This window comes from Cupressus sempervirens, chromosome 4, assembly GCF_028749045.1.
Source record: "Cupressus sempervirens isolate cs-2001-9-10 chromosome 4, ASM2874904v1, whole genome shotgun sequence".
Lineage (NCBI taxonomy): Eukaryota > Viridiplantae > Streptophyta > Pinopsida > Cupressales > Cupressaceae > Cupressus > Cupressus sempervirens.
Window position 1 is genome coordinate 465,767,084 of NC_143121.1, and position 144,179 is coordinate 465,911,262.

Below are 144,179 nucleotides of genomic sequence, written 5' to 3' on the forward strand. Positions count from 1 at the left end.
GGTCCCATAAGATAGCTAATCCTAATGCCCATTCAACTAGCGAGTCGATTATTTCCTCGAGTCATGGTGACTTTCTATAACATCCTATTTCTAATTTATCTAATTTAGTTTCTTGGAGAAGAATGATATCTTCCTTAAATTTTGAAATGCAACATGTGAGGATATGCCACTTGTTAGGGGCATAAAGGACCCTAACATTCCATGTCAAGATATTCATGGCTCTTTGGGAAGGATCTTTCTCTTCCCTACATGAAATGAATTGATCAATTTTGATTGTCCAAGTGCTTCCCTTCTTTTCTTCTTAGCTCTAAGAGAGATTTATGACCCCTTTTCTTATTTGTTATAAGAATGATATGGGTATTCCTGACTGGGTAGAGATACCATTGTACCTAGGGATTCATGTTCTTTATGTTCTAGAGTGTCAAGTTCAGTTAATTAGTCTCTTGCATCTATCCCTTCCAAGGGATACTATCCTTGCTTTAGGTTTTCAACTACAAGTTCTTTGTGTTGAATAATTCTTCCTTGTCATAGATTTCATCCATGAACTCTTCCATAATCTCATTAGTAACCATATTGCTAAGATACTCAATAATGGTGTTGACTTCTTCCTCTATTCATCTAGAATGGACTATCTCCACTTTATTAGTGGTTCTTTTAGAGGACCCTCTACCTTATCCAACATACTCTTTATGATTAAATCCTGGGAGGGGAAAATAGATCCAGCATTTATAGTCTCAATGCCCTCTTTCATTACCAACACATTAATCCCTAACTCCACCACAGGTTCTAAGACAATTTATCTATTAGTGGTAGACCTATGTTCTATAGGCGCAAGATCAACATCTGTATCAACTAGTGTGGGAGAAAAATGCTTGTCTCCCCTAATATCTCCATCTTCCAACTCCTCACTAGCCATATACTTAGTTAAGGTAAAGCCCCCTCTATCTTTATTAAATATTACTTGGATATTAGGATCCATGGCTAGGGTTTTTGTACATGGTATTTGGAAAGATTTGTCCATCTTTTCTTCTTCCTTAATGACTCCATTCAAGAACCTAGGCTCTATAACTAAGGGCCGACTATCCACATTTATCTATAAGGTTTTAATACTCCTAATTTTGATGTCCATGCTTACTATGATTACTGGCCTTGCGTATATGAATTTTTTCTCTTAAAAAGCTACAAATTTACTTATTTTATTTTTATTGATTTAAGGATTTTGTTATCCAGTTATTCGACTAGAATAATGGGAAAGAGGATAGTTATTTCTACACAAAAGGACTCGAGATTATTCGAATTAAAAAAGGGTTGCCATTCAAAAACCTTAAAGGGGTTTCCTTTATAAATTAAGAAATCCTCAAATAAAAATTCACATTCTAATTTATCATTACAACAATTTATGTAAAGGAAATCCTGATATAGAATAGAAAGACCAATTTTCTTACCACAAGACACTTTTAACTAGCTCGTGATGGCTTCAACTTCTATTCCCATAGCTGTCCATCTAGCACAGAGCTTGAATTTATGGCATTTGCATTTAATATATACCACTGAGCATCCTTTAATGATAAGGGTTAGCCTTTCTAAATCACTATTGATAAGCACCCCTTGACATTTAAAAAATTATGGAATCAATGATGCTCCCCTCTTAATGGCACTAACCTTGTGATTAGCTAATTCACCCAGAATGGAGTGTTTAAAGGCTTGTTGATCAATAGTTTTGTCAAGGATTCACAAAGAAGATGGTTGAGGTTTGTCATTCTACAATAGGAGGAAGAGATTCGATCTTGATTGTGACTTCTTTGAATTCGATCTCATCGAGCTTGATTTTCCCAGAGAGGCAAGATTGGGTCCTTGAACCCAATGAGAGGTTTTCTAGTTAGGTCTTTTATACAAGGATATTTTTGGCCTAGTTGGATTTTTCCTATACAATTTTAATTTTAATTCAATCCATCCCTCTTTCTCGTGATCTCCATGATAGGAATCAAATGCATAAAAGGAGGCTTCCCTAGGTGTAGGGAAATAAGAGAAAGATAACGTATGTTTGTTCGCCAAAAATCAAAACACTACCTACAAAACTTTGCATATTCAAGAGAATCCATCATGCATTGATTGAATTTTTACAAATATAATTATTATATATTTTTATTTTTTCATATATATTTTTCAAAAAAATATCACCACCCATTTTTTCTAGTAATTTCTTAAACTCTTTAATTCTAATTACAAATTGATTATTTATTTCATCTGTAAATTTTTTTAACTCTTTATTTTTTATTATAATAGTAAATCAAATGAGTTACAAATGTCTTGGCCTAGTTAACGATACACCACCAATTACAGATTTGTGTTACATTGGCTTGATCTAGTAAATGGTAGACAACACAAGGTCATGTAAGGCCATTGACAAAACACTAACAACAAGTGTCTATATCAATTGATACTTGTATTGTATGTAACACTCAATGGGATCTTTCCAACTGCTATGTGTATAACAAAAATAACCAAACATGAGAGTTAGAACTATCCAAGCATTTTGTCCATCCACATATTATGGTAGTGCTTTCAATCATTACAACCATACATAAAATTAATCCCAAAAGTGCAAATATTTTAGGGATTTCTTTTGTCACTCAAATCATCTAAGTCTTTTCATCCAAGGGGTGATTCAAAATTTTATATGTCATCATTTGATCACACGACTTTAATTGTAAAGTCATATCCATTATTGATGTGAAGGCTTGTATATACCTAGAACCCTAGGACTTTTTAAAATATCTCATTTGAATATTTCTTATTGTATTTCTATTGGAATTCCAAGTATACTCTCATGAAGGGGGTGCTATCTAAATTTTTAAATAATCAATGTTGTCCATATTCAATTTCAATTTTAGTAACTATTGAAAATAGTTGGCTAATTGTGTATTATCTTTGATGTTACACAAAATGTCACATCTTTACTATTTAGTGTATGCCAAGCTCACTCGGGTAATGAAGATAGTTTCCTATGTCTGTTGAGCATTCTAGTGTTTGCCAAGTTTAGAAGGCAGTGACTACCAATTTTACTCCAGTGTTGAAGAGAAGTTCACAAAAGTTGAGTGTTAGCCAAGCTCACTCAGGTAATAAAGGAAATTTGGATGGAACTAGTGTTAATTGAGCTCACTCGGTTATCAAAGGAACTTTGTGAAAATGCAGTGTTAACCAAGTTCACTTGGTTAACACAGGAAAATCATTTCTGAGTTAGTGTCTACCGAGTAGGGTTAGCTAATGAACGATTTTTTTGTTTTGGCATATTGAGTTCAATGGATTTGTTTGTTGGTTCTAGCTAACTAAGGAGATGAATATTAATTATATTATAAGTTATATTCAAGTTGACATGACAATGGGTATGATATAAGTATAAGGTCAAGTTGAGAATTGAGTTTGTGGAAGTGTATGGAAGAATAGAAGATGCTAAGAGGAAGAAAATTAGAAGGATAAGAAAAATATCCTTGAGGAGCTGAAAAGATACATTTGATCATGAATGATAAAGTATTCAAGTCAGAATTGAGATTTGTAATCAACAATTTAGTTGCATCAAAAATTAGGTCATCTCATTGTTACTTTCTAACCACTGTAGTAGTGATCTAAATCTCTTAACAGAGTTGGCTTAATAGCTATTTGTAAATCCTCTAACAAGGTGGCATTTCTAGATTGAAGTGTTTAAAGACCTCTAATAAGACCACTCCTAATAGGGTGATTAAATCCTCTAACAGGTTCACACCTAACAATGTGTTTTGTAACCTTTAATAGGGATGACTCCTAATAGGGCTCACTTCAAAAGAGTGAAAAATAGTAACTAGTTGTAATTGGTGGTTTTTCCCAAATTGGGTTTCCACGTTAAATCTTGGTGTCACTTATATTCATTCTATTTCTTTCATGTGTATGCAACTAAGTTAATTAAGGTTAACCACATAAAATATCTTAAGATTTGCATGTAAAGCATTTGCCAAGTTACAGTTGTTATTTCAATAGTTACCCAGTTACAACATAATATCAATATTAACTGAGTGCCTGTGTGTTTATTGAGCAACAATATTTTTCAATGAAGTTTATGTTTTGTCCTGACATTTAAGGGATTTGAGATTTATTGTAGTGGTAATTGATTCACCCCTCCTCTCTCAGTTACTCATCTTATATTTCCAACAATAATGCCTACTAAGTCTTCCTTAAAAAATCTAACAAACTTGTCTTTCAATACCTCTATTGTCAATATGACCTACACAAGAAACACTATACACCATGATTGTTTTTGGTAGACTCAATAAGTTCCCTCCTCTTGCCTTAAAATTTTCACTCATTTGTAGATGAGCCATAAGATCTCAATTGATAAATGGAGCCAAAATAAAATATAAGATCTTTTAAAAATATTTATACAACCAATATAGATATATTTCCAATTAAACCTACTTTTATCATCCTAGCCCTCTAGATCAACACAAAAATATTCCTGAATTTCATTATCAAAACTACATTAAAACTATGTTTAACAATTTTTAGGTGTCTTACAAATATTATATACATTTTTACTTGAGGATGAGACACTACAACAAAATTCCTAAAATATAAAATAGCCATGTTTGAAGTGGGCCTTTTTTTAGGCATGAAAGTATTATCTCATTGGGAATTAAACATATTAGACCACTATTTTCAGGTAATTTAATATTTCATCTATTGTTAATATATGAAGTCATACAATTAGTTTCGTTGAAATTTATATTTATTTTTGGATTTTGCATTTTGAAGATCTCAACCATCATCTCACTAAGTAAATAAAAAGTATTAGTTTCAGGAGCACATAAAATAGAAAATTGAAGGGTTTCACCTAACTCCTTAAGAATATAATATGTCCTCTAGCTAGATGGAGATAAATCAAAATTAGTAGTTAGTGATGTTCATTAGATATGACACCCTCAAAATATTGATATATTTTACATACTTAGGATATTGTAAAACATCCTTGTAATAAAGTAAGGGGTTTCTCATTATGCTCCAGGCTCTACCAAATTAGCCTAAATAAGTAGATTTTATTATTTCTACAATATAGAAAACCACAAATTTTTATTTTATTTCTAACTACTTCCCATGTTTTCCACAAGCTTTTGAAAATATTAGATCTTCTAGGTGTTATAGAGAATTCATTAGCTAAAAAGTCTCATAAGGGAAATTGCTTCCAAACTCAATCTTTCTTGGGAAAAAATAATTGAACATCATTTATAATAAGAATCTTCCATGGTTATAGGCCCATTAATGGGTCATTTAGGGTAAAACCTCGTGACAAGCCAAATAAGTGGTTCATTGGCATCCAACAAAAATTGGTTGGATTAAAATCAATTTTGATGGAGCGTTAAAAGGCAACAAAAGTCCTTCGAGTATAGCAACAGTTGCTAGCATTTTGACAATGATAGAAAAAAGAGTTGACGACAACACAAACAATTAGCCATAATGCTTAGTTGTTAGGCATAAAGCTCGAGGCACATAAAATTCATCTAAGGGGGATTCCCAACTAGTCACAAGGGGAATTGTGAAAGGTGAAATGAAGACCTGATACTTGAATTTGCATATTAAGTAGATTTAGTATCTATTGGAAGAATTTGAGGATTTTAGAGTGACACATGTCTTGAGGGAGACCAATTAGGTAGTAGACAAACTATCAAAAATTAGAGTGAGTGAGGCCAATTTGGTACTCTTTAAAGATTATAGGGATATTCCCCCATGTGATCTAGACCCACTACAATTCTAAATACCTCTTGATTTTCACCCCATAATCAAATGGAGGTGAGAGTGACAACTAATAATTTGAATTCGTGCCTTTGGCATGTGTGAGTCATTTGTGAAATCTCTTGCCATTATGAAGTGATCATTGGAATGCATTCCTTCTTGAGGCTTCAATGGAAGTTTTAAATCTTTACCACTCTTCTAAATGACTAGTCATAATGTGAGTTTGGGTGTTTGGGCATGACAAACCAAGTTCCATCATTTGAAGGATCAATCCCATAAAAATAGTTGCAGAATGTCTTCAATCTCGACGATGAGATGTTTGGGGAAGCTTTGAGACCCTAGTTTTGGGAAGATTATTTGGTGTTGGACTGGAGACCAAGGTGTTGACAATTGGCTAATAGTGATATGTAATTGTTGTCATTTATGGCAACACATGATGTGCATGTTCATAGGAAACCTCAAAAATAAAGATACTTAGTGACTGGTAATCAAAAAATTGTCTAAGTATAGAATTTGGTTTACAATAGTGTATTGTTTTGTTTATAACATGTTGTTGATGTCATATTATGACTAGCAAAGTTACATGGATATTGTATACATGGTGATGACATGTATAACCTCGAAATTTTTTACGAACTATACGAAACATAGATAATCATGTTTTGATGAAGTAGGACAGTGGAATTGAAGGAAAGAATTGTTTTGTTTACAAAACAATTACTTGTCCAATTAGGGCCAACATCCTAGATGTTTACTCTAACTTGGAAAAGTGAATTATGGTCTTAGACGACCCAAAAATAATTTGTGTTAAGGCATATTATTTATGTAAAGGACATTTTGCGATAAGAAGTGTGCTATCTTGCAACATTATGTAATTGTGAAATGCGAATTGTGATGAGCGAACTTTTGTGAAAGTGACATATGAAAAGTTTTATATGAGCTATTTGGTGATCTGAGATCAAGCTAAAGATCAGAGATTAGTCAAGGAAGACAGATAATAGTAAATTACTTGTTTGAGCAGTGAGCTCTTCTTATAGTTGAAATGCATGTTTGGGCAGCGAGCTCTTCTTCCATACATTACACCACAACTCCTAACATGGTTGGCACAACTCCTAATAGGGTTGGAATCTCCTAATAGGGGTTTTTGATGTCATATTATGACTAGCAAAGTTACATGGATATTGTATACATGGTGATGACATGTATAACCTCGAAAGTTTGTACGAACTATACGAAACATAGATAATCATGTTTTGATGAAGTAGGACAGTGGAATCGAAGGAAAGAATTGTTTTGTTTACAAAACAATTACTTGTCCAATTAGGGACAACATCCTAGATGTTCACTCTAACTTGGAAAAGTGAATTATGGTCTTAGATGACCCAACAATAATTTGTGTTAAGGCATATTTTTATGTAAAGGACATTTTGCGATAAGAAGTGTGCTATCTTGCAACATTATGTAATTGTGAAATGCGAATTGTGATGAGCGAACTTTTGTGAAAGTGACATATGAAAAGTTTTATATGAGCTATTTGGTGATCTGAGATCAAGCTAAAGATCAGAGATTAGTCAAGGAAGAAAGATAATAGTAAATTACTTGTTTGAGCAGTGAGCTCTTCTTATAGTTGAAATGCATGTTTGGGCAGTGGGCTCTTCTTCCATACATTACACCACAACTCCTAACATGGTTGGCATAACTCCTAATAGGGTTGGAATCTCCTAATAGGGATTCAAAGTCTCCTAACAGGGACTCCTTATACTAAATTTTCTCATTGACTCCTAATAGGGTTCATCCTCTAACAAGGAACTTATATATCAATATATTATCTAGTGGGTATCATCCCCACCGGGGTTTTACCTTGGCCAAGGTTTTCCTAGTTAACAAAATATGGTGTTGTGAGTTATCTTTGTGCATGGTTACTATTACTATTCAACATTACTTTATTGCTTTGTTATGCATGGTTTAAACTAAGTAATAATATCTAGTTGATGACTTAAGTTTGTAGATTACTCATTCACCTCCCTTCTCAACAATCCCTATTTCAAACATTGGTATTAGAGCACATTTACTTTGAAAAGGCTTAACAGCTTAAGTAAGATCCCTATGGATATGGAACAATTGATGAAGAACCTTGAAGAAGCTCTTGATCAAATTGATCTCCTTACGGAAGAAAGAGATAAGCTAAAGGATAGATATGAAGACTCCAAAGTATACATTGGTCAATTGAAGGAAAATATTGAACATCTAGAATCCAAGCCCGAATCTACTCAATCTGGAACTAGTGATGATGACTATTCAAAGTTGAAGATAGAGTACAAGATCTTGAAGCATGAGTTGAAGATTACAAATCTAAAGTTGACTTTGAGAAATGATCCTAGCAAAGTTGAATCTGATTTGGAAACTGAAAATATAGATCTGAGAGTAAGTTTGGCAAAAAGAACATTTGAGTTTGAAACATTAAAATAAGATCATGAAGAACTTCATAAGTACAATACTATTGTGAAAGGTGAATTGACACAGTGCAAATAGCAACTTGAGAAGCTTTATTCTAGCAGAGAAAAGTTTGATGATTCAATGTCAATACATAGACCTACTTATGATAAGACTAGTCTTGGTAATCTAATTAACATGGCTGAAAATAAGCTTGAGATTAGATTAGATCCAAAAGAAAAAGATAAATTTGATGATAAGATTGAATCAAGTCAATCTTCTGAGAAACCTAAAGAATTTGAGCAAAACAAGGAAGTTGAAATCTTGGATGAACCAAAGCAAGTGGAGACTCCTAAGACAACTAGGTATTTGAATTTAGAGGTAAGTGCTTTTTATGTAATGAAATAGGTAATATGAAAATAGATTGTACTAATAAGTCATTTAATCATGTTAAAGACTTTTATTGTCATGGTATAGGTCATAACACAATTGATTGTAGAAAACCTAAGTATGATAATGATAGAAGAAATAGTAGAATATCTAGAAATACTAACCTTGTAGATAGAAGAAGATATAATAAAATTACATCAAGAGAAGGAAGATCTTATGAAGATAGAAGAAAAATTATGTGTTATAAGTGTAACAACTTAGGACACATTGCTCAGAATTGTCATGCACTTGATGATCAACAGAATCCTAGAAGCAGAGCACCTATATGTCAGTTATGCAATAACTTTAGACACATAGTGAAGTACCATAGAATAGATATAAACTTTAGAGTTAGAAGAAATAATGGAAGAAACTTCAGAAATGATAGAAGGAACTCCAGAACTAACAGAGACAATGAAGAACGAAGAAACATTGTGAGTGAACTTCAAGAAGAACTTAATGAAGCATTTCTAAAAGGAACATATATCTCAAAAGAAAAGTTAGATGATAATGAGATAGGAAGATCGAAGTCATTTGTTGAGTTTGATTCAATTAAGTTGAATTAAGCTTGTTCACAGCATCAAAATTTGAGAACTTCAGTCAAAGACCAAATTAGAGGTAGCAAAGTTGCGAAAAGGTGCATCTAGTCATGTTTAGATGGTACCTAAGCTCACCTATAATTTGGAGCTCATATAAACAAGTTATGATGGAATTTAGAGTTACTGATGTTGCAGTAAAGGTTGATTTTGTAAACAGAAGATGAAAAGTAAGTTTTTGCAGAGAATTTCATGATGCGTAGTCTTGAGGATGTTTGTCATGATGGAAGGAGGCCAAAGTAAACCTCAGGTGACATCTAAAGATCAGATAGATGATTGTGAATAGTTATTTGATTACAAAACATAATTGACAGCTTTTTCACATTTGTGAAATATGCAATTAATGCAAGAAAGTTGATGGATAAGTCGAGTATAGAATCAATTTTCACTTTATTACGAAAACATCCAAAGCAAAGAGCATTCAAAAGCGACGTATTAGAGCAATTTCAAAGAAAACCCTATTTTTGGAAAGAGGTATTTTATCATTTTCCCCATAAATTTGTTCAGCAAAAGATCATAATTGATAAGAATTATGGATATGTTAGTGTTGAGAATGAAGATAGACCTAATTTTGAGATCATTTATGTGAAACCTAATGAAGGAAACCCTAACTCGATGTTATCTATCACTCCAAACAATGTAGTTTATATTGAAGATATAGGAAGTTATTTGAATAGCAAGCTTGAATCGATTGGTAGTGAATGCATGAACAAAGACATGGAACTAGTTTTTAACTGGACAACATGACTGTGAAGCCCAAATTTGAACATCTAATGGAATTAGACTTGTTTAAGTATCATTTCTATGGTGAGTTAGATACAAATGAATGGACACAGATTATACTAAGCAGGATACATGATGGTAAGTTATGGATGTAAGATAATGTAGTTGACATTTCTGTTGACCTTATTCATGAGGTAATTGGTCTTAGCAAACAAGGTAGTATACCTATAGGAGAGAAAATGGTCAAGAAGAAAGTTGAAAGTTATACTAAGGAAGTATACAATGGAAAGACTGTTGTGATCAACACCATCAAGCAAGATGATGTGAGATTTTTAAGTAGAATTATTGCTTACTTAGTTTGTGCAAGTCCTAAGATAGATGATTTTTTAGTAGGATTCATTTATGCATCATATAAGATATGTGTAGAAAAATAGCAAGTGAATCTTAGTGAAATACCGAGAATGCAACTCTTGGAAAACCTTGAAAAGATTAAAAGGAAAAAGAATGGTGTGTTTAGATTCCAATCATTGATAAATCCCATATTCTTTTATGTACTGAAAAGATTTCCCTACTTATCAGTCACAGACATAATGAGTAGTGACAGATGCACAATGGAGAAGATTACAGAGGTATGCAAAAGGCACCTTGTAGACAAAATATTGGACAATGGCGACCTAATAATGAGAACATTTTAGAATGAAATGAACCAAAGATTTAGAATTGCATCTGCAATTGTAGACAGATTCAAGGAAGACATATGTATTTTAGTTGATACAAATCACACTTATATTCAAGCAGTGGAACCTCGAGAGACATTTCTAGATCCCTTGAGATATGAATTGAATGATGATGTTGCAGTTGGTTACATTGATTTATTATTAAATTTAGACAGAGACAAAGTAGAATACATATGATTAGATCACTCAGCATGCTCATTAAGCAACCTTAGAGAAGGCATCACACAAGAAGGTTGAATCTACAATGAAAAAGGCACTATCAGAGGCCGGAATGATAAAGAGTGAATCTAAGGATGTAAGACAAACAATGAAGCAATGTATACTGAACATACAACCTTTGTCAGTATCAGTTGCTAAGACATCTTCAAATCAGAGCATTCCATATGCGGTAGTGTCCAATGTCAACCCAGTGAATAGAAGAGAAAGTCTAAGAGATTATTGGAAGTAGTGTCTACAAAGACAAAGATAGTCAAACAGTTGTCCACAAGACTAGGAAAGAGATAGAAAACATTGTTGACAATTGAATCTAGTGATGAAGAGGACGAGGAACATGAAACCAAGCAAGCTGAAAGGGTGGCTCCACCCAAGCAAGTAGCAGGCAAAGCTTGACAACCTTGGAAGCCGAAGATTGAGAAGATCAACACAACAATTGCAAATGAAGGTAACTTTGTTTAGATGAACAAGTTCTATGATTTATACAATAATTTTGAGAAAGATCAGCTAGATATATCTACTGTGAGATATATTATATCAAATAATCTGAAATTGAAAGATCTTGAGAGCATTATAAACAAGAAAGTCTATGAAAGGCTTATTTAGAAGAAGGCTCCAACAAGGGAAGAAGACCTTGAACTTTAGAAGTCTATGCTAACAACCATTTGCAAGACTGATGATGAAGATGAAATCATAAGATTATTAAATAACCTCACTCCATACTTGAGGAATAAATTGAGGCCATTTTTATTTATGATTGGTGAAAATGATAAGTTAAGAAAAGAGACAGTAGCAACAATCAATCAAATGATGATAGAGTCACAAGAAACATCTCCTGCAACTCCTAAAACCTCAGAAGTGTCAGTAAGTGGTGACACCATGTAGATTGACCAAACCAATGTTACCATTAACATTGATGATACCAATCCATTTGGTGGTTCCAAACCAAATGTACCAGACATTAAATACATTGAGGATAAGTTGAAACAAATTGAAGAAGAGAAGAGGCTACTAGAAGTAGAAAAGAAGAAAATAGAAGAAGCCAAGCAACGATTGGTTGAGGAAGGTGAGAAATGAAAGGAAGATGAAGATAAGAGAAGGATTGTAGAAGAAGAGAGGAAAAAGAAAACTGAGGAAGAAGAGAAGATAATATTGGAAGAGAAGAGAGAAAGAGAGGAGAGAGAAAAGAAAAAAGAGGAAGAGAGAAGAATTAAAGAAGCAACAAAGAAAAAAAGTGAAGATGAGACTAAAACATCTAGTTCATCTACTCCGCTCTCTCTTACCTATTTATCTATTGATGACGATGATCAAATAGATTTGATATCATCTTTGACCAAGCTAATTGAGAAGAATAGGAAAGTAAAAAGTTTATAAAGAACATTAATGGAAGTGATAGACAGACTGCATTGTACATTGGCAGTTCAACATACAGAACCAAATCCTGAATAGAGGGCACAAGTAGTGCTAAAATCATTTGATGAAGAGTTTACAAATTTGTTGAATGTTGCAGAGGTGAAGGCTCAAATTTCCCATGATGCTGACTTGTTTAGCACCATTTGCCAAAATATCAAGACTGACTTAGTTAATCTTGATACTTGTATAAAAGAACTTTAGAAATGCCAACAGGAAGGGAAAACTTTGTATGTTAAGTGCACCTTATCATACAAACAGACTAAAGATATTGACAGTCAGATTAGAATTAAAGATGAGTGAGCTAGAGACTTTATCTAGCCAGATCCAACATCCATCTTGTAAAGTAGATGATTTTGAAGGTCAAGTTGCTAGTTTTCACAGTGACATCAAGAAACTAGAACTTCAGAAAGAGAAAATTTTGAAGAGAACATCTTATTTTAGAGAATCTATTGCTTTGAAATTATCTTTTGTTGAGAAACAACTAGAGGAATGTGTCAAGGCCAAGGACACACATTCAAACTTTTTGTATTTAGATATAAATGTAGTTGAGATTGCATCATATGCTTTATGTGCAATTCTTACATCAACCGAATCTACCAAAGAGACATGGACCAAAGGTATGGATAGCCTGAAGACTATTTTTGATGATTGTATGAAGATAATATCAACATGAGGAAGGACAACAATTTTTATAGTTTTTGGACAAAATCTTGACACTCTGACCTTTGTCATTGATAAGGGGGAGAGATACATGTGAAAATTGTATACATGTTAAAAAGGAAGATTGTTGGGAGAGATGCAATAAGAAGAAGATACAATTGGGAGAGATAAAAAAGGGAAAGATACAATGTGAATAAAAGTAGTCAAGTATATTGTAAGGGGGAGCATATGTAAAGTTGAACAAGTTGTAATAAATGTAATGTTTATATGTTGTTTAGTTTGTTTTTGTCACTTAGCCAATTTTCCCTATTTTGTTGCCATCAATGCCAAAGGGGGAGATTGTTAAAAATTGGCTAACAATGATATGTAATTGTTGTCATTTACGGCAACACGTGATGTACATGTTCACAAGAAACCTCAAAAATAAAGATACCTGATGATTGGTAATCAAAAAATTGTCTAAGTATAGAATTTGGTTTACAACAGTGTATTGTTTTGTTTATGACATGTTGCTGACATCATATTATGACTAGAGAAGTTACACAGAGATTGTATACATGTTGGTGATGACATGTATAACCTCATAAGTTTGTACGGATTGTATGGAATAGAGATAATCGTGTTTTGCTAAAGCAAGACAATGAAATTGAAGGAAATAATTGTTTTCTTTACAAAACAATTACTTGTCCAATTAGGGCCGACATCCTAGATGTTTACTCTAACTTGGAAATGTGAAATATGGTCTTGGCTGATCCAACAGTAATTTGTGTTAAGACATAGTATTTATGCAAAGGACATTTTGCGATAAGAAGTGTGCTATCTTGGAAGATTATGTAATTCTGAAATGCAAATTGTGATGTGTGAACTTTTGCGAGAGAGACATATGCAAAGTTTTATATGAGCTATTTGGTGATCTAAGATCAATATGAAGATGAGAGATCAGTCAAGGAAGAAAGATAATAGTAAATTACTTGTTTGAGTAGCGAACTCTTCTTGTAGTTGAAATTGTATGTTTGGGCAGTGGGCTCTTCTTGCATACATTGCACCACAACTCCTAACAAGGTTGGCACAACTCTGAACAGGGTTGGAATCTCCTAATAGGGACTCCTTATACTGAATTTGCTGATTGACTCCTAACAGGGTCCATCGTCTAACAAGGAACTTATATATCAGTATATTATCTAGTGAGTATCATCCCCATTGGGGTTTCCCTTGGCCAGGATTTTCCTAGTTAACAAAATATGGTGTTACGAGATATCTTTGTGCATTGTTACTATTACTGTTCAACATTCCTTTATTTCTTTGTTATGCATGGTTTAAAGTAAGTAATAATATCCAGTTAGTGACTAAAGTTTGTAGATTACTGATTCACCCCCTCTCTTAGTGATCCCTATTTCTAACAAAAGGTGGAACCTAGACATTTCCTCTTTGTTTCTGGTGCTTTTCTTGATGGTTGCTTACTCCAAGTCAGAGGTATTGAGTGTGGCATGAGCTTGTGTTGAGCCAAAGTGCAGTGTAGGATTGGAATCTATTATGAGTAGGGTTGTGTTGGGGGTTAGCATATAAATGGAGGAGCACCAATGAAGGTTTATTGGTGGAGGTCTAGATGAGTTGAAGCCTCTGCTGATTTGGTTTTCCAATGCACCCGTTGAGGTTCACCTGCTGATTGCTTGTTTGAGTTGGTTTAAATTGGGGTTTTTTCTATGATCCTTGTTGCAAGTGCAAGCTCTTACTGGGGAAAGAGTGGCGAGAGTGAAAATTAACGATAATCAAGTATTCTTCTATGTTGAATGAGGAATGACACCCTTTGATTTGTAGACAACTTCCATTGAAGCAAGGCAGGCAGGTTGGAAATAAGGGTGGCAAGGTTGTTTTAGGTAGGGGTGGTGTTTTGGGTGCGTGCAATGCTGTGTCAGTTGCACGAAGCTTTGGCGGTGGTTTGGAGAGTGGTACTTCTTCTTTGTCTATTGGGATGTGGTGATGGGGGTAGACCTCTCTTTTTTGTCAGAATGTGTTGCGGTGCCCAGTGCAATAACCAAACAAAAGAGTAATATTATTGTAGAAAGATACAATCTTTTAAATTTTTTGGATTATGCTTACCAAGGACATATATTGCTTATTCCAATTATCAAGTTTCTTAACTAAAATTTTCTTAAATCTACACCTTCATTTCAAGTATGAGTTTAAGGAGTCTTGCTACCTAAACATTATAGATTGAGAAGTGGGTACTTTTGTTCTAAAGACATTTCAAAAGATGTTTAACCTTTACATTTAATTGGCCACATTATTAAACCAAGCTCTAAAACTAGTGATGTTATCAATAATTTAGATTTCTAAAAGATCATTATTAAAAAGAAATATAATTTTATACTTCAATTTAGAATCCCTTAATAGATAAATGGAATATCATAAAGACATCCCTACCAATTTCTTAAATTTAATTCCTAAAAAATATATATATTTTTAATATAATCTACTATTTAATTAGTAATTTATCATTATACTGCAATTAAAATATTTGTAACTCATATATATATAACTTTTTAAAATAGATTATAATGCCCAAATATATTCATGTGGGATGCATTCATCTCCCACGGAATTGTGAGAGAGAATTTATGCACATTCAAATTCGTCATTGAATTTGAAGACCTAAAATGTGAAGGTAAAATAAATCAGTTCAACTATACAACTCTTCGTAGATTTAGATCAGAGTAGTTGACCTGCTGATAGGCCCATTTTCGAAACTTCGGACAGTCATAGAGGAACCCCATAACGTGAACAAACAAATCTTCTGGATTACAATGGTCTTTAAAATTGAATAAGAATTGGTCCAAGGCACCATACGAGTATCCAGAAGACGTGTCTGAGGGAAGCAAATTCAAACCAAGTGGGTCGCGGAAGAAAGTATAGATAGATCTATTGGGGAGGGGTAATTGATCTACCCAGTGCAGCAAGTAATCTGTTTTTGATATTTGGAGAAATGGTGTTAGGGGATTGAGAGAAGATTTGAGAATTGAGATCGAGAGTCGAGGGGATGGCGAAAGGAGTAAGAAGTGGGAAAGCAGGGAGGTCGACATGGACGTGCACGGTGGTGCTGACATTGTTGCTGATAGTATCAGTTCTTCTCTTAATGCTCTTGGCGCTGGGAATTGTTTCGCTGCCAATCAATACTACACCCCCAGAGGGCCTGACTACTGGTCTTACTCTATCCAATCGTTTGATCGAGAAGAGAGTTGTACAAACACAGGAGTATGCATTTCTCTATAATTACCGATTTAAAAAAAACGTAATTTTGGTTTAGGAAGACCTTCCCATTCATCGGTGGTTTCAGTTCCAGATCTGTGCGCCCACCTGCATTCTCATCATTTTTCAATTTAATCTTTTGTGGGTTTTGCTTTTTTTCATTTCGGATATTTTGTTGCCCGTGTTACTTGCAATTTTCATTTTCATGTAATCCTCAATTTCACTTTTTCCATTATTTCGAATAAACTTGGCAAGGTTCATCATGCCAAAAGCTTTAATCTTTGTTCAATTTGTGGAGTGTAGGAGTGATGGAATGGATGGGCCCAGGCAATGGGCCGAAGTTCTTTCGTGGGAGCCCAGGGCCTCTTTGTACCATAATTTTCTGGTATGCACACAATCTTTTGAGTCCAATAATTGTATTGCAATGTAGTTATATCTTTGGCTTAAGATATGAGGGTTATTTGTGCGTCTACTACAGTTTGGGTGTCCCGTTGTTCTTAATGTGAAGCTTTATAGCGATGCCAATACGCACAAATTCAAAGGGGAGGTTTAACACTGTAATTGGGTGAAAGGATGGGCAATTTAAAGTTTGCATAAACTATTGGGTTTTTAAGAAAATTGATTCAACTCAGTTGTAACGTGTGGACCACAATAGGAGTCTTGACAAGTTTGACACAAGCCCTGATTCATAAACCCCTAAATTGATAATCCCAGAGTTAAATCAACAAAGGATTCTAAAGATATTTCTTCATTGACCACTGCAAACAGTGTTGTCTTAATAGTTTGTTTACTTGCAGCAGTGTTAACCAATGAATAAACAGAAAGGAAATTGAGTAAATAGACAAGGCACACAGAATGCATCAACTACTCTTCCCACCAGCTGCAACTCACAAATCTCACCCAACAGAGACTCTTTGCTCTTACATTAAACTCTCTCACAAAATAAGATTGTAATTTAGATGAAATACAATCACAAATTCTTATTACAAATTAACTTTGATCATATTACAGTACTGGCTAACCGCTGGCCTCTTCATTCACTATCACTTTAAATTCGTGACACAGCCCTCTGTCCTCATTCTAGGGAGCCTTCAGTCACTATTTGGGCTGATACCTCATACTATGTAAGCCACACACCCTTTCTGGCTGATATACTCTATTAATGCCTTATTTACTTTCTGCCATATACTATTACAAAGTCCCCTCTATCTCTTGTTTTGCATGCTGCTGCTTCTTTATGCAGGGGTCTCTCTGTCCGACTTCTATCATACCCCACCCCACTATGTAATTGGAAGTGGACACATTTTTATTCACTCAGCTGTTTACCTTTTGAACCATTTCAATATCTGTTGGTTTTTGGTGGAGGATGTTTTGACCTCCCTTGATGCTTGGCTGATGGGACTGAATTGATGCCTTTTCCAAATTGTTTTTGGCCTACCATTCAATTGGCTTTGTCTTCAACTTCCTCTTGGCATTCCAACGCTTTTGTCTTCACAAATTCTTTCCCCAATTCTACCTCCACATTTGGCCAATTCCATCAACCTTTTTCCTTCTTGCTTGGTCACTTCAAATCAGTAGCTTGCCTTGCGATGGAACAATGTTGACAGTTTGTGTTCTTGCTTCATCCCTTTGCTGGTCAATGGGAGTTGAATCAACAAGTTTGAAGACATTTTTTAACAAAACAATGGCTTGTATTGTATGTAAACCGTCCAATTTGGCACAGGCTGCGAGCTAACTGGGGAAGGCTGCATAATTTGAAAGTGTCTAGTGCCTTCTCAACAAATTCACTTCGTGCATTTCCATTAACAATTGCAACATTTCTTTGAGTCATTGTGTCAAACAGTTCATTGTGTGCTGTCTGTGCTCCCACATTTAGCATATATGTGTACCAGGGCAGTGTGACTAAAATGAGCAACAACAACGTTTTATGATGGATGCATGCTTGGTTCCAAAGCCCACATTTTCACACAAGCAAGTAGATTGCTGGCAAAAACTATGGAATTTGCCTTTGTGTCTGCCAGTTGCATTTGCTTGTCATGGCATTCCATGAGATCACATTTACTTAAGGTAGTTCCTTCTAAACAATTCATAGGCCCTGTCTTTCTGTATTTCTAGATTTGTGTCAACATGAAATGCAACAATTTGTGTGACAAGATCCGTAGATCATCAGTAAAATCGGCAAAAGCTGGAAAGAGGAAGATGCCAACAAAAATCAAGACGTTCCAAAGCGAAACTGAGAAAACAAAAACTGATTTTTTCTGGTGATGCTGATCACTATTCAACTCAGGATGCTCTTGCATCAGCCACATTGGGTAGGAAATTTTTTTGAAAAGAACTCACAGAATGGAGTTAGGTAGTTGAACTTCCATTTTAGGCTGTAAAAACCTAAAACTCAAGTGTTGGTGTAGACAGAGATAGTTTCTTCCTCCATCTCTTCCAACACTTAGTTGAGACACTTGCCGTCCTTCTCCACCAAGTGTTCACCAATTTCCTTTTCATCCATGTGGGTTCACTTCCACTGCAGACTGTTCTCCTCTACCCAAGGGACTCTCCTCTCCTTGCTTCCTTTTTAGGATCTTGCCCACCGCAAACCAATCATCTCCACTGTTGTCCTGCAATATCCTTAATACGCTCTACATGCTAACATGCAACCTTTTGACACCAAATTCCAATATTCACATGCAATCTTTCTACTTGCACATCTGCAACTAATCATTTCTTGTCTTCTCTACACAAATACCAGTAATTACCTCTGCTACAATATCCTCTTTATCCTCCACTGTTGCAACATGTCATTCATCACCACTTATTGTATCTACAAGACTACAACTAAGGAGTTGTCATGGAATCCGGAGGGTAACCAATACTTTGGAAATCAACTTGGTTATCACAATTTCTACTAATCTTAGAACTTTCTGCAATACAAGGAATAATCTGTTTAAACAAGATGAGTATAAAGTTCTTTTCGCACTATATATTGGTGCAACGAAGGGTAAGTTGTGAGTCACATGTGGAACATCTCTTGACATATCCAAGTTTTTGTTTCCTTGTAAGTTGAACCTTGTATTAAACACTCCAACTTGCATGCTAGTGTATGTATGCTAATTGCAACACTTATCTGCCACATGGATATGAGTTTTAATTTTCAAGAAATAATATTATTATATAATCATCGCTGACCTGTGTATAAGATAAAATATCCTTGCAGTCATGATATACAAACAATTATATTCTTATCATTTTCAATGGGATTGAGCAATTTTCATTTGAAGGAGGATTTGGAAGTTTATGAATTGTCCGAGAAGAGTTGCTGCAAAAAAACTAAGTACTGTTCTCAACTTCTCATTAGGAATTATTAATAGTAGATGGATGCCGATAAAGAGAAAGATTGATGCAGTGATAGACACATTGGTCAGATGCTCCACATGATCCAAAATGATATGAATGCTTTTAAAAGGTGGGATAGAGGTAAAAACTTTAAAGCAGGAACACTAATCAGAACAATCTGTCATATAAATTTGTAGTTTGATATTAAACGATGAAGACGAAGCCTCTCTAAATAGAAAAATACAAGATGATATTTCTAAATAGAATGATTGTTGACTGAATATAAAAGTATAAACTCACTAATAAAGTTAATCTCACAAAAGATAACCATTAGAAACATTACATCATTATTTTAATACCCTCCCTTAATGGTCATCATACTCATTATAGAAAAAGCACAGAAGGCTCCCCCCTTTTCTTTAGAAGACTTTGTGACATGAACCTGTTGCTGAGATCTTCACTGGTTTTTCAAAACTTTCTGGATTTGACTAAAATAACCACAATCCTTCTAACTTGGTGTAGGGTAACAAAGCTTTCCTGTCATGTAGCCAGAGATACGGAGAACAACTTCTCAAACTGAAACCATGATTTTGAGGAAACATCAGCAAATTTTTGTGCTCACTGTTGCCCTAGCAACTCTAGGTGTGATTCAGAACAGCTGCAAGAAACCACCATTTGGTGGAAAATATTGCCAGCCCCTTCAATGATTTAATTTTTCCGGAAAAAATAAAAAACCCTGAGACTAGAAACACTAGTCATGATTTTTTTGGAAATAAATAAAACATCCCAGAAATGATTTTTCAGGATAAAACTGAAAAAAGTTAAAACCAAACATGATTTTTAAGGAAAAAATTAAATTTGATCAAAACTTGAACACTGCTACATCAGTGAGTAGCTGGCACAAAGTCCGAGACAGTACAGCATACAAAACTTTGTTTTTTGGGAAAAATGCTAAACCCCATGTACAAAACAATTTTGTGGGAAAAATTGTAGACAACCCAAAATCCTTTTTAAGGAGGAAAATCATAACTTCCAGATTTTGTTTTAGAAAAAGTTATAAATCCCAGAAAATGAAATCCCACGCGAACAAGCAATTTCGCGAATTACGGATGATTCTCCATGGGAAAACATGAAAACCCAGCCCATGGTAGAACAAAAAACTGGATTTTTCTTAAGGAGAAAAAATTAATTATAATAAAAAAAACTTTCATAGTAATTTTTAAGGGACAACACTAAAAAATCCAGAATAATTTCTTAAAGGACAAAATTACAAAAAGCCATCAGAAACTAAAGGGAAAAATTATCAAAATCCAAAACAATGAGCCTGAAAGACCCTCCGTAGGTGCAGATGCAATGATTTTTGAAAACCCTAGCAGGGTCTTTAAAATTGCGAGCAGCATAAATAAGCAGATCTGTTGTACAAAACACCAATGACTTTGGTGCTTGGAAACACAGACGCTGCGTGAAGAGGCTTGGAAACAGGCTGTAGAAACCAAGAATGCAGGCTCAGACAAAAACCATTGAAACACACTGTACACATGCCTCAAACATGGAAAAAGCTTGCGAGATCTGCAAATGAACAGACACAAACAGAACTAGCAGACACGCAGGCTGAGAAAAATTGGGGCCAAAGGTAAACTTTGCTGAGGGCTTGAGAGGAAGGGAGGAGGTAGAGCAACTGTCACAAGCAGAAAATGCTGCAAAAACTGCAAAACTCATAGCTGAAAACAAACAGGTGGTCTGTGAAAATGCAAGTAGGAAGGAATAAAAAGACTAGAAATCACGGATACAAACCGTGCATGAGCTGCACAGAAATGACGTGCAACAGAGCTTGGAATTTTTTTACTGTGAAACCCTCAAAGAAAGTTCTGATCTTTGCTCAAAAAATGTCCTCTTAAATACATGAAACAGAGACGGGCTTAAACATACAAACATAAACCCTTTGAATTTGAAATCTACAGTTGTTTCATTAGGAAAATGTCTCAAAACAATTCTGGAAAAAATTCCAGGAAAAGGGTTATGAACTTTTTAAATTAAAAAATTGCCAAACTCTGAAAAACCTCATTGCCCTGGTTTGATACCATGTTATAAAACTGGATAGTTTGATATTTAACAATGGAGACAGAGTCTCCTTAAATAGAAAAGTACAAGACGATGTTTCTAAATGAAACGATTGTTAATTGAATATGGAAATAGAAACTAACTAATAAAAATAAACTCATTAAAGATGACCATTGGAAACATTACATTATTTTTTTAATGCAATAACGCAGAGAATCATTGTGATTTGTCGTTAAACCTCCATGTCCCACTTTCATTTGTAAATGGTGGGATTTCAAAATTCTGTACAGGAATATATTAATGCTAGTTATGTAGGTTATATAAATTAAAATTTTTTCTACAAAGATCCAATAGGCAATGTATACACAAATTGAGCAAGACTTAAGCCTAAACCATACAAGGATATCCAAATCTTTAGTAATGATTAATGGAGCAGAAGAATAAAAACATTTAATACAAGAACATCAAGAAGGGTTACAACACTAGAGCAGTTAGTGCCTTGGATTTAAGCCTAAACCATACAAGGATTTCCAAATCTTTAGTAATGATTAATGGAGCAGAAGAATAAAAACATTTAGAATAAGAACATCAAGAAGTCTTCAGAAGGGTTACAACACTAGAGCAGTTAGTGCCTTGGATCCAATCCCTTTCTAATCAACAAAGCTTATTTCACCGATTGCAAGAAAGATTGATGATAGTAGAAACAAATTTAGAAGAGAAAATCTTTGCTTCTTATGCAAGGAATCCTTAGAGCCAAGCCACAAATGCTGGAGAAAGAAGTGATGAAATTAGAAATATAGTTGTGGAAATCTGATGAAAATGCAAAAATAAGGAGGTGGAGTATGAGTAATTAAACACATCAGAGCTACACGCTGAAGAAAATGTTTTAAGTGTTAAGTTTTTGCCCAGAATTAAAGATGAACAGCAATAGAAAAGAGAGAAAGAAGTTACAAAAGACACAAGAAATTATCCTGTGAAAACCCTTCCACTTGAAGGGGAAAAAGCCCAGCCACACCAGCAAAATATATCCTTAATTGATGATGAAAATGTTCGAGTACAAAGATTTCACTTTTTAAATTTACAATATACCAAGTAATCACATAAATAGATTGCATAAGACTCTTCATCTTTCACAGGAAGGTCTCTTTGAATCCCAAAAATAAGACCATTCATATTTCCACATATTCGACACTTCATGTTTCCATACGCATGCCTCTTCGCATGATGTATGACACGTCTTTTTACGTAATATTAACTTAAATACAATCACAAATATCTCTTTCAGCTGAAGATGACTGTAATGGCCATAACAAACAAATTTCTCTTTCATAAAATCAGAGATAGAGATCTCTATCATAGCTACAAACTTCAACACTCCCTCTTAGCAAGAGAGAGATCTTTAGTTAGGCATGCACACATAGCTCCATTTGAAGATGATAAATTCCCATAACATTTTGCATAACATAATCCACCATAGTTACTTCATAGGTACATAGAATGGAGTCACACACACATGACTTTCACTATGCCTGCTCGCAGCGGGTAGAACAAAGAATTTTATCTCAAAACTACTCTCAGAGAAGAATACATATCCACCATGCCTACTCGTAGAGGGTGGTCCACCATACGTACTTGCAAGTTTCGTCTCAAACTTCTTCTAGAGAAGAATGCAGTTCCACCATAGCTACTCGCAGAGAGTGGTCCACTGTACCTACTTGCAGGGGGTGGAACAAGGACTTTCACCTCAAACTTCTCCCAAAGAAGATTGCATTAATAACTGAGATTTCTCTTAGCAAAGACTCCCTCTCTTGCAGGGCAGCTTGAATAATTGAGAGTTTCTCTTAATAGGGAGGGACAACTTTAATCACCACAATAAGATGACTGACTATTATATAGACTTGCAAAGGGTTGGACATCTCCCTCTGTCACATAATCTCCCTCTAAAGTGGAATAGTCTCTCCCTAAATATGATCTTCCCCTTTTAATAAAGTGCTATTAGCTTAGTATCAAGACTGCAAACAACTTTGCATAATCTCTCACCATCCCATTGCACCCTATCAACAAGAGAAATTTATTACAACTCATAAGATCCTCTTATCATAGAGGTCAATCCAAATATATATTCTTCTTTCCAGTTAGATACAAAAATCACATAATACTTATCTCTTCGAAGTTTGATCTCAACACATATACATAAAAATGCAGCCCAGCATTCATGTGAACAAAATATGTTACTCAGTAAGAATGTTACCATAAAAAATGAGAACTGGGATCTTTCAGAATAACCTGCCAGTCTAACCACAGTCTTCGGCACAAAGTCAAGTTAGTATACACATGATATAGCCAATGACACAGAACATAGAAACCTCTTATGTATGGTTGATCATTCAATCTATCATCAACATCTTGCAATAGATACCATTGTAATAATATCTCACAAAACATGCCAAAAGCCCCTTATTATTGATACTATACTATATGTTGATGTCAGCCTATAGTCCATTATTTGAATAAATTTCTACACATAGTGTAATCTTGCATGCATACATGATACAACAATGAAGATGCACAAAATATACACAAGTAATGTTTGATACTAATCCATTGAAACCTACACAGTGATAGTCAATAGCCTATGCCCCTTGAACAGCACAACATGATTCTTATATGAATTCCTTTGAATCATAATCGCATACACAGAACATATTGACTGAAAACACGGAGCAGATCACAGAGAATAAAACTAGATTATTCTATGAATAGAATAGTCATATAACCAATCTTTACTTAGTATGTTAGCAGAATATCAATCACTTGACAGAAAATAATTTAGATCGAAGATATCATGACAAATCCTGTCAAGCATCACTCAGAGTCTGATTTAGTAAAAAAATAATCAATAGCAGATCCAAACTCTGATAACTTGACAGATACTCTCACTTTTACCTAAAAAGTTGAATCACTATTGGAAAAAAGATAGAATTTTTCTATCTTTATCAGAACTACACCAGAGATGGAAGCAGCAAACACTTCTTGACACCAAGTTTACCGATAAAAAAAATAAAAATAGTAAACTTCAACATCAATTCAGTCCATGACTGCGACAGTGTCCTCATGTAGTCTGCATTGCCCTGCATCCTGCATCTTGCATCGAATATGGAGATCAATGCTATACTCTATTCCCAGTAAGATAAAAAATTCGAGATCAATACTCAAAAATAGAATTCTTATCTTTTTTGACTCTGCCATATATATCGCAGGCTCCGGAATGTTGTGAAACTTGAAAATTCCTCATCAGTTACCATCACAACAATTGAGGCTGCAGCAAACAGAAACTGCCCTACATGGAGAAGCAGACCACCACATGTCCCAGCATCCAGAGTATATCAAATGTATTCAGAATAAACTTTTACTGACTGAACGATCATGATGAAGTGCATAATATTCCTTACTAACTGAAGACATCATGTGACAACAAATCAAACTTCCAATTCTATCTGCTTACATATTTAAAAGAACTCCTTTAAGTTTTCTGAGGATGATAAATCTTGGGCCTGGCGACTTTCTGAATGCTCTGGTTGACATGAATTAGCTGCCGCCTTTTTCCGGCGAATTGCAGGTTGGGTGTAACAGTCAGAATTAGAGTTGTCTGCCAGAAATTCATAATTTACTATCCTGTGTGCTAGTTCTTGCTCTTCAATCCTGCTTGCTACAGAAAGATTCAAGGAACTTTTAAGAATATTTGTTCCATCCAAACAATAAATTGAAGAGTGACTTATCTATTTGCAAAAACCCATGTTCAATTACCATCCCTTTATTTTCTGCAGCAGATAATGTCAAGGATTTTTAAGGACCTCAGAGTTTCTACTTGAGTAATTCCACAATACATCAAACCTCTGTTGATCTGCATATTCTTCATCCTGATGTTCAGCTGTTTGGCTGATCGTTTCCCTATAGTTGGACAAACTTTGATTGCCTTCTAAATTAGGTTTCTCAAGTTGCTTGCTGCTTCCAGACCCATCTCTATGAGGAAGTTGATCCCTTTAATACCCACAATTAGTTGTGGAAAGCTACTCTGTAGCACTTCCATCCAAATCAACAATGTTAATTTCTCTTTCCTGACTGTGAGCACTCTGTGTAGGAACACATTGAGTTTTCCTTCCATTAAGCTTACCCTGTTCTAATTCAGCAGCTAATGATTGTTGCGAGTATCCATAGGAGATCAAAACCTTTCGATCTTGATTCAGATGACTTTCTATGGCTTTCACTATTGCGTAAAGTTGTGTCCTTGGCGGGTGAGATTTAGGAACAACATCATCAAGTTTTGTGACATCTGCTCCATCTGTCTCCAAATTTGGGGTTCCAATTACTTGAACTCAAAGATTCAGGTTGAGTAGATTTATTGGATTTTGTGACTGCTAGTTTAAATGATACCAAAGCTCACAAAACCTCAACATCAATTATACACAGGAGGAGATTGTCATGCATTCTTGTCTAAAGATAAAAATTTAGCATAACATCAAACCACATAGCGAAGGAAGGTTTGATTCTTTGATCTCAAAGCACTAGAACGATTATCCCACCCACTGTAAACACCTTTATTTAAACTTATTACTAGCAATCGACAAAACCAAAAGGATTTGAACTTGCAGAATACCTTTCACCTCATGGCTGATGTATGCCCACCAATCACGCAGCTCAACAATTAAACAAGACTTTGATTATGAAGTTTCAAATCCCATGGTTCTGCCTGATCTTAAATTCTTCCTGAGCGAATAACTTGATTCAAAATCTAGACATGATTCATGCTAACAACAAACTGATCTTGCAGCGATCTTCACACATATTAATCAGATCCTCAGAATGGCAGTGTGACATGGAAAGACATTCCCCGGTGGTCATAGAAATCGTCACTCACTAAATTCTTTCCATCAGCCATCATGATTGATTGCAACTAGGAAACTTCCCATTCTCATGCCATTATGTCTAGCACGCTGCTTGAAAACTCCAATCCACCTTAAAAGTAATAATTATCTCTTTACAACAATCTGGAAAGATTGTGCTTTCCATAGAGCTTGACAGAAATCCAAAATCCAACACGTGAGGTGGAATTGGACAATCTTTCCATAGAGCTTGACAGAAATCCAACACGTGTGATGGAATTGGACAACTGTTATTGACATTCGAGGCTTGGGCTGAAAATATTTCTTCGACCTTCATCTTGGGATACAAAAACTTAGACGATTCTTTGCTAGTGATGCCTGAAACCAGTCCGACTATTCCATTACTGACGATCACAATCACCGACTCAGCCGTTACTTATCTGACGCGGGGAGAACATGATAAGACTTGCTAAGCCGTTACAGATGCGGTGTCCACGACAGGATTAACAAAGAAAATGACAATAAAATCCATGCACTTCTCAGATTCTTTACTCAGCACTCAGTACTGAAATACGATTCAAATCACACTTTCCATTGATCAACAATTGAATAGCCTGGATGTGTTACTCGTTCACACCGCAGAAATCTCAAACAATTGTGCAATAAGGCAGCATTTCCACAATTTATGAACTCACCCCAGAATAGATATAACATCTTTTCTGAGGAAGAGGCCCCGACTTTGTAAAGTCTTCACCCACTCCTGCAGCAAGTATGGTGAAATAAATCCAGTTGCACAGTAGTCATGGCGATGAGGTTCTTGCTATTAAGATGTTACAACTTTTGTGCGAAACTCCCATCTTTGGCATTTATACACATCAACTGGCAACTGCCCCAAATGATAATGATACATCTTTTGTGCGATTCCCGATATGTACAGAGAGTTGATCTGCTCCCGACATGACTGTTAAACTTTGATGGTATTGACCATGCCTTAGTTGCATGTCTCCAGAGTTTCGTTTTAAAAATGGACAGCAGAACTATATGTGTTGTGACTCCAACGACAGCACCACTATTCCGTTTCTCCCCTTGCTCAATGATGATAGCTGTTGTTGCAGATGAAGAGAAGAGTCTTTTGTTTAATACTCCCATTGATGACAGTCCGCTAAGAGCATAGATGTTCTGAAAATCGGCTCACGCTGAGGGGAGACGGCCTTAGGAAAAAAAGCTGAAAATATTATTAGTCCCCGCATATAAGAATTATTTGTTCCTACAGGCAATAAATATTGCAGATAAATGACGGACCCACGAATTTGATTCAGCAATGATAGCAATATTTAAAAAATCTCCATTAAATATTTTATCAAGAAGCCTAAAAGGAACCGAATCCTCCAACATGATACCAATAACTTATTATATCATCAAAAGCTAAAAAAATCATAATATTAACTTTCAGGCATACACCACTAATATTATGAATAAAACTTATCTGAACACCAGACTTCACCAAATTTGCACCAATGTGAATTTCAGTCACAAATTCACTTCCAGCAGAACCAAGATTCCGTTGAGTCCTCTATCAAATTCCTAGGCTGTTATCTAACCCGGCTCTGATACCATGTTAAGTTTTTGCCCAGAATTAAAGATAATCAGCAATAAGAAAAGATAGAAAGAAATTACGAAAGGCACAAGAAATTATCCACTTGAAGGAAAAAAAAACCTAGCCACACCAGCAAAATATCTCCCTTATTGATTATGAAAATGTTGAAGTACAAATATTTCACTTTTATTATTTATAATGTACCAAACAATCACATAAATAGATTGCATAAGACTCTTCGTCTTTCACACAAAGGTCTTTTTGAATCCCAAAAATAAGACCCTTTATATTTCCACATATTCAACACTTTAGATTTCCATACGCATGCCTCTTCGCGTGACGTATGCCATATTCCTTTTTACATAAAATTAACTTATATATAATCCCAAATATCTCTTTTAGCTGAGGATGACCATAACGGTCATAACAAACAAATTTCTCTCTCATAAAATCAGAGATAGAGATCTCTATCACAGCTACAAACTTCAGCATCAACAGTTACAGTCAATGGTTTTGAGTCGTTAGACTGATAACTAATGATAAGCAAGTTGGGAAGGTTGACACGAACTGGGAATCAGAGATAATGGATTTTGAAGAGAATAAGCCAGTATGAGTGGTTTGAATAGGAAACTGATTACCAATGTGGTAGCATGTATAATATTCCAATTTTCCTCTATGGTGCAAATAACCATCTTTTTGAGATGGATGCAGATATATTCGTACACTTGAATAACACACTTTAAAAATGGAGGTAGACAGTGTAGACATCTCCTATTTAAGCTCTGCAACTGGTACTAATATCAGAGCAGTGAATAGAAATTGAATGGTGAAATGGTTTTTCATAAAGCCTCGAGAAAGTTAGAAAGTGTGGGGGCAGAGCAATATGCATAGTTGGGTATGGCTCAGGAAATTTGTAGGCCAATACATATGGTCAAGCACAAATTGTATGATGACAATAAAGATACAGCTACTAAGAAACCACATTAGCAAGACTTAGCAACAGATAGATAGTAATGAAATACATTGCATCATTATGGAAGCGAGTATTTCCAAGATTGATTTGGCATTGGTATCTTTAGAAAGACTCAAAAAATTGGAGAAGAAATTTTGGAGCATCCTAGTTTGCAATTGCTTGACAAGCAATCTTAGGAAGGGTGGACTGTAACTGCCCCTTTTTGAAATGAAGCCAAGTTGATACCGAAGCGCCCATCATTCATTTATTTTGGGCCTTGGGAATCTTACACTACAAAATGAGAGTATAATAATTACTTGAGGATCTTAATGAAATAAAAAGGGCCATTTAAGTGTTATTAATTTATTTTAAAATAATAAAGAGGGTTTTAAGCACAGTTCCACGGGTAAGCGTAGCCAAACCCCTGAAACGTGTAGCAGGTATTGGGACACATTTGCTGTACCAGGTACTCCTTGGGGTATGTACCCTGTAGGGTAAAACACCATGTCAGCACTTGCTAATTTTTTGGAGGAAAAACAGTAACATTTTCTGCATGTTGGATTTTTGTTTGTGTAACAGCCTGCTATTTATGAAGCATAATTTAATATGTAATCGGTTTGAAATTTTGATACAATATTGTCAATTGATTAACACTGAACAGTAAACTGCTAAACTTTATCACTATTCAGGTTAGAAGTTTAATATTTATCATTTGCAATATGTCGTTAAATGATTTATGACCACCTTGTTCATACTTAAAGTCTTCCTTCTGTGTTATGCATTGGTATTCAAAACATATAGGTTTTCCGATTTTTTGATTTTCATATAGCATATATATTCTTTTAAACATATTGCAAATTTGAAACTAAATCAGTGAAAACTTGCACATCTGCAAACATATCCCCATTCTTGAAAACTCTAAACGTCGTGACTCATTTTCAAGTTTTATTTAAGATATTAAAATTATAATAAAAAAATTTGACATACCCGTACCCCTGTCCCCTGTTTTGGAAAATTGCTGTACCCATATTCGTGCCTGTACCCCTGTCCTCATACAACTATGATTTCAAGTAAAATGAAACAATAAAATAAGGTCTCTTATAATTCAAGTTTATTTGAAGTAATCAAAATGCTCTAGGTTTGGAATTCAAGGACAAAAACCTGCAATTTTTTTCTGTGTTTGCTTATAGAGATCATTATTGTGCAAATTTGTCTGAATTTAAATTGGTTATCAGGATTCATCTTTGTGGATTTTAAGGCCACCATCTAGGGTTTCAAGAGGACGAATTGGTTAAGGATCATGGCAATTTGTAATTAGGGATAACTTAAAAAAACCCCCTTTGGAAAAAAGTATCAAATTTTGGCGAATCGAACATTAGTTGAGGGGAAAAAATGAGTTTCTATTGGTGAATTTTTTCTTTAAAGTAGGAATTTTTTTAATTATATTTACAATTTTTTTTCCAATTGTATGAAAATTCTATAAAATCTTGGTGGATCTTTTATTATTGAAGAAAATTGCAGATAGAAGTACACATACCTAGAAATCATGATATTGATATAGAAATCATGATATTATTATTATTATTATTATATAGAGCCTAATTATCTATCAAACTTGAAGGTCAAATTTAGCCCACTTTTATCAGTACAGTTTCCCTCCAAATTATTGAATGGTGGTTTGTGAGCAGCACCCATATTATTTATAATTGTTGTGTGATCCTAAATCATTGGCCTAAATTCTATTTTGGACCAAACTTTTAAAAGGATACCAAGCATTAAAGAAAGTCCCCGAAATAAGACATGGTCCCCAATCAAATATATTTTGGGCCAAAGTGAGAAAGGATATTAAGTTTCATGGAAAGTCTCCAAAATAGATACACATGTCAAATCTACTACTTAACCTGTAACCTAACTTAAATTCTTATCAAATATTGGCGAATATGATCATCAATTAAGATAAGCCTTGGAAATTATAGGTGAAAATATTTAATTTACCTCATGGAAAAATTAGATTCCATAGGTGAAGTCATCACTAAAATACAAATACTTCTGTATTATTATTAGCGATTGACCTAAGCATGAGACCCAATTTTTGTAAAGTGTAGGCGACATGGCCACCCCAAAAGTGCAAAAAAAAAAGAGCCAAATTAGGGGTCCCTGATGAGTGAGATTAGCCAATTGGCGAATAGTAGCCACTAAAGTTATCCTTGTTCGTAATTGGTTTATAATGGATTTGAAGACAGATTTATATTAAAAATGAGTTCAGCCAGTTCAGGATTTTAACTGTTCCATTTCTGGTAACCACATGACAGTTTTAGATCTATGTAAGAGAGATTAGAGGGTATAGTCAGGTTGGTAAACAGTACCAGCACTTTGTGTTAAAGCACAGCAAATTATATTAGAGTTTGAAATGTACAATATTGAGAAATACATCTTCTATTCAAGGACAGTTTGCTTCTCAAGAACTAAGAGAATTGGATACATTACGAAGGAAGAATTAAGGATAGAATCAGTAGTAAGAATCACAGTCCATGAAGGTATTTTGAATTGCCATTCAGTGCTGGTTAGGATTTGGTGAATTTGTGCACAATAATAAGTTTTTAAAGAAAAGATATTACAATAATGAATAACTGCCAATGTAAACTATTTGTTCTTGCCAGTATCAACAAGTCTGGCCCTTCAATGTTCCATTGTTCCTCTACTTTTCCAAATTTCCAACTGCCACTGCATGCCCAAGTATGACTTTCAGCTAGCATGGGGGTAAACTTTTGATTCTACATACATATATTGATGTTCTAAACGTCATGCAATGTCCATAGAGTCAATTTCCACAGACAACTATTCATTGTCTATTCTTTCTGGCATTAGCAGCATTTTTGAAGGCAACTTGAATCACTCTCAATAACATTCCCCTCATAAGCAATACTCACAAATGATTTGGGACATGTTAACAATTACCTGCAATGGCCAGTATATCAACTGCAGTTTCTTCCAACACATGTACAGCTCTGGTGAAGAGATTCTCCTTTGCTTCAAATAAAACTACAGCAATACTTAATGCTCTTAAAGACCACTATAAGTGATCTTTTTTTTGCTGCAAATGTAGTTGCAGTATGTGCTTGGTTATATGACCTTTGCGTTCTATACATGCCAGCCATTTTCAGATTAGACCTCCCTATCCAAGGGGCTTGTGGTGCCCAAAAGCCTTAGGACTTTATTAAATTAAAGTGAAAAACTCATAGTTCACATGCCTTTTCAAATGTCTTTCTTGCCTTGGTTTGCATCACCCAAGCCCAATCATGGACACCAATCTGTCCTATGAGTGATCCACATACCGCATTGGCTAAAAATTAAAATGGAACTCAAGGAAAAAGTCTGCCCACCTTTGTGGTTTCCACTTGAGTCATACACTCTACTTTCTCTTTGAATTGAACATGCTTGCTTCCTTGAGTTTCCTTGAGTCAGTCTTGTACTTCTATGCACTCTCCACCCTTGAGCTCATTGTTCTATTTCAGTTGGAAGCTTCACAACAGCCCCACGAGCAGCTTTGTTATGCCTGTACTGGTCCTTATTCACTGGAGAATAAATGCATCCATTGGCATTGATTAGCCTTGTACTACTTGAGGTACTAGCAATGACAATTGGATCTACTAGCATATGATTTCACAATGAAATTCATGCCTTTCAACCTCTGTCTGTATTGATTCTGGCACCTGAAGAATATAGTATCCCACATGAACATAGGGACTAATTAAGATTACACCGTGGATCTCTAATGGCACAATGCCAAATGATACTTCAGCTATATGGTCTGGATGTAGACTGAATGCTAGCTTTTATTTCCTGGTTACGTTTGTGTCCATTTTGCATTACGGCCACCCTGATGAATATGGATGTGCATGATAAACAACATTGAATTCTAATTCAGTAGCAAGTTATGGGAAATTGGATTTGATTGAAATTATGTGCCATTTCTTTTATCTTCCTCATCAGAAGGGGCTAATTTTGGATTCAGCTTCCAAAACTCCTCATTTATATGGCCATGCTTATCTCAATGTGTGTAATGTGGTTTGCCCTTACCTTTTCTTTTTGAGCTGACAGTGGAACTAATGTCCATTCTGTTCTTTCCTTTATGTATCCTTATGCTTGGTACCTCCATGCTGTTGTTCATGACCATTGTTATTTTTGTGGAATAATTCCCCTTTCTGTGTAGCTCAAGGTAGTGGGCATGAATATATGCTTCATCTATATCTTGGGGCTTACACATGATAAACTTGCCTCTTTGTGTGACCAAACAGTCCTCTAACATCTTTCATGAGCACTTATTTATCCTTGATGCATTTGATCATCTGGACTCATCTCTTTTTAAATTTGCGTGTGTAGACTTGGATGCATTATCTTTGTCATTGCCTCAAGTAATGTCACTGTATTGTTAACTCTTGTTCATGAAAGATAGGATAAAATTATTTACAGGGTAGCCTCTTGAAGTCTCCCCATTTCTCAAGCAGCACTTATCCTTATTTCTAGTAAGTCATAAATTGATAGAAAAGTGTTTTAAGATAGAAGGGTCCTGGGGTTGTGGCAGATCAGTGTTCTCTGCAATTGATTTTTGGTTATTCAACAGACTAAGGAGGAATGTGAGTATCTAATCAGTCTTGCAAAGCCACACATGGTGAAGTCAACTGTGGTGGATAGTGCAACTGGAAAAAGCAAAGATAGCAGGTTTGTGAATATGTATCTCATTGTTGGTTTGAGCTTAATTTATTTATAACAGTTATTTGGTAACGCTGTTTGTTAGGCTCACATTTTTCCCATATGATAAACTGCAGAGTTCGTACAAGCTCAGGAACATTTTTAAGACGGGGACAAGATAAAATTATAAGAGGCATTGAGAAAAGAATTGCTGATTTTACCTTCATACCAGTAGGCATGTAGCCATTGCTTTATCTCATCCTTAATGCTCTATTTTAAAAATTGAATTTGATTATGTATCATGTGTTCTTGCTATTTTGATTTCGATGTTATAGCTAAAAGTTTTGGTTCTAACTTTTGCACTGTCATTGAGGAACCTTCTTTTAAGATTGAATTCACTTTCATCCACCGACAAAATTAAAAGTAGCTAATTGGTGGAAGGAACTTTTCTGAATAATCTGACAATATAATTCAGTCTCATTTTATTACTTTGGTAACACGTTTTGAAACACCCTATATAAGATAAGGAATTCAAAGAGGACTGTGGTTAGTTATTGGCCCACCTTTACAAATTGGAAGAATTGCCTCCCACAAGGATGGGCGTCTGCCTCTGATGGTCGTGGATACAATTCTATATTAAACATAATATATATATATATTCTATTAATAATAGAGTGATTAAAGAGCCATTGAAGATCATATGCCATCCTTATGTCCTTTCATGAAAATTTGTAATATCTCATAGCTCTAAGCACGATTGATTGCAGAAATCGTAGAATTTGTCTCCAGAAAAGGTGTTTGTTAGTGCCTGTTATACTGATAATTACTGTTTGATTGGTAAATTTACCTACTAGAGCACATTTCAATTTAGAAACCACAATGTGGGGGAGGGGTATCTATTCTATCACATTCATCTAGGACTTGCACTTGGCTTTGTTCAGAGGGGTATATAACACCCATAAATGGAAGTGGTAGTTTACTTAGATTAAACATTCAACATTTATACATCTGAGCATGGAAAATGTCTGTTGGGGACTTGACGATGGTCTCTCTATGAAAATCCTAATGGTTTATTGCCTGAACTTATTACATCTGATAAAAATATTGTTTACTATAATTGATTATGGAAGGCTAAAATCCCATGTAACATGTCTCTTGGGAATCTGAACTTGGGTCTTGAGTTATGAAAGCCGTGATGATATACTCCCATATTTCATCCCTTTGCAAAACAAAATCTTATTGACTGGGTAAGCCTTAGGTACACACATATAGTTTACGTATACACATAGTTCAAAATATTGCAGATATATCTGTGATAAATCTACTTATCGCTGTATTTTCTGCCTCCTGCCAAGTACTGACAACTTATCTCAGAGAAGCTTCAACTTATCACAGAGAAGTTGATGAAATATTGACGATATATCTCTTATTTATCACGATAGCTAGCAAACATATCGCCCGCAGGCCTGTTATAGGTAGGTATGGCCCGATAAAGGGCAAAGCACATTTTTTAAAGCGGAAAAACAGATTTGGAGAGGAGGGAAAGGGAAAAGAGGAGAAAGAAGGTCATTTGCAGCATAATTGGAGCTTATTCAAGGCCATTCGCACAGAGAAGAGGAACAACTTAGCACAAATACGCCTCAATGACCTTGTCTTTGTGCAATGTAACCTTAAGTTGCACATAATAAAGTTAAAGTTAGCACCAACTTGTCCACTTGATTTGGATGACATGGATCCTTATTGTTATTGGACATCACAGGAGTAGCCGTGATTGTTTACAAAGGATATCTACGATTTGTAGAGGCAGGCTATGGAGGAGGGTGGATTCACAATAGGATTGGATGACATTCAAGATGAGGATGGGGGAACTGAGAGTGAGGAGGATACAGATGATGAGTCATTACCAGTACCAACACCGTCCACATCTAGGATGGAGGTTGAGTCACAACCACAACTGCAATAGACTTCTAGGGCTAGGCCCCCTTCCACTATAGTAGATTTTACTAGAGCTGCCGGGAAGGGGAAGAGGAAGATATAGACTATTATTGCATTCTTGGTCTGCAATCTGCCATTTTTCTCCTCTCTTCATTTGCATGAACATCCTGATGATGGATTACGTAGTGTGATCCGAAACATTGATGATAAAAATCATTCACACAATCAAATCCAGAAACTGAATAGTAATACTAATGATTGTGGAAATCTAATAACTCTAAACGATATAGACTGTTTTGATATTGTACGTGACACTTGTGTTTGCTTATATTTTTTACAAAGACAATTTGCTACTTTTAGTTTGCGTTAGAGTTGACACTATGAGACTATGGCTATGGGCCATCAACATTCCACATTAGGATGCAATTTCGTATCCTATTTGCATTTACATATATCTAGACCAGCTTGTTTGGTTTGTTTACTCATTTAGTAACTCATTAGGTGCATCTCCTTATTGAATTTTGCAAAAAAATAATGCATTTTCTAATTAATTCAAGCAATTTTTGAAGTTCCTGTATTTTGCTGAGAAGTTCCTGACTTATCTTTGATATTTGCCGATATCTTTTTCTGCCCTCGATGATAAGTTGCCGATAATGATATTTATGAACTATGCATAAACATACACGTGTATACATATGTTTGTGTACACCATGCATATGTATGCATGTTTTGGTCATGTTATCTCTTTTGGAAGGAATTTTGTCAGTGTCATAATAAACATAATCATTCAAGAATATAAGTCAATGTGGCAAATGCACATTTGCAGCATGCTTAGCTGATGAAATTGTGCTGTCCCATCCTTTTTGTGAATACCCATCTCTTCTTTTTGATCTATATCTTGATTTAAGTTGTCCAAGTTTTAATATTTTTTTTGAAGAGGAGAGCAGAATGATCAATCTTTTTGTTAGCAATGTCCTTGAAATCTGTCCATTAGAATTATCTTCTAACTTTTAGAATTGTTCTAGACTATTTGGTAATATTTGTTGTTGTAGTTACCTTGGTGGTAATTGACACATTCTGAACATTGGAAAACTTTTTTGAAGCCTTTTAAATTGAACTTTGATGGGGCAACCTAGGGTAATCAAGGTTGGGCTGTAGTAGGGGTCGTGTTGCCTTCTCCTTCTTTGAGGTGTTTTTTATTTTGAGGCTCTAGGATGAATAATGAAGTAGAAGGACCAATGGTTTTGGAGGGCTTCAATTTGACCAATTCTTTTAAATGTAAAAACTTGGTTGTTTAGGAGGGACTCCGAGGCTGATATTACCAGATGGCTAAAAGCTCCTTGTGAGTTTGGATATTTTAATGGTATGTTTGCCAAAGCACGTCTTATGGGACAAAAATTTAAAGATTTTTATTTTATTTTAATAGCTTTAGGGAATGCAACATGAAAAGGTTAATTGTATAGGTGCTCCCACACTCCTTTGGATTTTGCCACTATAGAAAGATTCATCTGATACACATTTGTGGTGAGCTCATTGGGACCAACACAAGAACCTCTTAACAATTATTGAAATTCTACGAACATGAATTGATAAGTACCCTGTCAATACCAACATGATGACTTCAAACTATAGTTCTGACCATGGTGATTTCATCAATACTGTCATATACTGATATACGAGTCTACTGAATTTGAATCCCTATTTTTGGAAATCTTACTCTTTTTTGAGATTACCAAATCACAAACTACTGCCTAGGGCTTTTGGAAAATTAAAATCTAGAAGCTGAAATCCTAGTAACTCAAACCTTCAACAAAAGTATTGGGCAAAATCAGACAGCCATGAAGGCTGTCACAAAAGCTTGTACTCAAGAATGGTGGAAATGGCTGATTTTTCTTTGAAACCTCCAGGTTATTATTAAATTAATATCCCTAAGCTATTCTATTTCAATTTTAATGGTCACTTTTAGATATTGTAAATATCTTATATAATGAATTCTTTCTATTGTTTGTATGTTTCTTTGTCTTGATCATAAACTCTATAAGAACAATTCTTTCTTTGTTAATAGATTATCCAATATTTTACCAATTTACATTTGTAATATGGCTCAAAATTCTCTAAAATTTTGTCTGGGTTCCTCTTGTAGAAACCAAAGTCGCCCAAAAGTCATCTAATTTCTGCCTGAGTTCCTCTTAGAGAATTTCCTGCAAAATTTGGTCTTTGTGGCAGACTTTTGACAAAATTTGGCAAGGAACAGTCTTTTGAGAGAATTCAACCAGGAATTCCCAGGTCTAGGAGAAAATCTGGAAACTCAGATTCTCCATGATCAAGGCCTTTTTCTGGCGCATTTCTGTATGTGCGTTTTCTTGGCTTGCACAATCACATTTTATGATTGTTTTCTTTGTTTTGTTGCCCTCTCTCTTTTGCATGAGCTCGAATCTAATGTTTTTTTCAAGCTACGATTTGTACAAGCTGCGAGGCTTGCATTTTGTCCACACCATCTCCGTTTTGGCTAATTCTTTTCTCTACGACTTTTTGGGTTGATAAACTGCATAAAAATGGCGTTTTTGGTGCATTGTTTTTCAGTTTTAACCATTAACTGTGGTCGTTTTTAAATCTTTTAAAGGGTTTGATCTATTCAAGCTTCGTTTTTGAAGCCTTTTCAATCTTTTTTCTGCCGTTATTAACCTTCATCTTCAGCCAACTAGGTTTTCTTCCAAAATCTTTATTTTTTGGGTCTGTTCAAACTTTTGATTTTAGATTCGTAGTGGGTTTTTTGAGACCTCAACTAGGTTGTCTTCATACTTTTCGGGTGCCTCAATGCCCGTGCCTCGAATTTTGAATTTTGTGCCAACAGATTCCCATTGAAATAGGTGCCTGCATTGCCTCTGTAATCAACACATCCAAATTTATGCATTCAATCATCTAGTCATCTCATTATTTGTACCATTGAAAGCATGCAATGGCACCTTTGATCAATATTCTATTGGGACTATAATAAAATATAGTTCAATGACAAGAACTTAATACCTTGAAGCAACATACGATGACAATTTGAGTACGTTTCATGCCAAAATTGTGTTGGGTGTGACTAAACATTTCGAGGAAACATGCAAAGAGAAAAATAAGAAGCTATCATGCTCATCAAACTTTCTATCATTGATGATCAACTCCTGCAGGTTCCTTTTAGTCAAACAACTGCAAAAATTTGGAGCCATCTAAAAGGTTTGCATGAAACCTTGGATAAAAGGCGTGCATTCTTTCTCAAGAACATGCTATGATCAAGTATCCCTTCAGGATCATCTCAATAAAATCAAGAATATTCATAATCAGTTGGAAGCCATTGGATGCAAAATGGAAGAAGACATGGTGATAAGCTTTCTGAAGAGTCCCCCATATTCCTGTGATCAATTTGTTGAAACTCTTAATGTTGTGTTCATTTTGATATTTCGTTTTCCTCTCTCTGTATAATGCTTCCACAACAAGATCATTGGAAGCAACAATTTGGTAGCGATATGAGATGATCTTCTAAGTATCTAGACTTTTCAACTAAAGCCCCAAACCACTATTTGTTCTCTCTGTCTTCTCAGCAGGATCCTTGTACTTAGACATCGGAAGGCCCAAAGAAGAAAAATATTTTGTGCAACTACTGCCATAAGATTGGTCATATGGAGTGCAAAAATTGCTTAGTTGCTCAAGCTAAATTTGGTTCACAACCTCAAGCGCATGCTACAAAGCATACTAAGCCAAGTGAATTTGCCTTTTATGCCTTCATGGCTAAAAGATCTAGAGATCATGTAAGATGCTTTTCTTGGTATATTGTGTTTTTTGACTCAAGTGCCTCTTGCCACGTCACTAATTATTGGGATTAGTTTATGTACTTCCAACCAATGTTACCAACCTCAGACTTGGCTTGGACTTGGTCAGGCCCAAATTGGGTTCAGACTTGGTCTCAACGGTCGGACATGGCAAATTAAAAGACCCATGAAATTCAAAGATTTTGAGGATTTTAAATTTTTTTCATGCATCTTTTAGCCACTTAACTTCAAATACACAATAATTGAGATAAATAGAAGTGACTTTGTACACATATACAACTTTTCATAGATCACCTAAGTATAAATGCGATTTTTTGAAAGAAATTACATAAAGTTAAATTGAATAACACAATAGAAACCTGAAATAAAGTGTAATTGTGAAATATCTACAATATTCATGGAATATGCAATCCATTAAATCAAAAGTTCAAAACATATATCAAAAGAAAGGCTCATAGTAGCCTATGTCTTCCTACGAGTACGCCTAAGATAGGTTATGAAAGCTTTTAGAGCCATCCTCTCTCCCTGTCTAAGGTTGAACCTCAGCGACATGATTATCCTCCTCATCCTCATAATCCTCACCATCAGAGTCGGATCCATCACTCTCGGCCTTAGGGTCCTGCACTGGGTCTCCTTGTGCTCTAGCTTCCTCTACTGTCTCTACATTTCGATCCACTTGATCAACCCACTCCAAGTCTTCATCACTGAAGACATGATCATGAACCTCTGTGTTCCACTCTGCTTGTATATCAACCTTCTTTAATACAATGGGAGATGTGTCGGTGCCCAAAATCTATTTGTGACGGAAGCGAAGGTTGTAGTGGACAAAAACAGGACCATTCAACTTTTTTGCTGTCAACTTGTTGCGCCTCTTTGAGTTTATATGCTCAAACATACTCCAATTGCGTTCGCATCCTGAAGCACTAGATGGATTGCTCAAGATACGAATTGCAATCCTTTGTAGATTTGACACCTTACTGCCAAACATCTCCCACCACACATCTGAAACAAGAAAATTTTAAATCAGTTCTATAAATTTGACTTTATCACTCTAGATTCTAGATTCTAAAGTGGTAATAAAATAAAATTTAGAATTTGGAATAATATATTTCTACCAGGCATTAGTTTTGTCTGGTTTTTCTTGCATAAGTCTCGTGAAAATAGGCCTCCTACTGCTTTCTTATACATCTCTATCTCACGAACTATAATTGTTCCAATAGTTGCAATGGGTGACATTCTCTCTATAACATCATAGAAGCCACTCAACACCTCTTCATCAACCTTAAAATTTGGGCTGAATTGGTATGCTGGATTAAGAAAGTGGACAACTGCATGTATAGGCCTATGAAGTAGATTGTGCCATTGCTTATCAATAACATCCCATACAGGACCACATTTCTCATCATTCCCTGCATAAAAAGCTCGAATGGCCTCTTTTGCACTATTTATGCTCTCATCAATGTAACCCATCAATTTGTAGGATAACAATAAGAGGCTCTATGAACTGCAATTATTGTGAAAACAAAACATTAAGCTTTAAGTTTTCCATTTAAAAATGAAAAATGTGAATGTCAATGAACATAAACAAGTGTTTAAAACTTTAACAAAAATAGTGAAATGAAATAGAAATGAGCACAAAAAAGAAAATTACCTCCACAATCTCCTTGGCGGGTTTCCAAAAGGCACTCTCATTAAAAACCCGATCAACCACTTCAATTGCTGCATTGAGCTTTGCATATGATGAATTTGTCCACTCACATACAAACATACCTTTCAAACCAGCCTTTGTGTTAAGAAAAGATTTCAACGTGAGAAAATTTGTTGCAAATCTAGTGATCGCTGGATGAGACAACTCTTTATTCTTTGTGTCTCTTTATAAGGTTGAGGACCCAAGCATGATTATATATGAACTTGCAAATATTCCTTGCTTGCTCTACACATTTTTTTATCCAAGGAATTTTACCTAGATCCTCCAACATGAGTTCAAGGCAATGGGTAACACAAGGGGTCCAAAACAAGTGGTGGTGCCTCTCCATAAGAAGTTTACCAGCAGCAACATAATTTGCTACATTATCTGTCATAATTTGTACCTCATTCCTGTCACCCACCTCCTTCAACACTTCTTCCATTACCTCACTAAGATACTCAACATTTTTGGTCTTCCCCTAGGCATCAATTGATTTCAAGAACACTGTGGAACCTAAGAAAAAATAAAGAAATTCATTACAATCACAATGATCAATCAATTTACTACTAAATTACTAAATTCTAACTTTCTAAGTACAATATTGAATTACTTGATGAGGAGACAAGAAAATTCAGTAGTGTTCTATTTCTTCTATCAGTCCAACCATTGGTCATGATGGTGCAACTGTTCATGACCCATACTTTACGCTGCTCCTTAATTTCCAATTTTACATCAGCAACACGATGTTCCAAAATAGGACCTTTTAGCTCCTCATCGTTTGGGCTTTTGAACCCTGAACCACAAACAATAACATCTTTGACAATTTGCCAATAAGGAGACCTAAAAGTTAAAACAAATTAAATAAACAATATAAGTATACTTATTATGCAAGCAAGGGAAGACATACAAATTAAAAATTAAAATTATAAGTACCTTGCTGAATTAAATGGAAGGTTGTTGTGGAAGAAGAAATCTCCAAGTACCAACTTTGCTTTCTCATGCTTTTCCTTATTCCAAGCCATGCTATCAAGTGATGGTTGTGCACTAGAAGTTGTGCGTGGAACAAAGATGAAATCAAGTGAGGATCTTTGCTTACGCACCCGAGGCCCAATGCTCGCAGTCTGAGATGCAGTAGTAGAAGGTGGAACTAGAGGGTGACCATGTCCATGATAACTTGAAGAGCCCTCTACACTTCTAGTTTTAGCTAATTGTGCCATCTCTTCTTGTTGCTTTTTTTAAAATTCTTTTTTCTTTGCAAATTCCTCTAAGAGAGCTTGCGTATCACACATAACATCTTGAGGTACCTCCTTGCATTTTTGGATATCACACGTTGGTATATGTGCAACATGCAATTTCAATAATTTAATGCCTCCCCCATTATATGTTGTTATACAATGCCAACATGTCACAACTCCTTTCTTATGCCTAGGAATAACATGTTTCTTAGGCCTAGTTCCATTACCCTCAGGTTGAGACATGATGTTGCTGTTGCTGCAATATACCATTAAAAAAACAAAAGCATTTAGAATATAGAAAATCCAATTTACACACACTAGGGCTGCTTACTTTTCAAGTTTTTCATCACCATAAAAAAAGATTCATGAATGTAAAAAAATTGCAAAATAACAAGAAAAAAATATATCTTACCTCTTCAAATTTGCTCTAGAAATGGAAATGTAACCCAAGTTTGAAGAAGCCTCCTCTAAATGCTTCTTTTAACTCCTCTCAATGTTTATATGCAAGCTACAAAGTGACACAAACAATCAACAACTGATAGATGAGAGCCAACCGATTTGCTAATTTATCTCCCAAAACCCCAATACTCTTCCCCCGTCAACTCTTCTTTTTCTATTCTTTGTGTTTGCAAGTGATAGAATGACCTTTTCAAGTCTAACTTATGCTTTAGAATGTTTACATACCAAACAAAACAAAAAAAATTCATTAAAAACAATTTTTTTGGGTCCTTTTCTAACATTGACTGCCAACCGAGTCAGGCTGATGAGACTTAGTAGGTTAGCTGAGTCAGCTGACTTGATGAGTTAGCCTTGACTCGGTCAAGTCCAAGGCAAGAGGCCATTGACCTCGTTTTGCCTGGTTTGCCTTGGGACTCACCGAGTCTTGTAATGTTGCTTACAACCATTTGTAGATTTAGTTATTTTTGTGGAGGAGAAGAGTACACCATTGCCGGAAGAGGCAATATCCAGATTTAGCCTAAAGGAAGGAAATCGATTTTCCTTGATGTGTACCATGTTCTAGATATGGAACTCAATCTCCTCTTCATCAGTCGAGAGTTGGGACATTCTTCTCAGCTTGACATGAGCTTCAGTTCACATTAGTGTTGTTTGGACCTAAGGCTACTCCCTTTGTTACTAGGTCCAGGTATTTTTTACTTTTTGTTGATGATTTTAGTCTAAAATGTAGGTTTATTTTCTTCGACAAAAATCAGAGTTATTTGTTGTATTTCAAAAATTCAAATCATTTGTAGAAAAAGAGTTTGGCTAATTTATTATTATTCTTAGAACTGACAATGGGGTGAGTTCTGTTCCTCTTAACCAATTTATATGATCAACATTGCATAAGGCACCAATTAACAACACGCTACACCCCTTTGCAAAATGGTGTTGTTGAGCGTCGCAATTCATGATCATTGGAATTACTTGGTTTATGCTTCAACAAAAGTAAGTTCCAAAGAATTTTTCGGTTGAAGTTGTCCACATTGCTGAGACATCTTCTCAATCACTCTCTTATAGTGGTTGTCAAGAAGAAGATTTTGGAGGAGGTCTGGTCATGCCGTAAGCCTAGAATCAACCATCTCAAAGTTTTTAGCTCCACTGCATTTGTCTAGATCCTTGATGCTAAATGCACTAAGTTAGATGTCAAGAGCGAAAAACTCATGCTAATTAGCTACAACGATAATCACAAAGCCTTTCACTTAGCTGACATCAAGACTAATCATCTCACCTTAAGTCGTGATGTGGTCTTTGATGAGGTACGAGGGCCATTTCAGCTCTCTCCTCTAGTTATGAATTTAGAAGATCAATCTCTCCAAGCTCAAGTTGAATATCTGTCTTCCATTAGGTCCACCTGATGGGAGGGCTTCAATTGAGAAGGATCCAACTCTTGTTTTTGCCTCTTCTCTACTTCCTTCTCCAACAGGGTCACCTAGACATGCGACCACACTGCCTAATTTTGCTCAAGATTCATCCAACCTTATATTTGATGATGATACTCTCCTTGCACCTTTTGCTTCAGATATTAGCAGTTATACTCTTTGGCCTAAAAGGTGGGCTAAGATGATCAATCTTCATGATGATAAGTTCATTGAGGATAAAACCGCTTAGAAAAAGAGCAAACCTTCCAACTCAGTAAATTTTACTCTAATGGCCAACATTCACAATGTGTATGAACCTCAAACATACATATAGGGAAAAAGGATTACTTGAATGGGAAGAAGCAATGCAAACTAAGCATCATAGCCTGTTTAAAAATAACACTTTGGTTTTGTCAGATCTTCCTTTGGAAAGAATCCCATTGGTTGCAAATGGGATACAAAGTCAAATAAAGCCTGACAGTACTTTAGATAAGTACAAGGTTTGTCTTGTTGCCAAAGGCTTCTCTAAGTGAGAAGGAATTGACTATGAAGAAATCTTTGCTCCCAGAGAAAAGATGAGTACAATCAGATTAGATCTTGCAATGACGGCTTAGTGTGACTAGAAGGTCCATCAAACATACGTTAAGGGTGCGTTCCTGAATGATGAGTTAAAGGAAGAATTGTACATGATGCAAGCTCCTAGATTCAAAGTTGCCAATAAAGAACACTAGGTACTCAAACCAGTGAAAGTACTCTATGGCCTTTAACTAGCTCCTCGGGCATGGTACATTTAAATTGATAAAGTACTCAAATTTGTATGTCAAGACTACTTGTAGTGATATTATCATTCTAGCTATATATGTTGATAATTTGATTATCACTAGTAGCTCTAAAGCGTTGATTCAGGAAATCAAACAAAATCTGTCAGTCTTTTGATACGATCGACGTGGCCGTCTTCATTATTGCCTTGGTGTTGAGGTTTGGAAATATTCACATGGCATCTTCTTCTCTTAGTCTAAGTATGCTCAAGCTTTGCTGGACAAATTCAGAATAAAGGATTGTAAATCCGCATCTGCATCTGTAGACTTTGGTCTCTAGTTATTAACCAAATCTGGTTTTCTTGTTGAGAATGAATCCACATTTAGATAACCAGTGGACAATTTGATATATTTCACTGTCACTAGACCTGTTCTCAGCTTTGCTGTGAGTTGCATATCTCGCTTCATGATAAGTCCCACTTCAGATCTTTGGGCTGCTGCAAAGCGCATCCTGGGCTATGTTAAGGGCACTCCTGATTTTGATAACCTCTATGGATGAACCAAAGATGCTCGACTTATCGGTTACACAGACTCGGATTGGGAAGGCTCAGTTGATGATAAAAAGTGTACTTGGGGCATCAGTTTAGTTTGGGTACATGTGCTATTACTTCAACCAGTAAGAAGTAGGAGGCTGTATCTCTTTCCTCAACAAAAGCTGAATAGAGGGGAACAATCAAAGTAGGTTGTGAGTCAGTTTGGCTTCGTAGGGTGCTTTCCAACATACATATCCTCAGGCAGACCCTTCATCCCTTGTTGCCACAATAAAGGGGTCCTCAAACATGCTAAAAATCCATTCTTCCATGAGAGCACTAAAGATATTGACATTATTGCTATTTAATCTGTTATCTGGTTGAAGATGGATCCGCAGATTTGCAGTTTGTTCCTACAGCTGACTAGATTGCTGATATTCTCACCAAGTCCCTACTTCTAGAGAAGTTTGTCAAATTCAAGAGGCAACTTGGTGTCATTGATAAGTTGATCATTAAGGGAGGGTATTAAAATATTATCTCCAAGTTAGACCATTAAGGGAGGGTATAAAAATATTATCTCCAAGTTACTCTATTTCTATTTTAATGGTCACTTTTAGATATTATAAATATCCTGTATAATAGATTTTTTCTATTATTTGTATGTTTCCTTTTAGAAACATCTCGACTGTAAACTCTATAAATACAATTTGTTGTTTGTTAATAGATCATCCAATAGTTTACTAACAAATATCTGTAATAGTTTTGTCTATAAAACTTTTCAGGCTCAAATCAATACCCCTTTGGCTGCCATAATGAAGACATTGGAACTGCTCATGTCTTAAGCAACCTCTTGACTGAACGAGTACAGTTTGAGTGTTTTGAAACCACTGTAAAAGTGTTCTTGGAGGGGTTTTTAGTATAGCAAAGCCACCTTAAAATCATTTTTCTGTGATATCTCCTTTCTGAATTAGGAGTTAATTTTAATTAATAATAATAAAATTAAAATATCAAAATAATTAAATAATAATAAAATAGAAGGGCTTTTGGAAAAAGGAAAACTAGAAGTTGAAATCCTAGGATCTCATAATTTTCAACACGAGTATTGGGCAAAATCTTACAAGGCCATGAAGGCTGTCAGAAAAGTCTGCTCAATGATGCTGGAAAAGGCTGATTTTGCTTTGAAAACTCTAGTTTTTGTATATAAAACTTCACCTCAGGATCAAATCAATACCCCTTTTGCTGCCATAATAAAGCCACTGGAACTTGTTCATGTCTTAAGTAACCTTTTGACTGAACTAGTACAGTTTTAGTGTTGTGAAACCACTTGTAGAAGTGTTCTTGGAGGGGTTTAAGTATAGCAAAGCCATCCTAAAAGAATTATTCTGTAATGTCCCCTTTCTGAAATAGTAACTAATTTTAATTAATAATAATATAATTAAAATATAAAATTTAAAAAAAAAAAAAAATAAAAAAAAGAAATTAAAAAAAAAAAAAAAAAAAAAATATATATATATATATATATATATATAATTACAAGTTAATTAAGTCTATGGAAAGGTCAAGTATATGCAATGAAGAGTTGTGACGCCCTCAACATAAGAAATAAATGGAAGGAGAGTTCATTTTGGAAATTGATATGGTGGAACAAAGAAGAGGATAAAGTAGGAATTAAAGAAAGATTAATGGAAGAAGAAAAGAATGTAAAGGAAATAAGGAAGTGACTTTCAAAGGGCAACAATGATGAAGGATTATAGCTCTTTCAAAGGGTTGTAAGTATTAAAGGTTACAACTCTCAAAGGGGAGAAATGATGAAGTGTTGCCTCTTTCAAAGGGTTGTGATCATTGTGAAGGGGCAGACATGATGAAGAGTTATGACCCTCACCCACATTTGAAGATATAAAGGAGAAGGTTTCTTTTGAGGAGGACATCGGAAGGAGATCAACTTACGGAATAATATTTTATTCTCAAAGGCAACAACGAAAAGTGGTGACTTATTTCTTATGTGAAGGGGTGATCCTTCCACTAATGAAGTATAAAGGAGGATTCATCCCAAGCATTGAAAGGATACATTGTGCTGTGAATCAAGGAATAAATAATCAGTACTTGATCAGAAAATGGTATTCATTAAAGGGCAAATTCTAAGGCAAACTAGGAAGGGGACATCACAGATTGTATCAGAGCACTGATCCTGTCAGCATGCAGGGCAAAGATAAATTAGTGGATCAAACAATATGTCTATTATGTGTACTGTATGCTTCATGTATGCTCCGTGTCTTCATACATTCAGGTGTAATACTTCGTGTCTTCATACATTGATGTGTTTACTTTGTGTTTTTAAGTTTGCGCTTCGTGTTTAGCTCTATATTTCTGAATATGGGAATAACTAGAACAAATCAAACTCATGTTGTGCATAAGTTGGGTAAATCCAAATCAACTTGTTGCTGTCACAAGAGACCTTGTTCCTTCTCTTAAAGTGACGACAGAAAACTTGTCTTAAAAATTGCAAACCCTCCAAATTCTCAATGTCTTGGTTAATATTAGAGTTGTGCAACCGAAGCTACTCACATTGAGAGATTTGGATAAAATTTGGTATTGCTTGAGGACAAGCAATATTTGGAAGGGCAAACTGTAGACTTTTTGAAATAGGATTTAATAATAAAAATTGAATTATACAAATAAATAAATAATATTAAAATATAATTTCATGTTAATCAAGTTCAATAAAATGTCAAGAGATATGCAATGAAGAGTTATGATTTTCTCAACATAAGATATAAAAGGAAAGAGAGTTCATTTTAAAGGGGATATGGAGGAAGAAAGAAGAGAGGCTAGGAATTAAAGAAGGATTAATGGAAGAAGAAGGGATGTGAAGGAAACAAGGAAGTGACTTTTTTGAAGGGCAACAATGATGAAGGGTTGCAACTCTTTCAAGGGGTTGTAAATACGACCAGTTGTGACTCTCAAAGGGCAGTTATGATGATGGGTTATAAGTCTTTCAAAGGGTGGCATTGTGAAAGGTTATAGCGATTGCAAAGGTGCAGACATGCTAAAGATCTGTTCTCCCTCACATTGGAAGATATAAAGGAGAAGATTTCATTTGAGGACATTAAAGGGAGATCATCTTGGGGAATATTATATTATTCTTAAAGGCAAGACTAAAAAGTGGTGACTCAGTCCTTATGAAAGGCGGTGACCCTTCCACCGATAAAGGAGGATTCATTCCCAGCATTGAAAGGGATACATTGTGCTGTATATTAAGGGATAAATAATCAGTACTCAATCAGAAATTGGTACTTGTTAAAAGGATAATTGTAGGGCAAAGTAGCAAGGGGACATCGCATTTTCCCTTGCAAAGTGGGTGGATATTATCTTTGGCAACTCCACTGAAAAGTTGTGTTAAGACTTTTCATAATGCTTTTGGAGCTGTGCACACATTACTACAGCAATTGCTACCTTTTACCAATGGCTTGGCAGATATATGTGGTTCTAACCACAAAATCTTGTGCTCTGTTAAATTGTTATTTCTTTTCAATGTTGGCTGGTGCGGATCTCTTAAGACTTTGCCATATTTTTGCTAAATTTTGGTATAGTTTTTGCTGGTTTTTACCCCGCTTTTAGGTGCACTTTGCTAACATCTTTATCATCTTGGGGAATATCATTAATGAATCTGCTAGAAAACATATTCATATGGTGGTGTCACCTCAAAAATGCATCTAAAGTCACTGATTTTACACCTTTTAAGCTTAGTACGGTTAACTTACAGCCAGGATTTTGAGCAGAATTTTTGAAGGTTTTTGAATCAAAATGTGCATTCCTTATTTAAGTCCTTGCAAGTTGGGCTTGCTTAACCAGTGTTTTAGCCCTATTCTGGGCAGAGATTCTTGTGGTTAATGCCACAGAAAAGTGTGATCATTGCAATAGATTATGACCTTTTATTGGAATCTTCCACTGTGACTTTTAGTTATGCCATTGCCATTATTCCAACATGTGTGGCAGAATTTTTCGGTGGCACTGCCACTCCAGAAGTGTGCTCCATTTCAATTTAGTTCTTTGTAGGTGCAGATCACCAACTATTTTGCCACTTTTCACCAGCCCTGGTTTAGGCAGAACTTTCTCATGGCAATGCCAACCGGTAATCTGCCTTGTTTTCTTGCTGATTCTTGGCAGTGATTATGCCACATACCGCTCAAACGCATAGAATAAATCAGAGAATGCCATTGGCTTGTCATCAAAAGCATGCCCCAGCAATGGCTTTGCCAATGGAAAAGTGCACTGAGACTTATTCAATTCCTCTCAAGCTTCTATAATTATCATTTCATACTTCTTTGATTGCCACAATCGTCATCAATAGAAGCCTCATCATTTTCAACTGGAACAGTGAAGCCTTTGGTCAGCCTGAAAGATTAGTTAGCCAAAGTACCAGACCAGGTATGGACAAGCTATTGCAAACAGACTGGGAAGACAATGAGTTTGAATTGATTGGCAGACAAATTTGAGGACTAAATAATTGATGTTAGACGGACAAAAGGGGTATCCAAACTGAGTTTCATTGTGGTACCTAGAACCATGACACCCGAGTTCCTTCCTGAAGAGGGAAGTTGCATGGATAGGTGGTATTTGTAAATGGAATTGTTCCCCTAAATTTGTGTCTTTTTCAAATATCTTAATGTTTTTGTTGCTTTGGATGTTCTTGAGTGTTTTAACAGAAACTTGAATGCTTAAAAGAAAATTGTGCTAATCTGCAAGAACAGTAGTAATGTGATCAAAACTATCTTATTTGTATTTTTCCCAATGCCTCGTAATCTCCAAACTTCTTGTAAAAAAACCGTTTCCTAGATATAGCTTTCCATATGAAAATTTATTAACTCCATTAAAAAAAGTGAGCTTTTTTATTTTAACAACTTTTAAGGATGCGGGATTTTATTTCCTATTGTTTCTTAAATGCAATGCAAAAATGCAAAACACTTGGTGAAGGTTTTGCAAATAGGGTTGCAAGCTTTGGGTTTAACTATGGAGGAAACTCTGTAGTTAAGCGCGCTCAAGCTGGAGTAGTACTGGGATGGGTGACCTCCTGGGAAGTCCCGGTGCTTCACCCTTGTGAGCATCACCTAGATCCAATGAGTGCTAAGTGTTCCATTTATTCTCATGAGAGATGGATTCATGTTGAATCACTACTCATGAAACATGGGTCATTGAGTTTGACTTAAAATCACATAGTTAAATCTTGATATTCATATCACAATTTGACTAGCTGTGGAAATTATCTCCTACTTATCAATTGATGAGCTTAAGGGGCTTTCTAATGAATGGTTCAGAAGGCACAACACTTGGTGAAAGTTTTGCAAATAGGGTTGCAAGCTTTGGGTTTAACTATGGAGGAAACTCTGTAGTTAAGCGCGCTCGGGCTGGAGTAGTACTGGGATGGGCGACCTCTCGGGAAGTCCCGGTGCTTCACCCTTGTGAGCATCACCTAGATCCAATGAGTGCTAAGTGTTCCATTTATTCTCATGAGAGATGGATTCATGTTGAATCACAACTCATGAAACATGGGTCATCGAGTTTGACTCAAAATCACACAGTTAAATGCTGATATTCATATCACAATTTCACTAGCTGTGGAAATTATCTCCTACTTATCAATTGATGAGCTTAAGGGGCTTTCTAATGAATGGTTCATAAGGCACAACACTTGGTGAAGGTTTTGCAAATAGGGTTGCAAGCTTTGGGTTTAACTATGGAGGAAACTCTGTAGTTAAGCGCGGTCAGGCTGGAGTAGTACTGGGATGGGTGACCTCTCGGGAAGTCCCGGTGCTTCACCCTTGTGAGCATCACCTAGATCCAATGAGTGCTAGGTGTTCCATTTATTCTCATGAGAGATGGATTCATGTTGAATCACTACTCATGAAACATGGGTCATCGAGTTTGACTCAAAATCACACAGTTAAATCCTGATATTCATATCACAAACTAACTTACAAGCAATCCAGATTTTATTTACTATTCTTGTTCTTGCTAACATGCGATCCAGATTTTGCGTTCCTATAGTCTTACACAATTCAAGTTTCAGTGAGCCAGTAGGATACACAAACACTAATATGGCAATGGTAAGCTGAAATCTGAGGGTAAAAATTCGTGATATTTATAGGAGTCCCTTAATGCAGATCTTGAAATTACAGTTGTAGTTTTTGTAAAGTTTCTGCAAATTCTTAGGTGAATCAAACTTAGATTATACCTTCTAATACTTGCTGTAAGTAAACTTCAATGTTCTATCTTGAATGAATTTAGAAATATAAATCTGGAAATGTTTTTCACTTCTGCAAGTTGTATTCGGGTAGTATTGACTAAGGAGCAGACTTTATTGTTTCTTGTGTGTCCTTAGACTTCAACCATACACTACTTAAATACCCTACCAAAAGGGCATGTCCCTTTGAAAGGACATGACCCTATCTAGGTCGGCCTAGTATTCTCCCTCAAAATCGCCCCAAGTAAAGTACTGATCATGCTAATTAACTTAACTAAAACAAGTTAATGTTAACATAATTAGTTACTCCAAGGGGTGCCGATCATGTCTAGAGAGAATAGTATAAATACATTAGGCATTTCATAAGGTATTTAATCAATGCTAAGGTCAGTGCAATCTGCACATTCAAACTAGTATGAAATCAGAGTTATAGTTTTAACACTCCCTCTTAACTCGATATTCATATTGAGAGATAACATATCTAGCATCATCAATTACGATGAATAAGCATAGAATGATACTCTATATCTATTTGAATCTTGTTTTTAGAATGTGGTAATATTGAACACATGATCCTATGTCATAGTACTATTATTTGTAATATGACACATCACTTACACTAGTGATAACAGTATTGCAATGAATATAATATGTAGGATAATATCTGGAGAATAAGAAAATTTTTCATTTATCCAAGTTGTGACTCATAGGTACTAGTATTCTTATATCACAATATGATCCTGAATTAAGATCTACCAGAACACAGGATAAACTCTGGAGAATAATAAAATTCTTCCTTTATCTAAATTGTGATTTATAGACATAGCAATGTCTTTTTCACAATGTGATCTTGAACTCATCTAGATCTTACAGTAGAACTCTACTGTTTAGCACATTATTTAAGAGCTCGTCATCTCTCATAATGTCGTTCATACAAGTGTTCATTATCTCACTTACAGTAGAACTCTACTGTTTAGCACATTATTTAAGAGCTCGTCATCTCTCATAATGTCGTTCATACAAGTGTTATTTAAGAGCTCGTCATCTCTCATTGTCACCTCTAAAATAATGAATACAAATGGTGGAGCCCATAATAGTCAATAGCCTGACAAGAAAATTATTTTATTAATAATTTAAAGAATACAAATAAATTACAATCCAACCATACCAAGTCTTTTCCTGAAGTGATCTATCTTCACTCTAGAGAGAGGTTTGGTGAGAATATTTGCTGTCTGATATGTAGTGCAAATGTATTTTAATTTTATAGTATTCCTGTTCACCATATCTCTTACATAATGTTAAGGAATTTCGATATGCTTGGACCTGTCATGGAAAATTGGATTCACTGAAAGCTTGATGAAATTCTGATTATCACAATGAATAATTGTAGGATTCATGGCTTGACCAAATAATCCCACAAGTAACTTTCTAAGCCAAACTGCTTCCCGAGAGGCCATCACCATTGCAATGTATTCGGGTTTTGTAGAACTTTGTGCTACTGAAGACTGGTTTCTACATATCCAAGATATTATTGCTGTTCTTAAACTGAAACAACATCCTGAAGTACTTTTTCTATCCTTAACACTTCCACCCCAATCTGAGTCGGTGAATGTAAATCTAAGTCAACTTTCTCATATTTGAGCCCAAGGTTAAGAGTGCCTTGTAAGTATCTCAGAATGCGTTTGACTGCAACTAGGTGAATCTCCTTTGACTCACACATAAACTGACTTAAAGTGTTAACAACATAACATATATCAAGTCTTGCATTTACCAAGTACATAAGGGACCCAATCATTTGTCTGTAGAGAGTAGAATCTATGGAAGGTGATTTTGTTGCTGCTTTTTTAAATTAATGTAGATTATTCTCTATTGGAGAAGACATAAACTTGCAGTTCCACATTCCAAATCTTTTCAAAATATTTAATGTATCCTTCCCTTGATTAAGTATAATGCTGTCCGAATTCTGTTGTACTTGCAATCTTAGGAAGTAATGAAGGAGTCCCAAGTCTTTCATCTCAAATTCTCTAATTAGATCTTTCTTGCATTGATCTATGAGATGATCATCACCTGTTATTAGTAAATCATCAACGTACAATATCAAAATTACCATATCATTTTTATCTCTTTTATAATATAGATTTGGATCGGCTTCATTTTTGGAGAATCCTAGGCCGGTTATATACTTGTCAATTCTTTCATACCAAGCCCTTAGAGCCTGTTTAAGCCCATAGAGAGCTTTCTTGAGCCTGCAAACAAAAACGTTAGGATCATGAGTTTCAAATCCTTCAGGTTGCTCCAAATATATCTTTTGTGCAATCTTTCTATTGAGGAATGCTGTTTTTACATCCATGTGATGTACTTTCCATCCCTTCGATGCTGTAACAACTAGGATTGCTCTTGCAGAGGTGTATCTGGCAACAAGAGCAAAAGTTTTTTCATAATCAATCCCTTCTTTTTGAGAGAATCCCTTGGCTACAAATCTGGTGTTACATTTTTCAATGTTACCATCAACAGCATGCTATTTTTTAAATATCCATTTGGAAGAAACAACATATTTACCTTCAGGTCTTGGAACAATTTCCCAAACATCATTCTTCATAATAGATTGGTATTCTTCTGTAATAGCATCTTTCCACGCTGTATGTTTAATAGCATTTGAAACATTGGTTGGTTCTAATTTGGACAAATCATTCATGTTTGTTTTATAACTAGAAAATCTTTTGGGTCTTTTGCTTTCTCTAACTGCTCTACGTGGTGCAACGAAGTCTTGTGCTTCCTCTATTGTTTTAATGACCCAAAGTGGTCTTTTCTTAGAATTTTGAGTTTCTTCAAGATTGAGATTTTGAATTTCATTTTGAATTTCTTCAGTGTTCTCCCACTGAGACTCAGATTCAGTATTTCTTTCAGAACTAGGTAAGGGAGAGGGTTCTTCAGAACTTAGGGCTCCTTTGAATGCTAAATCTTTTTCAAAAATTACATCCCTACTAAGTTCAATATTTTTCTGACCAGGTATGAAAATCCTATATGCTTTAGATGTTTCACTATACCCTACAAAAATACCTTTCCTCCCAGAGGGTTCTAACTTAGTTCTCTTTTCTTTTGGAACATGTATATAAAATGGGTACCCAAAAATCCTAAGACGACTTATATTGGGTTTAACCTTAGTAAAGACTTCTTTAGGAGTTTTATCTCTAAGGTAAGAGTGAGGACTTCTGTTTTGAATATAGACAGCAGTACAAGAGGCTTCTGCCCAAAGATAATATTCTAGATTTTGATCAAATATCATAGCTCTTACACCTTCTATAATTGTTCTATTCTTCCTTTCTGCCACCTCGTTTTGTTGTGGGTTATAAGGAACGGTATACTCCCTCTTATTCTTGTTTCTTTACAAAACCTTTTAAACAAATCTGAGGTGTATTCCCCCCCATTATCAACGCTAAGAGTTTTAATTTTATGTCCTGATAAGTTTTTAGTTAAGGTTTTAAATTCTTTAAATCTCTTCAGGATTTCTTTTGATTCTTTGTATTTTAAGAAGTGAATCCAAGTTTTCCTAGAGAAGTCATCTATGAAAGGTACATAGTACTAGAATCCTCCAAGAGGAGGAACGGAAATAGGTCCACATAAATTTGAGTGGATTAATTCCAAAACATTGTTAGTTTTTTTAGTGCTATCATGAAATGGGCTTTTGGTGTTCTTACCTAGAGCGCATCCTTTGCATATGCTTGAGTGATCTTTATTCAATTTAGGTAAACTAGTAACCGTCTTCTCCATAGTTGATAATGTTTTGAAATTTAGATGTCCTAACCTTCTGTGCCATATTACATTTAGATCCGCAGCTTCATGAATTAAGGTTTGAATAGGTCAACTAGGTTCTGAATTTAATTCATGCAAATACCCTTTTCTTTGACCAATCAATTTTGCTTTCTTAATTGAAGAGTTCTTAGCCCAAGTTATGACTTTACCGTCCATGAATGTAACATTATGTCCATCATCTTCAAGTGCTGTAACAGAGATTAGATTTCTTTTTATTCCTGGTACATTGAGTACTCCTTTGAGAAGAAGAGAACTGCCCGACTTTAGTTTCAAGGTTCAATTTCCAATTCCGTTGATGGAATGTGCTAAATTATCACCGATGGTGACTTCACCATTAACCTTTTCTGACATAGAGTCTAGTGTGTAATGGACACCCTTGGATGTCCCAAAAAACTAAACCAAATTGCTGAAAGGAATTATGTCAAATAGTTTGCATTCAACTTCTTAAAACCCCTTATAACTCTGGAAATCAAACGTTTATTTGTTTGTTGTGTTTCGTGCATGGAATTGGTATCATACAACATAAACAAGAAAGAAACTACAATAATATGCAAAGTGGAAATGAACTGCTGCTAATAAAATGTTATTTTCAGAATTCATAAAACCAAATACATGGCTGATTTATCAACTCACTAATTACTTCAGCAATATTGTCATAATACTCCAACCCATGCTTACGAACTTGCTGCTACAATACTTTGTCCTCCAATCAGTCCACTACCTTCATAATACCATTCCCTCCAAGCAGCATAAGCGTCGGACAAGTAGTGAAGAAGATATGAGCAAAATATCAAATCTGCCTATAGCCGGAAATGCAACTAAACTGCCTGATAATGAAGCCAATAAGAAAGAATTCCAAAGGCCAAACCCCAAGGGAATGACGTCTAGAATGTTACAAGAGAGGATAGACGTCCTCAAATGCCAAGAACAAAGCTGCAACTCACACACCAATTTCTTTTCATATTCAACCTGTCTAATGAAGCTACAAATGCTCCCTTTTATTCTATTCCCCCGGGTCCGCTCAACTCATATGGGCAATGTGGGATAAAGATGTGTAATATAAAACATATATTAAAATACCCCTTATGTCTCCCTTGGGTACACATCACCATAAAATAAATATTAAAGTAACACTTTAATATTTTACAATTAAATTAGACGTTACTTTAATAAAACTTCAGGCATTAAAATGTATTAACAATCGGACTCCGAATAATGCGAGTGATAGCTCATCGGAAAGCTCTCACCGAGGAGTATCGAATCCAATCACCAAAATTGACCTGCACTGTGTCCTGCCGATTTACTAAAAATAGTAAGTATGCCTGAAACTGGGTAAATCAACTTCGTTTTGGCCCAAACTAGAAATGACTAGGCCAAAACACTCCAAGATCCCATTAAACCCTTCGTTAGCCCTCGGGACCATGTAGAACAAGGCTAACGCACACACACTTGGTTAACTGCTAAAATGAGGACATTACAGTCCGCCCCCCTTGAAATTGCTTGTCCTCAAGCAATCTCAGTCCAGCCTGCTGAATAACCTGCTCACTCTCCCATGTAGAATCTTCCTTTGGCAGATCTTTCCATCTGAACAAATACTCCTTCACTATCCTATTTCTAAGCTTCCTCTCTCTGGTATCCAGAATAGCCTCAGGTACCAACACAAGCTTCCCGTCCTCATCCAAAGGGGGTAAATCTGCAGAAGACACTACACTCTGACCAATGGCTTTCTTAAGCCTAGACACATGAAACACATTGTGCACTCGATTGCCCTCTGGAAGCTTAAGCTCATAGGCGACTTTGCCCACTTTGCGAATCACCCTGTAGGGACCATAAAATCTAGGTTTCAACTTTTCAGCTCCGCTCTTCTTGAGCAATGACTGTCTATATGGTTGTAGCCTCAAGTAAACCATATCCCCTACCTCAAAACTGCGCTCTATTCGGTGCTGATCAGCATACAATTTCTGTTGATTCTAGGCCTGTTGTATATTCTCTTTGAGCACTTTCAGGATGTCCTGACTATCCTGCAATAAGTTTTTGGCTTTGGGCACTCTACTGTCCCCCAAAACTAAATCCATGAAGCTAGGTGCTTCATAACCATAGAGTGCCATGAAAGGAGTCATCTTGATGGACATATGATAAGTGGTGTTATAACAATACTCTCCCATATGCAACCATCTGATCCAAGCCTTTTGTTGTGTAGTTACATAGTTCCTCAAATATCCTTCCGCCCATTTATTCACAATCTCTGTTTGCCCATCTGTTTGCGGATGATAACTAGTGCTAGGTGTAAGATCTGTACCACGCAACCTAAACAACTCTTGCCAAAAAACACTCATAAACTTACTATCCCGGTCGCTGACAATGAATCTGGGCAACCCATGTAACCTGAATATCTCTTTAAAGGAAAGATTTGCCACCTGTGCTGCTGTGTAAGTGGACGGAATAGCAATGAAGTGAGCAAACTTCGTCAAGCGGTCCACCACCACATAGATGCAATCCCTTCCTTGCACTCGTGGTAAACCAGTGATGAAGTCCATCGAAATACTTTCCCATTTCCTATCAGGAATGGGCAAGGGTTGTAATAAACCTGCAGGAAATGTGTGTTCTCCCTTATTCTGTTGACAAACCACACACTCCCTGACATACCTCTGAACATCATCCTTGAGCCCTTTCCATGAAAACCGCTCTCGGATCTGCCTGTAGGTCTTGAAGACCCCCGGATGTCCAGCTGTGGGTGCATCATGAAATGCCTTCAGTATCGCCTCTCTCAAATGTGATGACGGAATCAAATAAACCCTGTCCTGAACTCTGATCAATCCATCTATCACCTCATAGCGATCATCCTGTATGATACCTGAAATCAATCCAGAAGCCCAAGCATCTCTGACATACTCTGCTATAATCCGATCTCTCCAATCTCCTGAAATCTCTGCCAGAGCACATAAGTGAGGTCTCCGAGAGAAGGCATCAGCCACCACATTTTTCTTACCTTTGACAAACTCTATGTCAAAGTCATAAGCCTGCAATTTAGTCACCCATTTTTGTTGCCGGTCATTAAGATCACGCTGGCTCATGAAGTATTTAATATTGTTGTGATCAGTCTTGATCACAAAACGTCCACCTACCAAATATGATCGAAATTTGGCCAATGCATGCATTATGGCCAACATCTTCCGGTCATAGACAGAATAACTTTTCTCAACTCCTCGGAGCTTCTTACTCTCGAATGCAATGGGATGCTTCTCCTGCATCAATACTGCTCCAATACCATCACCTGATGCATCACAATGAAGCTCAAAAGGCTTCGTGAAATCCGGTAGAGCTAGAACTGGACATGAAGACATTACCTGCTTGAAATGCTCAAAACACCTCTGTGCTGCCCCTGTCCACACGAAGGCTCCTTTCTTGGTAAGATCTGTCAAGGGTGTAGCAATCTGTGAGAATCCCTTAACAAACCTCCTATAAAAACCACATAAACCAAAGAATCCCTTAAGCTGTGTAAGGTTTGTGGGAGTAGGCCATTCTACAATAGCTCTAATCTTTTCGGGATCAACCCGAACGCCATTTGCACTAATGATATGCCCGAGGTAAAGGAGCTCAGTCATGCCAAACTCACATTTAGATTCCTTGGCATACAATGACTCTCTCCAGAATAGATAACACCTCCTCTAGATGATGTAAGTGCTCCTCCCAGGTCTTACTGAAGACCAAGATGTCATCAAAGAAGATCAAGACAAATCTCCTCAGCTGCTTCCTGAATACTTGGTTCATACAACTTTGAAATGTAGCAGGTGCATTGGTTAGACCAAATGGCATAACCATGAACTCAAAGTGGCCATAGTGACATCGGAAGGCTGTTTTCTCAATGTCCTTTGCTCTCATCTTGATCTGATGGTATCCGAATCGCAAATCAATTTTGGTGAAGAAGCATGCCCCATGCAACTCATCAATCAGCTCATCAATCCTAGGAATGGGATACCTGTTTTTAATTGTTTTCTTATTCAGTGCCCTGTAATCGATGCACATACTCATCGTCCCATCCTTCTTCTTTACCAATACTATTGCTGAAGCAAAAGGGCTCTTACTGGGCCTGATATGCCCCATCTCCAACAAATCCTTAATCGCCTTCTCTATCTCATCCTTGTGTTTCTTAGGATGACGATAGGGAGTAATCATAACTGGTTTGGCTCCCTCCTCGAGCTCAATAACATGTTCCATCCCTCTATCAGGAGGAACCCCATGAGGAATATCGCTAAATACTTTAGCGTGTCTATCAAGTATCTTCTGGACATCTAGTGGATGACTCTTTTCTTGTGGCTTTGGTGAAGTTGGCATAATGTGGCACTCTGTCGCCCACTCTATGTCATCATGACGAAAAAGTCCCTGCATTCTCTTCAAGGACACTACTCTGCAACCTCCATCTGAAAGCCCTCTAAGTACCACAGTTTTGCCCTCATGCTGGAATCTCATCTCCAATTTCGCTAGATTAAGTGTGAACTCAACTAGTGAAGCCATCCATGTCATGCCGAGGATGACATCATAATCTCCCATGTCCACAACATAGAACTCATCCTCCAACTCGTAGCCATCTCCAAACTTGATGCGAAGATTAGATATCTTCCGAGTGCATAATAACTTATCACCGTTAGCCACCATGACTCTAAACCCATCATGCTCCTCTGTCTGTAACCCTCTCCTGGCTACCAACTGCGCATCTATGAAGTTATGTGTAGCCCCAGTGTCAATTAGAGATATCACTTTCTGCCCCTGGATAGTACCCCTGACCTTAAATGTGATTGCCTTTTGGGCCCCTGTCAAGCGTGCCAACGATCTATCATCCTTAGGAATGTTGCTCTCCTTTATAGTGTTACCCTCATCTGAATCGGAGTGCCGATCCTCCCCTTCTGACTCTGACTCTTCTGCTGAAAAATACTCCATTTGATTTGCCTTAGCCTTGAGAGAACATTTATGAGATAAGTCCCAAGGCTCTCTACAATGGAAGCACAGCTTCTTCTTTCGAAGTTCATTCAAGGTTTCATTGTCTAGTCCTTTTGATCCTTCTTTGGGTTTGCTATACTCTTTCTGAAATGATTTTTTGTCTTTTTCCTTGCGGTAGGAAGAATCTGTTGAATGGTTTTTTCCTTTGTATACCGAAGGGGCTAAATCTCGTGCCTTTTTAGTTGCTTCAGCTAACGTGAGTGGATCATGTCCCTTCACTCAACCTCGTAATGGATCAGCAAGACCATCACAAAATAACACCACCAATCTCGTAGGAGAGATATCAGTAACAAGTACAGACAAGCGCTGAAACTCGGCAATGTAAGCATCCATAGAACCTGACTGTTTTAACTGTGCTAGCTCCTTGAAATGTAACTCGGGATCCTTAGTGTCAAATCTCCCAATCAATGTTTCGGTGAATTCCTCATAGGATGTAATCTGATTATGCCCCAAAGTCACCATGCCATGATGCCACCATTCATGTGCAACGCCATCCAAGTGCATAGCCGCATACTTGATAGCCTCCTCCTCAGGCATAGGATTTAGCTGCAAGTATGTATCTACCTTCTGCACCCAAGCTCGTGCAGTCATCTTCCCTGAAGCATCATAATAAGGTAAAGAAAGTTTTTCAACTTTCTTTCTCAGCTCAAAGTTTTGATTCCTCCCTCCTGCTTTAGGCATGTGTCTCATTCTCAAGTCCATATAATCTCTAAGAGAAATATCCGCCTGAAACTCTGGTCCACTAGCCTCCTAGTCCCTCCTGAACTGATCCTGTAACTCGGTAATCTGCGGTTCGTTTACTGGTTGAACCGGATCTCTGGGTGGAAAAGTGGGTAGAAGAGGTCTCGAGCTCGCAGTCCGTGCTGGGCGTGCAACGTGTCTAAAGTTATCAGCCTCATTCCCATTGTTGCCATGTCTATTATTACCATTAATGTTATTCTCAGGACCATTGTTGTTGCCTTGGCCTTCATGGTTATTGTTTCCCCCGTTGTTATTGTTTCTCTCGTTGTTATTGTTTTTGTTGTTGGCATCACCTGGATTAATATTGACACCCATCTGTCTAGCCATGAGCTGCAACATCATGTCCATTCGCCTATTCTGCTCCTGCTGCATACGCTGCCCCTGCTCTAATGTATCCAGTAATTGTCGGAACAGTACCTCCCCCTGATCTGGACCAGCATTTCTTCCTCCGCCTAATCCTGTATTCCTGTCATCTCGATCATCCATATTATTGTCCTGATCACAGAATATCTCCTCTGTGTCTGTATGGTTGAATTCAATGTCCCCCTGCACGGATGTACTAGACTGTTTGCTTTGCAAGTTTGAAATCCTATTTTGTCTTGCTCTGGTATCGCGAAAATTATAAGACCCCTGTCGCATGCTCAAACATAAATGCTTAACCTGTGTTTTTTACTTACTTTTTCCCTCTATTCGGCTGTTCCAAATTCCCTATAAGACCTCCATAGGATGGCAAGACTTATAGCTCTGATACCACTGTAATGGACACCCTTGGATGTCCCAAAAAACTAAACCAAATTGCTGAAAGGAATTATGTCAAACAGTTTGCATTCAACTTCTTAAAACCCCTTATAACTCTGGAAATCAAACGTTTATTTGTTTGTTGTGTTTCATGCATGGAATTGGTATCATACAACATAAACAAGAAAGAAACTACAATAATATGCAAAGTGGAAATGAACTGCTGCTAATAAAATGTTATTTTCAGAATTCATAAAACCAAATACATGGCAGATTTATCAACTCACTAATTACTTCAACAATATTGTCATAATACTCGAGCCCATGCTTACGAACTTGCTGCTACAATACTTTGTCCTCCAATCAGTCCACTACCTTCATAATACCATTCCCTCCAAGCAGCATAAGCGTCAGACAAGTAGTGAAGAAGATATGAGCAAAATATCAAATCTGCCTGTAGCCGGAAATGCAACTAAACTGCCTGATAATGAAGCCAATAAGAAAGAATTCCAAAGGCCAAACCCCAAGGAAATGATGTCTAGAATGTTACAAGAGAGGATAGACGTCCTCAAATGCCAAGAACAAAGCTGCAACTCACACACCAATTTCTTTTCATATTCAACCTGTCTAATGAAGCTACAAATGCTCCCTTTTATTCTATTCCCCCGGGTCCGCTCAACTCATATGGGCAATGTGGGATAAAGATGTGTAATATAAAACATATATTAAAATACCCCTTATGTCTCCCTTGGGTACACATCACCATAAAATAAATATTAAAGTAACACTTTAATATTTTACAATTAAATTAGACGTTACTTTAATAAAACTTCAGGCATTAAAATGTATTAGCAATCGGACTCCGAATAATGCGAGTGATAGCTCATCGGAAAGCTCTCACCGAGGAGTATCGAATCCAATCACCAAAATTGACCTGCACTGTGTCCTGCCGACTTACTAAAAATAGTAAGTATGCCTGAAACTGAGTAAATCAACTTCGTTTTGGCCCAAACTGGAAATGACTAGGCCAAAACACTCCAAGATCCCATTAAACCCTTCGTTAGCCCTCGGGACCATGTAGAACAAGGCTAACGCACACACACTTGGTCAACTGCGAAAATGGGGACATTACATAGTGCTTCTTTGTATCTTATAATATGTCGAGAAGATCCACTATCAATCACCCATGCTTTACTTGAGACTTCATTTGATAGTGCCGAATACGATACACGATTCTCAGGATCATAGTTATCTTCTTCCCTAGTGATGTTTGTACAATTCACTTGTTGTTTAGAATTCTTAGGGCAATTAAATCTGTAATGTCCAAACTTTTCGTATTTGAAGCATTTTATTTTGTATAGATCTTTTTTAGGTTTTTCATTCTTTTCATTACCCCTTTTCTTCTTGAAATGCTTCTTTTTTCCTTTATAGGAATTTGTATTAAGAACATGAAGTTCTTCATCTTCTGTTTTCAGTTTTTCTCCTTTCTTAAGTTTTTAGGATTTTTCCTGAAGACAGTCTCCCTTAAGTCTATTAAAGTCGGGAAGATTATCTTTGACACTTACTCCTTGTGCGAATGTTTCCCATGACTCTGGTAATCCATCTATAGCCATCAGTGTTAGTTCTGTGTCATTAATGATGGCTCCTATACTTGCAACTTCATCTCTTAGGCTGCCAACCCTTAGGAAGTTAGAATTCATTGATTCTCCCTTCTTTATTTGCATGTGATTTAATTGCCTTTTTAGTGCGAGAACTCTAGTTGCATTGTTAATCTCATATGCATTTAGTAATGTTTTCATCATATTAAATGCTGTTTGATGTTTCGTTAGCATGGGAACTATATCATTTGTCACTCCATCTAATATAATCTGAATGACTTTCCTATTTCCTTTACTTCAGATAGATTTATGGGGTTCAACAGTAGGTTGTTTGGATGCTGAATCAATATATTGTTTTACATCATTTTTTTCAAGAGTCATCATGAGTCTGAACCTCCAAGCATCAAAGTGTTCTTTCCCGTCAAACTTGTTCTCGGGTCTGATTGTGTATGCCATTGAAGATAGGGGAATGATGCTAGATATATATCAAGTCTGATTATTTGATTTGCAGAGCCTAGGTTCGACTACCAGAGCTTTGATACCATGTAAAGTTTCTGCAAATTCTTAGGTGAATCAAACTTAGATTATACCTTCTAATACTTGCTGTAGATAAATTTCAATGTTCTGTCTTGAATGAATTTAGAAATATAAATTTAGAAATGTTTTTTACTTCTGCAAGTTGTATTCGGGTAGTATTGAATAAGGATCAGACTTTATTGTTTCTTGTGTGTCCTTAGACTTCAACCATACCCTACTTAAATACCCTACCAAAATCTAGGTTGGCCTAGTATTCTCCCTCAAAATCGCCGCCCAAGTAAAGTACCGATCATGCTAATTAACTTAAACAAGTTAATGTTAACATAATTAGTTACTCCAAGGGGTGCCGATCATGTGTAGAGAGAATAGTATAAATACATTAGGCACTTCATAAGGTATTTAATCAATGCAAGGTCTGTGCAATCTGCACATTTAGACCAGTATGAAATCAGAGTTATAGTTTTAACAGTTTTACAAAAATACCACCTAATTTCCAACTATTTTTTAAGAGCATTTGCTAGAAGAATACTCTAATAAACATGGAACACTCTGATTTAATAAGATGAGTTTACAATCTTATTTAAGCTGAAATGTCACTGGAACAAGGAATATATTCAATTTGAAGAGAGGCAAACTGCATATGCCAAGGGAAAATTGCCTAGATTGGCTTTAATATTTGAGGAAAAGATAGTTTGATTGTTTAAACTGAAATATTTAGGTGTAGCAACTGACCTTTGCAGAGTTCTGAATTCTGGAAGTGAACAGAGAATTTATTTAAGTAAAACAAATATATGCACGAATAAAGTTCACACAATCTACTCTATTCCCAATTAAAATCTATATATAGAGATGCTAAAGTAGTTGCATTTGTAACAACTGATTTTTCCTGAGTCTTAACTAACAACTAACATATTAAAGCAAAACAACTATTAATTCATTTTCATAGGAAGACAGTTATATTAGTTACGTTGAAGTGAATGAGATTAACGGTTACAATTAGTTAAATGGAAATTTCATAACAATTGAAAACATCATCAATGAATTTACGATGAAAATTAAAATCTATAGACCATGGAATTCAAAACCGAAATCAATCTAATGACGATTACCATCCAATATCTCTATATCAAAATCAAATGACGATTACCATCAAATACCACTATATCAATATCAAATGACGATTACCATCAAATACCACTATATCAATTAGGGCATTGATTACCATTGGATCATTTAGGGCATCACATACCACTGTATCAATTAGGGCATCTGTTATCATTGGATCATTTAGGGCATTACATACCACCGTGTTGATTAGGGCATCAATTACCACTGTATCATTTGGGGTGTCAGATACCACTGTATCATTTAGGGCATCAGATACCACTGTATCATTTGGGGCGTCAGATACCATTGTATCATTTAGGGCATCAGAGACCACTGTATCATTTAGGGCATCAGATACCACTGTATCATTTAGGACATCAAATACCACTGTATCATTTGGGGCGCCAGATACCTCTGTTTCATTCTTTTTCTTCCTATTGCTAATTGTGGCAATAACATAAGATTAGAAGATATGCTCATAATCATTATTCTTATAAATGAAAGACTGAAATAACAATCCTATAGATATATTCCATATTCAGTTGGAAGGTCAACCGATCTAAATGATTACCAATTACATTGACGAGAAATGTAGCTTTCATCAAAGGAAATAACTGAATTCAATGATATAAATTAATCCATCATATCTTCTACTTGTATAAATATCATAAGTTACCAATAAATGTTTGAATGCGACTTATTTTTATCTGATGCACGTCTTGACATCTCGTGGAGAGGGGAAACATTTTCAGGGGCGTAACCTCCCAACCACGGACCTCAAACTTATATCCACACTTTCTCTAACTAGAAAGACCCTCTTTACCCGAAATAGACATGGAACACCTTGTCAACCATTGAGCATCCTAGTACTTAATCACACCACTCGACTTGACAACAGAGAATGAATTAAGTGGACATGGATGAGCTATTAAACGATTTCCCTTTTTAAAATAATATATTATTGTTATATCATTTCTGATTTTGTTTTCCATATTGCTGCACATTCCTTTATCACCTCTTCACCTCTTCCTTGGCCATTCAGCCAGGTGAGTCCCGAGTGTTTAAATCTCAGAGTAAACCAACTCAATTTGCTGATCCTCAGCCAGTGTATGATTAATTACATATTCAATATATCTCAGTTTTTATGACTTGAGGAAACAATTCTAAGACTTTCAAAAGTACAATTCGGTTCTGACTTACAGTAATACAAGAAAGATGTTTGGATTCAACATGACAATTTGTCTTTACTCAATATGGGAAGATTAGTCTCTTTGATATTACAATGCAGACTTCACATGGACATACTTTCTTCTGTTGTAATTTATATTGCAGAAATAAAAGAATGAAGACGTATCACTTAGAAAAAAAGTGACTACTTAACCTAGTCTAATGTAATACAGAAACGTGAGCCTTGGCTTGATGTTTAATAGCCGGCTTCCTCACAAAAGCAAATCCGTATGCAATATCAGAATGTGTCCGATTTTCGCCTTCAACGAGGGTGTAGAAACAAGGAATAAAACTGTGGAAAGAAAAGCAGGAGTAAAATTTTGTGGAGGCAAAATACATATTTGACTTCTCTCGGCTTCCAAATATATGTAAAGGCATTCGATTTCTCAAAGGCTTCCAAGAAGCCGTAACTCTTAAAGAAAATGTTTTGCCTTCTTGGATGCTGATATAATATGTCAAGTGTGCATTTTGGTTTCAAGTAAAGAATTGAATAAATAGGGAAAATAATTTGAGGGTTATAAAACAAGGATAATTTATAAGTATATTCATTTACTTGCACGTAAACATATTTATTAAGATGGCATCATGTTAAATGTTTATCCAAGGTTGTACCTTTTAAATATGTATATCTAAATACATGTTTCATTTGGAATATTATTTTATCTTCTTGTATACATATTTATATGCACATATCAAATAGATAAAATGCTGTATAAAATAATACCATGGTGTCACATTTATTTTTATATCTATGTGCACATACATAAATATGTTTTATAATGAAGTGATGGAAATGTCAACTATAATCCAATGAAGGTATGTACTTTAATTAAGTTAAGATCATTAATGTTTTTAATGTTTATCTAATAGCTCATACATGTCTAATGTGTGTATCCTATTATGCATTCGCTAGGTCCTCAACCATGGTGATTCAAGATTCATACCCATTTGCCCAGTGATGGTGATGCTCCTATGCTCAATTCTTTTCTGACAATGGTTCCACCCCTTAGATGTGCTTCTTACAAGGAAATTCTCCACAGTTAAATCATATTATCATAATAAGTTATTAATCATAAATAATTATGACGGCTAACCGCCTTTTAATTCCATGAATTCATGATAAATAATCAACTAGCATGTTATCTTCATATAAAATCATAACGACTAACCATCTTACCATTTTGTAGGATTATAACAAATTTAACTGTCAACTGACTTCATGTGAACCTCAACGGCTATATTAGCATTCTAAATTGGGTCCAAAATTGGGATGTAACAGTATTTCATCTACACTATCTAAATGAACAAAAACACAAAATCTGATTACTTCTATAAGATTCCACATACATAGCATGTAGAGCTGCAGATATGAAGCAGTTTTCTGTTTATATCCTCAGAATCAAGTTCTCTTCAGTACTTCCTTGTGACCAATTGACTTTGCTATACGTCCAAGGCTAGACAAGATGGGAATAGTTTGAGAGCTGAACTAATGGTGGATGTAAATGATTTGGCTTTAATTATGGTTGTAAAGGAAAATGACAGTCTGGATCGCTTGTAAATCTTTGTCTCTTCTCAAATGGAGTTGTCTCTATTTTTAATGAGAATACAACCATGATAGGAAAACACAATAGGCATATTTGCACATCTACTCTAAGTGGAATATAGGGAAGAATGAAAGATACTTTTTGCTTAGAAATTAATATGCACAACTCATTTTAACAAATTGCAAAACCCGACTTGGACAAAGTGACGATTTAGCATAGGTGGCAGAATAAAAGTTTTAAGAAAAACTTGAAAAGACAAGAAAATATTGAATGACAAATGAGATGACAAATGAGCATAGTTACACCGCCTTGCAGGATGGGACGACGACGGGGTAAGTTTTTGAGACGGGGGGACAAAGGGGCCTTGATTTGGGGAAGGCGGCGGGGGACAGGGGGGTGGTGGGGGGAGCAGGGGTGTATATACTATACATATGGTACTTAAAATGCTAGTTATGAAAAGATGTACTACAATTATACAATGTAAGATATAAAGATGTAAAAAACTTAAACATTGAACATTGCATTGAAGTTTTGAACTGGAACATCATGATTCATGATCAAATGGCAAACAATGGACATTGAACATCAGCAAATGAAAGAGTGTCAAATTATATAATTTTAAATTTATAATATAATTATATATATCAGTCTTCAGATATAGAAAAGCAAATGTGAATAAAAATGAAGAATAGAAGGCTTTTGAACAAAGGAGGAAGGAATGGGCCCCACATCCCATTATAACAAAAATAGAACTAGAAAGATATTAAAATAATGCCTCATTAATTTTTTTTTTTTAATGTCCCCCATCTTGTTGCCACGGGAGATGTCCAGATGTCCCCTCGCACCCACAGGGGACACGAAGCCATCTCGCCGTCTCCGGCGGAGGTGGTGCTCTGAGTGGCACCACCCAAGACGCCAAGACGTCATCCCCCTGTCTTGGGTGCATCCTTGTCTCAAATTTGGCCCAGTTTTGGTGGGGGGATGCATCCCCATGTTACATTACAAATGAGGACTATTGGAGACAATAAGAGGGGTTTACAAGGCTTGACATATAAGTTTTGTTTGGAGATGAAAACTGGTAGTCACAATCTTCTTAACATGATATATTGGTATTGAGGAATTGCGTCATAATGAAACTTGACATGTTTACCCATGTGTTTTTGGATAATTGTAAGTCCCTTGTCTAGGGATATAGAACACGATGAATATACCTCTAGGGATCGTTCCCCCAATCCCTTGCTCAAGAATACTAAATGTGACAAGTTACTCTCTAATGATCATCCACTTGGTCTATTATCTTCGGATACTCAATGTGATGGGTGTCGCTTTCATAAGGATATTTTCCTCGCCTAAGGATACTCACTACAAGTATTTTTTGTAGGGATTCTCCCCTTTGTTGCTTGCTCAAGCATACTAAGCATGATGGATATCCCTCAAGGGATTGTCCTATAAACCTCTTGTCTAGAGATATAATGTGGAGTACCTTTTTAAGGATCATTCTTGCAAGCTCACTTGCATAGATACTTGTTGCTTTGAGCATAGTAATACCCACCATGAAATATATTCCTTTAGGGAGTGTCTATCTTCTCTTAAACATAGAAATGACCCTTGTGATGAGTATCCTTCCATATACTGCGTTCCCTTAGTGAGCTGTGGGATACATGCTCAAGTGGGTATTCTCCAAAGTATCCACGTTGTAGATTCCCCTATTGTGAATGAGTATCTGAACAGACATTCTCTTGTTTAGTATGATTAGTTTTACCATGGGAGAAATTACTCTGCCCACCCCCACATGGGTTGTGATCTCCCCTTCCTAATTTGCCTTGGAATCACATTTACAACAAACTAGAGTGTGGGTTACATCTTACCAAGTAGATATTCCTTTAAATATTGCGATCCTGGATTTGAATCCTGCAATATAAACATTATGTACAAATATATATCTATAATCCATTCATTGATAAGTGTAAGATTACATCATAATCATAGACTATTAATAACATCATGTAAGCAAAAGGTTTGAGAAAGAAACATGATAGTTCCACCTGAAGCTATTTCTACACCAAGCTCAAGAATGGAAGTTTGGTAGAGCCCTCCTCTTGCTTTCTTAGTGATTTGTTTGTACCTGCTTTCCCAATCAATGTATCATCCTCTCAAAGACACATGCCACCCTGTGGAATTGGGCATGAGGTTGAAAGGAGTTTCACCTTTTCTTGCTTGATATAAGTGCCCTCTTGGCCTCCTTGCTTGATATAAGCACTTTCTTGGCCTCCTCACATGATGTATCTGCTCTCTTGGCCTTCTTGCATGGTCCTCTTTAGCCTCCTCCTACAAGGCCCTACAAGGTGGGTTGTAGACAGGTGAGAGTATCTTATATTCTATTATGAACATTTATCTCAGCATACTATTTAGATATATCAGAATTATTTAGAAATAGGAAGGACACCGAAATGGCAGGTCTGATATATTATCAGTCTGCCAATCCATAGGAGTTTTTGTGTATAACAGCTGAACAATCTTATTAATTGCCTTAGTCTCGTGGGCACTTTTGCTAACTTGCTTCTATATTTCCTTATGATTGTGTTTTGCAGATGTAATGTGTGACTGAGTATGTTCGATTGCTTATGATATGGCCTGTCTAATGTGTTTAGTCGCTTGAATAAATCCTCCTGCTATTGCAGCCCTCCTCCTTTTATATCTCATTTACTCCCTTGAGAGGAGACATACCTCTTAATTGCAAACTTGAAACTAATTGTTATTGCCAAGATTTTCTAATCAACTTAATTATTATTTGTTATTGCCTTGATTGCTAGTAACCTTTAATCACTGTTTGTTGTGGCTCGATTATTGTTATCACTTGGGTCTTGATTGGCAGATTGTGGCCTTCCTTATTTGATGTTTATTATTTGCTCTTGCCTATGTTGGTGATAAGAGCCTTGTGGACATTGCCCATTGTTGGTTGTTCTTATGAGGATCCCTTTTTGAACTCCTTTGCTCCGCATGTTGAAACTCTTAATTTCATCAGCACCTCAGCCGGGGACTTCTTAGCTTCATTACATAATGCTTCCTCAAGTGATAGACCTAGCCTCAAGTTCTTTTTCTGGTATTTAATCAGGTCATTGTTCTTCCTGTGGGACTAGTAGCTATACTGTTCATGTGAATGGTGGGCATTACCATTCTTGTTTCTATGGGGATTCTTAAACCCTAAAACTGATTGGAATGGCAGTCCCTTTAAATCATAGTATGATGAATTACTGTTCAACAATCATTACCTTGAGTGCCTTGAAGCTCTGTGCTCATGTCAAGTCACTAACCCCCTTGAGGACTTTTCTGTTGTTGGGCCTACATGCCTAGTCTCAAAGGCAAGTTGTCTCACAGTCCACATGGAGTTCTCATGGCTTATTTCCCCATGTTTGAGGCTTCAGTCATACTGAAGTTAGAAACCTAAGTTTGAAACAACAGTATGTAGATATATATGTGCATCCACATACACACGAGAGGCAACTGCCTGCCCGCCACGCTCTAATGTACCCACATCTGTTGCCTCTTCTAAGGATTTATAGAAGTATGTAATTTATAAAAGTGATTTTTTTGACTAATAGAAAACAAAAAATTAGGAAAAAGAGATCTGGATTAAACTAATTTGTTATATCTGAAGACTGGGTCTGGATCGGATCTGGCAGGATTTATTTCTATGCTGATGAGCGATATTCAGATAGGGACACAAAAGCTTGTTTTACTGGCTTGCTGCTATGTTCAGCCTGTGGATTGTTTTGCTTAATGTGGTAAAGATGAATATTAGCATAAATGCTCTTGGATTTTTGCACAGCATTGATTGAAAGATATGATACATAAATGAAGATAAAGATCAGGTTAAATCATCTTGCATTTGCAAAAAGCACTGGCTGAAAGATTCTTAGGCTGATACTAGTGCCTTGTTCTTGCTCAAATGGGTTTTTATTTTACCTATTTCCAATGTTTGTAGGTGCATCTGTTTTATGTGCCACAAGGTAGCGGAAAAGTTCAAATACTACTTTAGTTGGTTCATTACCCACGTGAGATTGTTTTGATATATTTGAATATATCAAATATTGGAGACTAGATGAATCTCTAGCAGTATCTGTAATGGATGCAATATATCCTTTTTCTTTGGTGGAGTTGGTGCTTGTTTCTCATATGCAATTTCTGATAATGCACATGGCTTATTTGTTTATTAAATTGTATATGCATATAGGGAATAAAATGATCACCGAACTGAAATATTATAATATATTGCTTAAGAGTATTACAGAATACCTTGCTCGTCTTTTGCTAGATTCCTGCCATATTGCTGCCATTATGCTTGCAAAAATTGAATGTTCTTTTTGTAACTTTGAAAGAGTTCAATACAATATTTTTGTATGGATGTGCTAATGCCTAGAACTGTTACAGAACATGGAGAAGGCCTTCAAATTCTTCATTACGAGGTTGGGCAGAAGTATGAACCACATTATGACTATTTCCTCGATTCTTTTAACACTAAGAATGGTGGACAGAGGATAGCTACCGTCCTTATGTACCTGTATGAAAGCCTCTCCTCCCTTCACTGTAAATAAAATTTGGTTTGATTCCATTCTTTGGAAGTCACATGTTTGTGGCATATAGAAATGTATTGGACAGTAATTTGTACCATTCTGAAATTTTAGTTTGCAAATGTAGTTCGGATGTTGAGAAAGGTGGCGAGACTGTGTTTCCTGCATCAACAGTAAATAGCAGTTCTGTTCCTTGGTGGGATGAATTATCTGAATGTGCAAAAGCTGGTGTCTCTGTGAGACCGAGAATGGGAGATGCATTACTTTTTTGGAGTATGAAACCTGATGCTTCTTTGGACCCTTCTAGTTTGCATGGTGGGTATTGACTTGGAACGTGCATAGTTTCTTCCATACACCAATTTTATTTAATTAGCTTATCTAGGTAAAATTTCAACAAATATAGAATGTATAAAAAACACTTCTAATTGTTGAAACATTTTATGCACCATTACGAGCATCACTGGTGTTAGTCATTGTGTCATGATTTTTTTTTTCTTGGGCTATTTGTGCAGCCGGTTGTCCTGTGGTTCAGGGAGATAAATGGTCTGCAACAAAATGGATGCATGTTGGGGCGTATGAGGTTTGATATGGCATCAAAGGTAATTTTTTTTTTGACTCTAGACTGTTTTCAAACAAATCATATTTCTTTTCAACACAAGTCTTGGCAAAGAAAGCTAATTAATTTGATTAAGTTAGTGCTGGATTTGGTGAAAAGTAAGTTTTGTACTGTTGCCTTTGCCTCAACCCCAATAGATGCCACTTGCCTGACTTGCCTATTTCGTTTTGTACTGTTGCCTTTGCCTCAACCCCAATAGATGCCACTTGCCTGTCTTGCCTATTTCTGCGCTTTTTGTTTTTTTGGCACAAAATCTAAATTTCATTATCTCCTTTTATCTCATTTCTTTCAAGATTTTTTATAAATATTTAGGTTTTCCATTTTAATAATCAATACGTACTGTTGGAAGAAAACATCAAATAAAATCCTTTTAAATGAAGTATAGTTGCTTTTTCTAGACTCAGAAACTATGGAGTATATTGAACTTTATTGCCCTGAATCCATCTGCAAGTCCTGGTCTACGTTGCATTTCTCTTTGAGAGCATAAAGTGAGAAAAAACCATTTCTTTTTGAAAATATTACAAAGTACATGATCATCCATTGCAGGTGGATTTTTCATCTTTATGGCTACTTGTTACCTAAAAGTCATTTTTGAACTGGAAAGAATAAAAAGATAAAACATGTAGGCAAATTCTGTTTGAAACCATGATGTCCTTTTTTTGTATCATTGATGCTGGTAATGTTATAGTACAAAGTTGCAAACCATGGTTGAAAGCTTCATGTGTCTGAGTATCGGGTGAGCTGATTTTGTCTGTTTATTAAATGTTAACATGCTTTGACCAATTGGTTTTAAATGATTCTGGACCAAGTTATTTTTGTTCAAATACTTTAGATCCACTCACTATTGAACACTGTTGGAAAAAACTGGTGTTCATTTCTTATATTTGCTGTAGTTTCCTTTGATTTATGCTCACCGGTTGTCTTTTGTACCATGTGATGATTAATTGGATGATTGGAATACCATTTCTCACTCATTTAAACAGCCCACCAAGCCTTTAAAGGTGAAATTATCTCGTCTAATAATAGCCCTCAAGGCCTCTCAAGATGACATTGTTCCTTGTTTAACAGTAAGCGTAAATTGAAGATTCTTGGTATTAGACAGAATATATAGGATTTCAAAATTTGGATTTTATCAAGCTGTAGAGGTCTTATATGAGCCTTTGTATTTATATTTGATGTGTCTTTTTGGTTCTCAAAAGTGAAGATACATCTTTCATAAGCTAAACTGTGGGGGCTTAGGAAGCTGGGATGACATTGCAATTGAATAAATTCTCATAATAATTCAAGTGCAAGACAGTAAAAATTCCTTTGGGACTCCCTTTCCAAGTATGCTTACCAAGATTTCTTATTGTCTTCGTAATCAGTTCCTTTCAAACCCTAACTGTGTTGTCGAATCAATTCAAACCACGAATTGGCTCGATGGGACCCTTCTGTTTATACAAAAGTGAAACAATAGCCAAACAGCTGATACATTGGCAGAGGACTAGTATACAATAATAATTAATATATTACTAGAAATAACTCAGGGTGCCATGTGTAATCAACAATTCTGAACTAGCTATTAAGGCAGATGGAAAAATAAAAAATAAAAATTCAGAGATTTCTGTAGTTAGTCCATTAGCATCATCGCATGCACCTTATTTTTGGGATGGATTTAATACATGTTCCAATCAAGAATTATTGTGCCGCCATCAGCATGTAGAATCAGAGAGGATTCTCTGCATCTAATTTGATAAAAGTAGGGGAACAATATGCTGGATATGGCAAAAAGTGTTTTAATTTTTTGTTCTTTAATGAAAACAAGATGGTCATAATGTTCTGGAGAAGAGAAACCGTGTTTTAATTCCTTGCATCATTCCTGTCTCTTAACCATTGTATTACTCTAGCTTAGTTTCCTCAGCACTTTCATGCAGATTGTGAATGCAGTTTTATCTATGTCATGGTAGAGGCCTTCTGATATAATGTTGTAATGTGCAGGTGTTTAGAATATATGTAAGTTGCAAGAATCGTCCCTGCTAATACATGTTAACTAATGTACTGAAATGATGTGCTCCCACACGAATTCATATCACGAGAACAAGTATTGTTTTTCTGTATACAGACTTGTTTGGGCTTAGTCCATCAATGCAAAGAACCTCAACTGTTGAGGGTGAGAAATTGTAGGGACTTAAATTATGGAGGCAAACTGTATCTTCTGAATATAATTACTTCCTGGATTCTACACTCATGTTTAACATGAAGTTGTAATCAATTCCCCAGGTAAGAGGAATATTGGTTGCATGCCTTGTGCTGCTTTCAGTTCTGGATATTAGTTACTTTTTATTATTAATAAATATGTAAGAAATTAGGCGACACCAAAATCAAGAAGAGCTATAGAGCATCAAAGCACAAAATATTTTTATAATAAAAGAAAGTCAGTTACAAGACATTCTACTATGATTTGTTTTCATTTATCATGCCAATTGAGAGGACGAAGACTATGATGGTCTCGTTCTATAAACTGGATAAATATTTGTCACATGGAGAGGACAAATTTATTTTTGGAGCAAGAATTTGTTTAAGCAATTTTCATCAACTAACCACAAACAACCTCAGGGCCACTACCATAATCAGAACAAGAAATAAATTCTGAACTAGCCCTTTTACTTGTAAGGGTAAATAAACTCCTCGAAATATATGGATCACTTAATAATTAATGATAATTAAGCAATAATTAAGTTAGATAAAAGTTGGAGCCGTGTAATAATACATGTCAAAATGAGTTGAATTTAAATGAACATTCAATTGAATTTTGAAGGCTGGAATTGATTAATCACACAATGTTGAATTTTTAAGGTATATTCGGATGACGATTTCAGGATTTGGAAATTGATTGTGTTTTGCCTTGGTTTAGATCTGCAATCACACAATTAATCTGCACGAGTTCTGAACTTGACATGAGCTAGTGCTGTTGCGAATGAATTAAAAGAAAATAGGTCAAACTCACTCACTTTTTTCATTTAAGTTCTCGTATTCGACTAAGGATTGGTAGCATGTACAATTTTTTTTGAGAATCCGTTGAATAGTGAGGGTCAATTTCAGCCTTAGTCAGATCCATCATCGAAACAGCTAAATGATTTTGGAGTAAAGGTGGTGGATAAATGTGTAATGGATTTAGGATGAGAGATGCTGGTATAAATTTCCAGCCTATGGCTATCCGACCATAAATTTAGATTGTTACGTTAAAAAGTTTTCAGGGAAAAAACAAGTACAGACTAATGCTGCTTTGATATTCTTAAAAATGTTCTATTCTAATTCTTTTGAAAATCTTAGCACGATTTTAAATGAATGAACAATTGCTTTTATGTGCAACAGCACAAACCATACATCAACACATAGTAGGTTGTCTTACATGACTTACTAAGAAAGTTGATGGGGTATAAAATATAAATCTGAGATAAAAGGTTAAGAGTGTACGTGTGTGACTAATGGTTTGATGGCTTTAGAAAATGAAGGATGAACAATTGAGCAATTAAATGATGTACGTTAATGAAATACTTTGATATAAAAGCACTCATGTTGCATGGGGAGCAAGACAAAATGACATGCCTTGGCCATGCAATGTCCATCTGTTGGGGGTGGGGACCAACGACAATAACTTCTAGTTTCAGTCAAACACTTTAACGGAGACAAACGACATTTATTAACAAAGGCGGGAGGGGTCGCCAGAAAGAAGAATGCCAGAAAAGAAAAGGTTACATTGTAATTTGGAAGAAAGGGCAGAAATGGTTCAAATATTAATTGTGCGATTGGACGCAGTTACAGCCCTAGTCTCCTGTTCAGTTCACTATGTTATAATATGTAGCCCGTCCTAGTTCAGTACACAACCAACAACCTGACAACTTCCTTATAGCAGTAACTCCATTACAAATTTTGAAATGACGAAGGTTCTAGATGTTGGTGGCAGTTTTGGATTTCAAACTAGTCGCTCGAATGGTTGTGGGGAATAGTTTAATAGAAAGTTTGCTTTGAGATCCTCGAGTTAAAACCCTAATCTCCTATTCTGTACGTTATTAAGCTCATATTATATGTCACCACATCAAGTAAATTAGGAAGTTGTGTTAACGTATCATGACTTATTTATTACAAATTTTGAAATTAGCGCCTAGTCTTGTAAGCACAACATTAGCTTTTCAGATGCAAAAAATGACATGTGACATAGTTGGAATGATATATACCATACATGATGTGGCACAATAAGATTAGGTCACTTTTGTGTTAGGATAGACAAGTGCCCAACTTTGTATTTCAAACTAGTTTTTGGTGCTCGCATTTCATTGCTATGGATATGTTTAATATATCTAATGTATGTTAAGCAAAGTAAGATGATTTAATGTAATAGAGCCATAGTTGTTAGATGTAGAAAATTATACGCTTGGCTAAAACTAAAACTAAAACATAAATCTTACCAAGGGGTACACTTGGAAGTTCAAAAAAAATTTGTGTCCTCCTTGGTAAGATTTATGTTCTAGACGTTTGTAGGGCACAATATGATATATCTCATTCCTGCATGATGTAGAACCCATGATAAGAAAGAAAAAGTCAAAGTTATGATAACATCAATGTTAAAAATCATGAGAAGACATCAACTTTAAAAAGCTAATCCCATGTTGTGTGCTATAACACTAAACATCCATATTATATTATCACATTATGAACTATATTTTCTTCATTCTAAGTCAATCTGCAAAGAAATATAATACATGTCATAGGTGGACAAGAGGCAAGGAAACAAGGCCTGCGGAAGATAATGTGTAAGGAGAAATTTGTCACAGTACTCCTAGTAAGGAGTTTTCTTTATTTGGATTTTTTGTGGTATGTATCTTCTTTTATTTGATTTTTTTAATGGAATTTACATTGTTATGAAGCAATTCTAGCCATTGTCTTATTTTGAAATCTATCTTGTAATTAGTGAAGGGAATTTGATGGAGAATGGATTAGCAATTAGGGTACAAAACATGTACTTGTAGCCTCATAAAATTATCTTGCTTCTTTGGGTTCTTGTGCATCTCTGGAGGGATAGATTGGTAATGCTTTAAACAACTCATATTTATGTGTTAAAACATATTTTCTAAGATTAGGGGATAAAGTGTTTGAGATCGCGAACTACTTTGAATGTATGAGTTAAAAAGGTACCAAATCGTTTATTTTCAATAATCGACAAAATTGAAGACAATGCTATGTTGCAAAAACATGTGTGGCGTTGGACTGTCAATTGGCATAACAATCAACTATTCAATAACACCATAACCAACAATTCAAAATATTGCCAACACTAGTAATACATGTGACCAAGAATATTTGTCAATTTGCCATGATGCTATAACTGTGCATAAGAGGATGTTACATCACATTTTCCTTTCATGCCAACGAAGTGGTAGGAAAAGCCAAATGATTGTGTCAATAAGACAGGAGGGGCAACAATATCCCTAAAAATAATAAATAGGAACTGTGATGCACTTGTGTTGTGATTACAACTAGAAATAACTCACTCAATAGTAAATATTTCAATTTGGTAATGTGTCATGTTTGCAAACAATGAAATTACGTCGTTAATAAAAAACCATTAAGATAGTTTATATTCTCTGGTTTGGTGCCTGTCTGGTTTTGGTTGCTGGTTGGGGTCTCTGGTCCTGGTTTCTGGTTTTTTTATAGTTTAGACTGTTTGTGGTTCCAGGTCCTTGTAAAACCTGGGTTAGTTTGTTTTTGGACTTTTCTAGTGGTTTCAGGTCCTTGTAAAACCTGATTTTGATACTGTTCTTCAGTATTCTTGCAAGTTTTTTTCCTGGTTGGACTATATTGCTTTATCTTTCTGTTTTTTGTTATAGGGTTTTGGGGTCCCTTCAAAACCTGCTTTTACTGTAATCTAAAACATGTTAACACACATGTAGCGTTAAATCAATTGACCATAACCACTTGGCAAGGAAAATTATGGACGGTTGAATGTTTTTTATTTTTATTTTTATTTTCCTTCAGTTTTCATTGGGACAAAATAGAAGCCGCATAATAGAAATAAGGGATAACATGAAGGTGGACCGATAAAAAATATCAACAAAACATGATACTTCTAGCTGCTGATATCATGTATCTACATTTCAATGAAGCATGCAAAACATGTCAGTGGAAATTTCCTATAGGGGTGACATATCCCATTGAAATGCCAAATTTTCCCTTCTTTTGATACTTGATGAACCTAGCCACTAAGAGCAACATATCTCAAATTAATAAATAGTTGTCTAGATTCAAGAAAAATATGATCCTATCCTCCTACTAATAGCCATAATGAAATACATGACATGTCATGATCACACTTAACAATAAGGTTATCAACATAAATATGGAAGTTTTGGTAAATGTTGGATATTTTTGGCACCATTAATCCCATCCCTACAGTTATTTGGCAGCGACATGATTTAATTGCTTGTGCCCTCAAAACGTTTCCAAAGAAGAGGCCATTACTTCCCTGCATGTCATGAACATGTTATACCTTAGTCGCAGTCCCAACATGATTTCCCACGCAACTAGGAGGCTTATTTTTCTCCAAGTTACCATGTCATATTAGGTTGTGAGTATGTTCAATATGCCCCCTACAATACATCCATGCCCAAGATTAACAAGCTTATCTCTAGGAGCATTAAATGCAATACCATCAAGATCTCTTTCACTCCCCAATGTGGGAGGCATTGCATAAGAAATGTTCAGAGGAGCTTGCTTGCTATAGCAAATCAAGAAATGATGCTTAAGCTTTCTCAAGTGCAAGCATATGAAGCACACAAGCCTCCTAGACGCAAATTTGATAAGTTAGACATGTAAATCCCCCCTTTGCAAATTCATGTACATGAGATGTTGCCAATGGAGGAGGAATTCGTGTTGTAATAGGTCAGGGAGGAGGAACACATACTACCAACCATGCCTTAAAAACTATTTTTGAGCCAACAAGATACAAGTGTTGTGGAGAACATCAACATGGCCAAGGTTGATCACTTAGAGTCAATGCTTTGAATCTGTGTTAAAAATCTATATGTGTGTTGTTGTACTACCAAATGACATACATAGTCAACCGTTTAGTACCATCATAACTAGTAATTCAAAATATTGTTCAGAATAGTGACACATGTAACCAACAATATTTGTTGATTTGTCATGATGCTACATGTGTTCATAAGAGGATGTTCACTCTAATCTAATGATTTACACAACTCATTTTTATGTGTTAAAGATATCTACTAAGATCTTGGGACAAATTGTTTGAGATCACATACTACTTTGAATGTGTGAGTTAAAAGATATGATACATTTTATTTTCAAGAGTCGACATAATTGAACACAATGTTATGCTACAACACCTGTAGTGTTGGGATGACAATTGACGTAACAATAAACTATTCAATACCACCATAACCAACAATTCAAAATATTGCTAATACTAGAAATACACATGAGCAAGAATATTTGTCAATTTGCCATGATGCTATGACTGTGCATATGAGGATGCCCATTCCACTCTAATGATTTACACAATTAATACTTTCTTTCATGGAAAGAAAAAGGAAATTGCATCACATTTTCCTTTCATGCCATGGAAGTAGTGGTAGGAAAATCCAAATGAATGTGTCCAAAAGATAGAAGGGATGCAAAAAACCATAAAAAATAATAAAAAGGCATTGGGATGCACTTGTTTCATCATTATAAAGAAAAATAATTCATTGAATAATAAATATTTCAATTTGGTAATGTGTCATGGGGAGCTATCTATTCTGACAAAAAAACGGCATGTTACATGAGCAATAGGTAAACATGACATAAAAAAAAAAATGTTTTTTATTAAACATTTGTTCACAAAGAATTGTTGGATATGTAGACTTCTGAGCATAGATTTAACTTTGAAAGAAAATAGATCTTGCAAATATAGTAAGAACAAAGATGGACAAAATAAAATTTGTAACACAGTACAAATTAAAACAAAAAAAAGATAATATAAACTAATTGTTTATATTGTTATAAGCCATACTTGTCAAAAAAAATAGCATGCAACAACATTCTCACCCATTGGTAGGTACAATAGAGAAAAATCCCCAAAAGAAAATGAGACCTTGTATAAACACTACATAGAATCCTCAAGCTAGTTATCAGATAGCACACAATGACACCACCATAGATAAACATAGATTGCACTTTGCAACACAATGTGATAAAAAAAACATCCAGTAGTGACAAAAACTAAACTAGAAGCATGTCATGTCCCCTATTCAAATAATTAAAAAAAAAAGAACTTTGTTAAGGCAGGCAGGCTCCAAAAAGGTGAAGTTTCGAAAAAAGGGGCTAATCTTTGGAAACCAATGGACTAATAAATAAAAATTATTATTAAATTATATTTTATTAACCCCTCTTGGACGTGAGTTAGGGTTATGCCCTCTTTAAAAGGGGTTTGGAGGCATTTTGGACTCATTCCAGAACTTGATTTTTGCTAATTTTCTTCTTGTTCTTCAGAGGCTGCCAAACCTGTGGAGAAGGAGACCCAAGAACGGGAGTTTGCAGGTTTCCAGGAAGGCTAAGGACGGGAGTTTGAAGCCATTCCATGTGCATGCTCATACAGAGTTTGTCTTTGTGCTGAATAGTGCCGATTTGTGGGTTTTCGGGGTTGTTTTTGGTTTGAGTTTGGTGTTTTCAGTTGAGTGTTTCATTTCAGTTTGGGTTGCTGCTGTATTTCAGACTTTAAGATGTTAAAATAGAGCTGAATATATGTATTGGGTCGTGATTAAACTTTAGAGATAGTTTATGAGTGTTTTGTGGTGTTTCTGGGCATTGTGTGTTAATTTCGGGAGCCCGATTGAGCATAGTTTTGTCCTACATTTGTGAGCTGTTGTGTAAAGGATATACAAATCTGGAAATGTCATTTTGTAGGCTGTTATGCTGCTGAAATTTTTGTAAAAATGTCCACTTTCAGATTTATTAATAATAGGTGAAGCTGTGAAGCTTTTGGCACAATTTCTGGCATACCCGATTTGGGGTTTCTTGAGAAATTTGGTGGATCTTTGTGATATTAGTTGTTTGATCTTGAAAATCTGATTAGAGGGTGGGAATATCATATAAAACCAGTAAAGGGACATTTCAGTGGTATCAGAGCCGTGATCTTGCCAGCCTGAGGGTTTGTAGAAGTTGCATGTCAATTTTAATAACTACCCAGATCTTGCATGTCAGTTTTGACAACTACCCAGATCTTGCATGTCATATTTTATGGTTGCATGTTGCTTCTAATTAGTTGCATGTCAAAATTTATGATCGCATGCAACTAAGTGAAAGAGAAAAAAGATATTTGCAGCGAGAAAAGAATAAAGAAATTTTGATCAAACCCCCAGTTGAAAGCAAAAGTACAAAATCCAAGGAAGAAAAAAGTATGGCTGATCCAGATGAGATGGCAAAGAAATTCTTCTAAGACATCCAAAATACTCAGAAGCAAACAGTGGATGGTTTGGCGAAAACTAGAGAGGCTTTGCGAATATTGACAGAAAAAGTACAAGGAGTTGCATCTATTAATGAGAAAGGGAGCACTTCAGAGGAGCCAAGAAATGGGAGATCCACACCATCTAAATCAACCAAAACTATTTTCTTGCCTGCAGATGAGCCACCAGTACCAAATCCAACCATTAATCCAGTGGAAGAGGTTACAGGTAACTTGATTACATTAAGAGCTACTTATAATGGCTTAGATGATGACTTTCGTAGTTCAGTTCCTTTTAGAGAATATGTGGATATAATGAACACTTTGATGCCCAAGAAAGAGAACAGGAGGGAGCATGACACAAGTGGAAGAGAGCTCAAAAATAAAATAAGCAAGTTTACAGCACCTACTTTTGATGGAACAAATAAAATTTCAGCTAGAGCATGGCTACAAAAATTACAAACTTTCTTCACACTTAACCCCATGAAAGAGAGTGATGCTGTTCAATTTGCAAGTCTACACTTGGAAGATGCAACCTATGATTGGTGGTATCATGGAATGACTACTCAAGGTCACGATCAGGTAACTACATTTGAAGATTTCAGTCAAAGAGTGATAGATAGATTTGACCTCAAGGATGATGAAGAGTACTTTAAAGAATTGTCAAAGTTGAAGCAAACCAAATCAGTTAATGAGTATATAGAAGAATTTCAAAAAGTGGCTGTTATGGTACCTGATATGAGTGAAAAGAGGATCGTTTATCTTTTTCTTGATGGTTTAGAAGATTCTGTTAAGGGTTTGGTTAAGGCTTTCTCACCCTCAACCTTACAGGAAGCTATCAAAAGAAGCTTGCAACTTGAAACTTGCGTGCCTATGAAATCAATCACTAATCAAAAACCCCCAAATCTTTGGCAACATAAGGGAAATTTTCAGAAAAAGACTTTCCCAACACTACCACCAAAAGATGTGACAAATGTGGCAAAAAAGAAGGTAGATCAAGAGACTAGGAGTGAATTACGAAGGAAAAAGCTTTGTTTTACTTGTAGAGAACCATGGGTTCCAAGACACAGATGTTTGGGGAAAGGTCAAGTGCACTATATTGAAGTTGCTTCAGAATTTGATTCAGATGAGCATGAGGAATTTCATGATACTAAGGAGGAGGTAGAAGAAGAGAAAGTAAAAGAAATCAGCAAGGATGGCACTTTAGCAGCATTATCAGGAGTCCCAAGATACCATCCCTTCCAAATTCGAGGGGTACTAGCAGGGCAAAGGTTGACCGTTCTTCTTGATAGTGGGGCAACTCACAATTTTATTGATGAGGGATTTGTCATGAAAAGAGGGCTTAAAGTAGAAGATTTTGAGGGATTCAATGTTACTGTAGCTGATGGATTCACTATGCCTTGCACACGGGTGGTGAAACAACTCAAGATGACCTTAGGAGATTATGAGTTATGTGATGACTTCTATGTGGTTGGTATTGGGGAGACAGATCTTGTATTGGGTGTTCAATGGTTGCACTCTATCGGAGGCTATTACATGAACCATCAAACTATGGAGTTTAAATTTCATTCCAATGGGAAAGAAGTCATATTGAGAGGGTTATCGAATGGAGCACCTAAGGCAGTCTCTGCAAAGAGGATGGAGAGGACTTTTCGAAGAGGACAAGTAACATGGGCAGCAGGAGTCATAATCCAACCAACAAGCTCTCCAAAGAATCAAGGTAATTTCCATTTTGAAATTCAAAATATTCTTGATAAGCATAGTATAGTTTTCAATGATTTGCCTCCAAGATTACCACCAGATAGAGGTTTTGAGCATGTTATAGAGTTAGAACAGGGTGCCAAACCAGTTATAACAACCCCATACCACCATCCAAGAGGTTATAAGGAAGAAATTGAAAAAACTATTCAAGAACTCCTGGACATGGGATTCATAAGGCCTAGCTCTAGTCCATTTGCATCATCTGTGGTACTTGTCAAGAAAAAGGATGGTACAATGAGAATGTGTATAGACTACAGGGCTCTAAACAAGAAGACCATAAAAAATAGGTATCCCATACCACGCATAGATGAACTCATTGATGAGTTACATGGTGCTGTATACTTCTCAAAAATTGACTTAAGATCAGGCTACCATCAAATCCGAATGAGGAGTGAAGATGTGGAAAAAACTGCTTTTAGATGTCACTATGGGCACTTTGAATTTTTTGTTATGCCATTCGGACTCACTAATCCACCTACAACATTCCAATCTTGTATGAATAAGGTATTCAGTCAGCATCTTCGAAAATTTGTTTTGGTATTTTTCGATGATATCTTGATATACAGTAAAACATGGGAAGAGCATCTAAAGCACATAGACACTGTTTTGGGAATCTTGGAGCAGCAATCCTTCTATGCTAAGCTATCTAAATGTGAGTTTGGTTTGACAGAGATCCTATATTTGGGACATATTATAAGCTCTAAAGGAGTACAGGTTGATCAACAAAAAATCCAGGCAATTTTGGATTGGCCTCCACCCACTAATCTTACACAGTTGAGAAGTTTCTTCGGGTTGTGTAGCTACTATAGGAGATTTTCCAAGGGATTTTCTCAGCTTGCTGCCCCCTTGACTGATTTGACAAAGAAAGAAGCTTTTGTTTGGACAGAAGAGGCACAAAAAACATTTGATAAGCTTAAGGAGGTAATGAGTTCATGCCCTGTGCTTGCAATTCCAGATTTCTCTTTACCTTTTGTTGTTGAATGTGATGCTTCTGGAGAAGGTATAGGGGCTGTCCTAACTCAAAGGGGACATCCAATAGCATTTGAGAGTAGAAAATTAAATCAATCAGAGAAAGGTTACTCCATCTATGATAAGGAAATGTTGGCAATCATGCATGCACTTCATAAGTTTAGACAATATTTGGTATGTGGGAGATTCATTGTAAATACAGACCATAATAGCCTCAGGTTCTTCTTGAACCAAAGGGATTTGAATGATCGTCAACAAAAATGGGTAAGCAAATTGCAAGCTTATGATTTTGATATTGAATACATGAAAGGAAAGAATAATGTGGTTGCTGATGCTCTCTCAAGAAAGCCCACTTTGTGTTCCTTATCATCTATCTCTGCTGATTGGAAAGTCTCCATAATTTTAGAGTATGCTAAAGATTCATTTGCCACCAAGATTTTGGATAAGTTAGTGGATGATAACAGGTACAAGGTTGTTGATGAATTGATTTATTACAAGAACAGGATCTTCTTAGTGCCAGGGTCAAAAATTAAGGAGAGGATATTGAGGGCCTTTCATGACACACCTTTGGCTGGTCATCAGGGATACTTCAAGACATACAGGCAAATTCGAGAGCGGTTTTCATGGAAGGGTATGAAGGAGGATGTCCTTAAACACATTAAGGAATGTATGGTATGCCAACAAAGCAAGAGTGAGCAAAATTTTCCTGCAGGGTTGTTGCAGCCACTTCCTATTCCCGAACAAAAATGGGAAAGTATTTCCATGGATTTCATCACTAGGTTGCCCAAGGTTCAAGGTAAGGACTGCATATATGTGGTGGTAGATAGACTAACTAAGTATGCACATTTCTTTCCTATCACATCTGATTTCAAGGCATCACAAGTGGCCGAATTGTTCTTCAAGAAATTTTTTAGATTACATGGTTTGCCTAGAAACATTGTTAGTGACCGGGACAGTAGATTCCTTAGCTCTTTTTGGAAGGAGCTCTTCCATTTGGCAAGAACTGAACTCACTCCCAGTACTAGCTATCACCCTCAAACAGATGGACAAACAGAGATAGTTAATAAATGGATAGAGGGATATTTGAGGAACTATGTTTCAAATCAACAACATGCTTGGGTGAAATGGTTACACCTAGGGGAGTATTGTTACAATACATCTCATCACATGTCTATTGGTATGCCTCCTTTTTGTGCTCTTTATGGTTATGATGCCCTTTCCTTCGTTGATCTAATACTTTCCGATAGCAGAGTACCCGCGGCAAGTGATTTCATCAAGCAAAGCCAAGACATAATAAGGTCCCTCAAGGATAATCTACAACATGCACAGAACCAACAAAAGATATATGCTGACAGGAAAAGGATTGAAAGATCTTTTGAGGTGGGAGATTTGGTATTTGTTAGGTTGCAGCCATATAAGCAAAGCACCTTGAAGAGGAGTGGGGCAGAGAAACTCAAGCCAAGGTTCTATGGGCCTTATAAAATCATCAAGAAGGTAGGAGAGGTAGCTTATGAATTGGAGCTCCCACCAAACAGAAAAATACATAATATTTTTCATGTATCTTGCTTAAAGAAGGTTCTAAGCCAGCAAACCATAGTATCTACAGAATTACCACCTCTTGATGATGAAGGGAAATTAGTTTTGATACCAGAAGAGATTTTGGATACAAGAGAGAAAATGTTGAGAAATAGGAGCGTCATAGAGCATTTGGTCAAATGGAAAGGATTACCACTAGAGGATGCAACTTGGGAAGGAGCACATATTCTTGAGAATTCCAACCTTCATTGCTTGAGGACAAGCAATATTTGGGAGGGGAGGATTTGTCATGTCCCCTATTCAAATAATTAAAAAAATGAGAACTTTGCTAAGGCAGGCAGGCTCCAAAAAGGTGAAGTTTCGGAAAAAGGGGCTAATCTTTGGAAACCAATGGACTAATAAATAAAAATTATTATTAAATTATATTTTATTAACCCCTCTTGGATGCGAGTTAGGGTTATGCCCTCTTTAAAAGGGGTTTGGAGGCATTTTGGACTCATTCCAGAACTTGATTTTTGCTAATTTTCTTGTTGTTCTTCAGAGGCAGCCAAACCTCTGGAGAAGGAGACCCAAGAACGGGAGTTTGCAGGTTTCCAAGAAGGTTAAGGATGGGAGTTTGAAGCCATTCCATGTGCATGCTCATACAGAGTTTGCCTTTGTGCTGAATAGTGCCGATTTGTGAGTTTTCGGGGTTATTTTTGGTTTGAGTTTGGTGTTTTCAGTTGAGTGTTTCATTTCAGTTTGGGTTGCTGCTGTATTTCAGACTTTAAAATGTTAAAATAGAGCTGAATATATGTATTGGGTCGTGATTAAACTTCTGAGATAGTTTATGAGTGTTTTGTGGTGTTTCCGGGCATTGTGTGTTAATTTCGGGAGCCCGATTGAGCATAGTTTTGTCCTACATTTGTGAGCTGTTGTGTAAAGGATATACAAATCTGGAAATGTCATTTTGTAGGCTGTTATGTTGCTGAAATTTCTGTAAAAATGTCCACTTTCAGATTTATTAATAATAGGTGAAGCTGTGAAGCTTTTGGCACAATTTCTGGCATACCCGATTTGGGGTTTCTTGAGAAATTTGGTGGATCTTTGTGATATTAGTTGTTTGATCTTGAAAATCTGATTAGAGGGTGGGAATATCATATAAAACTAGTAAAGGGACATTTCAAAGCATGAAGGCAAACATGACACCGGACCATAGTGTGTTGTTTATGAAACATTTGTTGACAACAATATGTTAGAGCTTCAAACCCTGGATAAAACATACACCTTTTCTTTAAGAAACTTTAAAGTTCAAAACCCTACAGATAAACTAGTAAATCCCCTACTCTAAAAAAGATCTAGCTACCCAGATGCAAAAAAAGATATGGTACATGGGTAAAAATCAACACAAATTTATGCACTAATTATGAAACATTCATTCATAGAGGAAGGAGCTTCAAACCCAATAAAAACCAATACCTTGGTCTTAAGAAACTTTAGAGTTTGAAACCCTAGAAATAAAGCTCGACAATTAAGAAGCCCTTCTCTCGAAAGGGGAGCTATATGTTCTTTCGAAAACATGACATGGCACATGAAGAACTTGCAAACACGATGTCAAAAAATAATACGCTTTTCATGAAGCATTTGTTTAAAGAAAAATATTGAATATGTAAATGTTTTAGGATAGATATAGCTATGAAAAATAAAAGCTTGCAAAAACAGAGTAGAAACAAAGCTATCTTTTCTAAAACAAAACAATGACATGGTACATGGGAAATAGGCAAACACGACACCAAAAAATTAAAATTATACGGATTTCAAAAACATTCGTTCACAGAGAAATGTTGGATAAAACCTTATATATAACTAAAAACTTGATTTTAAGAAGCTTTAGAGTTTCAAACCCTAGAAATATAGCTTGACAACCATTTAAATCATCATCTTAATTCACAATTTTAAAATTATGGTAAATTAAAAAAAATATTGAGTGCATGTGAATGTATATTACCTGGTAAACTTGTGTCCCCTATTGCCAAGCTTTTTCTGTCAACCAAAACCTGTCGTCGTTGTCTCTACAAATCCCACTTGAACAAAGTGAGCTTGAAATAAAGTCAACACCACAACACATATCATGTATGATGCAAAATAATTGATTTCTTTCAACATCGATGTTCTCCTGATAATTTGCAACAAAATCCTAGAAACTACACACCTGGTTTTAGCATGTCTCGTACCTCACCACTTGTTTTCCATCGATGTCTTGTCGAAAGTACAAAATTAAAGGGCTTCGTAAGATGTGGCATTTCATATATATATATATATATTTTGACGGTTTTTAAATTTTCTTGCCAAAGCATTTCGCATCCGTCAGTATCCTCTTAACCACACAGGCTATGATCCAATCCGTGCCATCCTGTGTGGCCCCGTAACATCCACCATTAAGCTTCCTAGTTACCTCTGCCTATCATCTCATCATGTTACACGTGACCTTGTCTTATCACGCAACGACATGCGTGTATGGCATATATAATTCTACCTATGCCCCATGTTTTTTTGTGTGGGAATAGCTTTATCTCTCTTTAACATTAACAATTCATTTGATAAACTTAGTAGGTATGATTTTAAAAGAATGAATTACAAGGCACACAAATGAATGAAAAGATGCGTAAAGGTAGCTCCTAAGAGTTAGTGAGAAAGGTTGGTGATGTATAAAATTTGAAAATGTATTTTAAATAGTTAATGATGTAGATTTATGTTTGTTTATGTAAAATAGGAAAAACTTGCACCCACTTTGATTGAGAGTGATAAATAGAGAAACTAGGCATTGAGATCAAAGATAAAGGGATGAGCGTTAGTAGGATTTGCAAATGTTCATTCCATGAGCTTAATTTATTATTAGAATATGTTTTTGATTAAGTAAAACAAGTTTTGAAGGGTGCCTAAAACCTTTTACACATCAAAATATTTCATTGGAGGCCAACCAAAAGATACAACAGACCAAAGGTGAAATAGGTCATCAACCAAAATAAGGTGACCATGGTGGCGTCACAGATAACACAACACACTTTTGCCACCAAATAATTGTAATAATCTTGACTAATTTCAATAAAAAAGTTTTGAAACTGTAACTGGTTAATTTTGTAAAACGGTTATCAATCAACCACCATATTCTTCACTACAAACTTCTTGTATGACCTAGATCACTGTTTCTTAACACCACACACTAGGGAAGGCTCAGTCTAAGCAAATACAGTTCCACATTCCATTGAGATAATTCATACTGAAATGACAGTCAAGTTTAATAACAAACCAATAACCAACAAATCATTGAATCTTTAGCTACATTTTGAATGTAACAATAACATCATAGACGAAAAGTTTACAATATGCAGAGAGATAAGAATGATAGACTTGAAATGTGGTGAATAGCCATTTAGAAACGTGTCTAAAAGGAGTCTATTGCTTTACTAGTTCTAGTATTCTAACCCAGTGGCTGACCATTTCTTTAAATATGCTCCCTGTATGTTGAAAAAATGTGCGGACTACATTGGTGAAGCACCTTTTCTATGGAGGTCCCGACTATCATACAATGCTTCCTTCCTAAGCGTTAATCCTACTAGATGTATGGAGTTGATACCACGAAGGGCTCCCAACCCACTCACGAGACCACTGGTAGCCTGTGAGTCGAGCACCCAACCAGTAGCTGGGATGACCATAAAAATCCCTGTCTGACTAAGGATTCTCTCAAACTGCGGGTAGTGTATTTCCGTTGCTAGGAGTGTTACTGTCAATGCCAAAGATAACCTAGTGCGAAGGTCATACTGACAGGTTTGTATTTGTCTTGGGGCATTCAACGTCCAACTAATAGCTAATACACTCCTTGCAATCGGTATCCCAACTAAACAAAATAAAGAGATATGAGCCGCACCAACCTGGATTTATTCGAATAAGAACTATGCAATATCAATGACCCTCCAAGTAATCTATGCTTCCCACTAATCTTCCAAGGAATCAAATTTAGACTTCAAACATGAGAACTGAGACTATGTCCAACTCCCAATTCTCAAGGGTTTTCGTCCTCGAGTTAACTCTGTCACATTTAAGCAACCAATGTTCAGGATAGTGAGTTTATAAATTCTTGTGTGTGTAAATCCCAATGCAAGCTCCTTATTTTATAACCTTGAAGTGAGGGAAAAAAAATGAAGCAAGGAATGTGGGATAAAACACAATTTCATCCTGTAGTCACTTAAGTTTTAGATTAAGGTAAAAGCAAGTTTTGAAGGGGCCCCAAAACCCTTTACATCTAAGAGAAAGATAAACCATTAAGCACAACCAGGTTAAAAAGAAACCTGAAACCAACAAAACAACTAAACCAGGTTAAATAGGGACCTGAGACCAACAGATGCGACCAGAAAAAACAACCAAAACAGTACTGGAACTTGGAAGGACAACAGACTGGAATAGCATCCTGAAAAACCTCCCAGACCAGAGACCAACGAACCAGAAAAGAAACCAGTTCACCAACACAAAAAACTAGTCAACATAAGGAAACAAAGGATTTTCCTTTTGATATGAATTTTCCCTTACCCGACCAAAGGACCCTATCTAAAGGGGAGGCAGAAGAAAAAGACTTCTTCTTCCGCTTAACCGCGATCCAACCGTCCTCAATCTTCGCAGCCTCAGTGACCCACGCCTCAGAAGACAAAGACCCGAGGAACCCAGGGGACGCAGAAGCCGCACCAACCTCCGTGAGAGAATCAAAAGACGCCTGACCCCTAGGAGGGACATCCGAACCAGGGGAAGAGACCAAAGCATCCACCTCCACCACTGGCTCGAAAAGAACGCAATCCTCAGCCACAAAGCCCTTAGAAGCATCCAAGGAAAGATCCACCAGAGCATCCTCCTCAGTCACCGGCACGGATCTAGCCTCAGCCTCAGAATCGTCAGGAGCAACCAAGGAATATTTCACCGTGTAGTGCTCAGAGGAGGCCTTTGACCACCAAGAAGGTGGTTGCCTAGGTTTGGATTTCCCAGCAGCACAACGAGCAGCAATATGACCCGTCAAGTGGCATATCTTGCAACGAAAAGGGACACCCTCATAATCCAACAATTGTGTCCAAAAACCCCTCCGGGAATCCAAACAAATCACCTCAGGAAGGCCCTTAGAGACATCCAAGTCAACAAGAAAGCGAGCACAGGTCGAGTGGAGAATATCCGAAGTATCAGCATCCACATATAAGAAAACCCCAATAGCATTCCCAATAGTTTCAAAAACCGAATCTTGCCAAAGATGTAACGGAAGATTAGGGAGACGGACCCAAGTAGGGATCTTATTAAAGGATTCTGAGAGAGGATCGAAATCCATGTGCCATGGTTTGGCCATGAGAGGAAATCTGCCCTGCCAAGAAAAATTATTGTGACACAAAATAATTTTTCTGTCAATGGTGCATTGAAATTTAACAATAAAAAAACCCCTAGCACACAAGAAGATGTGGGCTTTTTAATTTATCAGTGGCAACCAGTTCTTGGAGATCTAGCCATGTAGATCGGCAAGAGAGGGCCAGTAGCCACAGAAGAGAAAAATGGCAGCAAGAGAGGAAAGATCTTCAGCCGTATGGAAAATGTCTTCAACTGAATCAGGATCTAAAGAAACCATTATAGGCTTTAAAGCACTAACAATCGAAAAGTGAGAGGGACCAGATGAGATGGAAGCATCATGTAGGCCAGCTTCAAAGGCAGCCACGTCCGCAAAAGACCTACCTCCAGAGCTAGGAGACCCTAGACAAGAAGCAGGCAACTCAAAGGCTGAACGAGGGGCAGGCGAAGCCCTTCCCCCACCCACAGAAGCAGCCAAACTTAAGTTACCTTATAAAGTAAATGACTTTAAAACATAAAGTGACTTTATCCACACACTTTAATAAAATGATTGAAGTACATAAGATAAAATCTCCGATGTAACTCGTAGGCATCCTGTTAGCTAATGTTGTTAATCTATCCGAATGTGGAGATAGATTAACTTGGCGCCAAAACACTAGTGCAGAGAAGGGGACATGGCAGTCCTCCCTTTCTGGGATTTCTTGCCCTCAAGCAATCTCAATGCTTGGTGTTGCAGAATAGACTCACCTTCCCAGGTGGCATCCTCATATGGTAAGTCTTTCCAACAAACTAGATATTCCCTAACAGTCCTATTACACAACTTTCTTTCCCTAGTTTCAATAACCTCTTTTAGCACCAAAATAAGTTTACCGACCTCATCAAGTGGGGGAAAAATCTTTGAAAGTACAATCTGTTGGCCAACGACCTTCTTGAGGCATGAGACATGAAATACGTTGTGCATTTGGCTATCACCTAGCAAATCCAACTCATAAGCAACCTCTCCTACCCTCCTAGTGATGTAGTAAAGTTCATAAAATCTAGACTTAAGTTTCTTTGATCCACTTTTCTTCAAGGAACTCTGTCTATATGGCTGTAGACGAAGAAAAACCCTATCTCCCAGCTCAAAACTCCGCTTAGTATGATGCCGATCATCATATAACTTTTTCTGGTTCTGTGCCTACTGAATATTATCCCTAAGAACTCTAAGGATGTCCTGCTGATCCAAAATCCAATCTTTGGCCAAAGGCACCCTGCTGTCCTGTAAGGTTAAATCAATAAAAGAGAGAGGCTCGTAACCATAAAGGGCGCAAAAAGGAGTCATCCGAATAGACATATGATAAGTGGAGTTGTAGCAATACTCCCCCAAATAAAACCACTTAACCCATGCTCTTTGCTGACCTACAATGTAATTCCTCAAATACCCTTCCATTTATTCACTATTTTGTTCTAACAATCTGTCTGCGGGTGATAGCTAGTGTTTGGAGTTAACTCTGTACCTGTCAATCTCAAAATCTCCTGCCAAAAGGTGTTGAGAAACCTACTGTCCCTATTACTCACAATAGTTTTGGGTAATCCATGGAGACAAAAAACCTCTCAAAAGAACAACTCAACCACTTGAGAGGCTGACCAATCTGCGGTAATCACGAAGGAGTGCGCGAACTTAGTCAGTTTTTCTACCACCACAAAGATGCAATCCCTGCCTTGGACCTTAGGCAGCCTTGTGATAAAATCCATGGAGATGCTCTCCCACCTCTGAGCTGGAATAGGGAGAGGTTGAAGTAAACCTGCAGGGAAGCCCTGTTCAAACTTGTTGTACTAACAAGTGTGGCACTCTCTAACATGCTGCAATACATCGTCCTTTAGCCCCCTTCCAAGAGAATCTCTCCTTGATCTTCCTGTAGGTTTTGAAAAAACCTGGCTGCCCTGCTAATGGTGCATCACGTATGATTTGCATAATATCCCCCTTTAGTTTAGATTTAGGTACTAGGTAGATTCTATTTTTGTAATATATAACATCATTCATCACTTTGTACCACTCGTCTTGAAGTATACCATCCATAATCTAATATGTGTGAGCATTTTTGGAATACTCCACTAATAGCTAGGACCTCCAATCTGCTGAAATCTGAAAAATGGTGTAACATTGTAGTAATGGGGGTCTTCAGGAAAGAGCATCAACAACTATATTATTTTTCCCCTTGACATACTCAATGTCAAAATCGTAAGCTTGGATCTTGCTGACCCATTTTTGTTGTCTTTCATTCAACTCCTTTTGTTCCAGGAAGTAGCATAAGATGTTATGATCAGTTTTCACTATAAATTTACTTCCCATCCAGTATTGCCTAAATTTGGCTAAGGCATGCATTATGGCTAACATCTCCTTATCATAAGTGGAATATAGTAATTAGTTGCCCCTAAGTTTCCTGATCTCAAAAGCAATGGGATGACAATCTTGCATCAATACTACCCCTATTCTGCTTCTCAAAGCATCACACTCCAAAACAAAGGGTCTAAAAAAATCAGGTAGTGCTAGCACTGGACATGTACTCATCTCCTATTTTAGTTTATAAAAGGCTGCCTCTGAATCCTCTAACCAACTAAATGCCCCTTTCCTTGTCAGATTGGTAAGGGGTGCTGCTACCTGGGAAAAACCTTTGGCGAATCGCCAGTAATAGGAACCAAGACCAAGGAAACCTCGCAACTTAGATACATCTCTTGGAGGTGGCCAATCCAGGATTGCTTGTATCTTTTCGTAATGCACCTTGACCCCCTTCGACACCAATCACATGACCCAAATAAAGAATCTCGGTTAACCCAAATTCACACTTAGACTCTTTTGCAAATAAAAAATGTTCTTCCATGAGATTGAGGATCTCATCCAAGTACCTTCCCAAGTCTTGCTAAAGATTAATATGTCATCAAAGAAAATCAACACACTCTTCCTTAGTTGTTTTTTGAAAATATGGTTCAAGCATGACTGGAAAGTGGCTGGTGCGTTAGTGAGCCCAAATGGCATCACCAAGAACTCGTAGTGTCCGTAGTGGCATCTGAAAGCTGTCTTATGCATATCCTCCTCTCGGACTCATATCTAGTGGTATCCTAATCGAAGATCTATAATTGAGAAATAAACAACCCCATGAAACTAATCCAGTATCTCATCAATGTGGGGAATTAGATACCCATTTTAAATGGTTCTCTTGTTTAGGGTGTAGTAATCTATACACATCCGAAGGTGCCATCCTCCTTAACCAACACCACTGAAGAGGCAAAAGGGGCTAGAACTAGGTCTGATATGTCCCATATCTAGAAGTTCCTTGATTGTCTTCTCCATCTCCTCATAGTTCTTGGGGTGACGATAAGGAGTGGTAATGACAATTTTGGCACCCTCCTCTAGCTCAGTGATATGCTCAAACCCTCTATCTGGTGGAATTCCCAGAGGTATATTCTCAAACACCCTCATGTGCTTGTCTAGGACCGTCTGAATGCCACAATGGTACTGTTGTCTTGTATCCTATGTCTCCTTCGAAGAGATGAAGCACTGTGTCGCCCATTCTATATCATAATGCCTCAACATGGCTTCCATCTTGTGAGCTATTATCAATCCGAGTCCACTATCTGGCATAGCTTTTAGGACTACTAACTGATCACCCTGTGAGAATTCCAACTACATGGTCTCGTGATCAAATGTGTACCTACGAAGATTCCTTAACCACTATCTACCTAGAATGGAATCCAAACCATCCAAATCAACAACATGGAAATCAGTCTCCAAAAGATAATCGTCAAACTATATATGTAGACCGACTACTTTCTGTGTACATCTCAAAACCTCACCACTTGCTACCTTCACGTGAGACTTGGGTATGTCAACTATTTGCCAACCTCTCCTAGATACCATATGTGTACTAATGAAATTATGGGAGGCTCCTGTATCCAAAAGGAAAACAATGTACTGAACCTTCACCACACCCTTCACTCTAAAAGGATGACATGCCGAATCACTAGAAATAGTGGCTATAACCGGAGGCTGTTCTGTAACAGCCTTCTTCTTTTTATCTTTAAGGGGCTGCTTCTCAACTTCTTCTTCCTCACTGTCCTCAACATCTTCGCCTTCTTGTTGCTCCCCTTCATCCTCAAAAAGAACCTCAACATAGTGAATCTTTCCTTTACCAAGGCATCTGTGATCAGGGGTTCAAGGTTCCCTGCAAGTGAAGCACAATTTCTTCCTCCTGAGTTCATTATGAGTTTCAAAATCCAATCTAGGAGGGTTTGGTTTTTGCTGGTTTTTGTTTCCTTGATTCAATGTAGACACTCTATATACCTTCTTTAGAGGCTGCAAAAATGATGATGGTGAATCCAAATCATGAGCGATCTTAATCGCATCATCTAGGGTGTTCTTTAAGTACCTTAACCATACCCCCTGGATCTGTGCTATAACCCCTCTATGAATAACATCACCTTGTACTTCTTTGACATATCCGACACCATAATTGATATACGTTTAAATTCATCAATAAACTTATCTAAAGACCCAATCTGACATAACTGAGCCAAATCCCTGAAATAGACTTCAATATCTTTCTTGTCAATGTGAGTAATCAACTTGGAGCTAAAAATCTCATATGAAGTTATGAGGCCATGATCCTAGGTGACTAATCCATGATGCCACCAATCATATGCAACTCCCTCAAGGTGCATTGTTGCAAATCTGATGGCTTCTGCTTCAGCCATGGGCTTAAGTGTCAAATAGGTATCATGCTTGTGAATCCAAGCTCTAGTGGATGTCTGATCGTTGCCATCGAAGGTGAGGAGAGTTAATTTGTTCATAGCATGTTTAAGGTCCCTATTAGGTGCCCTCAGTCTCTGATGCTACTGATGTCTATCAATCTCTCTTTTCTAATTTAAATACTGGACAAAGGCCAGATTTTGTTTAATGGGGTTCAGAAACAAATCCCATTCATCAAACATTTCCATAACATTGTCCAGTAATAAATTTGGAGCTAGTGGTGGTACTGCTTATTCTACATTGAAAACTGACATTAAGGGCTTGTAAGTGTTATGTGTGGGAGCTCTAGCTGCTCAGGGAGATCCAACTATACTACCGCCTCTACTGTGGTGGCTTGGAGCTCTTCTATGGGCTGGGACCAACTACTGCATAGTACCTGCTAATTGTTGAAGAGCATTAGCAATGTTGTTCTCTCCATCTTTGATAGCCTGCAATGTTTCTGGAACTTCCCTATCCTGTTCAGCTTCATTATGTACCATTTGAATGTTGTTTTCTAGTTCAGCTTGTGCCAAATGATTAACTTGTTGAGTAATATCAGTTTGTGCACCTGTTCCAAATGCTATTTCCTCATCCACTGTAAAAGAATCTTCAATCTCGATATGATATGAGGAATCTACTTGTTCCAGCTCTAGGAGATTGAATTTATGTTGTCTTTTACTCATTTCTGGTTGTCATTTTTGATAAAATTTGGTTTGCAAAATATCTGTTATGTCCCACAAGATGGCAGGTCTTGTGGCTCTGATACCACTGTAATAATCTTGACTAATTTCAATAGCAGAGTTCTAAAACTGTAACTGGTTAATTTTGTCAAACAGTTATCAATCAACCACCATTTCTTCACTACAAACTTCCCGTATGACGTAGATCACTATTTATTAACACCAAACACTAGGGAAGGCCGAGTCTAAGAAAATAGAGTTCCACATTCCATTGAAATAATTCATATTGAAATGACAGTCAAGTTTAATAATAAACCAATAACCAACAAATCATTGAATCTTCAACTATATTCTGAATATAACAATAATATCATAGATGGAATGTTTACAATATGCAGAGAGATAAGAATAACAGACCCAAAATGTGGTGAATGCCCATTTAGAAATGTGTCTGAAAGGACTGTTGGGAACGTTTGTATTTTTTCCCTTTAACCTTTGTCCAACCTTCCTCCACCAGAGAAGACTCCTTCTTCCAAACCAAAACATCGACATCTCACCCAACCAAAGAAGCAGGCAAAACCTCACTAGATAAATTGCCCACTGGAACTTGACCATGGAGGGAGGGAAAACCATGGTAGCCACATCCGGCTATGAATCAAAAGCCAAGTTAGATGGGGTAGGGCTGCCAACACCATCGAAAACCACAAACATTGGGGAATCCATATGAGCAGAGTATTTAAGGACATAGTAATGCTAAACCAAAGCCCTAGACCACCAAGAAGGTATTTTCTTTAATTTTATCAATTCCGTAGGACAACAAACAACAATATGTCTAGTCCTAGAGTAGACCCTACAATGAAAATGAATTCCTTCATAGTCTAGAGTTTGAATCCAAGAACAATTAGGGACCTCAATTCTGATCTTCTCAGGGAGGCCCTTCAAAGTATCAACCACCATAAGGATGCGAGCATAAGTAGTATGCATAATATCAGAAGATTTATAATCCACCATTTGGAAGTCACCAATGGCATCTCCCACAACTTCAAGAACCAAATCTAGCCATAGATGAAGGGGAAGATTTGGGAGCTTGACCCAAAGAGGCATATGAGAAAAAGATTCAGATGCAAAGTTGAAACCCTCATGCGAGGGTTTGGCCAACAAAGAGTAACGATCCTCCTAGCTGAAGTGACCACACAAAATAGCCCTCCTTTCATCAGCAACATCAAATTTTACTATGATAAAACCCCCAACCACAAGGTAAATTTGGACAGATTAAAAAATCAACGGGTCCCAATGCTTATATATCCAAGCATGAAGATCCTGAAGGGAAGGCCAGAAGCCACGAAACTTGAAAATAGAAGCCCTCTCAGAGAAGTCTTTAATTGTATGAGCAATTTCTTTGGCTATATCATCCTCCAACTCCAACTAGATAGGATTACTAGCTGAGATATGAGTCACAATTGATGAAAAAATTGGATGATCCACAAATGAAACCCCCAATCCATGGACATCAACTTCAAAAGATGCCACATCTGCAAAAGAGGCAGCATTGTTGTCGACAACAGAGGCAAAAAACCTAACCCTCGATCTACCACTGGAAGACATAGGCCGAGTGAACATGGCCCCAACAACCATTCTTGGCCTAGGCAATGGTGGGAGTAGTGAGAGAAAAAAGAGCAATGAACTATTGGTATTATTAGAATATGTTAGATGTAGACCTCATTTGTAAGTGATGTCTACATGTGACCAACAATATTTGTCAATTTTCCATGATGCTACATCTGTTCATAAGAGGATGTTCACTCTAATCTAATGATTTACAAAACTCATTTTTATGTCTTAAAAATATCTGCTAAGATCTTGGGACAAATTATTTGAGATCTCATACTACTTTGAATTTGTGAGCTAAAAGGTACGATACAGTTTATTTTCAAGAGTCGGCATAATTGAACACAATTTTATGCTACAACAACACCTGCAATGTAAGGCTGTCATTTGACATAATAATAAACTTTTCAATACCACCATAACCAACAATTCAAAATATTGCTAATGCTAGTAATACATATGAGCAAGTATATTTGTCAATTTGCCATGATTCTATGATTGTGCATAAGAGGATGTCCATTTCACTCAAATGATTTACACAACTAATACTTTCTTTCATGGAAAACAAAAGGGAATTGCATCACATTTTCCTTTCATGCCATGGAAGTAGTGGTAGGAAAAGCCAAATGAATGTGTCCAAAAGATAAAAGGGACACAAAAAACCATAAAAAGTAATAAAGAGGCATTTTGATGCACTTGTTTCATCATTATAAAGAAAAATAATTCATTGAATACTAAATATTTCAATTTGGTAATGTGTAATGGGGAGCTGTCTATTCTGACAAAAAAATTACATTGTACATGAGCAATAGGAAAACACATCAGAAAATAATATGCTTTTTTGTTGAACATTTGTTCACAAAGAATTGTTGGATATGTAGAATTTTGAGCATAGATTTAGCTTTGAAAGAAAATAAATCTTGCAAAGAAAATAAAAATAGAGCTCCACAAAATAAAATTTAGAACACAATATAAATTCAAAATAAAAATAAAAATATAAACTAATTGTTTATATTGTTATAAACCATACTCATCAAAAAATATGTAGCAGGCAACAACATTCTTACCCATTGGTAGGTATAACAGAGAAAAATCGCCAAAAGAAAACGAGACCTTATATCAACACTACAGAGAATCCTTAAGCTAGTTATCATATAGCACACAATTACACCACCATAGATAAACATACATTACACTCTGCAACACATTGTGATAAAAAAAATTCCAGTCGTGACAAAAACCAAATTAGAAGCATGAAGGCAAACATAACACCTGACCATAGTGCGTTGTTTATGAAAAATTTGTTGACAAAAAAATGTTAGAGCTTCAAACCCTAGATAAAACACACACCTTGGCTTTAAGAAACTTTAGTTTAAAACCCTAAAGATAAACTAGTAAAACCCATACTCTCAAAATGATCTAGCTTTCTTGATGCAAAAAATGACATGGTACATGGGTAAAAACTAGCACAAATTTATGCGCTAATTATGAAACATTCATTCATAGAGGAATGTTGGAGCTTCAAACCCTATAAAAACCAAAACCTTGGTCTTAAGAAACTTTAGAGTTTGAAATCCTAGAAATAAAGCTCGACAACTAAGAAGCACTTCTCTCAATAGGGGAGCTATTTGTTCTTTTGAAATACGACTTGGTACATGAAGAACATGTAAACATGATGTCAGAAAATAATACGCTTTTCATGAAGCATTTGTTCAAAGAGAAATGTTGGATGTGTACATTTTTCAACATAGATATAGCTATGAAAAAGAAAAGCTTGCAAAAACAGAGTAGAAACGGAGCCGTCTACTTTGAAACAAAACAATGACATGGTACATGGGAAACAAACAAACACAACACTAGAAAATTATACAATTTTTAGAAACATTCGTTGACAAAGAAATGTTGGATCAAACTTTATATATAACTAAAAACTTGATTTTAAGAAGCTTCAGAGTTTCAAACCCTAGAAATATAGCTTGACAACCATTTAAATCACCATCTTAAATCACAGGTTTAAAATTATGGAAAACTTAAAAGCATTATTAAGTGCATGTGAATGTATATTACCTGGTAAACTTGTGTCCCTTGTTGACAAGCTTTTTCTGTCCACCAAAACCTGTCATTGTTGTCTCTACAAATCCAACCTGAACAAAGGGAGCTTGAAACAAAGTCGAGAACACAACGCATATCATGCATGATGCAAGATAATCGATCTCTTTCAACATCGCTTTTTCCTGATAATTTGGAACAAAATCGTAGAAACTACATACTTGGTTTTAACATGGTTTGCAGCTCACCGGATGTTTTCCCTCGACGTCCCGTTGAAAGTACGAAATTAAAGGGCTTGGTAACATATCATGGTGTTTCATATATATATTTCGACGATTTTTAAATTTTCTTGTCGGCGCATTTCCTATGTGCCAGAATCCTCTTAATTGCATAGTAAAATTTGAAAATGTATTTTAAATAGTTAATGATGTAGATTTCTATTTGTTTACCTAAAATAGGAAAAACTTGCACCCACTCTGATTAAGAGTGATGAGTAGCGAAACTAGGCATTGAGGTCAAAGATAAAGGGATGAGCATTAGTAGGATTTGCAAATGTTCATTCCATGAATTATCACTAGAATATGTTACATGTAGACCTCATTTGTAAATGATTGTCTGATCAAAATTGTTTGAATATGCAAGAGAAAAGAGCATGGATATGTAATTTTCACCATGACATTTTCTGTTTGCTTTGATTTACTTGTGAACCACTAAAAAATGCATATAGTTTAGCTCAAACTATACATATCATTCTTGAATAATTTCACAATGAGCGATTTAGTAGAAATTGTGTAAAGATAATATTTGTGACACATTTAAATATGCATGAACTTTAAATTTTCTTCAAAATGAACAATCTTCAAAATTAGCAAAAATAAAGAGAAGGGAGAGATATTTTGTTGTGTGGAAATTATGGAAGGGGAAAAGTATGAAGAACGTTTCAACTATACATATACAAATTAGTTCTACAAATGGCATGTTAAGGGCCTTTACTATAAAGAAATATTCTATTGGGATACAATGGTGAAGCTATCTTTGGTACTAAAGTTGATCATGGTATAATAAATGCATTATTCCAATCAAATCTATGAAGAATTTATGGTTATAAAAAATGAATACCTCTAATTGGTTTTAAAGGGTGCAATTAATACAAAGGAAAATAGAAAAATATGTTGTCATCTTAAAACACTTAATTTTGGTAAAAAGATATCATGTGATTGTAATACCCCAAAATTGGCTCATTGCCATGATCACCAATTCTGGTCTATCTGATCAATTCTAAAGCCCTATTTCACTAGGCAATTCTTTCTGATATTCACTACTTGACTCAATTGTCAAATGTAGAAAACCCTAATCTACATTAATTAGGCTATTTATTTAATTCCTAAAGTATTGACTCATATTAGTCGCATTAAACCTATTGATTAAGATTTAATTTAATTTAAAGTATTTATACTTTAATTAAATTAAAATATATCCTAAGACTAATGTACTAAGGAATTAAAATGTTTAATTTAATAATTATGCCCACTTTAATTAATGGAATGTAATTATTCAATTAAATGAAAAAGGTAATTATGAGGTCATATCTTATTTTATTAAATTAAATATCTTTTCCAAATTCTATTTCTCAATTCAAAATGGAAATTCCTAGTTAACTACTTCTCGAATTAGAAGTGATTCAAATCACTTACTCTCATACTAAAATGAATCTGAGTTAACTGTTTCTTGCACTCAGGATCTGAGTTAGTTAACTACATCTGTATTTGGAATCTTCCACTTTGATTGAATCTTTACTTCAATCATGACTGTTCATTTGAGTTGATCTCAACTGTTGATCCATTCCTGGATTCTATTTAAGGGACTCATAATTCCTCATTACAGAGTTTGAATTGAATTGCTATCGAATCTCTGTTGAATTGTGCACTCATTTAAGTTCATCATTTTCATAAGCTTTTATTTTCCTAGATCAAATGTCATTTAGATTTAATATGCATACATCTAGTTAATTTTATTTTATATGTTCTTAGATTAACTACACATCTCATTTAGATTAACTGCACATACCAAGACCGTGTTGAAGTGTGTGTGTGAAGTCTGAGGCCACTTTCCACATATACAATGATAAGTATGTAAGAATACATAGAGATGTTATGAAAATACATATAGCAAGTGAAGAGTAAGAAGCCCTCAATGTCGATGCTAATGAAGGAATATAAACAGAAATGTGGTGTTAAATGTAAGAAATTCAAATAGAAGATAAACATGTTAGTATATTATAAGAACATAAGTGATGATATAGAGACACTAAATATTGAAAGCTTTCAACATGCTAATATTATAAAATGTAAACATATGACGCATTAGTATCATTTTAAAGATACACATAATAATAATTGAATGTGAATATATAAATAATTGGATATCACAGGCATCAAACATAGAAAATACAAGTTGACAAGGCAATGTATGAAAATATCAAAAACTTGCAACATGATTCATGGGGTACATAGGCTAGAAACTTCAGTCCATCTTAAGCACCAATACATTCTAGGACTACATGTTGATTTGGGAAGCATGCCAACCAATACTCTTGTAGCACCTCAACAAAGCTTCTACTAGCCTCATATATTTATATACATTAAATGTTGCGTCTATTTTTGTACCCTTTGGTGTATAGTCAAGCTTGCAAAGGTTTGGAGTCTATGCCCCTTAAGTGATACCAAAACATCCTTGGAATCACATCAGTATAAAATTCCTAGTGTCTTACCAACCACCAAACACTGTAATCAATCTACACATCTCCATAAAATAATTATGTAAAATGAAGAACATGGTTACATGAAAGAAAATATTAATTGCATAAGGTATGACACATGTTGTTTTTAATATGTTGGGATACATATGCATTAAACAAATTTATCCATACAATCAAGAGTTAATAGAAACTTCTCAACTCAATTATTTTTATAGAATAAAATAATCACATGCACAATGACATTGACTTTGGACACCCATAAATGTTCCTTTTTAATTTCCAAAGAAGTGAGATAATCTCATATTTATAATGTTCAATAGCTCATTCAAATAAAATGCAGTACAGATTAAATTGGATACATAAGGCACTGCAAATAGAAAATATCTAACCTACAATGAGACCCCCCCCTAAAAATATGATGAACTCAAAATTGAAGTAAAATAAGAGGAGTAAGTCCTTTACAAATCTACAACTTGGAGTACTCATGTAGGTAGCCCAAGCTCCTTGAAATGAGTGAAACACACCATCTCAATGAATTCTAACTCGTAGCTTTACATACCAACCTTAACTAAGTGGATTGTAAAGTAGTGGAAGACACAATGTAATGTCCCCTCTTTGCGCTTTCTTATAGTGCAGTTGACACATGCCTTTTGAGCATATGTCACCTCATTGAAAGGGGTTATTTGATGTTACTTGTGAGCTCATATGGTGTGAAAGAGTTATATGACACTTTCAAAGGTTATTTTCATCTTTCCATGTGATCTCGAAGAGTCTTGAAGGGAACATCTATTTCTAATAAGTTGCCTAATGGGTCCACTTATCTTCTTTCATCATCAATATCATTCTTGTATAGTCAGTCTTAAATTTTGATACTATTTAGCATATTTAATCAATTTTAATAAGGCTAAAATTTTAATTAAATTAACATATCATAACCTATAGTATGCTTTTTGTAAAGAGAGATGAAAGTTTTAAATGATAGGATGTTGGGAAGTGATTTTAAGTGTCAAAGCTGTCGTTTTTATTAATAAAGAAGAAAAATAAGGGCTTTCTCCCTAATAAAACTACAAATCGAAGAAACTCAAACAATGAACCAAATCAACTATTTACAATGAAGTCAAGAAAATACAGTTGAAAAAAAACTAACAAAATAATTAGTAACTTGCATCAAGAGTGGGTAGAAAATTCACCCACCTCATGGGGTGGAGAAACATAGACTGCAAAGTGACTTTACTTTTTTTGACAATCAGCCATCCAAGTGTTACTTCAAAATGCCCCACTTAGAAAAGAGGTAGTGGTGGAACCCTTCATTATAGAGGATCAACACCAACACTAGGAACAATGTGTTGACAATGTTGAACATCATGAAGCTAAGCATGAAGAGAGAAGGAGAAACAATAATTAGAGAAGGGTCTATATAAAAAGAGATAGATTTAAAGGGCCTCCCTCATGAACACCCCTTATGAATGCATTAATGAACGGATGCCATGTTTGCATGCAGGGGTAGATTTCTGAAGAAGTTGTCCTCATTGATTGAGTGAAAGTATCCCTGCCATTGATAGATAGAGATCGAGGAGCCCTACAATTCTATGGCTACCAACCATGAGAAAGGAAGTAGATGGAGAAAAGGTGAGGTAAGATGCACTAGGTTTGATGAGATCAAATCAATAGGAGCACCTCCCTAAGGGGAGAAATCATTAGCTTGTAAAGAGTCATCAAAGGAAGAGACAAAGGCTAAGATTCACCCACCTCATGGGGTGGAGAAACATAGACTGCAAAGTGATTTTACTTATTTTAACAATTAGCCATCCAAGTGTTACTTCAAAATGCCCCACTTAAAAAAGAGGTAGTGATGGAACCCTTCATTATAGAGAATCAACACCAACACTAGGAACAATGTGTTGACAATGTTGAACATCATGAAGCTAAGCATGAAGAGAGTAGGAGAAACAATAATCAGAGAAGGGTCTATATAAAAAGAGGTGGATTTAAAGGGCCTCCCTCATGAACACCCCTTATGAATGCATTAATGAATAGATGCCATGTTTGCATGCAGCGGTAGATTTTTGAAGAAGTTGTCCTCGTTGATTGAGTGAAAGTATCCCTGCCATTGATAGATAGAGACCAAGGAGTCCTACAATTCTATGGCTACCGACCATGAGAAAGGAAGTTGATGGAGAAAAGGTGAGGTAAGATCCACTAGGTTTGTTGAGATCAAATCAATAGGAGCACCTCCCTAAGGGGAGAAATCATTAGCTTGTAAAGAGTCATCAAAGGAAGAGACAAAGGCTAAGATTATCAAAATGATCACCATATGCATCCTTATACTAAGTGGATACACCTTTACAACATGAGAGAGAATAAATTTTATCCAAATAACTAGTAGAGAACCACCATCTACATTAAAAGAGGTCTACATAATACAAGCATCGGGTCCATGGTTTGTCCTTGACCATGATTGGGTATGTGTAGGATCATGATGGTTCAAAAAGTGGTGTGGTAAAAAAATGCATTTTTTATTCATACAAAAATGCAAATATTTGTGTTGACTATTTAGTTGGCCATGGTGTCAGTAAACTTGGCCTGGTAAAGGCCTAACCATATCAGATAAATATTGGACATTTGATGTGTAATGATGTCCATTATGTTTGTATTGATAATTTAAAAAATATTATATTAACCTAAATATATACTAGCGCTTGCACCAAAAGAGATGCAATGGTTAGCCCATAGTAAATTATACTTAATAATATGATGAAAGTACATAAAGCTTGATACAACATAGTGGTAAGTTTTCACATGAATTATTGTAAAAATTTATTGTCTTTCTCAAACACCTCCTTAATTTTGTAGACTAATTTTATTTTATTTACTTAATCTTGCCAATAAATATTCATATTCACCTTAAAATTAATTTAACCGATAGTCTATTATATTAGAGAATTTTATTTTCTGTTGTGATGTCTCATACACTTACCAGCCAAATTAAAAAAATAGTGAGAAATAGTTTTTTTGTCCCTCCTCACATACTATTGCCTTCAACCCAACCACTTTGAGGAACCTTTTGAATCAAGTATTCAAGCATCTCAGGTAGCCCTCCCTGATATTTAATCTTGTATCTTGGTCCTATTTTAGAAGGATGTTTGTAATATATATTCAATATTCCCTGCATCTCTACACCATTACATTTGGAAGGCATTGTGTCCTATTAGAACTTTGTACCTCATTTGTTAATGCAAAATAGTCAGCCATATTATCTTGATAAGGGATTCAAGTTCCTTTCATTTAGACCCATAAGTTGAAATTAATTTGTGGTCAATATCTAAAGATGCAAATAGTTTGAGAATGTAAGTGGTGGTGGTGCCTCTACTCCAAATGGCTTAAACACTAGACACTAAGGCTTCATTGCTAAGATAAAATTGTTAAATAGTCAAAATTGACCTATTGTTTCAAGCTTAATTTTTTATTTAGTGTGTGATATTTAACGGTGACCCTTCTACCTACATAGGGGTACCTCAGTCAAAATAGTTATTGCCTAACAAAAATAAACCATATCACTCACAATATTTACAATTGTAGGTAGATACAAGTGCATGAGATGGTTAGATACACTAAATACGACATCCATACTATACCGTTTCTTTGGTAGTGTATCTTTCCTTTCCACAATGTAGATCCAAGAAATGGGTGATAGTTTTTTTGAGAGGAATTAGGCACCACAAATTGACATCCTATCTCACAAGTTGATGTGCATGTTTTTAGTGCACTATGATTGGAATTCAACATAGAGAGAAGCAAAACTGAAGTCAATATTCTTACATGGCCTCTACATTTTGATCAATTTTACAATTCAATTCTAATCACATAGGAGTTAAAAAGTAGACGTGGAAGTGAAAAATAACAAACTGAAGAGGAAAATGAGTTGGTGAGTATTAAGGAGGTAGAGAAAGTGGTAAAATAGTTTATGATAAGCGAAGAGGGAATGAAAGTGAGAAAGAGAGTGCATGTATTGAGAGGTGAGGCTCAAAGGTTGTTAGCGATGTGCATCTTTAAACATCACACACTAAGGACAACTAATCTTGGAAAAAGTAAGTCAATTTTTCCTATTTAGTACTTTTAGTCTAGGAATCAGGCCTTAGTGTGTGATGTTTAAGAAGTTCGGTTAGTTATGGGGGGTTCTTCATGGAAGGATATATAGATACATAGTGCATGAGATGGTTAGATACACATGTTACACTATCCTATTAGCATGGCCACCAAGAGTCCTCTTAGAGTGATTTTCTCCCTCCATGAGGGCACCTTCTTGCTCTCAAAGATACCTTTGGCATTAGAGCTCTTGTTGCTGCCATTGTTAACAATGGATCTATAATGCCCTTCATCATGCATCTCATGATAACCAATTAAAAACCCCAAACTTTATTTGCAGGACCAGTCTGACGAGAATAGTTTGCCTCTGATTTTTTTTAATATATAAAAATATGGCAATCAATTTGGGAAATTTCCCTAAACATTTATGCTTTACCCTTTCCCACCTATGACATGTAGATCATTTATTTACTATTAAACCATTTATATTATTTATTATATATATAACTTAAAATAGTATTTTAATATTATTCTGAACCCTTAACTACTTTTTATTTGAAACATGTTTTAAAATCAACTAGGTCACAACCTAAAAGTCATTTAATTGATAAAATCATCCAAAAGTTAATATCACAAAATATACTTCTTAATCTAACCATAAAAATAATAAAATAAAGATACGATCTTAAATATATTCTTATATTATTATCCTATTTGTCACTATTTAATATACTTTTAAAATATATCTTTAGATATCAATAAAGACATTAATATTTAAGAAAATAAATTTTAATGTTAATGAATTTATATACTGAAATGATTTTTTCCAAAGGAAGATCTTGGGTCTTGGAGCAATCTTGCATCAACTAGAAAATATTTCTTGTTTTCTGTACTAGTTAGATGTTCGTGAAGTAGCCATTGCTACTTTTAGTTTAATGTTATGCATAGTTGTCATCATGTCGATGACCTATCCTAGATCCTTGTCCTAAGTGTACGAATTCTTATGCTAGATGATTCTTGAGTTCTGTGCCATTCTATTTTCCTACCATTTTCACATTGCATAATGTGTTGATCTAGTTGGCATGGTTTTGATTGCTTATGTGGCATCTTGCATTGTTAGTAGCTGACTTCTAAATCACATATGAACCTACCACCAAGCGTGTGAGATTTCATATGACCGTTGACATGGGTTTTTGTTTATTCCTCCAAGCCTGGACCTATAATGTAATTGAATGCTTGAATATTTGACTTACGGCTTAGCTGGCTATATAAGATCTTCGATAATGAAAAATGAGGATAATTTGATGGTAGAGGAATAGGAGAAGCTTGGAGAAAATATTGAATGCGAGTTTGAAATCTAATTTCATAATTTCATTGTATATGGCCATAATCTAGAAGTCCTCACAACTAGACATGTTTTTTGAACTTTAATAATTACACTAGTGTGCTTTCTAGTGATCTAGCCTCATGTACATCATTTTTTCTATAAATTGAATGTTGCTTCAGTGTATAACTCTGAGTAGGGGTTGTTTGTAGATTAAAGTTGAGTTAATTCTTATTGAATCTCCTAGCTCCCTACATTAGGTGGTGTTAGAGAAGAGTTCTTTCTTGTGGATTGGATCATGGAGAACCTTATTGGATTGGTTGTAGGGTGGAAAATTTGGAGTCTGAACTATAGCTTGCAGAAGGTTACAATCTTGTAAGAACTATTATCAAGATGATTTGTGGTAAAAGGAAAGGAAATGTAGACAATGCTATAATGGAAATGTTGAGGCAGATTGCAACTAGATTCAAAGCTATGTTGACAAGCTAGAGAAGAGGTGTACATCTTGAGGATGTTAGTGATGAAGAAAAAGAAACACCTAATCCTAATCTTGAAGCTGAAGTTGAAAAAGATGAAGAAAGTCTTCTGAGAGTTTTGTCTAGAACAAATGCTAGACTTGCTATTGAAGTTTCTTGCGATGATGGAAAACTTGAAACTGATGTAGTATTGGATTGGATATCTAAGATGAAGAAAAAATTTAATTATAAAAGTACTTCTGATAATAAGAAGGTTAAGATAGAAGTCACAAAGTTGAAGGGTCATGATTCTCTTTGGTGGGATCATTTAAAGAAATAAAGACATAAAAGAGAAAAATAAAAAATCAAAACATGGATGAAGATGCTTGGAAAGTTGAAGAAGAAGTTCCTACTAGAAGATTACTAAGTTAGTTTGTTAAGGAAGATGCACAATTAAAGCAAAAAGACATGATTGTGATGGAATATACTAAGGAATTATACAAATTAGATATCAGATCTAGACATGTGGATGATGAAGTGAAGAATGTGGCTAGATACCTGAATGGCTTGATGACATCAATTCAATATGAGATCAACTATGTTAAGATGGATAGTGTGGATGAAGCATATCAATTTGCTTTGAAGGCTGGAGAAAGGTTGGAAAAGAAACATGATCAAAGATAAAGAGGAAGAGGTAGCAGATTCTAGTGGAGCAGTGGTAGAACATATGGAGAAGGTAGCAGTTCTATCAATGCAATGCAAGATAAGGGAAAGTCATAATGGAAGGAAGAACTTGTTAGAAGAAGAGGTAACTACACCAGGGGTAGCTGTACTAGTTACACTAGGAATAATAATTGTAGAAAAAGGTACTTGTTATAAGTGTGGAGAAGAAGGACATCGAGAATTTGAATGTACTAACTCTGGAAAGAAGATTGGAGCTAGTATAAAAAATACTTTAGCTTGTAAAGAAGTTGATGAAACACCTAATAAACCAAAAAATGGCAAGAACCTGATGTTGAGAAGAATCTTGTGGAGTGAGGAAATTGATGAAGAACCTATTTTAAGGAGAAGTCTATTCAAAACCAGATTTAAGATAGCTAGAGAATTTCACAAGGTAATCATTGAGTGGAAGTTTAGATAATTCTACATTTTAGGAATTGGTTAAAAAATTATAGTTGCAGAGATCCAAGCATCCTAAGCCTTATCATGTTACTTGGATCCAGAAGGAGCATAAATTACTTGTAAGAGAGAAATGCCTTTTTAAATTAAATATTGGAAACTATCATGATGATGTCTTGTGTGATATTATGCCTATGGATTGTTGTCATATTCTTTTGGGTAGACTTTGAAAGCATGACATAAAAGCTTTGCATGATGGTAGATTGAACCAATACACTATTTGGGTTAATAAGAAGAAACAAATATTGTTGCTTTTGGTGGAAAATTTTGATGAAAGTCACTATACCACAGTCAAAGTGTGCTTGGTTGAGGGAAATAAGTTTGCAAGGGAAATGGAAGAACATAATCTTTGTTACACTTTGATTTTGGGAAAAACTGAGAAACAAGATGAGTTAGAACATGCACCTGAGATTGAACCTTTGTTGAGTGAATTCATGACATCATTTATGATAATGCACTTGATGGTTGCCTCCTATGAGAGGTACAAGTCATTTTATGGATTTGATACCTAGAGCTAGTTTTCCTAATAAAGCATCACATAGGTTAACACCTGATAAAAAGATGGAGTTGAATAGAAAAGTGAAAGAACTACTTGGGAAAATTTTTATTATATAAATTTTGAGTCCTTGTGTAGTACCTATATTGTTAGCACCTAAAGGAGAATGAAGAATGGAGAATGTGCAGTAACTCTAGAGCCATAAATATGATATAAATGAAGTACAAATTTCCTTTTCCTAGGATGGATGACATAATGGATAGTTTAAGTAGAGAAAAGTATTTTACTAAGATTGATTTGGAAAGTGGTTATGATTAGATTAGAATCAAAGAAGGAGATGAATGAAAAATTTCTTTTAAGACTAATGAAAGTTTGTATGAATGGTTAGTTATGCACTTTGGTAGTACTTTCAAGAAGTTGATGAATGCAGTTTTGAAGAAACCCTTGGGTAAATATATGATTGTATATCTTGATGATATTTTGATATTTAGTAAGCGTAAGAAAGAGCATCTTGAAGACATCAGACAAGTATTGTAGAAGTTGAAAGAAGACAAGTTGTTGATTAATTTGAAGAAATGTTCATTCATAAAATAAAAGATTGTTTATCTTGGTTTTTTTATTTCAGCTGATGGTTTGAAGATGGATCCTAAAAAGGTGAGAGTTATTCTTGATTGGCCTACACTAGAGAATGTGGGAGAGGTAAGATCATCTCATGGATTGTGTCATATCCCCATTTAAAGATAGAATTTTAATAATAAGTAGATAATAAAATGTTATTAAATGAATAATGATAATAAATTTATGTTAAAACTAATACTAAAATATAAAACTAAGAAATAATAATTATTTAATCTATATTACTAATAAAATAATATTTAGTATGATATTTTAAATAATTAAAAAATAATAAAATTTCAATGAGTGAATAAAGAAATAAAATGAAATACGAGAGACAATATTGTAGAAAGTATGTTAACTTTCTAAATAGAATTTAATAATAAATAATAATAAACACAAACAAGTAAATAATTAATATAATATAGAATAATACAAATTAACTAAATCTAATGAAAAAGTCAAGAGATGTTTAACAAATAGACATTACTCCTTAAAATTAAGATATAAGAGGGAGAACTTATTTTAGAAAGGGAAAAGAGAAAGGAGGAGAGAGGGGTTCAAAAAGGAAAAATGGAAGAGGAAAGTAATATTAAGAAAATAAGGAAGCAACTTTATGAAAATGTATCAATGATATTGAAGGGATGTGAACCTTTGGAAGGGTCATAATTATGAATAGTTGTCACTTTTCAAAAATATATAGATTATAAAGTATTGAGACTTTTTTGAAGGGTTTTATTTATTAAGTGTTGTGACTTTTTGAAAGGATTATAACTATGAAGTGTTGTGACTTTTCAAAGGATTTTTATTATGAAAGGTTGTGACTCTTGGAAAAGAAGAAATAAAAAAGAATATTTTGTCATTTCCTTATAATTAGAAATTAAAGAATTTTAGAAAGTAAATATAGAGTTGAGATAATTCTAGAATGAATAATTCATTGAAGGGCCAACTAAAGATAGAGCCACATGGACCAAGAAAGGAAGAAGGTAAGAAGGGTATGTTTATGAATTATATTTGTTTAATCATATTTATGAATTTATTTATATTAACGAATCATACTTGTGGATAATATTGTGTTAACCTATGGGGTTAGCACCATGGATATTAATGAGACTCAAAGTATAGAGTATGTGAGATATTAAGATCTCAGTTGTCCGCCATGGACGAGAATCAATGTGAACTCGAATCATGGAGCATGTGAGATATTAAGATCTCCATTGTTTGCCATGGAAAAGAATTGATATCAAAGGATGGAGCATGGAGATATTAAGATCTCCATTGTCCTCCATGAACGATAATCAATGTGCCCAAATATTCTAATATTGTCAACATATGTATATGTGAGTAGCCTTGGATAGAGGATGCCCATACAAGAAGAATATTAAGGGGTGTTCTCCTGGGAAGACGACGAGGTAGCTATGAGCTAGGAAGTTCGGTCTAGATATGTCCTTAAGATTTGGGTTAAATTAGAGGATATAATAATATAGTTAGTTTATTATTATTGTGATTCTAACCTTTATTTTGTAGGTATTACTTGTCCCAAACTAACCCTAATAGTGGAAACATTAAAATGGTATTAGAACATGATCTTGCCATCCTATAGGGTTAAAAGGGGTTCTAGAAAAATAATTTATATAAAAGACTAATTTAGAAAGTTAATGAATATTAGAAATGATTCAAACATGTCCATGATAGCAACCTAAGAATTTTGACTAAAAGAAATATGTATTTGAACTCAACAAAAGAAATTATCTAATTGCTTGAGGACAAGCAATTTGGGGAAGGCCAAATTATCATATCCCCATTTTAAGATAGAATTGTAGTAATAATTAGATAATACAATGTTATTAAATGAATAATGATAATAAAGTTAAATTAAAACTAATACTAAAATATAAAACTAAGAAATAGTAATTATTTAATCTATATTATTAATGAAATAATATTTAGTATGATATTTTAAATAATGAAAAAATAATAAAATTGCAATGAGTAAATAAAGAAATAAATTAAATACAAGAGACAATATTGTAGAAAGTATGTTAACTTTCTAAATAGAATTTAATAATAAATAATAATAAACACAAATAAGTAAGTAAATAAACAATATAATATATAATAATATAAATTAACTAAATATTGTTATGCCCAAAAATACAGGGCAAAAACACACTAACAATTTTCTTTTTTCAGGGTGATAATAGGATGAATGTAATATATAAGTATTTGAATAAAATTACTTTACTTCCCCATACTCATGTATAATTACAAAATTTAAGTACAAAACAAATGCAATTTTTCTTAACATATTTTAAACTTAAAATTGCATAGCTAAGTATATATCAATATGTTATCTGATTAATCTAAATTAAACGAATGTGATTACCAATCATAAAAATGTGCAGTAAGGTAACACCATCACATCTAATTTTTTTGTAACATATGCAAAACTGAAAACAAAACTATAAGACTCAATGCAAGAATATTTACTCAATCTCTTTTTCTATTAAACTACTTGGTTCAAAGGCTCTACCGGGAAAGAACCAGTAAGAAAACTTGGCTTTGTTGCCACTTCAACAAAAGTTTAAAATACATTTCTATACAGGGTTCTAATCTCGAACATAATTAAATTTCAACAATCAATATACATTTCCATCATGACCCTTAACAAGGGATCCCTTTCATTTTTTGCAATGCATCGCTGAGATTGTGGAGGAAACAAAAATTGGCTAGGTGACAAACAAACATAACAAGGAACAAAATCAGACATTCATTTCCATATTGGGTTTTCACAATAGGATTCAACATTGAATCAAAACTAGGGAAAGGTGAATTTTTCCAACAAGAGATGTCAGACACAACACCAAAATAGGTGCCTAATCAAGGCAATATCTCAAGAACTTTCGTTCTTTCATTCTTACATGCCAAAACTCATACATGGTTTGTGCTGACAGGTAGGGGCCCATAACACCCTATCCTCTCTCCCTCTTCTCTTCCTGAGAAGAGACTCTACATTGTTGGAGTCCAATTGAAGCCCTTTTCCGAAATTGGCCACTTTCACCCTATTCAAGGGTGAGTAATGCCAAAACACCCATACAATTTTTTTTTAAAAATTCAAACAAAACATGAAGGAAAAATATCAAGGAAACATGATTCCAATCCTTCCCAAGCATACCCAACATACACACAAGCATACCAATGAACAACACAATAACATAAGCATGAGCCAAACATGAAACAACATGAGTAACATGAACAAAGGAGATGAAGAACTCCTACCTTCACAAGGGTTATGGTAAAATGAACAAGTTGAGAAGAGCTTTTCCTTCCTTCCTTCAATGTTCCAAGACTTCTCTCTAAAAGTAGAGATTGGGTAACAACCCAAAAACTCTCAACAATGCCCCTAAAATAGGATCCAAACTCAACCACTTGCAACATGCAATAAATCCCCCACTTGACTTAGGTTTCTAGAAACTTCTAACTCAACCTCACCTCTAAAGCAAACTTCAGGGTAGAGTGTATCTTGTCAAACTCATGATGGAACTTCAATTCTCGCAACAAGGGAAAAATGAGATATTTGGAGAATCATAAAAGTCAATAAAAGGGGCTAAGGGGGTGAAAAATGTCCCCAACCCATACCCATACCCCTTGGATATTTAAATTTCATGTTTTTAGGCCTTTAGGATTAATTAGAGACCTAACAAAAGCTAGGAATAATTTAGGACTTACTAACAACCTTCAAAAAATAGATTAAACACTAATCCAGATTAGGGGTAATAAATCTTGATTAAAACTTGATTAACAAGGAGGTCACTAACTTAGTCTGACTTAGATCTTTAGGTTACTCGGTTAACCCTTAACTAGGATGCTGGAATGCATAAACAATTCACGAGTGTCAAGTGAAACTATAAAAATACTATTATAAAACGTTAACACTTATTGATTACAGAATAATACATTCATACATCTCATGATACAAATAAAATACATACAATGAAGTTTCCACAAATGGTACATAAGGCTCAATTTTGTTTCTCCATTAGATTTCTTGGCTAAAATATCCTGCACACTCATTGCATACATCAGTAGCTCAAGAAAATCACATGCATATATGTATATAACATATTAGGAAATCACATAACTCAGAACATAATCCTTCAATTAATTATCTATTTAATTCATCTCTACTCACATTTAATCATCATAAATCACATAATCAAAATAACATAACTTATTTATCAATTCAGATTAAGTACTAGTATAATCATCGTTAGGCATGCATAACCTAAACATCATAACAAAACCAATTAAAGAATACTGAACTATTTGAAGCATAAAACTTAATCATCGAGGTATCAAAATCAACATCCTTATCATTAGGTGAAAAATGCCTTGTATCATTATTAGTAAAATTTTAATGTTTAATTAGTCAAGATAATGTAGTAGTTCTCGAATCACTGAGTATTAAAACATGAATGTATCAACTTCTCTTAATTTCATTAGGACATTCACAACATAAAACATTACTTGATATCCATCCTAATATCCTACAATAGTTTTAACATAGAGATACATATTTAATAAGTACATGCGAGGAGGGACCTCACAAATATAATGAAAAAGTCAAGAGATGTTTAAAAAATAGACATGACTCCTTAAAATTAAGATATAAAAGGGAGGAGAGTTTATTTTATAGAGAGAAAAAAAGAAAGGAAGAGAGAGGAGTTCAAAAAGGAAAAATGGAAGAGGAAAGTAATATGAAGAAAATAAGGAAGTGACTTTTTGAAAAGGTATAAATGATATCGGAAGGATGTGAAACTTTGAAAGGGTCATAATTATGAATAGTTGTGACTTCAAAAATATTTAGATTATAAAGTATTGAGACATTTTTGAAGGATTTTTTTTTATGAAGTGTTGTGACTTTTCAAAATGATTATAACTATGAAGTGTTGTGACTTTTCAAAGAATTTGTATTTTCAAAGGTTGTGACTCTTGGAAAAGAAGAAACAAAGAAAAAATATTTTGTCCTTTCCTTATAATTAGAAAAGGAAGAATTTTACAAAGTAAATATATAGTTGAGATAATTCTAGAAGGAATAATTCATTGAAGGGCCAACTAAAAATAGATCCACATGGACCAAGAAAAGAAGAAGGTAAGAAATGTATGTTTATGGATTATACTTGTTTAATTATATTTATGAATCATACTTGTGGATAATATTGTGTTAACCTATGGGGTTAGCACCATGGATATTAGTGAGACTCGAAGCATGAAGCATGTGAGATATTCTGATCTCTATTGTCTGCCATGGCCAAAAATAAATGTGAACACAAAGCATGGAGTATGTGAGATATTAAGGTCTCCATTTTTTTTCATGACCAAGAATCAATATCGGAGCATGTAACATGAAGATATTAAGATCTCCATTGTTTGCCATGGCTGATAATCGATGTGCCAAAATATTCTAATATTGTCAACATATACATATGTGAGTAGCCTTGGATAAAAGGTGCCTGTCCAAGAAGAATCTTAAAAGGTGCACTCCTTGGAAGAAAACAAGGTAGCTATGAGCTAGGAAGCTTGATCTAGAGACATCCTTAAGATTCGAGTTAAATTAGATGATAGAATAATATAGTTAGTTTGTTATTGTTGTGATCCTAACCTTTATTTTGAAGGTATTAGTTGTCACAAACTAACTCTAATAGTGGAAACATTACAATGGTATCAGAACATGATCTTGCCATCCTGTAGGTCTAAAAGGGGTTCTAGAAAAATAATTTATATAAAAGACTAATGTAGAAAGTTAATGACTATTAGAAAACATATCTATGATAGCAACTTGAGAATTTAGAAATAAATAAATAAATATTTCAACTCAATAGAAGATATTATCTAATTGCTCAAGGGCAAGAAATTTGAGGAAGGGTGGACTGTCATATCCCCATTTTAAGATAGAATTTTAATAATAATTAGATATAACAATGTTATTAAATAAATAATGATAATAAAGTTATATTAAAACTAATACTAAAATATAAAACTAGGAAATAATAATTATTTAATCTATATTATTAATGAAATAATATTGAGTATGATATTTTAAATAATGAAAAAAAAATTTCATTGAGTAAATAAATAAATTTTAAATACAAGAAACAATATTGTAGAAAGTATGTTAATTTTCTACATAGAATTTAACAATAAATAATAATGAACACAAATTAGTAAGTAAATAAATAATATAACATAGAATAATATAAATTAACTAAATCTAATGAAAAAGTCAAGAGATCTTTAACAAATAGACATGACTCCTTAAAATTCAGATATAAAAGGGAGGTGAGTTTATTTTAGAGTGGGAAAAAAAGAAAGGAGGAGAGAGGGGTTCAAAAAGGAAAAATGGAAGAGAAAAGTAATATGAAGAAAATAAAGAAGTGACTTTCTGAAAATGTATCAATGATATTGAAAAGATGCGAACTTTTGAAAGGGTCATAATTATGAATAGTTGTGACTCTACAAAAATATATAGATTATAAAGTATTCAGACTTTTTCGAAAGATTTTATTTGTGAAGTTTTGTGACTTTTCAAAAGGATTATAACTATGTAAGTGTTGTGATTTTTCTAAGGATTTCTATTATGAAAGGTTGTGACTCTTGGAAAAGAAGAAACAAAAAAGTATATTTTGTCCTTTCCTTATAATTAGAAAGGAAGAATTTTAGAAAGTAAATATCGAGTTGAGATAATTCTAGAAGGAATAATTCTTTGAAGGACTAGCTAAAGATAGAGCCACATGGACCAAGAAAAGAAGAAGGTAAGAAAGGTATGTTTGTGGATTATATTTGTTGAATTATATTTATAAATTTATTTATATTAATGAATCATACTTGTGGATGATATTGTGTTAACCTATGTGGTTAGCACCATGGATATTAATGAGACTCGAAGCATGAAGCATGTGAGATATTAAGATCTCCATTATCCGCCATGGCCGAGAATCAATGTGAACTCAAAGCATGGAGCATGTGAGATATTAAGATCTCCATTGTCTATCATGGCTAAGAATCAATGTGAACTTGAAGCATGAAACATGTGAGATATTAAGATCTCTATTGTCTACCATGGCCAAGAATCGATATCAAAGCATGGAGCATGGAGATATTAAGATCTCCATTATTTGCCATGGCCGATAATTGATGTTCTAGAATATCCTAATGTTGTCAACATATGCATATATGAGTAGCTTTGGATAGAGGATGCCCATCCAAGAAGAATATTAAGGGGTGCGCTCTCGGGAAGATGACAAGGTAGCTATTAGCTAGGAAGCTTGATTTGGAGATGTTGTTAATATTAGAGTTAGTTTTCTATTGTTGTGATTCTAACCTTTATTTTGTAGGTATTACTTGTCCCAAACTAACCCTAATAGTGGGGACATTATAGATTGGCATTTTTTATAGGAAGTTTATGAGGAATTTCAAGTTGTATTTGTAATGCTATGACTTAAACTATGGGAGGAGATAAAAATGATATCAAATGGAAAGATGGATCATAAAATATTTTTGAAACATTAAAACAAAAGATTGCAGAATTGCCTACACTTGCTTTGCTTGATTTCAATAAAGTTTTTCAAGTTGAATGTCATGCTAGCAGAAGTGCAATAGGAGCTATTTTGAGTCAGGAAGGAAGACCTATAGATTTATTTAGTGAGAATTTAAATGATGCTAAGAGAAAATATTTAGTTTATGATCATGAATTCTATGCTATTGTTCAAGATCTGAAGAAATGAAGACATTATCTAATGCCTAAAGATTTTGTTTTGTATATTGACTATAAAGCTTCACAGTATTTGGAAAGTTAGAATAAATTGAATCAAAGACATATAAATTGGGTTGAGTTCTTACATAATTTTTCCTTTTTATTGAAACATAAAAGTGGATGGTTGAACAAAGTTGTTGATGCCTTGAGCCGACGAAGAAATTTGCTGACAGAGATGAAAGTTGATGTACTTGGTTTTGATGACTTGAAACATTTGTATAAGAATGATCTTGATTTTGCAGAGCCTTGGAGAGCTTGTAAGGAGAAAATAATGATTGATAAGTGGACCAATTATTTCATTCAAGAAGATATGTTGTTTAAAGGAATTGAGTTGTTCATACCTAGAGTATCTATGCGAGATAACATAATGAAGGAGAAACATAGTGGTGGACTTGTTGGATATTTTGGGATTGATAAAATAGTAAAACTAATTTAAAATAGATACTTTTGGCTATAGATTTATAAGGATGTACAAAGAATGATTAGAGGTTGCATAATTTGTCAAACAAAAAAAGGAACTAGTTAGAATTTGGGATTGTATTCACCTTTACCTTTAGCACATAAGCCTTGGGAAGATACTAGCATGGATTTTGTTCTTGGGTTTCCTAGAACTCAGATATGTAATGATTCTATTATGGTGGTGGTTGACAGATTTTCAAAAATGCCTCATTTCATACCTTATAGGAAGACATCTGATGCATTACATGTAGCTAAGTTGATGAAAGACAACTTCATAGTGCTCCAAGATCACTTGCATACAAATAACCTGTTGAAGAGAAACCAAAGAAGGAAGGAGCAAGAGCTTGGAGAAACTCAAAAAAGTGAGATAAATTATATTACAACAATGAGAAATTAAATTGCTGTACAATATGAGATGATATGCTACGAAAATACAATAGGAGAGCCTATTTATAAAAGCCTTTAGAAAGCTTCTAGAACAAGCTAGAAAGAGCTAGGAGATAAGTGTGACAACTAAGCATACATCCACAAAAGGTGGATTATCCTCCAAGAGTAACATGATAAGTATGACAAGGTCGGAACAAACTTTCATGTTGTCAACAACTCCTAGATGAAAACTAATAAATAATGCATTTATCTAAGTAAACTTAAGTAAAGTGTAAATAATAATAATTTACTCTAACACCCCTCTTAAGTGCAACTTAGGGGAATGCACTTAAGCTTACAAAAACTAAGATGAAATGCATAATGGGTTTTGGCAAAAAGACCATGTTAGGTGCCCATGTACAAATGCAAAGAAATGTAATGAAATCTCTGTAAACCAGAGACAAAGGAGAAAATCCAGTTGGAAAAACCCCTCTCCAAAAAGAGATAGTGGAAAACCTAGTGAAGGACTGAAGAAGCCTCCAACTAGAGGAATGCCCTAGAAAATAGGAACAAAGAGAAGATCACGAAAAATATCAATGAATCACGAAAAATCCACAACTCCATCAAAAATAAACTACTGATCTGAAGAACCTCCATGAAAATAGAATGCTACAAACCAAGAGTGTCTATATGGTAGATGATCTATCTCACTGAAATGCAGAGGTAGCCAGCCATTGCAATTGCCTAGTATATAGGATCAAATACTGAATACATAGCTCACTCCATTGAACCATCAAATTGAGGAAGCATTAAAAACAATAGAATAATCCCCCCCAATGCAAATAGGGGGAGGTGATAGGCAACTAAAAAGGTGGGCCAAAAGTCCTATGTAGAAAGAATCAAGAATAGCCAGAGAGAGGAAGAGGTACAAACACCTATAAAGGTATGTGTCAACAACACATCATGGGGCTAATGTTGTGGAAGGGACACTCACTTGACAAAGGAAGAGGGCACAAAAATGCAACAACTAACTCCCCCATGACACTTTATAATATAGTATGAGTACAATTGTCTCAAAACAACGTTTAGGATCTTGAAATGCAAGAGTGACACTTTATCTTAGTGTGTTGGTATAAAGATGCTTACAAATGATATCAAAAATGATTAGAAAGGGAAAAAACCTGATACAATAGATAGTACAACTCAAAAGAAAATATCCCATGCCATGCAAATGATCCTCAGACCTGGAACACCAAGATATCCACCATATTGTAGAAAAGAAAAAAACATGATAGAAAGAGCATAGGGTAGAATCTAAAGGAAACTACAACATTTTTAAAAAGTAGATAGAACCAACTTTCCAAAAATATAACATTTTCAAAAAATGGAGATGGGATGCACAAGATATGCTTGCTAGAGTGAAAAATAGAACATCCAACTTTGATTACAAAATCAAGAAACCAAACTGCATCAAAACCAAAAAATACCTACAACAATGTCTCTGTCTTGGAACTAGCTTTTTAGTGCTTCTTTTGTATTGGAAAAATACCTCTGTATGCTCAAGTTATGGCCAAAAAACCACAAGTAGGTCAAAAAGGGACCTATAGAGGATGCAGGAGTGTTGATGTCAGCATTTAACTATGCTAAATTTGAAAGCTTGAAGGGCATCAAGGCAAAAAAAGAATACCATGTGGCTTCAAAAATCTTTCAAACCAGGAAGCAGTAGGGAGGCTCTGATACCATGTAGAAGTTGATGAAAGCCAACTTCACAGTGTGCCAAGATCACCTGCATGCAAATAACCTATTGAAGAGAAGTTGAAGAAGGAAGAAACAAGAGAGCTTGGAGCAACTCAAAAAAGTGAGAGAAATTATATTGCAACAATGAGAAATGAAATTGTTGTACAATATGAGATGATATGCTATGAAAATACAATAGGAGAGCCTATTTATAAAGGCCTCTACGAAGCTTCTAGAACAAGCTAGAAAGCACTAAGAGATAAGTGTGACAACTAAGAATGCATCCACAAAAGGTGGATTATCCTCCAAGAGTAAGAGGATAAGTATGACAAGGTAGGAACAAACTCCCATGTTGTCAACAACTCCTAGATGAAAACTAATAAATAATGCATTTATCTAAGTAAACTTTAGTAAAGTGTAAATAATAATTATTTACTCTAGCAATACTAAGTGTACTGGTTACTTTTGGAAGACGCTTTTGAAAAAGATGAATACAAAATTGAAGTTTAGATCTACATTTCACTCTTAAATGGATGAACAAACTAAAGTTGTGAACAAAAGTTTGGGTAACTTGCTGAGTTGTTTGGTTGGAGATAAGCTTGCTATTTGGGATTTAGTTTTGACACAAGTGGAGTTTGTGTACAATAATTCTGTGAATATAAACACTAAGAAGACATCATTTAATATTATTATTGGATTCCATCCTAAGGGAACCAAAGAGATGAGAGATTTACCTACTAAGACAAGAAGAAGTTTTGAAGCTAAGGACTTTGCAATTTTCATGAGAGCTTTACATGAGGAAGTAAAAGGGAATTTGAAGGACAATAGTTTGAAATATAAATAGAAAAAAAATAAAAGGAAGAGGCATAAATATTTTGAAGTTGGAGATGAGGATATGATTCATTTGAAGAAGAGTGTATTTCTAATTGGTACCTACAACAAGATAAAAATGAAGAAGTTTGGTCCTTGTAAGATCCTGAAGAAATTTGACAGTGGAAACCCTTATGAAGTGTAGTTACTAGAAGACATGGATATTTCACCCATATTCAATATTAAAGATATCTTTGAGTAATTTGAAATAGATTATTGGTTGGAAGATAAACAAGATTATCCTAAGAGGATGGGAGACAATATTGAGAGAATCCTAAATGGAAGAATAAGCAAGAGTATAATAGGAAATGACTACATGGAATACCTAGTTTAGTGGAAAGACAAGCTAGTTGAAGATAGTTCATGAATTACACAAGATGAGTTGGATTTTTATGATTCAAGTTAGAATGTGAGGAATGCCTGATGTGGACATCAATTCTTTATTAACCCCAAGTGTCTGATGCAGGAGCAATCTTGCATCAACCAAAAAAACATTACTTATTTTCTATACTAGTTAGCTATTCACGAAGTAGCTATTGCTGCTTTTGGTTTCATGTTATGCACATTTTTCATCATGTTGAGGACCTATCCTAGATCCTTTTCCTAAGTGCACAAATTCTTATGCTAGATTATTATTGAGTTCTATGCTATACATTGTGGTTATGTTTTCCTGCTATTTTCACCTTGCATAACACATTGATCTAGTTGGCGTGGTTTTGATTGACTATGTGGCATCTTGCATTGTTAGGAGCCAACTCCTAACTCATGTATTAACCTACCACCAAGTGTACGAGATTTAATATGACCGTTGGCATGGGTTTTATTTCAATCCCCATCTTCTATTCCATTTTCTCCTTCTATGTTGCATATGATCGGATATTTATAAGTAATATTTAATATAGTTATTAGATAGAATATGTCAATAAATAAATGAAATTGTATTTATCTAACAAGTTATGGTTCTTCTTGTCGCTTGCTATACATCTTCCTGTAGCTATTTCAGAAATACAAAGTTCCATCCATTTTGAAAATATTGCTTGCTATATCTTATTGGCATTCATTATTTAAAGCATTATTCCTTCCAAGATTATTGACCAAGGAGTATGTTGAGAAAGAACTTAGCTAGAATAATTACCAACTAAAAATAAGGATAGGCAGTTTTTCATTTCCTTTTGCGAACAGATACAGATGAATCTCAAAAATTAGAGACATGGGTATTGTCCAGAATGTGCCCAATTACAATCCCGCGCGGAAAAATCTTTAGAACATGCAAGATGGAAAAGTTAGACCATTTTCAAAATGTGATTTTTCTATTACGAGTTTGGATTTCGACCAGATTTTGCTCTACCATGAATTAGCATGAAATGAGGACAATATCATTCTAATTGCCTATTCTTGGCACATAATATATTTATGTTCTATGCCATATATATATATTCAACTTGTATCTGCAACAAACTACATGGATACAAGGAAAACATATGTTATCCTACCTGTGTGGAGTCCAACGTTGCTCATTTTACATGAAACAAAATCTATTTTGGCTGAAACATTAATCACCAACTACATATTATTTTGCTGGACTAATCAAACTAATTTCCTATTCCCAGCATAAGATATATTCTACCTGTACCATTTCTACAGCAAATCACGTGGAAGCATGAGTAGTAGGGAAGTTGGAAACTTGTGATAATATACTCCTTTTGTACGCTATTATAACAACATTTGTTCACATTGTAGAAGCTGATACATATTGTTACGGTCCAATACTACGTTGTGCTATTTTCAGGCAACATTAAATAACATTTGTTATAATCTTGAAGCTATATATACTAGCTCGAGCAAATAATATGTATGAAAAAAAATTCTGATCAATAAATATAAAACCTTGCATGATCAAAATTTCTTAAGGGAGATTTTAATATTCCATAACTCAACAAACTGGGGAGGAAGGGCCCACTCTATAGAATGATGCAGGAGCATCCAGAGGTATAAGGGCAATCTTGTGTCACCCAAAAAATGTACTTAGGCTTAGTTTCTGTTTCATGTGTTTTCATTTTTGGATACCCATTTGGGCCAAATAAAGGTTCCAACTCTCGCAGTTACACTATCAGTGTTCGTGTAAATCCCAAAAAAATAGGAGTATGTAATTGAGCCATCATTTTGGCAAATTAGGAGGTGTAAATTGGCTAGATGAATGTAATTGTAATTTAGAGAATTCTAAAAAAAGAATCAAGTCAAAAGGCCCCACGGTTTGAAAGTTATTGCAGTTTTTCGGATTGTGGAGACCTCCTAAGAATGCTTCAAAGTTAGGTTAGGGGCATTAAATGACCTTGAAAAGGGCCAAAAAATGGGGGATGAGTGAAGCTGGTTCATAGGGCTATAGAGAACTTTGAGAGCTTTTTGAAAATGTAAACGGTTCATCAATCGAAGCTACGGTTCAAAAGTTATGCCTTCTGGAAGTTCGATTACCGTTTCTGGATTCTTCTAGATTTGTGTCGACTTCTAACGCAGCTTCTGGAACCTTCTATTTGGTTGGTGGATGCCTACTAGCACTTTCTAGAATGTACTCCTAGTCCTTAACCCTTCGGGGTCTATTTAAGGAGATTCCTGGCATTGTAAATGGCAGTTCGGAGTGGAGTTTGAGAGGAGGTACTGAAAGGAGAAATTATCTCCACATTTATGCTATTTTAAGCCCTTAGGGCATGTTTTGAAGTTTATTTTCTCTATACTGAATGTACTAGCTTATTTTTTAGTTAATACAATTTCCCCTTTTCTGTTGTGTCCATTCTATTCTTGGGTTGTGTCCCCATCAAGTGGTATCAGAGCCAGTTTTCTTGAGTGTGTAGACAGAGCGCCGACTGTGAGGCAGTTTGCACAAGGACTATGTGGTTGTGGGTTTGAGTTAAGAAGATGCCTCCATGAAGAGAGCATGGTGGAAGGGCCAGAGCTATTAATCTTGAGGAGTTTAGAGCCCTCCAAAGGTAGGTACAAGCATTGCAGGAGGAGCTCCGTAGAGGAGCAACTATGGCCGCAGGTGATGACAATGAAGATGACAACGAAGAAGATGAAATTGGACCAGAAGGGAAATTTGATGGGGAAGTTCTGAATCATGTAGAGGAAAGGCTTTTTAGGGCCATTACTAAGTTTGGGAAAAGACCTACAATTGAAGTGGGTGTATTTTCAGGAAATCTGAAACCAGATGAGTTGATCGATTGGATCAATGAACTGGAAGAATACTTTGAGTATGAGGATATCAGGGACCCAGATAGGGTTAAGTTTGCAAAGGCCAAACTGAAAGGCCATGCAAAAATTTGGTGGCAAGAGGTCCAATTGGAAAGAAATAGAAGAGGAAAGGAGAAGATCACAAGGTGGGATCGCATGGTGGACAAATTGAAGAAGCAGTTCATCCCTGTGGACTACGAGCTTGATTTGTTTAAGAATATGTATGTGTTAAAGCAAGCAGGAAGATCAGTCCAAGAATATATAGAGGAGTTTTACCAACTCTTAATCAGAGCAGGGCATGCAGAAGCAAATAAGGAGAAGGTTTCTCATTATATCAGTGGGTTGCGACCTAGCATCCAGGAGGAATTAAGTCTGGTAAGAATGACCAACATTGAAGACGCATACTAGTTTTCCCTATGAGTTGAAGAGAAGTTGAACAAAAGGTTTAAAGGAAGACAAAGAGGGCGCGGTCAAGGAGGAAGGGGAAGCGGTAGGTCATCTGGAGGCCGCAATGAAACCCAAATGAAAAATGAAGATGAGGGTACTAGCAGGAACTAGAGGAATGAGGGTTTCAACCGCTCCCATGACCAAGACTTTGGAAATCAGAGAGGAAGAGGTAGAGGACGTGGACAAGGAAGAGGAGGCTTTCGTGGTACCTATTTCCATTGCAATGAAGAAGGTCATCGCGCCTTTAAATGCCCTCAATGACAAGGAAGGATAAATAGGAGAGTTGAGGGCCAAGCTAGGGTTGCTAATGTAGATGAGGATGCACAATCATCACATTCAGAGGATGCAAAAAGAGGAGAGACCTTGGTAAAAAAAAAAGTCCTACTAAGTGGTGAGATTGAATAAGGACAACAGAGGAGTTTGTTCCATACCAGATGCAAGTATGAGGATAAATGTTGTGATGTGATCATTGATGGTGGTAGCACTGATAACTTGGTATCAGAAGAGATGGTCTCTAAGCTGAAGTTCAAGAGGGAGAAACATCCCCAACCCTATCAGATTGCTTGGGTAAAAGATGATCATAAGGTCCTGGTAAGTGAACAATGTTTAGTAAAATTCAAAATTGGGAGTTACCATGATGAAGTTCTCTGTGATGTTATTTTGATGGATGTTTGCCATCTATTGTTGGGTAGACCATGGCAGTTTGATAGGCATGCAATACATGATGGTCATGCAAACACATACTCTCTAACAAAGGATGGAGTTCGCCACAAATTGAAGCCCATGAAAAAGGAAGGCAAAAAGGTATGTAGCAGTGCTAGGATTTGTCTTGTTGATGGAAGGAAGTTTTTAGATGGCATGAAACATCAACATATGTGCTATGCTTTGATTCCTAGGAAAGATAAAGAAGGTAGTAGTGAAATACCACTTGAAGTTTCAGATTTACTAGGTGAGTTTGGAGATATTATCTTTGATAATGTTTCAGATGGATTGCCACTAGTAAGGCAAATAAGTCATCAGATAGATTTAATCCCAGGAGCTAGTTTGCCTAACAAGGCTGCTCACAGGATGACTCCTACTGAAACAAAGGAGCTAAACAGATAGGTTCAGGAACTGTTGAGGAAAGGCTTGATTCGGGAGAGCCTAAGTCCATGTGCAGTACCTGCAGTACTTGCACCAAAGAAGGATGGAGAGTGGAGGATGTGTATAGATTCTTGAGCTATAAATAGGATAACCATCAAGTACCAATTTCCTTTGCCAAGGATGGATGATCTTATGGATTGCTTGAGTGGAGCTCAGTACTTCACAAAGATAGATATGAAGAGTGGTTATCACCAGATACAAAATCGAGAAGGAGATGAGTGGAAAATAGCCTTCAAGAACAAGGAGGGTCTTTATGAGTGGTTAGTCATGCCCTTTGGATTGATGAATGCCCCAAGCACCTTCATGCGGCTCATGAATGAGGTACTTAAGAAGTTCTTGGGAAAATTTTTAATTGTTTATTTGGATGATATTTTAATTTTTAGCAAGACTTTGGAAGAACATTTATTGCATATTCGCAGTATCCTTGAAAGGCTAAGGGAAGAGAAACTGTTAATTAATCTGAAGAAGTGTATCTTTGCAAAAAGGGAGTTAGTCTATTTGGGGTTTTTTATATCACCTGAAGGTCTCAAAATGGATGCAGAGAAGGTAAAAGCCATCTTGGAATGGCCTAGTCCAAGGTCTGCTACTGAGGTAAGATCATTTCATGGTCTGGTTAGTTTTTATAGGAAGTTTATTAAGAATTTCAGTGGCATATGTGCACCCCTAACTGATACAATAAGAGGGGATAGAAAAGAGTTCAAATGGACTGCAATAGTTGCGAGAATTTTTGAATTGCTAAAGAAGAAGGTGACAGAACAGCCTGTGTTGGCACTTCCAAAGTTTAGAAAAGTGTTCCAGGTGGATTGTGATGCTAGTGGTAGTGCTATTGGGGCTGTATTAAGCTAAGAAGGTAAGCCTATTGCATATTTTAGTGAAAAATTGAATGATGCAAAGAAGAAGTATTCTGTTTATGATCAAGAGTTCTATGGAATAGTTCAGGCCTTAAAGAAATGGAGGCATTATTTATTGCCAAAGAAATTTGTTTTGTATACTGATCATCAAGCATTACAGTACCTAAATAGCCAAGGTAAATTGAATCAGAGGCATATGAAGTGGGTAGAGTTCTTGCAGAGCTATACATTTGTGATGAAGCATAGAAGTGGAAAATCTAACAGGGTTGCAGATGCACTAAGTAGGAGACAGTTGTTGCTTACAGTAATTCAAGTTGAAGTAGTTGGGTTTGATGAACTGAAGAATTTGTATCCTGACGATTTTGATTTTGCTGAAGCACGGAAAGCTTGTAAAGAGCCTGTTGCTGTAGATAGAACCAAGTGGTTAGACTATTTGATTCAGGATGTCATGTTGTTCAAGGGTAGTCAATTGTGCATTCCAAGGAGTTCCATGAGGGAAAATTTGATTAAGGAGAAACATAGTGGAGGGATGGTAGGATATTTTGGTTGAGATAAGACCATTGCCATTCTTAGAGAACATTATTTTTGGCCTCAAATTTCACAAGATGTGAAGAAGTTTGTACAGAGTTGCTAGGTTTGTCAAGTTGCCAAGGGGTTTAGTCACAATACTAGCCTATATCAGCCATTGCCTGTTCCATCAAGGCCATGGGAGGACATAAGTATGGATTTTGTTCTTGGATTGCCAAGGAAACAAAGGGGTAATGACTCAGTATCTGTGGTGGTTGATAGGTTCTCCAAAATTGCACATTTCATTGCATGCCACAAAAATCATGATGCTGTCCATATTGCAGACTTATTTTTCAAAGAGGTGGTAAGACTACATGGTCTTCCAAGGAGTATAGTTTCTGACAGAGATACTAAATTTGTGGGGTATTTCTGGAGGACATTACGGAAAAAGTTAAGAACAAACTTGAAATTTAGTTCCACACATCACCCGCAGACTGATGGCCAAACAGAAGTGGTAAACAGAAGTCTGGGCAATTTGCTGAGATGTTTAGTTGGGGATAAGCCCAAGGGGTGGGATTTGATTCTACCACAAGCAGAATTTTCTTACAATAACTCTATAAATAGGAGTACTGGAAAGTCACCATTCCAAATTGTATATGGCAATAGCCCAAAGACTGCACCAGAATTGAGGAAGATAGAACAAGGGGAGAGGACGAGTGCTGAAACAGAATAATTTGCTGAACATATCAATAAATATAAAACCTTGCATGATCAAAATTGCTTAAGGGAGATTTTAATATTCCATAACTCAACAAACTGGGGAGGAAGGGCCCACTCTATAGAATGATGCAGGAGCATCCAGAGGTATAAGGGCAATCTTGTGTCACCCAAAAAATGTACTTAGGCTTAGTTTCTGTTTCATGTGTTTTCATTTTTGGATACCCATTTGGGCCAAATAAAGGTTCCAACTCTCACAGTTATACTATCAGTGTTCGTGTATTTTCCAAAAAAAAAGAGTATGTAATTGAGCCATCATTTTGGCAAATTAGGAGGTGTAAATTGGCTAGATGAATGTAATTGTAATTTAGAGAATTCTAAAAAAAGAATCAAGTCAAAAGGCCCCACGGTTTGAAAGTTATTGCAGTTTTTCGGATTGTGGAGACCTCCTAAGAATGCTTCAAATTCAGGTTAGGGGCATTAAATGACCTCAAAAAGGGCCAAAAAATGGGGGACGAGCAAAGCTGGTCCATAGGGCTATAGAGCACTTCAAGAGCTTTCCAAAAATGTAAACAGTTCGTCAATCGAAGCTACGGTTCAAAAGTTATGCCTTCCGAAAGTTCGATTATCATTTCTGGATTCTTCTAGATTTGCGTTGACTTCTAATGCAGCTTCTAGAACCTTCAATTTGGTTGGTGGATGCCTACTAGAACTTTCTAGAATGTACTCCTAGTCTTTAACCCTCTGGGGTCTATTTAAGGAGATTTCTGGCATTGTAAAAGGCAGTTCAGAGTGGAGTTTGAGAGGAGGTACTGAAAGGAGAAATTATCTCCATATTTATGCTATTGTAAGCCCTTAGGGCATGTTTTGAAGTTTATTTTCTCTGTATTGAATGTACTAGCTTATTTTTTAGTTAATACAATTTCCCCTTTTCTGTTGTGTCCATTCTGTTCTTGGGTTGTGTCCCCATCAAAGAATGCTGGTGATTTCTGTAATTCAAGTTTAGCATGTATATTTCTTTCATAGAATAAGGTTTCTTTTTAATAGTTAGTTTATATTAATATGTCCACAATTTGATTAATAACATAGCTAAGTAAAACAACTTATTTAATAGTAAAACAACTTATTTAATGACAGAGTTGATTGGTCTTTCCTCTCTAATATTTTGCTTGCCTTTGGCTTTGATAAGAAGGTTGTTGGACTGATTCATTAGTTAATCTCTTCTTCTTCTATTGCTGTCCTGGTTAATGGTAGCTCTTCTCCTTTTTTTAATCCCTCTCGGGGATTGAGACAAGGGGACCCTCTTTCCCCCATCCTTTTTGTTATAATGGCTGATTGTTTGGGGAGGTACATTGGGGATCTAGTGTGTAGAGGAGTCATTAAGGGGTTTCAACCCTCTTGCCATCCTCTTATTTGTTCTCATGACCAATTTGTTGATGATACCATTTTTATGGGGAAATCCGAAGTCAAGGAAGCCAGAAATTTGAAGCAAGCTTTAAATCTTTTTTCCTCAGCTTTTGGTCAACTGGTTAACTGGAATAAAAGTGTTGTGTTTTTTCTCAATACCCCCATTCTTAGACAACATAAAATTGCCAAAATCCTTGGATGTTCTATTGGTTCTCTCCCTTCTTCCTATCTCGGTCTTCCTTTAGGCTTGAAGGTTTCGGATTCCTTCTAGGAAGACCTCATTAACAAATTCAGCAAGAAGTTGGCAGGTTGGAAAGGGAACCTTTTAAGCCAGGCTGGTAAATTAATTCTTCTTAGATCTTCTCTCCAAAGTATACCAACTTTTGCCTTAAGTCTCTTCAAAATCCTCACTAAATTTGTTGAGGCTATTGATAAAATTCAAAGGGATTTTTTATGGACTAGTTCAGAGGAAAAAAAGAGAATACCTTTAATTGCTTGGGATCATGTTTGTAAACCGGTCAGGGAAGGTGGGCTGGGTATCTGGAAAATCAGAAGCATGAATCAAGCTCTTCTAGCTAAACAAGGATGGCGTGTGTTCCATGAGAAGAAAGAATGGAGTACCATTTGGAAACACAAGTACCTCCCCAATTCTATTTATCTTCCTGATTTCTTCTCCTCTGTTGATGTTATTCATCCCTCCTCAATTTGGGGAGCTGTGCAGGGTACTAAGAAAATTCTTGGAGAAGGGTGCTCGTGGAAAATTGGCAATGGGTCTAGGGTGAGTTTTTGGGAAGATGTCTGGCTTAAGGATCACCCCGTGATCAAAGATGTTCAAGATCTGAATCAAGTTGACTTATGCAAGCAGAGATATGGTACTCTTGTTAGTTATTATTGGCAAAATGATGCCTGGGTTAACTTGAAGGACATTGATCAAAGTTTCTATCACATCCAATTATCTCTCAATGCTGTTTCTCTTCACCCTTCTTTTGAGGGTGAGATTATTTGGTATGCTGATCCTAGTGGGAAATACAAGGTTTCTTCTCTCTTTTCTTCTAAGGAGAAGGAAAATCATCCCTTGTGGTCTCAGGCTTGGATTAAGGGTCTCATTCCTAAAATTAATTTCTTCTTTTAGGTCCTGCTTCAAAATAAAATTCTAACCCTTGATAACTTGCAGAAAAGAGGTATAAATTTGGTGAATAGGTGTATTTTATGTAAGAATGGTTTTGAAGATAGAGACCACCTATTTCTGAATTGCTCTTATTCCCAGATGGTTTGGACTAAGATCCTAATGTATTGGAACTTGACTTGGATTCATCATAACAATGTGGAATCTTCTTTTAAAAGCTGGAAATGCCCATCTAAGAATTTTGATGTTCAATTTCTATGGAAAATTACTCTTCCTCATCTCTGCTAGGGTATTTGGAAAGAAAGGAATAATAGAATTTTCAGAAATAGAGAGGTTCCTAGATGGGTGCTTGGTCAAAATATTATTAGAGCTTGTAAGGAGAATTTTAGATCTCTGAAAATATTTGATCAAACCTTTCCTATTGATAATCCTATGTTTCTTGGAAACCCTAAGACTCAAATTGATAACCCAAGATTGAATGTCACTTAGAGTTCCCCTCCGAATGGTTGGATTAAAGGAAACTTTGATGGTGCTGCTAAGGGAAATTCGAGGAGTGTGGGTTGTGGAGGTGTGTTGAGAGATCATATGGGAATGGTTAAAGATGCTATAGCTATCCCTATAGGTCAGACTAATAGTCACATTGCTGAAGCTACGGCGGCCCTTTAAACTATGAAAATTGCAGTGGATTTGAGATGTCCAAAATTATGGTTGGAAGGTGACTCTTTAAATATTATTAATATCCTTAATAATAAAAGTGCTATCTCTTGGTCGATAGAGACCACTATCAAGGAGATTAAATACCTTATTCAAAAATTTGAAAAAGTTGTCATATCTCATACCTTTCGGGAGGCCAATGGTGCTGCTGATTGGGTTGCCAACTATGCTATCCTAACAGGGCAAATGGTGAGGTGGACCGATGAATTAAATAATCAAGTTGATCTCAAAGCAATTATTCATTATGAAGCTATTCATGCAAAGGTGGGTAAGATTTGAAAAGACTGGAAAGTTAATGATTTCGTGGAGTGATCAAATTATTGCTAGACTTTCATTCCCTATGAAGTACACTCAAATGAATGTGACGTGGTGTTTGCATGTTTCTCCAAACAAAGGTGTCTATTTTGGTGGGAAGAAAAATAGTTTTCTTTCTAACCCTCTCCTTCTATGCATCTGGTTTTTCTAGTTTGAATGTGTTTACTGTTCTCTGCTGATGGGGGGCGAACCGTGCAAACAAGAACCAAAAAATTGTGAGGCATGGAAGGCTCGCAAGGATGTTTGGAAAATTTTGTAGAAAGGAAAAGTGACTCGTTACATGGAGTGACTCAATGGTTTTAAGCCACACATCACTACGGCTTTCTTTAAGAACTGGTCCAATGACAAAGTCACGCTCCATGGTGTGATTGTGAAACTTACGGAGGAGTTTATTGCTGAGATCACAGGGCTTCCTACGGTGGGCATAAAATTCACTAAGCAAACTAGTATTTCAAATGTAACCTACAAAAAGTTTCCAAAAATGGAAGAAGAGGAGAAGCTTCTGGAAAAGAATGGTGATTTCTTTGATGCGAACCAAATAAAGGAGATCTAGAGGGATGTTCTCTACTACATCTGTGAGTATTTCATACTTGATGGAAGAAATAAAAGAGTTCATAAATGTCATTTTGTTTTTTTAAATCATTTTAGATATAAAGATAGAATATCTTTCCCCTTCTTTTTGTGGTTTTCTTTACTTAATAGTTTAGAAGCCCATAAGAAAAAGGAATCCAGACCCATTCTTCATGAAGGTCTGATCCTTCTTATTGAGGGATATTGTAAAAATAAGCACATTGCCTCTACTCGCTCTAAGGACAAGAAGAAAGAGCCCATTAAGAGTAAGAAGGGTGACTCTGTTAAAGGTAAAGAAAATGCTCTGAATTTCAAACCCTCTACCTCTCAAGTTCTTGAGGATGAGGAGTCTGAGACTAATAATTCAGAAAGCTGTGAGAATTAGAAACCTAAGGATGAGGATGATACTGAAATTGGAGAGTTAAGTTCTAATTTGGATGGGTATCCAGAGACTAAAGATAATAATGAAAAAGGAAAAGAGGAAAACAATAGTGAAGGTAACTTTGAATAGAGTAAATCTAATAATGAGGGCAACCGGGTTATTTCTAGTGGGGGTAATAAAGTGGAAAATAACACTGTTGGGAATCCTATTGAGAAGAATAAGGAGGACCATATGGCTATTACTACTTCTCCTATTAAGGGGATAGAGGAAGAAAAAAGGAAGGACTCTGCTCATCCTGAGGACTATGCCGAGGGTCGAAAGGAGGATCAAACAAAAATGGAGGATATCAATGACAATGTTTGCTCCCCCCCTCACAAGACTGCTGAAGATGATTGTGATGCTATGCAGAGGGATACCATGCTTACCTTCCTACATTCTGCTAAGTAAAAAGCTGACACTAGTCTCAAGGTTGATTCTTGGATCTACAATGAAATAATGGGTTTGAAGAAAAAGGTGGAAATTCTGCAACATAACCTGGATACTATCAATGCTAAACTTAGTCATATGGAAGGACAGATGGGAGACATCCCTAAAAAACTTAACAACTATGAGCAGAACCTCACAATGTTAATCAAGGAGAGTAGCACTAAGATGGAACAAGTCACCTCGAGTATTTGGGCAGCCACTGCTAGCTTGGGCAAAAGGGCGAATGAAGATATCATTTCGGCGAAGGGTCTGAGCAAAAGAACTAGGCAGAGCTCAAGGAAGAGTGCTATGAAAGTTGCTGCTACTATGGATGCTGTTTCCATTCAAGAGACTACTGCTATTGGTAAGGAAGTAGCTAAATTGATCCTGGAGCTACAACAACGGCACTGGGGTGGGTTCTCTGGTTGGTGCCTGTCTGGTATTGGTCGCTAGTTGGGGACTCTGGTCTTGGTTTCTTGTTTTTTATTGTTTAGACTATTTGTGGTTCCAGGTCCCTGTAAAACCTGGGTTAGTTTGTTTTTGGACTTTTCTAGTGGTTTCAGGTTCCTATAAAACTTGATTTTGATATTTTTCTTCAGTTTGTTGCAGGTTTTTTCCTGGTTGGGCTATCTTGCTTTATCTTTCTATTTTTTGTTAAAAGGTTTCGGGATCCCTTCAAAACCTGCTTTTACCATAATCTAAAACTTATTTAATAGTAAATAGATTATTAGTAACTTGTTTCATGTTTTGAAGTTGATATCATATTTTCATAAAGAGTCAAAATATTATAGCTATATCAGATTTATATTAGTAAATTATTTTATTAGATTATTTATAGTGTTGGTATTTTTTTTTGTTCATTTATGTTTCTAATGTTCCTATCGCTAGGAAGTGATAGTTCTTGTCGCTGGGATTTATTTGGCTTTTCCATAGATTCAATTTTGTGTGTTGTAGATGCATTCATAATTGCTCATATCACAAGTTACACCCCTTGATAGCATATTTCTTGGACACCTTTCGCAAGCTTATGCTCTCGGATTGACACGTATAGACCCGCCAAACTTCATCATAAAATTGTTAATTCTTTTGTTATTATTTGCCCCAGTGTTGGCCTATCAAATTTGTTGAATGTTTCAACAAGCCAAATGAAGCCATCAAATACTTTAAGCAATTATCGAGGTCCCCTAGATCCAGAAAAGATACATTATGATTGGGCTACACAAGCACTGAAGAAGGAGAATCATCCAAAGTTGTTGAAGAAAGGAACAATAGAGGTAAGAATTCCAAAACCACTTGTCATAATTGTGGAAAGAAAGGACATACTGCTAATATGTGCAGGAGCAAGAATACAAATTAGAATGTCAAGCCTAAGAACATGGTCCACTATCATAAGTGTAGTAAACAAGGTCATTAAGCACATGCATGTAGAACCAGAATCATTCATGCACCAAAATTTGCAGAATATTACTACAACTATCAGAAGTATGGACATAGAGTCTTTGAATGCAGATCCAAGTCCACATGGTCATCAAGCAAGATAGTAAAGGTAAGAAGCTATGGAAACTCTTATAATTGGGATTATAATACAAGATATAGCTACTACTATTGTCAAGAATATGGACATATACCTCAGACCTATATTAGGACTCACTACAATGGTAACTACAAAAGCTGGTTGAGTCAAACCACAGGCTTTAGCTATTTGAAGACTATCCATATTAGCAAGCATTGTCCAACTAGGCGAAAGGCACCAAGTTGTGAATTTTATAAAGGCAAAGGCAAGGCAGATGTTGAACACATCAGGAGTGAGATGAATAAGACATGGAAGAAGAAAGATGGTTGAAGTACATCAAGTGGAGAAGGGAGCACTTCAAGCAATGGGTCAAGTGGTCACACCTCATCAAACTAAACAAATAAGAGGTATGTGGGATTGATACTTAAAGTATTATATCATACGTTAGTTCCTAAAAAAAGTTAGTATTGAAAAGACTACATTAGTATGAATGAAGGTGCAAGATATTGTTGAAAATTCAAGATCAATTTTTTTAGTTTTCATTTGTTGCCAAGCATGAAAAGTTTCTAATAAATGCTGAGTAGAATACTAGTTAGTGTCAAGCTACCAAGCTAGCTAGTTGATTTCGAGTTTGTAGTAATTGTCGAGTGATGGTAATATCAATAGATGCTAGATGAATCTGAAATCATGTTGGTGTTGAGTTTATAGTTGTACAAGCACTAAGCATTAATTGCAAGGGTTTTTGAAGGATATATGGTTGTTTTTCACTCATTTCTCATCTATTTTAAATTTAAGCAAGAGCTAAAAGAGAAAAAGGTGATTCAAAAGTTTTTTTGAAGAAACTAAAAACATCTCAACAATAATTTTACACTAGTTCTACAAGATTTTAAGGTATTTATTTACAACCTAAGATATGTAGTTTGCATTTGTAGAAACCCTAGTTTGTCATAATGACACCAAGCTCAAGAAATATAGAAGAGAAGGAGGTCTTGAATGTCTAGTTAGTTAGTAATGAGGTAAAACAACCAAATTTCAAAGGAATTCTAGATGTTTCTTGTAAAAAAGATTCCTCGAGTGCATTATACATGATTCCCCCTGAAGTCATTATGGTCCAAGATGTTAGAAAATGTTATGATTGCAAGATAGGAGGAATGGGTGATATGGAAATAAGAGAAGCCTATGACAAATTGTGTGAAAAGGGTGTCTTGAAAGAAGAATTTTAAATTGTTGAAAGGAAGGGTTTGACATGTGCCCTAGAATTTCCCACTACTTTCAAAATTGACTGGATAAGAATAGCATTGAGCAGAATACATGATGGATCTTTATGGCTGGAAGGAGGACCAATAAAGATATCAAAGAGAATAATCCATAGGGTGACTAGTTTTCCAACCCTAGATCAGCTAAAGACTCTACGGAGTGATTCCAAAGAGGCAATGGAGAAGAATATAGGAGCAAAGTGGAAAAAACATGGGATGACAATTGACACCATCATAGATCCATTGATAAAATTTGTAGTTAGGGTTATTTTTCATAAGTTTTATCAATCTAGAAAATTAAATAGTGTAACCTATATTGCAGTAGATGTGGGATACAAAATTGTGAAGAAAGATCATACCTATGATCTAGCTGAGCTTCAATCGCAACAAATAATGGAAAATCTTGGAGCAGTCAGGAAGACCAAGAGTGCACAATGAAAATTTGGATCAATTCTAGTTCTCATATTTTTCTATGTACAAAATACATTCCCATCTTTTGGCAAAATAGGATGGAAAACAAATCAGTCAGTTGCTGCTCACATAAATGAGTACATTGAGTAGATGGGTGATAATTTTGAAACTATCATGACAAGCTATTTTGAAGACTTTAAGAAGTCTATGAAGAAAAGGATGAGAATACCTATTTCTTTGGTTGAACAATAATACAATGATATATGTTTTCTTGTAGATAGTGATTACACATATATATAGGCTGCCACACCTAGGGTAAGATTGCTAAGACCCTTAGGTTATGAGATCAATGTTTATGAAGCCTCAACTACCATTACTACACTTCTAGCTAAGGAAGTTGATAAAATAACTAAAATCTTTGGTAATTAAGATATTATGAAGTCCAAAGTAGAAATGGAGTTGAAGACAACCTCCACACTAAAGAAGAAAGATAAATTAGTGAAGAAACTTAAGGCCAAATTTGGCAAAGGTGTTGAAGAGGAAGAGGAGGAAGGAGATGAAGAGGATGAAGAGGAAGAACAAGAACAAGCTAAAGAACCTCTTGCATTAACCCAAGGCATGGGTGAGGACAAAGAAAAAAAGGAAATAGAGGGTGTTGAGGAAGAGGAAGTTGAGGAAGAGGAAGTTGAGGAAGCACCAACACATGTCGAGCCTAAGAAGAGAAAGGCCAAGGCATAGTTTATGACCAAAGAAAAGAAGGTTTCGAAACCTAGGCTAGAAAAGCCAATAGCACTAGCCACTAGAGAAAGCACTCAAGCCACCACACAAAAGTCCAAGGAGAAAACAAAGCAGATAGAACAAGGAGGCCAAGAGGAAAAGAAGAAAATTGGAAGTATATTGCTCAACCTAACTCAAATGAGGAAAGAACTAAATTAGAAGATACAAGCCAATTCAAAATGGTAAGTCATAGACCACTTTCTGATCTTGAAAATCTATGTGAAAATATCAGAAATAATGTAGATCTGTCTAGTCTTAAGAATGTAAATTTTGATAATTTGGGAAAAGAGGAGAAAAAGCTAGTAGAAGAAGCCCTATACACAATGATGTCCAAATTTAAGAATACACCATTACAATTTTCTAATTTAGTACCCAAGGCATTATATGATTTAGTTGAGCAAAACTGGCATTATTGTTTGAATTTATAAAAGAAAATAAGGGGGACTACTCTGGCCCAAGTAACACTAGAACTAACAAAAGGGAAAATTGCTAAGGAAAATAAGAAATATGGAGGAAGGTTCACACCAAAGTATAGAGCCTTTAGCATTCTCCAAAATGATATTGAAGATGTTGTCAAGAAATCCACTCAAATGTGGAAATTAATTTATGGATTAACTATAGTAAAGCAAGGTGAGAAGGACCCCTTTAAGGGTAAAAATGACGACAAAGAAGATAGCAAGGAAGAGAAAAATATAGAGGAGGAGACTAAGAAGATAGACACTGACATGACAACAGTTGAACAGTGGCATAAGGAACAAAGTGTGCAAGACACACAAATGCCAAGTGCTAGTCCTCCTCATGGTACAAGTGCACCTATAGAAACTATCATTGTTAAGGATGTCTCTGATGCATTAGCTCAGAACATAAACCCATTGAATGCAAAAGATTTGAAAAAGATTTTAGATCAATCTACACTGCAAGCACAATTATGCACAAATCTAATTTGATCAGCATAGAAGAACTTCAAAAGGCAGTAACTAAGGTTACAAGAGATAAGGTGAATACATAAGAACCACCTTTTAACATCCCTACAATTACTGGTGATCAACCTATGTATCCAATAATAGTAGACACCTCTATCAAGGTTGACACAAGTGTTAAAGAGGACACAATTGAGTAGAGGCAAACTGCCAAAGAAGAAGAAAAAGAGATAGTAACAAAGAAAATAGGATAGATAGATACATCTATACCTAAAGAAAAAACACAAGGTGCAAGTCATGTCATTATCATAGATTAGGATAAGTCTAAAGAAGGAGAAAAAATATTGAAGGTAAAAGAGTAGGAGGCCATCCAAGCATTGGTAACTTTACCAGCATTTGGCTCTTCAACTATAAAACTTCTTTAGAAGTTGAGCACAAAAGATATACCCCTACAAATCTTAGTGATAGACACAAGTTCTTCTAAAGTTGAAAAGGTAATTCATTATGGTGATATCACTTTAGATGAAGAGATAGTTATTCCAAAATTTTATTATGACACAATCACCATAGATCAAATAAACATTCTACAAGAAGCATTAGAGAAGAAGAAACATCAAGAAATGCTTGGGAAGGAGTACAAGCAAAAGTAAGCACTATAAGAAATTAAAGACATCTTTTTAGATGCATTCAGCTTGCCTACTGCAAAAGAAACCAAGCCACTATCGAAACAATTGTTAGATATTGTGGAAAAGGTTAATAATGAAGACCTAGATACAAATACCAAACATTTGGAATGTTCTAAAAGAAATTTTCAAGGAAAAGTGAATGAAAACTTATCTGGTGACATAGCACTTCCTTAAATTGCATTGGAAACCAAGGTTGAGGATGTGAAGAAGGTACTTAAGAATATCTTCTTATTGTACACCAAACTATGTGATCCCACACTCTTCACCCAAGACACCAAACATGGAATTTTGAGCCTAGAGAGGAACCTAAGCATATCAAGTACACAACTACCTAAGAATCTAGCTTAGAGTGAGAAGAATTTCCACACATTACTTCAATCATAGAGTCAATTAGTTGTGTTAAAAATAGAAGAGGCTAATATAAGAGCCAAATTAACACAAATTCAAGCCTCTCTCACCCAACACATGGAAATCCTCCACAAAAAATTAAACTATGTAAAAAATTTGTTGAAGAAAGATCCCAATCTTTCTACACTTGATGGCCTAGTACACCTAAGCTCACTATCCAAGTTTAGTCATTGGATGTTACATGTGATAATAGGGATGCAACTCTAAAAGTAATCATGGAAGTCCATAAATCATTTTTGGACCAATACAGTCTAATTGTATAGCCCTTTGACATAAGTGTCAAAAAGGGGGAGATAAATAAGCAAGTGGGAGATAGATTAAAGGGAGTAGTAAGTAAGAAAGGGGGAGAATAATGAAAGGGGGAGAGATGAATAAAGAAAAAGGGGAAGCTTAAACAAAGGGGGAGTAATCAAGAGTTATCAATTTTGACCCCAGTGATATACATTTTGAGAAAGTCAATGTAGAGCTAGAAATAGAGCAGAGCAGGTATTAGCTAAGGCAAAGCATAAAGAGTATCAGTTAGCAGAGACAAATCTACACAAAATGGAGAACAGATTTTGGATACTAAAAAAACACATTAACTCAAGGGGAGTTATACATTTTGAGATACATAGATTATTGCAAATTTTTGAAAATTTTATGTATATTCAAGTGTTTTTGACACTCATGTCAAAGGGGGAGATTGTTGATCTTAGATTGGTTTTTACAATTGAGTGTCAACACATTTAAGACATTTACTTAGTTCATGTCAAACTAGTAATACATTTTGTGTATAATATGTAAATACAAGACCATGCTAAGTTGCAATGAGTGCTGAGTCACTGAAGTGTTGAGCAAATAGATCATGTCGAGTGATTCAAGTGCTGAGTGAATAGTAGATACTAAGAAATTCAGGTACCAAGTCAAAAGCATAATTATAGTGTATGTCAAGCATCAGTAACTACATATGTTGAGTAACACAGATTGAACATATTTGTTTTTTATGGTACAAATAACTATGTAAACAATTTTTAAGCCTAAATAAGGTTAGATTTTGATTCTTTAGAGATAAGAAATAATCTACATGCAGATTCCCTATGCAATTACATGCACCCAATCAAAAAATGGGAAGGTTTAAGTGGCAAAATGGATGAATCTCAGCTATAAATTCATACCTAGCCCTAAGCCACCTCAGTCTTCTTAAGGAGGACGAAGCCCTAAATCTTTTATGAGAGATAAGAGAGTTATGAGCATTGTGAAGGGGTGAATGATCAAATTGAAGGAGTGAACAAGATAGTTTGTAGAGCTTTCAAGGTGACTTAGCAGCAAGAATGAATTGCAAAATCAGTTAAGTGAAGAACAAGGGATAGAGGATACAACATTGATACATCAAATTATGAAGGATTAATTACAGATTGGATAGAGGTGATATGTTATTAGGCAAGCAAGAGCCAACCACAAGATCTATGCTAAGACATTTTGACAAGTGATTTCAATTAAATCTCTTAGGTGGAGTAGTCCTAATAAGCTTTACCAAATCCTTTAATAGGGTGACATTCCAAGTAAGTGTTTTGAAGCTCTTTAACTAAGCACATTTCTAACAGGGTGTTGAAATCCTCTAACAAGGTGGGACTTAATAGTCTTTGTAAGCCTTTAACAAGATAGGACTTTCACAAGGCAGATCATGATTCATGGTCAAACCATTGTAACCTTATTTGGCTACACTTTATTTCTATAGTAGTGAAGATTTATGGGTGTCATTCCCTCCCCAATTTTACCTTATCATTTGGAGGGTTTCTAGGTAATCATATCTAGTGTCAAGTGTGTGTTTAATTTCTTACATGTTTTAGATGCATGTACTTTACATGTTATTTTAGTATGTTAATGCATATGATGTATGAATGGTGAAATTTTTATGGGTCTAAATTTAAACTCCTAATTCACCCCCACCCCACCAGAAGTTTACCTTTCCTACTTGTAATTCCAAAATAGTCTTTGTAAGCCTTTAATAGGGTAGACCTTTCATAGGGTAGATCATGTCTCATGATCAAAACATTGTAACCTTCATTAGATAAACTTTATTACTATAGTAGTGAAGATTTGTGGGTGTCATCCATACCCTAGTTTTACCTTCTCACTTGGATATTTTTTGGGTAATCATATATGGTGTCACATGTGTGTGATTTCTTATTTGTTTTACATGTTTTAGATATATATACTTTACATGTTTTTCCAGTATACTCATTGAATGTATGAGATGGATGTGCAGTAAAAAAATTATGGGTCCAAGTTTAAACTATTGATTTAACCCTGCCTCCCTCTCGCCCCCCTCCCTCAGAAGTTTACCTTTCTTATTGTGATTCCAACAATTGGTATTAGAGCTTTGTTCTTTAAAAGAGAAGCCTTGCAGCTTTAAGGAAAGATATTGAAATGGAAATCTACAAGTTGTGAAAGACTATCAAAAATTAGGAGATTGAAATACATCTCATTCTAAATCAATTGAATGAAGCATGAGAAGAACTAAAAAAATCCTTGAAGAGAAGGGAAGAAATTTTTGTTGTGGAGAATACCACACAATACATAGAGATAGACACTACTAAGTTATTTGTAGATGGAGGGTCTATTGAATTTGATGCAGTAGTTGCAGATCAAATAGAAAAGAATAGAGCCTAAGCTAAGGAAATTAAAATTCTCAAGTTAGAGCAAGAATCACAAGCTATACTACTATG

General features: G+C 35.6%; 1 protein-coding gene across 1 annotated transcript; it reads left to right on the forward strand.

The window, feature by feature from the left end:
- The first annotated feature begins 15,664 nt into the window (after nucleotides 1-15,664).
- On the forward strand, nucleotides 15,665-75,705 carry LOC149561992 (2-oxoglutarate (2OG) and Fe(II)-dependent oxygenase superfamily protein). Its single transcript, XM_089825528.1, has 8 exons — nucleotides 15,665-16,216; nucleotides 16,514-16,595; nucleotides 33,655-33,752; nucleotides 33,860-33,957; nucleotides 72,514-72,643; nucleotides 72,781-72,968; nucleotides 73,166-73,252; nucleotides 75,247-75,705. The coding sequence occupies exons 1-7, from the start codon at nucleotides 16,002-16,004 to the stop codon at nucleotides 73,237-73,239; spliced, it is 885 nt and encodes a 294-aa protein (XP_089681654.1). The 5' UTR covers nucleotides 15,665-16,001; the 3' UTR covers nucleotides 73,240-73,252; nucleotides 75,247-75,705.
- Nucleotides 75,706-144,179: the final 68,474 nt, after the last annotated feature.

Bases quoted from the DNA above. Each gene is read 5' to 3' on its own strand.
- LOC149561992 (XM_089825528.1), top strand. From the start codon at position 16,002: ATGGCGAAAGGAGTAAGAAGTGGGAAAGCAGGGAGGTCGACATGGACG. The intron at 33,958-72,513 runs GCATGTAGCCAT...GAACTGTTACAG, and splicing joins TTTTACCTTCATACCAGTAG to AACATGGAGAAGGCCTTCAA. The intron at 72,644-72,780 runs GTATGAAAGCCT...TTGCAAATGTAG, and splicing joins GCTACCGTCCTTATGTACCT to TTCGGATGTTGAGAAAGGTG.